Consider the following 144,179-nt stretch of genomic DNA (forward strand, 5'->3'; position numbering starts at 1 on the left):
ACACAAAGTACCAGGTTACCCCCAACGCAATGGCCAAAGATCCAGTTGCTCCTTGAAGCAGAGGCCCTCCCTGCTCCTCAAGGTAGGAGCATTTCCCAGCAAGTTTCTCTCTCTTCAGAGGTGAAATCCAAGGACTGATTGTCATGGGCCCATTGTTCATCAATTCCTCCGCAATGGATGCACATGTTAATAAATACTAGATGCGCAGGCTGAATGGGAAAGGCTTATCAGCAGCAAAATCAGGAATCTAACCTTCAAAATATTTATTCTTCTAATTCAAAATACCTGCTCAAATTTCGATTCTATAAAATGTGTCAAACAATGAGCTAGACTTCCGCTACCTCCAGAGCTCCCACTAGTGGGGAAAAGAAGCAAGTGCAAGAAACTCAGCAGCCTGCAATCAGTGCCCTGGAGATCTCAGATACGTTTTATCTTATTTATGTTGATAGGTAGCTGGAGTGCATTTCAGTAACTGCGTGGAAGCAGGGAAGGATTTGTAAGAGGAAACTTTAGTGCTGCTTGAATCTAAGCCTAACAGTCATTTCTGGAACTCCTTTCTTCACAGACAGTTATCCTCACTCTTCCTTCAGCTTGGGTCATCAGCCTTTACGTAAAAAGTAATATTTAAGCGCAAAGAAATTCTACAAGAAACAAATACTCAGACTGGTAAGAAGGCTGCTGAAAGTTAGAATTGGAGCCTCAAGCAGATCCTTTGGAAAGCTCTGTGTTAAAGGGTGAAGTGAAGGCTTCTGGCCCCACTCAGTAGAAAAAGGAATGGCGTGAAGAGAGAACGAGGAGCCTGTGATGCTATCTTGGGTGTGATCTTCCAGTTGCCGTCAAGTTTCCTCCTACTCATGTGGACCCTGTGTGTGTCAGAGTAGAACTGTGCTCTGCAGGGGAGTCAATGACTGTTTTTTCTAAAGTAGATTGCCAGGCCTTTCTTCTGAGACACCTCTGGGGTAGACGAAAACCTCCAGACTTTTAGCTAGCAGCCAGGCACGTTAACCTTTGGAACCACCCAGGGACTCTATGGGTGTGACAGAAAGTGTGATTTACACCAAATCAGAGCTGCAGAAAGGGGGCCTCACAAGCACTTAGCATGTACACATGCACACACTTTCACTAACTTCCCATGATAATGCCACCCCATGGAGGTAGCCCCAAGACTAAAATCCCAGGTTTCGTTTCTGTCCCTAAAACTCTACTTACTGGTGGAGTTGTGGATGGGTAGAAAGAAGGAGGCTTGATTTAACCAGACTATAAGGAACCTAGTACCAAATGGAAAGAAACTCTTAAAAAAAACTGACCAGGGTAGAGGAAGACTTTTTTTTTTTTTTCTTCACTCTAAAAATTAACACACTGAAACAGTCACAATTCCACTCAAAGCTCAGTTTTAGGATCATCAAACCTAAACTCAGGGGATGCTCTGCTCCTGAGGTGTCACTTCTGACATCTAGAGAAATATGTCAGTCAGCAGACTTGAAAGATGAAGAAATAATGACGTTGTGGATCACAACAATAGCTTCAGTCCCTGTTCTCAAAAGCATTTTGCTGATAATCACATTAAACCTCATCATTTCTATGACAATAGACCCAGACCAGTGTTTTGTGAGTAGGGGCGGGGTGGATGGGGCAAGATCTCCCTGGGATCGTGGGAAACAGTAACTGCAGAGTTCTGAACCCCAGGTTGGCTGTAGAGACAGCAGCAAATCTGAGTCACCTGAAAGGGGTACCTTGCCTCCTTTCAACTTGGGGCACCTCTCCCAGCATTTCTCTCTTTTCTCCCCACTCCACCCCCACCAAGAAGATAAACTGTAGGCTTTTAGAGGAATTTGGAAAGTGACATACATCATAGCCAGTGACTGGAGTCCCAAGAATGTAGCAGAGAATCAGGAAATAAAAAAGCTTAAGAAATTTTGGATGTGCTTATAAAGTTGTTAGCTGCCATCGAGTCCACCCCAGACTCATGGCAACCCCGTGCACAATGGTGTACTCCACAGAGTTTTCATTGGCTGATACTCAGAAGTAGATGGCGAGGTCTGTCTTCCTAGTCTGTCTCAGTCTGGAAGCTCCGATGAAACCCGTTCAGCAACGTAGCAACACGCAAGCCTCCCCGACAGGTGGTAGCTGCCCATGAGGTGCATTGACCAGGAATCAAACCCAGCTCTCCCACATAGAAGTCAAAATTCTACCATGATTTTAAAAAGCCATTCATTGGATTTTATTCACATGCCTTATTTTAAATCAAAATACCTGTCGGCAAATTTGCTCACCCTCCCTATACATCTGCATCATCTCTAAATGACTTTTCACAGTTAAGACAAAAACAATCTTTGCTCAAAGGATGATAAACTCATTGCCGTCAAGTCAGTTCCAATTCATAAGGCGGCCAGTAAGACTATTCAGAGAAATATTTCAGAGGTTCCTCAATTCTTTCAACCAAAGAAGGTCCAGTGACCCCCAGGGTGGGGCAACGTCTTGGGAAAAAGGACATCACTAAAAGAATGGCACGAGTCCCTGAGTGGTGCAAACAGTTAACAGGCTCAGCTGCTAACTTAAGGGTTGGAGGTTCAAATTCACCCAGAGGTGCGTCTAAAGAAAGACCTGGTGATCTACTTCTGAAGAACCAGCCACTGAAAACTCTACGGAGCAGAGTTCCTACTCTGACACACATGGGGTCGTCATGAGTCTGAACTGACTCCACAGCTGGTTAGGTTGTTTAGGCTAAAAGAATAGCAGCTATTCCCAAGGAACCAGCCTCACTTGGAGGCCAATGTGCAGTTTGTCAGGAGGGGTGCGGTTTTTCTTGGGGAGGGAGGATGGGTTTGGTTTTATAGGAGGCGTACAGAGGACAATAACAGAAATCTTTTATGGTTACAATGGGTATAGTGTTTATTTTTCAGAGACATCCATTTTTCGCTATCATACTGAATAGGTGAGATTCGACTTGGAAAATTCTGGACTTTAGTTGGGGCACAGGTAAGTGAATAATCTTCAGATGTAACATAAAATTATCTTTGAAAATAAGGTAAAACATTTGCAAGAGGTTTACATACACATTATTCTCAAGGAAGGTGTCCTGCTGGTGCCAATTTTCATTACCCCATTCCCTTTAGAATTAAGTGCTCTATAGTTTGTTGGCAACCCTGGTGGCATAGTGGCTAAGTGCTAAGGCTACTAATCAAAAGGTCAGCAGTTCAAATTCACCAGGCGCTCCTTGGAAATTCTATGGGACTGTTCTACTCTGTCCTGTAGGGTCACTATGAGTTGAAATCGACCTGACGGCAGTGGCTTTTTGCAGGGGGTGGGGGGGATACAGCAGTTAAGTGTTCAGTAGCTAACCAAAAGGTTGGCAGTTTAAATCCACCAGCCACTCCTTGGAAACCCTATGGGGCAGTTCTACTCGGTCCAAAGGGTCGCTATGAGTTGGAATCGACTCGATAGCAAAGGGGTTAGAGCCCTGGTGGCACAGTGGTTAAGAGCTTGGCTGCTAATCAAAAGGTCAGCAGTTCGAATCCACCAGCCACTCCTTGGAAACCCTACGGGGCAGTTGTACTCGGTCCAAAGGGTCGCTATGAGTTGGAATCGACTCAACAGCAAGGGGGTTGGAGCCCTGGTGGCAGAGTGGTTAAGAGCTTGGATGCTAATCAAAAGGTCAGCAGTTCGAATCCACCAGCCACTCCTTGGAAGCCCTATGGGCAGTTCTACTGTGTCCCTTGCAGCCGCTATGAGTCAGAAACAGCTCAACAGTAATGGGTTTGGGTTTTTTATGAGTTGTAAATAGAGGTATTGGGTTATGTTGGATTCCAATTGTTGGGAGATAATTTTCCATGAGTCTCTTGCGTTTCTGCACCCCTTGCGAGCAGAGGCACTGACAGCTTTTGTTCCAGACTACCTTCTCAAGGATGTCTGTATACCCAAAGGCCTTAAAAGAGAGAGACAATGCCTCCCTCCCAGGCAGGGGGCAGATTTGTTTGCTGTCCAGGATAATAAAGGCTGGGCAGGTTTGTCTGCAAGCCCTTTAAAAAATTAGGTTCCCTAGGCTTGGGTTCCTCAGCTATGGGGCAAACCCACTGTATGTACAACATCCAGCTGGGCCGCTCCCACACCTGTTCCCCATGGAACTTTGGGGAGCAGATGACAACACACAGCTCACGCAGCCTGCTGTGCCTCTGACCTGGGAGTCTCCTGTCTTCTCCCAACATCCGTGACACTGTGGCAGGTTAACTTGTTAGTTAGAAAAGTAAAAATCTCGAAACTTTCACAGTTCTTACCACCACCACCTATCCAAAAAAAATCAAATTTTGTAGAATAAAAGGATTTCTGTATCCTACCTGGCTGCTCACCTCTCTCAAGTGATTCTAGTAAAATGAATAAATATGAATTGTCTTCTAGAGTTTGTTGCAAAGGGTCTTAATTTCTCCAGCCAGAAAACCTAGAAGTAAACTTAATATATTAAAGGACACATGTAAGAAAGATAAAGGTTAGGGGGGAATACAAAGGATTAAGGGGAAGAAGGTAATCCTAGAAGGTGCATATAGAAATAAATTACATAGCATTTCTTTAATCTTGGTTCTTAGTCCCACAAAAGGGCACCCATATTTCCTGCTCTTCATAGGTATTATATCTTCAAATTAAACCATTCTTTTGCTGAGGAAAATTACAGCCCTGTCGCCCCCTACTGGAGCCAGGCTGGAAACTACAGGAAAATAGTCAAGGTTGCCCTTCATGCAATCAGCTCACACCTCTGTATGTGGTGTCTACTGCTGCCACTGCTCAGCGTAAACCTTGAGTGTTCTGCAAGGTTAAGAGGAGCATAACTCCCTCTGCAAACCCAGCCTGACAGTTCAATGCTGAACACAGGGCAGTGCTTCCTTTATACAAGTGCTCAAAAGAGAGTAGAGTCCTTTGCACACTGATCTTTAATTCATGGCAGCCACCAACTGCAGGAACCATTAACAGCTGTAGCCTTTGCTTAAAGTGCCAGCAAGTCACCACTAGCACCTCTGCCCTCACTGGCCCACTCCCTTCCATGTTAACAGGTACTTAGGGCAGCCTAGAACCTTCCCTCATCTATTAACCCCACCACCAGACCTACTCAGCTCCATCTCAAAAAGGACCACTCTGCTCCTGGGGACTAATCCCAGGGCTGGACACAAGTAAACACCAACACTTCCAACCCCAGCAAAGTACACCATTTTGTGATCTCAATGTCACAAAGCACTGGTGTCCAAATGTTTTGATCACACACCCAAATCAACAAAAATATATATAATGCACCAATAAATGTATTATTTATTTATAAATTAAGTGTACAATTGTACAATATATTATGTACATTATAAAACACACAAAAATAGAAATTTTAAAAGGATGAGATTAAATACAAATAACCATTTTAACATTTTCCCAGTGGATTGATCATCTGCGTACACCCAGGATATATACACCCCTGCCTGAAGCTGCTGCCCTAAAGCGTCCCAATGATTACTGTATTTGGATTTTTAGCTCAGGTTACAGAAAAATGTACAAGGTCACAGTTTTTTTCTTTTTCTTTCGGTTCTGTAAAATAGCCCTGGCATCAAGTTTAAATGTGTGATGATGCCTGATGCTAACTTGAGACATACTTGAACTAATGGCTACACAGCTGGTAAATGTCACATCATGGTTCACTGATAGTTGTTACACTTTAAGGCAGACTAAGTAGGGGATTTCATGGAGTTGAGGCAGAATACCAAAAAACCCACTGCTGTCAAGTCGATTCCGACTGATAGCGACCCTATAGAAGAGAGTAGAACTGCCCCATAGAGTTTCCAAGGAACGCCTGGCGGATTCGAACTGCCGACCTCTTGGTTAGCAGCTGTAGCACTTAACCACTATGCCACCAGGGCTCCCTGAGGCAGAATACTTGGGGTAAAAATGCTTTAAAGAAACATTTAAAAACAAAGGATGAGGACTGGCATATTTCCTTAAAAAACCAACAAATTAAATAGCTAAAAAAAACCTAAAAAAAAAAAATTTCTCTGTCTACAGTGGAAAGACAAAAGGCATCTCAAACAATGGCTGTCAGCCAAGGCAAATGGTTTAAAATGGACTGCCATATCTTCCTGCCCTAATACCGCAGTGGGTCCTTAAAAACGCCAACTCTCGGATTTTTATAGCCCCAGTATCCAATCAGAGCCAGGCACATAGAAATCCAGTATGTGATGAATGATGAACCCCTCAAAAAACATGCAAGGTGCTGAATTACATTTGAAATCAGAATTGTGACTGAAGAAAACTCCATTATCTGGTTTTGATTAGCTGAAGCAAGTAACTGGATAAACGTGGCCAGAGAGCCTCTTTACGTTCCTCAAACACATTCCCTTCCAGTTCCACATCAGCCATTTGGTACCCACCCCCTCTACTTCTACCTGCAGCCTGAGCCTCCCACACTCAGAGGGCTCGCCCTTCTCCACCCCTCAGTGCAAGCTGGGAGCAGTAAAGTAGAGTACAAGGTATTATTCTATACAAAGGGCCTTATTCGATGTGCTCCTTAGTTTTTTTTTAAAAAGTACACAAAAATTTAAAAGAAAGGACATAAACATCTGAGATTGAGATATGAATATGGAAAACACATTGTTGCCTCAATCATCAGGTTTTAGAATGCTAAAGTTTAAAACTACTATACGTAAACGTTCACTTGAAGCTCAATAAAAGTTAATAAAAAAAAAAAAAAAAAACTTACCCCATACCCCACTCTAAATAAATCAGACTCTCTGGTGTTGGAAAAAAAAAAAAAAAAAACTACTATACTTTCAATTGTAACTGAGTGTCCTTATGGAAGACTATTTTTTGTCTTAATATGTATTTCACCTATTGAAAGAGGTAAAAATATTACACATTTAAGTACTTAATTTCATAAATAGCCAGTTCCATTTTGTATACACACCATGTTTTTAACTATATGCTCGCTCATCTCTTCTGTTGACAAAATATTACGATTTCTTGATGAAAACAAAACTGAAACTGCCCTCAGTAAGAGTTCCCATTAGATTAAAAGCAGGCCAGGGTAAATTATTAAATCTCATTCCAGAGAAAGAAGGGATGCAGAGTTCAGAGATTTGCTAGAGAGATGAGAAACAAACTGAGGGCTCAGTCCTTCCATTATCGCAATACGGGAAGGGGTACCTAAAGTACTCATTAGAGGACAATTTATTTTATTTGGTTGGGAAGTATGCAGACACCCCCACAAAGGGCAAAGCACAACAGGATTGGCGGAGGTAGCAATTGTCTAACACTGTTTTTTAAGCGCTGTGGTGAGTTATTAAGTTGTGAAGTCATCCTTTCCAGTGAGTCCTAAAAACCAAAAGAAGCCAGTTGTTTGGAAGAACTTGTAAAGCCTCTTTAAAACAAAATACCCACTGAGAAAAGAAAACAGTCTTCTTAAAAAAAGTACCTATTAAGAAAACCAGGAACTGTGCATACTACAGATTGCTTTATTTCTAAGTGAAATTTTTAACACTTTCCTTGACTTTTTGCCACAGGTGTGTTTTCTGTGACCTCTCATTTCACTTGATGCCTACCTCTCTGCCCTCACACTTATGGGACCAGCAGCTGCCCTGATGCACACTGACTGGAGCTTCACAGCAAAAACTTGACTCAAACATTAAACCTACCATCTCCTTGTAAAATGAAGCAGATGGAACAGCCTCCTGCTTGCCAAGAAAGGGTTTCACTCACAACTTGAAAAAGAAAAGCAGGTGATCACAAGTTTCCAATGAAAGAACTGCTTTGACCATTTGATAGGAATTATCGCATCCTAAATTTAGAACCCAAAAAAACCACTCATGTTTTGATTTTTTTTTTTTCAGAGGATTTCTCATGTTTTGGTAATTTTGAATGTAAATTAGCAACCTTTTACTTAAACAAGGTCACAAATTAGTATCCCAATAGTACTATGACCTATGGAGATTTTGATAGGGGTAGATTATCACCATCAGTCCTATAATATGACATATTTATGCTTCCTTGCTATCTAGTAATAAAAATATTCACCTTGCCTCAATGATTCATCATGTACACATTTCTACTCTTTAGAAACACTATCCTTCCAGGTTGCACTGCAGTTAGGGACTCCCTCCCAATCGCGGGTTTTTCTACGCTATACTGAAATAGCAGTCACCCCAGTGGTAACGTATAATGTTACTAAATTTTTACTTGAAAAATAAAAGAGTGAATTGCCCTATTTATGTCCTTTCTCTGGGAGTAAAAAGACACACACCATTACAAACATAAAATGAATCAAACTTCTATTTTATTGACAGGAGTCCAAAATGAATACAAAAAACACCTCCTTTGCATGTTTTGTTTCATTTCCCTTAAAAGGCTTCTGATAGAGTCAAGTAGATTAAAAGCTAAGAATGTATTTCAGCTTTTATAGTGAATCTTTTTAAAAAGGTTTAATAACATAAGTCACCAACATCAGAGAACATATGGTCCCACGATCACTTTTAGACCAACAGCCTATCAAAAGAATAAAACCTTGCACTGGTCTGCTAAAATAGAGGATTAAAAATGTTTTAAACCATTAAAAAGCCATTTTTATAACCTGTGTGATAACTCTGGCCAATTAAGAAAAGGAAAATACCAAAATGTAGCCCTCTATATTATGTGGAATGTGAGAGAATGCCAACTTATGACCAAGGCAGGTAAAAATAAAAGGTTTAAAGCCATGGATGGAGCTGTTATAAATATTCTTGTATCACCACAAAATGTCAATAAATGAATAACAGAGTTTATCAAGAGGTTGAAAACTTGAGCAGATGTTACTTAAAACACAATTTGTGGTGTTTATCATACCTTACTGTTTGCCAAAACTAAAGCTGAATGAAGAAAAGTTGCTTCTTTGTAAGTTGTTTTTCATGTACCTTTACTTTTACTGGGACCATAAATTGATCAGATGATACATAGCCCACACTTCTGGACAGTTATAACAAAGGATTTATTATCGTTTGCAGAAGAAATAAATGCACCATCCCATACTTGAAAGGCTTTAACAAGCCTTAAGCATTTTTCAGGTTGTACCAAGGCACCGCCACTGCCTAGTTATATTATGCATCCATTTCTAATTTCTAGGAAAGAAACTAATACCTTCCTCAACATCAGTTCTGCACTGCTTCTGGTTTATTACACACTTCCAAAACAGCAAAAATTTGCAAATATTGTGGTCCATTCATAGTACTGCTTAGTCATCATCTTCCTCTTCCTCTTCTTCTTCCTCAAAGCTATCTTCGAAGCCCTCGCTGTCCTCCTGGTCTTCATCCCCCTCTATTGCTGTATCCCACTGTGGATGATTCTCTGGCACAGGCTTGGCCTCATGAACTTCCAACTATAAAGAAGAATTAAATGTAGACATCAGAAGTTTGGGGAGGAATAATGGAAGAAATACCTGGTAAATAAAAGATTTTCTTTGACCACAGCAATTACAAAGACATAGATTTCATGGGTGCAACTCTAATTTAATACATTCATTTGCATCCCAGAAATGTAACAGGTAAATCTACTAACATGTAAATGTAGTTTAATTTCTAACATAGTTTGATATTTTGATTTTACAGAAGTTATGCTATTTAAGACTTTAAGTTTATTATTAAGAGTAGCCCATCAAGTGTGTCATTTATAAACTATTAAATGATCTCTTTTTCCTTCTATTACTCTACGTTTCAAAGCCAGAGATGCTTCCCTACTATAAAATCAAACCAAACCCATTGCCATCGAGTCAATTTTGACTCATATCGACCCTAGAGGACAGAGTAGAACTGACTCATAGAGTTTCTGAGGAGCGGCTGGTGGATTCAAACTACTGACCTTTTGTTTAGGAGTCAAGCTCTTAACTACTGCCCGCCAGGGTATAGTAGGCAGTTATTCAAATAGACAACCATACTTATTCAAGAGTCTCTATTCCTACCTTCAATGGCTTAATCTGATCCAAACCCATATAGGAGTCTGATCTCAGAAACACTGTATACTGGTAATTTCCAGGCTTGCCTGGTGCAGGGAACTTCAATTCTACCTAGAAGATAAAATCAACACTTGATCTGTATTTAAGGAAACCAAAGGAGAAAACAATAGCTCACTCCTAAAATTGAGACCAAATTATTTAATAGCTAGGTGTTTACTCAGATGATATAGGGAGTCCTAACAAATGTTACAAAAGTCATAATCACTTCCCCTCCCCCCAAAAATGAAGGTATATAAAAATCTAAATAAATGAAATTATATAATTAATAAAACAGGAGACTTCACAAGGCAGAAGATAATTCTTGCTAAATTTTCTTATTTCCAGGATAAGCCTAATGGCTTAAAAGGTCAAGAAGGTATTTTTATCTCCCATCAAATCACAAAGTTCAAATAAAAACAACAACAAACTCTTAGGAGATTTCTCTTGATATAATCCCACTTAGACAAAGGAAGAAAAATGACATTTGGATGGTTCTGGTGATCTGCCTCCAATCTCCAAATTCAGATTTTTTAGCAAAGATTATATATTAATACATGACACTAGAAGAAATCATGGGAAATCTTTTTCTTTTTTTTTAACTATAACACAAAACCTAGATGCCATAAAATAAAAGATTATACTAAACTACACTACATAAAATAGACGAGCAAATATTTATATTTATGACTGGTAAAAGCCACCATAATAATAGTAAAATAAATTGGAGAAAAATATATGCAACTTGCATCACAACGGGTTGATTTCCTAACACAAGAAAATTTGTCCCCAAACCAACAAAAATTAACAATGGTTAAGAACAGACAGAAAAGGAAACATGACTCAAACACACGGAAAGATGTTCAGTTTTACTTTTAAGAGAAATGCAAAATTAAAACTCCAGTGAATACAACTAGCACAGTAAAAACTGATTCAGGTAAGGACATATGCTAAAATGAATAGTCAGACTGCTGGAGAATATGATATTCACACAATGCTCAAATATCATCCCACAGATTAGAGAAGAAAAAATATCTTCACAATAGATAAAAAGCCTTAACTAAATGGTCAACCTTAATATCACCAGTGTGGGGCAAACTGATAACATGTAACCCTGATGTGATACACTAAGGAAGACACATCACCTATGTAGTATTATTGCCCATAATATTTAATTAATCATGAGTAACCATTGAGACAAATACAAACTGAAGGATATTCTATAAAACATTTTGCCTGGACTCTTCAAAAATGTCAATGACATGAAAGATTAGAAAAGAAAAAGGCCAAGGATATGTTCTAGACTAAAGAGGCATGACAACCAATTGCAATGTATGACCCTTGACTGGATCCTGAATTAAAAAAAAAAAAAAATTAAAACATACAGGGTGGAATATTTGGGGAAATTTGAAGATGGACTACACATTAGATAATAATACACCATTGCTCAATTTTCTGAGTACAATAATTATATTGTGCTTAGGTAGGAGAAGGCCCTTGGATAAGAGATACACGCTCAAGTATTTAGAGGTATAATGTCACAATGTCTACAAGACCTCAAACAGTTCAGGGGGAAAAAAACGTGTGTGTGTGTGTGTGTACACATACAGAGAGAAAGAGAGATAAAACAAACACGGCAAAATGGTAACAACGGTGAATCTAGGTGAAAGGTATATATGGGTTCATGGTACTGTGCTTCTACGGATTTGAAAAATTTTTAAATAAAAGCTTACACTGAGGAAGCATTTTCCACCTTCCTGATCAGCAATGACATTCAAATGTCTGACAACACACTGAAAGGCTACAGCATACTTAGACATTCATTCCCTCTATGGAGAAACACCTAGCAATATCTATTCAGAACTACAAATGTACATAGCCTCTGACCTACCAATTCTACCTCTGTGAATTTATCCTACAGGTTATGTTTGCACATGCACAAATGACAAGCATGGTTACTCCCTGCAGCAAAAGACCAGGAACAACTTGCCAGTCCACTAAATAGGGGAGCGCTAAATAAACAATAGTACACCCAAACAAGAGAATAACACGCAGCTGTAAAAGCAAATACGGAAGTTTTTTACATACTAACATGGAACAAATTCTGAGTTATATTATTGAGATAAAAAGTTAAGGTGCAGAACAGAGTATATGCTATGTTTTGTGTAAAACTGGGAAAAATACACATATGTAGTTGCTTGCTATCTGTATATAATATAATATGTAGAATACATAAAAGTTTGATAACATTTATGGTCTCCAGGAAGGGGAATGGGTGACTGGGAGACAGTGTACAAGATTTCTCACTGTATGCACTTTTCCATCTTCTGAAATGTTAAACAAGGTGAATGTATTACCTATTCAAAAATATCTGACTTTTAAATAAAATGAAATTACTCTGTCAAAGAAATATTCTTAAGTGTCAAATAAATAAACAACACTAAACTTCTTCACATTTACCACTTGATTATAAAGGAAAAAAACATACACAACAACTTCTGTGATTAAAAATAAACATCACATAGCTATCTTGAAATTCAAAAGCCTTGGTTTTGTCCAGAGTGCAAGCAGACAGAACCATCTCCGTAGAAATGATTACACATTAAAAAAAAAAAAAAATCAAGAAGAAAAACAAAAAACAGAGAGCAATTCCCAAGGGTAAAATACATTCATCACAATGCTACATTAATGATGTCAATAGTGGACAATGCTGTGCAACCAAAAATTCCACTGAAAAGAATCTGAATCACCAGGTCTTAGATCTTTTTCTAAGACAAACAGTATAAAACCTAGCACTAATCCAATGAGGAGAAAAATCAACTGTTTGCAAATTATCATTAAATTCTACAGAAGAAAAAGTACATGTTCTTAGGCACTAACAAGTGAAAACTCCCCCAAATACATGGAGAAGAAGTTTTTTAAAAGCTGACCAAGTCGCCTACCTTTGACAAATCAGTACTTTATAAATTTCCAATGAACACCCCCTCACAACTCAGAGAACAGTTACAAAATATCCTAACAAATAAAATGCAAAAAACCAAATATGGGAAAGATTTTACGAAGCATCATGATGGTGAAATGTACATGTTTAAAAACAGAAATAATATTGTTGAATAATTACCTCTTCAGTATCTTTTAGTGTACACACATGATATGGCATAGATATCAATGTCTGTTCCTTCCTGTCTGCGATATAAAGCCACCACCATTCTTGTTTTTCCTGGGAAGAAAAAAAAAAAGCATAAATAATCAGAACTGTGAAGCACAGTTCTGGCTTACCTAACTCTAAGGATACTACAAGCATTGCTTAGTGCTATACGCCTAGCACTGACCTGATACAAAACAGGTGTTCAAAAAATACTCACAGAATGAATAAATCATTCTTAACTATCTGTAGATCTGCTCCTCAAAAGAACTCTGTATAAACAATTTTAGGGGTTTCGATGGCCCCTTAAAGCCTATCGATGGGCTTCCATATTAAAAACCCCTGATTTACCTTAATTAAGTGGTAACATAGTCTAAAAAGGAAAAACACATAAACTATTAAAATATCATCCAGTAAATCTTAGTAATGTTACCTAGTAATATGCAAAGCCAGAAAGTAGGTGTGGAAGAAACCTGAGCAGACAAATCAGAAACCAATACATTAAAACATTTTACTCATAAAAGAACATCTTAGATTCTAACAGCCTATTCATACCTTTCATGGCACATGATATTAATAACCTTGGCATTTCCAGTTTTAGTTCACAAAAAATTAGAAACAGAAAAGGAATTGAGCACAAGAACTGCCACCAGAATAGAGAATGACAACAGGGAGGAAAGAGAACAAAGACAAAAAATTACAGAAATAAAATAATAGATTTTAAAAAATATTTAGAAGGCCAAGCCATCTGGAAGCACCAAACCTCAGTGTGCTCACAGTCCACTGCTGGATTACAGCATGTGCCAGTAACCGTTCAGTCATTCTCTGTTTAAGAATGAGGTGGGCAAGGTATCTTTCCAAAATGGCTTAAAGAAAAATATTTTGGAGCTAAAAATAAAATGTATTCTAAATACTCATTTAACTAAAACAATACTATTCTAAATTCTCAATTATCTAAAGTAAGGTTAAATTTTTTTTTTAACTGAAAACAGTTCCATAGGGACAATACGTTTTAAACCGAAATCACTGTAGTTTCTATTTTATTTTAACCATCAGAGGTTAAAATTTCGTTTATTATCTAATAATGCTACACCAAAGGCAACCAAAAGCTCTTCTGTTTAAACACCTTACACTACAAAGCACTGCGACATCAATAAGCCTTATAAATAAATCATAAGTGTGGGATGATATGAATGTGAGCAGCACCGAACAAGAAAATTAAATTCTGTTTAAGTCTTAGATTTACCCAAGAGTTAAGACTATCATAGTGGGTATATTTGTATATATATGTTTGTTTATGTGTGTATTTGAGCACACACACAAGTGTGTAAAAACATACTGGACTCAGAATGGAGTATTAATACCTGGGCTTTAGAGCAATAGTTGGCAAACTTTTTCTGTAAAGGGCCGGAGAATAGTTTTAGTCTTTGCAGGTCATAGAGTCTCTGTATCAACTAGTCAACTCTGTCATCACAGCACAAAAAATAGTAAGTGTTCTGCCAACACCTGTTTAAGAGTCACACAGACCTGGGTTATTTAGTCTCTCTAAACGTCGGTGGTTCCCTCCTCCGTTAAATAATGAATGCCTACTTCAGGCTGTGTTGTGAAAATGAAATAATACAGGTAAAATACACATTAGAATGCCTAACACATATAAGTACAATAAATGATAGCTGTGATTATTAGTGAAATGAGAGACATTATTATTAAAGTGATTCTGACATTTCATTGTCAAAAACATCATTACCAAAACACGTATGTAGTAATATAAACATCACAGGGATATGTTCAAGAATGCACATTTTTTCTTTCCCTCCCAATTGGAGAATGCCTTTCTCCCCCAAGCAGTTTGAGTAAAATGAGATTCATTCAAGAAACACTTGCTAAGATCCTAGTGAATACCAACAATGGCACTGCACTTGTGCCTAGGCTCTCTGACGCACGTGTTGAGAGACAAAGGGATGTTCTACCATGAGTTATATGCACTTTAAAACAATGTTTTATAACATTCCCAACAATTCTTCACATACTAAATATAATAAATGATTTTTAATAACATGTAAATTAATTATTAATATAAAACTTTAATTTAGGTGGGTAGCTCGGTAGTTAGGTAGGTACATGGAAAGTGTTATGGACTGAATTGTGTCCCCAAAACATATGCTGAAGTCCTAACTTCAAGTACCTGTGAATGTGACACCATTTGGAAATAAGGTTTTTCTTGTTATGTTAAGGAGGTCATGAATGGGTCTGAAACCTAATTCACTCTAAGTAGTAGTGTCTTATAAAAGGGGAAAACAGACATGGAAAGACACACACAAGGAAGACACCATGTGAAGATGCAGGCAGATGAACCTATGAACCCAGGAACACCAAGAACTGCCAGTAGCTACCAGAAGCTAAAAGACACAAGGACTTCCCCTGCAGCCAACACCCTGAATTCAGACTTCTAGTCACTTGAGCTATGAGAAAATAAATTTCTGTTCTTTAAAGTCACCACGTGCGGTATTTTATTATGGTGGCCCTAGGAAATTAAGAAAGGAAGACAGAGCGGTGACGTTAGGAAGTGCCTAAATAAATTTTGTCTGAGAGAGAGTACTTTGAGATGTTCACCAAACCATGCAGATGTAGATTACATTAGAAAAAGGCAATTTCACTTTCAAAATATTCTAAGGGAGTGAATACGTCCTTCACTTAGGAACTAAGCATGGTCCCAAATGAAACTGTTACATGGATACAAATTATGCAGCTTATAGTATTCCGTGTCACTTTTTAAACCAATCTCTCAGTAGAATTTATTCACTTGATTTCAGGAGGCTTAATGTTGGCAGACTACCTCTGCAACAGGCAGAACGCCCCTTAACAAGCGGGCTGAAGTTCAGAACGCCCCAGCCTTAAGCTGGGATCCTGGGCAGATTTCTCTCCATGTCAAAATTGTCTGTGCAGAGATTTATTTATTTATCATTTATTATTAGGAAAGCCAAATTATTTAGCAATTTGCCATAAGCAGTCCCCAGCAACTCTGGATTGACATTCTAGAATAGAAAGCAAACTTATACATGAAATCATCTGCCAAACATGAGTGGTGTGCAGAAGGTCTATGACAAAGCCGTGAAGCAGTCTGGAAGCAGTTTCCCTAAATAAAGGTAACCAGCTCTTCGCCTATGCTCCACAGACTCATCCTCAAAAGCGAAATGTCAAGGGAACCCCAAACTAGTCTGAAAGACAAACAACACAGTCTATCAAAAGATCAAAAGTTGGGCAGGCCATGACCACAAAGTAAACAAAGATAAGGGAACAAATGGCACTGTAATGATCTGTCCTGAGCTTGGAGATCAGCCACGCTCTTCATTCTTACTGAATGTTGTTCAGGCTGAGAACACAGCTGGTTCCACAGCCATGTGCTCACCCGTTTCCATGGACTGGGTCAATTACCAGAGTCAGAGCAGGTCTACTGGCTCCAGGTGCCAGTATAGGACCCTTTGAGAAAACTCATGGAGAAAATTTAAGAATTTCTTTCATCGTATTTAAAAATTGGTAGGGGAGAGAGATTCACAGGTCAAGCAGGCAAAGACAAGATATGCATTTGTCTGATGACGACTGCCTGAACTTGTAATGGGAAGTCATCATTAAGTACAACCCCCAGTAATCTGGGCACAGAAGATACAAACACAGGAAGCCACAGAAATACTTAAAAATTAACAATCCCACATTGTAATGTATCTTTTAAAAATGAGACCTGTCAAGAATAGACCACATTTAGTGTACTTAAGCTAGTTCACACCACAGAGAGCTAGAGGGCAAACAGAAATATCCAAGAACATGAACGGAAGAAGGATAGCACTAGGAACTCACCTCAGGAAAGTAAAGACTATAAACAGGATGCGTTATCTTTGATTTGGTTTCCAGCAGAGCTCTCTCCTTTCGCTGAATACTCTGTTGTAATTCTTGCCACTCCTAGTAAAGAAAAAATTAAAATATCTGAAATCAAGTATGTTTACTATCACTCTGAGGAGTTCTCATCTTCCTCTAGGTATTACTCCTGACAATGCCAGTTAAGGTTAGAATGAGTTCAGTCCCACAAATCTGACCATTTCCCTGCTCAAAACTTATAATCACTGTTTTTATAAATCAGTCTAGCCCCTTTAGCATGAACTACTCAGCCATTTATGATCTGACCCTGGCCTGCTTCCCCAGTCTTTTGTTACTGCTTTCCTCCTTGCACCTTTTATCCTAGTCATTTCAAACTACTTACACTTCTCTGAACTCACCAAGTTGTTTCACTTCTAAACCCTGTTTGGAAATTCTGTTTTTCCGCCTGGCAAATTCCTACTCATTATTCTTTCAGGAATAACGTCTGAACATGTGTACAGCCTGCTATAAATGTCACTCTACCTGAGGACTGAGGTGATCACTCTCTCCTCTGTGCTATCACTGTACCTTGTGTAAATGTAGACAATCTATTACGTACTATAATGTTTATCTGTAAGTCTGTCTTCCCCACCAGCCTACAAATCATTCCGGGGCAGGAACTGTTTCACGGTGCTTGCCATGTGACAGATAATGAATAAATTATTTGCTGTATTATTGGTCACCTGTTAAACCTGTTAAACCCTATGAGTCACCCTCTACTAATCCTAATATACACAAACAAGAATATGTTAACATGTTCCCAAATGTGAGGCTGTGGAAGTAATTTCTCCACAGGTTTTAATTTCCTGGCCATCAATTTAATGCCTGAAGTAAAAAAAAAAAAAAAAAAAAGCCAAGTCCTAGCAACTGCTAAAAACAAAGCCTTATTTATTTATTAATTACCACTGCCAAGGATGGGTGCAATATTTCTTTACACTTTATTTCTTCTATCCTTTGCCCTTTACGTTTTCTTTTTGGCCTCTCCTTTCACCTCAGAGGTTATTCAGGGGACCCCTCTTTCTCTCCCAAACCACAGGGGTTACTTTTAGATCAATGGCCCAATCAAAAAGAATAATACTGTCAAAGAAATTGCTGATCAGTTTACAGTTCCTTTGCAGTTTAAGCTTCCCTAAGGATCATTATTTGTCTACCAAACACATTCTTCTCCACAGCCCTTCCATAAATCATGTGAAACTTAATGCCATGCAATGAGATTTTTTTTTTCTATACTCTATACCCTCTTTTTTTATACCCTCACTCACTATCCTAATAAATTCCTTAGAGACATCCTCTGTCCTTAATATCTTATATATTTCTTGAAACAAAGTGGCATTCTGTAAATATTTGCTTTTCCCTTAACCAACTTGACATAGCATAAACAGTAATGTTTCTTTACCCTAAATGTCACCTGGAACTTGCTACCTATTTCACAACCCACCTTCCCTTATTCATGTTTTCAGAAATATCTCTACATCTTAAAAATCCCTTAGAGATCAAACTGACTACCTCAGATCCAGGTCCTACTCTTTCTCTCAATTTAAGATTTAAGAAAATCAGGATTTCTAATCTTTGTTAGAAACAATTTTAATTTATAGCTTTGACTATTATCTCTGAAAAAATTCTTTACAAAGTAATATATTAAGAACTATTGTAAAATACGCTAGTATTGTTTAAGATAAGCCAACAAACAACAAAACCTAGAACAATCATCAGAGTTATAATTCAATTATTTAAACCCTTAAGTCTTACTGCTTCATCATCTTTGTTTTGCTTTTCATCTTGCTCTCTATCAGAGTCTCTGTCACTACCATCATCTTTTTCACTTTGGGAATCTCTATTGGTTTCTTCTTCTTCAGAATCACTGCCTTTGTCGGATACTTCTTCTTCATCTTCCTTTACTACAGCTTCCTAAAAGGAAAAACCAACCATAAAAAGTTCTAAATATCTCAATGCGTACATATCATTCTGAGTCCCTGAAGCTAAGTTACCGTGATTATAACTATACTGGTCCAGGTTACAATTTCACTATTCATACAGAATTTCTTTTAATTATAGAAATTCTCATTTATAAAGATGTGGGAGTCCGACTGAAGACGTTAACATTTGCTTTTTGTCTACTATGATTTTATTCATTCTTCACAGTTTCTAAAACAAAAATATTTTATTTCTATCTGCAAAGCACGCTACCACAATGGCTAAAATGGCTCATCTTTCAAAAACGTCAATTATACAGTACATTTTATCTGTGGAGGGAAAATGAGAAGTTTATTAAAAAAAAATACTGCTTTAAGAGTTTAGTATCATTTTCTAATAACTGACAGGGTATAATACAATAAGGAAATCCAATGTCTCAGGCAAAATATTCTCCTATCTCAAGAGGAAAAAGAACAGCAAATTAAATGCCAAGGAAGTAAATAATAAACACCAAAAATCAATGACAAAGTAAGTAGATACACAAAAAGGAAGCTGAAACAAAACCAAAAGTTGGTTCTCTGAAAAGATCAAAAAAAAACCTTGGCAAGACTGTTCAAGAGAAAAAGAAAACACAAATTACCAATATTAGGAATAAAAAAGAAGTCATCAATATAGATCTAACATATTAAAAATAAAAGATGTTATGAAAAATTTGATAGAAGAAATGAACAAATTCTCTGAAAACATACGTAAAAATGGTGTGGGGATGGTGTTTGACCTCCTTGAACTTCATAAGGGGGAAGGTGAACCAAGATCAACAGCCCAAGGCTGATTCCCATGAGGCGGAGGTAAGACATCTCTCTCTGCCATCTTTACCACTTCAGACACCAACGGTCCCTCCCACAGCACTCTCTACTTCTCTGCTGGGTTCCATTACTCATTATAATGGCCACACAGAACTCACACACCACACTCGCGATTATGGGATTTATTAGGGCTCAAGGCAGATCTTTTTACTAGTTTGGTTTAAACTTTTTAAATCCAACAATATGATTCACCACATTTACAGACACAAGAAAAATAACATGATCAACTTAATAGATGCAGAAAAAGCATTTAATAAAACGCAACACTTGCTCATAAAAAAAATTATCAGCAAAATAAGAATAGAAGGGAAACTTCCTTAATCTGGTAAAATGTTTGCTTTCTCCTTGAGGTCGAAAAGAAGATAAAGATGTCTGGCATCATTACTTACAATCAGCATTATACTGAAGGTTCTAGCCAGTACAGTAAGAAAGAACGGGAGAACGAAAGAACAATTGAATGAACAAAAGAAAGAACATAAAAATTGAGAAGAAAAAAGTAAAGCTGTCTTTATTCACAGAGGGTATGACTGTGTAGGTAGAGAATATTTTTATAAATATCTACAAATACATAATTAAAATTATAGTATCAATTTATCAGGACTCCTTGTTACAAAGACAATATTTAGAAAGCAACTATAGTTCTATATACCACTAACAAACACTAAAGAATAATTTTTTTTTTAATTTCTTTTACAATAGCACCAGAAAGCATCAAATACCTAGGAGTAGATTTAATGAAAGCTGTGCCATACAGCTATCACTGGAAATTAAAAAACTCTGCTGAGAAAAATTAAGGAAGATCCAATTAATGAAGATAAGCCTTGATTACGAGTAAAAAGACTCAATACTGTTAACAAGTCAATGTCCCCATATCAAACCATAGATTCAATGCAATACCAATATAAATTCTAGCAGTTTTTGGTGGAAACTGTCAAACTTATTCTAAAATGTGTCTGGAAATACAAACGAACTAAAATAGTAGAGACACTTTTGAAGACATAAAATAAGAGTTGGAGGACTGTTCAACATCAGAAAATCAATCAACAGAATACATCACAGCAACAGAACTAAGGAGAAGAGCCACATGATCCTCTCCAAGGATACAGGAAATAATAAAATCCAACACCCTTTCTTGATGAAAACCCAAAAGAAGATTGGAATAGAAGGGAAATTCAGTATGATTTGGGGCATATATGAAAAGCTAACAGCCAACATTACACTTAATGGACAAAGACTGAGAGCTTTCCCCTTGAAATCAGGAACAAGACAACAGGTACCCGCTCTGACCACTTCTATTCAATACTGTATTAGAAGTCCTAGCCAGAGCAATAAGACAAAAAAAAGAAATAAAAGGTATCCAGATTGGAAAAGAAGTAGTAAAACTATTTCTATTTGTGGATGATATGATCCTATACATAGAAAATCCCAAAGAGTCCACAAGAAAACTTCCAGAGCTAATAGAGGAATTTAGCGAAGTACAGGACACTAGGTCAACAAACAAAAACCAGTTGGGTTTCTACACACCAGAAATGAGAAATCTGAATGGGAAATTAGGGAAACAATTCCATTAACTTCATCTAAGAGAATAAAATACTTGGGAATATATCTAATCAGGGGTGTGAAGGACTTATACAATGAAAACTATAAAGCACTGCTGAAAGAGAGTAAAGGGGACTTAAATAAATGGAAAGATGTTCCATGTTCATGGATTGGAACACTTACTATTGTTAGCATATCAATATTACCCAAAGTGATCTATAGAGTCAACGCAATTCCAATCAAAATTCCAACAGCCTTCTTTACAGAAATAGAAAAACTAAACCTCAACTTTACAGGGAATAGCTAAAGCAATGTTGAAAGAGAAGAACAAACTAGGAGAACTCGCACTTCCTGATTTTAAAACATACAATACAGCTATGGAGCCCTGGCGGTGCAGTGGTTAAGAGCTATGGCTACTAACCAAGAACTGCCTATGGGGCAGTTCTACTCTGTCCTAAAGGGTCACTGAGTCGGAACTGACACAATGGCAATGGTTTTTGTTGTTGTTTTTTGGTATATAGCTACAGTAATCAAAACAGGCCATCACTGGTATAACAACAGACACACAGACCAATGGAATAGAACTGAGAGTCCAGAAATAAACTGACACATCTATGGCCAACTGATTTTTGACAAGGGTGTTAAATCCATTCGATGGAGAAAGAAGAGTCTCTTCAATAAATGGTGCTGGGAAAAATGGATTTCCACACACAGAAAGATGATACAGGATTCATGCCTCATACCATATACAATAACAAAATTCAAAATGGATTAAGGAATTAAATGTGAAAACTAAAACCATAAAATTTTTAGAAGAAAAAGCAGGTGCAACTCTTGTCAGGCCTTGCTTTTAATGATGGATTATCTATTATAATAACAGAAGCACAAACAGCAAAAGACAAAATAAATAAATGGAACCTCATAAAAATTAAAAACTTCTGTTCATCAAGATTTCAGAAAAAAAGAAACCATATTATCTGACAAGAATCTAACAACCAATACACATATAAAACTTTGACAACAACAAAAACACAAATAACCCAATCATAAAATAGGCAAAGAGCTTAAATAGACATTTCATCAAAGAGGATATTCAAATGGCCACCAAACACTTGAAAAGATGCTCTCAGCATCATTAGCCATTAAAAAACCAAAAAAAAAAAACCACCAGGGTTTCCCACCATTAGCCACTAGAGAGATGCAAATCAAAACCACAATGAGATATATTTTACTCCCACTAGGATGGCTAAGACTAAAATAATAATAATAATAACAACAAAATAGCAAATGTTGAGGATGTGGGGAAACTGGAACCCTTACCTATTGCTGGTGGGAATGCAAAATGGTACAGCTGTTGTGGAAAACAGTGTGGTGGTTCCTCAAAAAACTAAAAATAGAACTACCATATGATCCAGCAATTCCACTCCTAGGTATATACCCAAAAGAAAGCAGAATCTCAGAGACTTGTAGGTCAATGTTCATTGTGCACTATTCACAATAGCCAAAAGGTAGAAACAACCTAAACGTCCACCAGCAGATGAATGGATAAAATGTGGTACATACATACAATGGAATACTACTCTGCCAGTAGGAGAAATGAAGTCTTGATACACGCTTCATTTATGGATGGAGCTTGAAGATACTATGCTGACTGAAATAAATTAATCACAAAAGGGCAAATATTGTATAATCTCACTTATATAAAAAGATAAGAACAGGCAAATGTATACAGAACAAAAAGGGGGGCTAACAGTGATGGAAAATTCGCATTAAGGGAGGGTTGCACAGCCCACAGAAGCTGACTGGCAAAAGTTCTGTGACAGATGTATTTACAACAATGACAAAAAAAAAAAAGAATAGCTGTTGAGGCTGCTTATGTACATTCAAATACTTCATGGGATTTGGTTCCTTGGTTTGGAGGTTCAGGGTCACGGTTTCATGGGATACCCCAGGAAACTGTCCTAATAACAAGTTTAGAGATTCTGTTCTACCTCCTAGTTTGTTGCATAGTGCCTGGGGGTCTTAAAAGCTTTCAAGTGGCCATCCAAGGCACAACAATTGATCTCTACTCACCTAGAGCAATAGAGGAAGGAGTATCAGGAATAGGAGGAGAAAATGGAATGTGTGGACAACTGCCTTCATGAACAACTGGCTCCTTTACCAGGAGACCAGAAGAACTGGATGGTGCCTGGCTACCATTATTGAACATCTTGATCAAAGACTCTATAGAAGAATTCTAATCAAAAGTGGGAAAACACAGAACAGAATTTCAAACTCTCAGGGACTCCAGACTTCCTGGAGCCATGAACCCCTGAAACTATTGGCCTGAGATAATCTTTAAAACTTAAACCAAAAATATCCGTGAAGTCATCTTAAAACCAAACAATAGTTTACCTTAATTAGTAAAAAATGTCTGCCTTGAGCATATGCTCTTTTAACAACTATCTATATGGAATCAAACTGATAACAACAACTGGAAAGATTAGATAGGAACCTTAGGGAGTGCTTAATTTATGTTAATGAGGGAGGAACAACTAAGAAAAGGAGACTGAGAATGGTTGCACAACTGGAAAAATGTAAGAAATGTCTCTAAGTGATATACATAGAAGCTGTTGCAATGGTACATGTTTTGCTGTGTATATCCAACAACAAAATTAAAAAAAAAAGTGTTGGAGGACTTGCTCTAACATATTTCAGTACTTAACATAAAACTAAGTAAGTAACACAGTGTGGCATCCAGGACAATGGCTAAAATAAAAAAGACTGTAAAACCAGTGTTGGTGAGAATGTGGAGCAAATGGACTCAAACTTTGCTAGCAGGAGCATAAAATGGTACAGTTTTGGAAAACTGGCTCGTTCAATGAAGTTAGCTATCTACCTATCTTATGACCCAGCAATTTCACTGCTAGATATATATCCAAGAAAAATTAATGCATATGTTCACAAAATAACATGTACAAGAGTAATCAAAGCTCCTTTGTTCATAACAGGCAAAAACTAGAAACACAAATGTCTGCCAATCACAAAACAAATAAATTGTGGTATGTTCATAAAATACAATACTACACACATAAAAAAAGGACTACTGCTACACAAAATACAGGTGAATGTGGCAGACATAATGTTCAGCAAAAGCAGGCAGGCATAAAATGATTCCATTTATATTCAGTTTAAGAACAGGCAAAACTAATCTATGGTGATTAGTCAGAATAGCAGTTGAGGGTGGGAAAGGTAGATGGAGTGGTTACGGACTGGGAAGGGACACAATGCAGCAGGGTTTCGTGGGTACAGACATATGTAAAACTTCAGGAGCTATACACATTAAGACTCGAGTATTTTAGTATATGTATGTTATACCTCAATAAAAATAATAATGATAATAATAAACTTACACTTCCAACGACTCCATTTGCCTGCTTTTGTTTCTGTTGCTTTGACTGTGGTAATGGCACAGGTGTAGGTTTTTTTTTTAAAGGCTTCTTTTTTTTTGATTTAGCAGCTTTCTTCGGTCCTTTACTCTTCTGTTGCCATCCTCCTTTTGCCCTGTTCTTGTTAGCATCACCCTGATGTGAATCACAACAACCATACACACTTACAAGTAATATAAACAGGTTCATCTGGAAGTCATGAATAGTTTTTAGATGGAAATTGTTAAACTCAATGTTTTCATAAACTTAATTAATTACTCCCCTACAGCAACATAAGACAATCAGAGATCTTAATAAAACATTTCTTTCACCAGGAAACACAGGTAAGAAAACTTGAGTTTTTACCCCTTCTTCTGCTGGCTGTTCCTCTGCTGCACAGATGGACTGCTCCTTTTCAAATACTTCCTAAGGGTAGCAAGAAGAAAAACATAAAGTCTGCCTACCTATATTCATCTTTCAGGTAGACAAAGTAGTCTTTCAAAATGTATTACCACTAACTTTTTTTAACAGGCTACAAATGGGAAGAAGGGAAAAAAATGACTTTAAGCAATGACTAACCGATGAATGTGTACAAATCCAGGTAGTTACTATTGGAAGTATCTCACAACTGTCTTGAAATATTTTGAAAAGCAGTCTAATTTACAAATGCAATGATTTCAGATATGTAATTCATTATAAGGTCAAAAATACTTCATGGATTAAAATTTCACGTTTCTTCTCATAGTAATCAGACATGAATATTTTAATATTATGAGAATTACAAATGAACTATATTGTTTCCTAACATTAAAACCTTCATGAGACTAATTACTAGCAGTTTATTCACTACTGTCCATGATACTAATCATTGGATCTGTGGCTAAGTGGAATACCAAGAATGCCCACATATCCTAAAGATACATTCACCCACCATATATAATCAAATTAGAACCAGTAGAAAACCTGGAAATTTAGGATTTAAATCCCAGTGAAAAACCCTAACCATCTGTACTGGAAGATGACACGGGTTCAGTATAATGAACTCCCTGGAATTATTAAAGTTCACAAGTAAAAACAACTATAATTATCAGGCTCTAAACGATGAAAATACTCTAATTCAGATATCAGCAAGCAATGGCCCACCACCTGTATTTAATTGTGGTAAAATACATACTACAAAAAATTTGCCATTTTAACCATTTTTAAGTATACAATTCAGTGACATTAATTACACCCACCATGTTATGTAACCATTATCTCTATTTCCAAAAGTTTTTCATCACCCCAAATGAAAACTCAGTATCCCTTAACAATAACTCCTCATTTCCCCCTCCCCTCAGGTCCTGGTAAAACACTAATAAACTTTGGTCTCTGTGCATTTGCCCGTTCTAGATATTTTATATAAGTGGGGTCATACAATATTTGTCCTTTTATTTCTGACTTATTTCACCCAACATAACATTTTCAAGGTTCATCCATGTCATAGCATTTATCAGAACTTCATTTCTCCTTATGGCTGAATAATATTCCATTGTATGGATATACCACATTTTGTTTATCCATTCATCCTTTGATGGACACTTGGGTTGTTTCTGCCTTTTGGCTGTTCTGAATAATGCTGCAATGAACACTGATGTACAAGAATCTGTTTGAGTCCCTGCTTTCAAGTCCTTTGGGTATATACCCAGGAGTGGAACTGATGGACTATATGTCTACAATTAATTTTATGTTTATGTTTAACTTTTTGAGGAAGTGCCAAACTGCCTTCCACAGCCCACTGCCTGCATTTCAAACAAGCTTTATAGGAACACAACGATGCCCATTTGCGAGTTGAGTAGTTGCTACAGAACCATATGGCCTGCAAAATTGAAAATATTTACTATCTGAACTTTTACAGAAAAAGTTTGCCAACCCCTCTTCTAATTTTACACTCCTTCTTCATTTATTAGCTGGGAATGTTCTACAAAAATGTTCTAATACTTGGTTACTCTGAGGTACAGTTCATACAAGAATGGCAGGATAAATACTTGATTTTTTCCCTTTCTCCAGGATGGTTTTGCATTTTCTTTTGCTAAGCACCCAGAAGGGTCAACAGCCCAAAACCTATTTTTATGCTTGGTTCTCAGGCTGGGAATTCCTACAGTACGCTGGAGTATAAACCTGGATTCTAAATCCAATCCTGGCACTGGCTTAGAGTCACCTCTTCTCCCAGGAGGCACTCTTATCCAGTGTCCATGACACAACCGCGTCCTTACCACTTGCTAAAATCAAGTAGGCTTGACATATCCTACTACAAAACGTGCTTTTCCTACTAGAGATTTTAGATACCACGTTTAAATGCAGCATGTATTTCCTGCAGGTGCTCAGAGACTCCCAAGAGCAGAACAGGCTGAAATTTACCACTAGCTAAATAAACTGAGTTAAAATACTATATAGTCAATTAATGAGTTGCCATTATACCAGCTGATTTGAGAGGTAATATAAATACGTTAAAACATAAGTAGACAGAAAACATTCATTATCAAACTTGAAAAAAGAGAATGAGAAAAGTACCAGTATATATGAATATATATAGTCAGTAAATATAAGCATGAGAAAGGTATGAAAGGATACACACAAGACTGCAAATTCTGGTCATCTGAGGCTGATGAATGGTTTACTGAGGGAGATGAGCGAGAGAAGTGGTCCATGATAAAAACACTATATGACTCTATGGGTATACATGCATTAAGGTATATAAAAGGATGAGCTTTAAAATATTATCTCAGAGTGGTAGGATTTTAGTTTCTTCCTATACTTTTCTACAAGGAGCCCTGGTGGCACAGTGGTTAAAGTGCTCAGCTGCCAACCAAAAGGTCAGCAGTTTAAACCCACCAGCTGCTCCATGGGAGAAAAATATGAGAGTCTACTTCCATAAAGATTAAAGCCTTGGAAACCCTATGGGCAGTTCTACTCTGTCCTATAGGGTTACTATGAGTCAAAATCAACTCAATGGTAGTGGGTTTTATGCTTTTCTGCATTGCTTGAGTTTTTTTCTAGACAGCATGAATTTTTCCTATAATCAGAAAAAAAGCTATTTTTGTCATAATTCTTAAATTTTTAAAATAAAAAATAAAAGGGATAAACTCTGTAAAAAATTAAAGGGTGACGAAATTCTCAATAATAATAATCATTAATTATATGTGAGGAGCCCTGGTGGCACACTGGTTAACAGCTCAGCTGCTAACCAAAATGTCGGCAGTTTGAATCTATCAGCTGCTCCTTGGAAGCCCTGTGAGGCTGTTCTACTCTGTCCTACAGGGTTGCTATGAGTCGGAATCAACTCGAAGGCAACAAGTTTTGGTTTTGATACAGCAACATACAGTTTAAGAACTAAATCCACATTACCTTCTTATTATTATAATTTTTATAGGAAATTAGCAAACCTTCACATAAAGAATCTATTTTCTAGGTTGTGTGTGTATGCATAAACTATGCTTCATAAAAATTAATTTAAATTTCAAAACGGCTAGCAAAATTAGACACTATGTTCTTGCAACAGTTTTGACTTTGAGAAACTACTACTTAAAATGAAAAAATAAATATAAAAACTTGACACATAACTCTTAAAAGCATAAAAATACAAATGTACTACTTACTGCCATTGTTTGCCTTGTCAATTTAACCAACACTGTAACTAGGGATCCTACTGTGATATTGTTGCTATCTTCATCATCCAATACTATAAGATGAAAGGAGAAAAGAACAGAGTAGAAAATAAAAATCAAGTTCTATGTCAATGTATATAGCAAAACTTAATTTACCCAGATCAGTGTGGTGCTTCAGTATCTTAAACATACTATACTGTAAACCTACTCAATAAAAAATAATGTATCGACTGTCTTCATAAGACTCAGTACATGCTTTTAACAACTGATTTGTTTACTCCTTAAAATAGCTCCACAAAGTATTATTATTTCCACTTTAAAGAAGAAACTGAAGTTTAGAAATGAAGTAAAACATCCAAGGTCACATAACCACTACATTGGCACTACTTTCAAAATAATGGTCTTTTCAAACAAAGTATAATGTGAGTACCACTGTGCCATAGCTCTCTCACAGTGATACAAAACAGGGTTCTGTCACTCTACTATATTGTACAAAGCTTATGTTCACGAGGTTTTGACTTACTTGATTAATGCCTGACTGTCAGAATAAAGGCTGGCATAGTGGTTAAGAGCTCAGCTGCTAACCAAAAGGTCAGCAGTTTGAATCCTTCAGTTCCTCCTTGGAAACCCTATAGGGTTGCTATGAGTTGGAATTGACTCGACAGCAACCGGTTTAGATTTTCTTTTTGGGTGGGGTCAGAATAATGAAAACTAGTATTCTAAACCACATTAAAGAGACTTTTTTAAGAAAGATAAGAACTTCAATATATTGTCTTTACATTTAAAAAAATTTATTGCAATAAATGGTGCCAAAAACAGTTTTGCAACTATTTCATTTTCTAAAACTACATTTGCCACATACACCCCAAAAAAGGTCTAATAAAAAAGTAATACGTTTTCAAACATATCTCCTATACAAGTGTAGATATTAATTCATATTTTTCCTTAAGATTTTATCCGTAAGAGTTTTTCTCCACTTTGCATACTTGCCTACAGGCTTTTCTAAGTTTATGATGTTTATTTTACACAGGTTTAGACTAGTGTACTCTGTCCTGGACTTCACTGGCGTATCACCATTCGGAAGAGAATGAACTCCAACAACCTGTAACTGTCATCTCTGTTCCTGGCTATGAAATGCAGCAGCTGGTCATTAACACAGGGTATGGCATCCCTTCTTCACCTGAAAGTCCCCACTACCTCAAATCAAATCTGGGTTACATATTCATCAACACTGCAAAGCTGTATATGAATAAGCACTGCATGTGAAATAATAGCTATATCACTGTTTACCCACTGTCTAACACTTAAAAGTCAAGAAAAAGTCTACATGAGATTCTCTACAGCCTCTAGCAATGTGGGCAAGGACACCCCCATCTCCAGCACTGTATCATGCAGATGTCCCTTTCCTGATTCTACTAATTCTTCTGCTCCCTCCGTTAACTACACCACTCATGCTACACATTTGGACAGCACTGTAAAAAATGGCAATGTTTCCCAGTTAGACTGAATACTCTTACCAGTACTTCTTATAAGAAAATGTCTTTTGACATTCATTTTTCTAGAGAACACGTACTTTTTACAATCTTTGATTATATCAAAGACTATCTCAAGTCTGAAACCAGGTTTTTATTTGAACAGGTAACTTGTGATTAAATCAGTATAGTCTTAAATGCAACTTTCAGATTGGCATTTATAAAGTTTAAAAACCCATGGACTCAAAAGGAAATCCCATCTCTCCTGCAAGGAAGCCCATGTCTTTCCTGCATGTATCCTACACTCTAACCGCAGCCTAATCGAAACCAGAATCTACTGTTTGCCTTCCTTTCCCAAACACTGCAGTCTTTGGGAATCATTTACCTCTTTTCAATTCCCATTAGAATGCAAGCTCAGGAAGGCAGAGGCTTTGTCCTACTCACTACTGCTTCCTCAGCACCCAGAACACTGCATGCCACAACATCAGTATTTATTAGATGAATAAATAGCACAACGTCTGTGTAATTCATTTAAAGCTTAGCATATGTTCCCTAGTTTATAATCCAATGTTCATGGCCTATTTCCTCAACTGTAAGCCCTTTAAAGACAGAAACCATTCCTAAGGTGTCTCTCTATTCTTGGTATAGAATGTTCTCACAACAGTAATCAAGCAAGTGTATTAGCAGCTCACAACAATGCCAGAATGAACGAATGGAGATGATCACTGATTCTGTCACCATTTTAAGAAACTATCATTCAGCTATCAAAATGGGAACTCACAGAGCAATTATGTAGGGAGAAAAATAATTTCTATTTTTTCTTTCTTTTCTCTATTCCTTATCTCTCAAAGCAGATATAAAGACAGAGATATGGCAAGAAAAACACATGAAATATATGGCAGGCAACTGAGTAATTTTCAAGGCTTAAATAACATAAATGAGTTGGAGATTTTAGAATCAATCTTAGAACTATGTAATATGTTAAATGCTATTACTTAGAAATTAGTATTTAGTATTCCTAAAGTATTTCATACGAAAAACAGATCTATTTCAAACATCTCATTCTTTCATTACACCTAGAAATCTCTTTCATTCTTTGAAATGTTATAAAATTTCTATAAGTTGTACTACAGAACAAACTTAAGCCCCTGGAAAATAAAAGCAGAATGATATCAGTGTTCTCATAACTATTAAGTACATCATTTTCCATCACAGTAAATCTGATAAGTAAAAATCTACCGATTTACAAAGTCTAATTACAAGTTTTGTTATGAAATGTTTTGAGAATCTTGAGGCAAATAAACAAAAATCAATCTATCAAAAGGGAAGCAATGTTCAACAGCGAAATTTCCCACCTACCCTGTGATTTTATGTCCATAGTCACATATGGAAAACTCCCAAGTACAGCCATAACCTCTTCATATTTTTCATCTTCAAGGAAGTGCAGCAGATTGTGACGATCTGATTCTTTTAAACTCACCAAATCCTGGATAGTTTTAATTTTGTACTGAGTTAAAAAAAAAAATAAGAGAAGGAAAATAAACTTCTAATTCATAAAAGGAAAATTATTAGCATGTCGACTAAAACAAAATTTAGCAACTTTTAGAAAAATGTTAAGCTCATATACATTCAAAAGCCAAAAATACAACTGTTGTTGTTGCTGTTAGGTGCCATCAAGTCAGTTCCAAATCGTAGCGACCCTACGTACAACAGAACAAAACACTGCCTGGTCCTGTGCCATCCTCACAATCGCTGCCGTGCTTAAGCCCACTCTTACAGCCACCGAGTCAACCCAGCTCACTGACGGTCTTCCTCTCCTTTGTTGACCCTCTACTTTACCGACCATGATGTCCTTCTCCAGGGACTGATCCCTCCTGACAACATGTCCAAAGTATGTAAGACGCAGTCTCACCATCCTTGCTTCTAAGGAGCATTCTGGTTGTACTTCTTCCAGGACAGATTTGTTCATTCTTTTGGCAGTCCATGGTATATTCGATATTCTTCGCCAACACCACAATTCAAAACCATCAATTCTTCTTCGGTCTTCCTTATTCATTGTCCGCTTTCACATGCATATGATGCAATTGAAAATACCATGGCTTGGGTCAGGCACACCTTAGTCTTCAAGGTGACATCCTTGCTCCTCAACACTTTAAAAAGGTCCTTTGCAACAGATTTACCCAAGGCAATGCATCTTTTGATTTCTTGACTGCAGCTTCCATGGCTGTTGATTACAGATCCAAGTGAAATGAAATCCTTGACAACCTCAATCTTTTCCCTGTTTACCACAATGTTGCTTACTGGTCTAGTTGTTAGGATTTTTACTTTCTTTACGTTGTTTTTTTTTTTTTTTAAGCTGAGGTGTAGTCCTTATTGAAGGCTGTAGTCTTGGTCTTCATCAGTAAGTGCTTCAAGTCCTCTTCATTTTCAGCAAGCAAGGTTGTGTCATCTGCATAATGCAGGTTGTTAGTGAGTCTTCCTCCAATCCTGAAGTCCTCTTCTTCTTCATATAGTCTAGCTTCTCAGATTATTTGCTCAGCATACAGATTGAAGGAAACCCTGGTGCCATAGCGGTTAAGTGCTATGGCTGCTAACCAAAAGGTCAGCAGTTTGAATCCACCAGGCGCTCCTTGGAAACTCTATGGGGCAGTTCTACTCTGTCCTATAGGGTCGCTATGACTCAGAATCCACTCGACCGCAGTGGGTTTGGTTTGATTTTGTTTGGTTTTTATACATACTGAATAGGTATGGTGAAAGGATACAACCCTGATGCATACCTTTCCTGACTTTAAACCACACAGTATCCCCTTGTTCTGTGTGAACAACTTGGTCTTGATCTGTGTACAGGTTCCTCATTAACACAATTAAGTGTTCTGGAATTCCCGTTCTTTTATCCTTAATTTGTTATGGTCCACAGAGTTGAATGCTTTTGTATAGTCGGTAAAACACAGGTAAACATCTTTCTGGTATTCTCTGCTTTCAGCCAGGATCCATTTGACATCAGCAATGATATCCCTGGTTCTACGTCCTCTTATGAATCTGGCTTGAATTTCTGGCAGCTCCCTGTCAATATATTGCTGTAGCCACTTTTGATTGATTTTCAGCAAAATTTTGCTTGCACGTGGTATTATTGATATTGTTCAATAATCTCCACATTCAGCAGGATCACCTTACTTGTGAACAGGCATAAATATAGAATATACAACTAGATAGCATTTAACGCCTTTTTCTCCAAACTTAAATACTTTTTTTATTACAAAGTTAATAAAGACTTATTTTTAAATATTTAAAAAAAATCAGGTTAGAGAAAAAACAACATTCACATAGAATTTTGACCCAAGCAAAAACTACTGTCATTCTGGTATTTATTTCTTTCAATTCTTCTTTAAATATATATAGATTTCCTTGCAATTTCACTACATAACCAAAACCTGTGGCCACTAAATCAATTCCGACTCGTGACCCTATATGACATAGTAAAACTGCCCCATAGGGTTTCCAAGGAGCACCTGGTGGTTTTGAACTGCCGACCTTCAGGTTAGCAGTTGTAGCTCTTCACCATTACGCCATCAGGGTTTCCAATTTTCACTACATAAGCAATTTTTATACTACTTTTCCCATTTATCATTTTCTGTGAAGACATTTTTAGTGACTGCATAGCAGTCAACGGGGTAAATACATCGTAGCTTAAACATTCCTCCATGGTTCCGCATTTGGTTTCTTTCCAAAGTTACCTTTATGCTGCAGCCACATGAACACCTTTGTACATACATCTTTTTTTTTTTTTAAGAGTTATTTTCTTAGGATAAATTCCCACAAGAGCTGAGTTAAAGGGTTTGAACACTTATTTACCTCTTGAGAAACAATGCTAACTTGTTTTCCGAAAAACAATCAATCATCAAAACTTTCAACTTCTTACTCCCAGAACTACGTATTTTTACCTAGATCTGCACACTCCTATCCTTTTACTTTCTTACTCCCAAGACAAAATCCAAGGGTCTTGTAGATGGTATATAAGACCCTTCACTGCCTGGACCCTGCCTAGTTGCCCCCCGACCCTATCTCTTCTTAGACTTTATGCTGCAGCCACATGGAACTATCTGCAGTTCCCCAAATATGCTACGTCCTCCTCTCTCCCAAGTATTAGTAGAGGTTGGTCCTGTGTGTCAAGAAGGCACATTCTTCTCCTTTGTTGTTCATGCTACTGACTCTCATTTCAAATTTTAAGTACCACTCATTCTGCAAAGATTGAGTTAGTGTTCCATCACTCTTTACTTTGTTTTACTTGGTTTTCTTTTTTGCTTGAACATTTTTTAAGGGTTTTTATTTAGAATAGTGGATAAATTTTAATCAAATGCTTGTTTGACACTAATAAGATAGTCATATAATTTCCCTTATCTAATCTTTAACACTCTTTATTAACAGTTTTCTTTAAAAACGGAACCATTTTTGCATTCCTGAAGTAAGCCCCAGAGTAGAATTTTCTTCTTAAAACTTACTCCAGTGCTTAATGTTTATATAGCATTTTAGCAACTATATAAAATGTCTTGGCCTAGAGACTGTTTTCTCCATGGTGTTGCCAAAGTTTGAGATATGATTATTTTTGCTTCAAAAAGTAAAGAAATGAAGCCTTTTCTTTTTTGTGTGTTCTACACTAATTCATGTGTCATAAAAGGTACATGTGAGGGATTCTGTTCTTGATAATTTTTTCATTATCTTCTTCAGTTAGAAATTCTGCCAGTTTTTTAATTCATCATATTGTCATTTGAATACTAATTTTTCTTTTCCTGATCTGTCATTGAGTTTTCCACGATTACAATTGTATACAACATTACTGTTTTTTAAATCTCCTACTTCTATTATAATTTTCTAATTGCATTATTTCCTTTCTTGATTACATTTGCCAAACGTTTATCTACTTTAGGTTTTTAAATCTCTTAAGCTAATTAATTCATCTATTTATATCCTAATTCAAATTAATTTCTGCTCTTTATCCTCTAAAAAGTCTATCTTCTATATTTCCTTAGTACTTTTTTTGCTTTACAAAAAAATAGAGTTGAATGCTAAGTTGTTAACCTTCATTTTCAATTTTAATAATAAAAATCTTTACCTTCATTTTCAATTTTAATAATAAAAATCCTTAAGTATGAATTTACCTCCAAGTACAGTTGCACCCTCAAGGTTTTACTATATAATATTCTCATTGTTATTTTCTAAATATACAATTGTCTATTACTGCAGTTATGTCTACTTTGCCTGAATGGTTACTCAGGAAAATGTTCTTTAATTTCTAGGTGTTTGGTACTAGTTGCTGTATTTTTACACAAATAACACACAGCTTCTATGTTTGTTTGCCAACCATGCCCTCACTCTGCAAGATATTTTTGTAAGTGCGCTAAGCTAATTTAATTGTACAGCAACGTGTAAAAAAAAAAAAATTGGCATATCAGCACTTACAAAAATACCTGGCAGGAAGAGTACATGGCTGACAAACGTAGAAGGTGTACGTTATTTGTGCAAAATGCATTTAATTTTTAACTTTCACTGGGATTATATAATGAGGCATGTGAAATTTCTACTTTTGGATTCTGAGATTTTTAATTATGGCCCAACATATGATCAGACTTATAAGGGTACCACCATTACATGAAAGGACAGAAAACACTGATAAAAATTTCTAATTTACATTAATTCTACCTTATTATAATATCAAACCTAATGTCTATCTTCTGTTCACATGGTCTACTGGACATGTTTAAGATCTCCTATTAGAATTACATTTTTATTCAATTTCCTCTTGTATTTCCTCAAGTTTCTCATTTATATACATTTTTGCTACACCTTAAGGTTCATTATCATATCTTCATTATTATTGTATTTTATAAGTTAGAATTATCTGAATCTATTTCTTTATTGAATGCTTCATATTTTTTTTGTTCATACTCAACCAATAAACCTTTACCCTATCTTTAAGCTGAAAATGAAATGACTAGAAATTACAGTTCATTTTTACTTAGTCCATTTATTTTTGGTAATAACATGTAAGGATCAAAGCATTAATTGCTTAAATGCACTGACTCTCAAAATAGTAAAAACACTTACAGTAGTAAAATATTAACAAAACAGCTACATAATCAAGAAAATACTAATGAAAACCACCTGAGAGAGTTTTAAAATGTTTAAGACATTCTAAATCTAAGAAATGCATAGTAACCATTTCTAAAAAAAACTCATTCATGTTATCTTTAAGTAATGTGACAAGCTGCTAAAAATTAACTTTAAAGTAGAAAAAAGATACCTTTTTATGATTAGAAACCCGCCTAAGATTGTCCTCTTCAATGTGAGGGAGCTGCAGAAGGGGAGACTTAAACTGCTGAAGGCCTTGAACGGCCATCTGAGAAAGCTTCATGCAGTTTTCTAGTGATGTCAAAGTTGGAGCACGAAACTCCCTTTCTTAGAAAGAATAGAAAAAAAAGAAAAAACAGGGATGGACTTTTTACATGTTCAAGAGAACAGAAATCACCACAAAAACAAGATTCATACTAACATTCTTAACACCTTGCATTTTAAAATAATGGTGTTGATTTTCCTTTAAAAGTTACTGGATAAGATACTAGAAATACACGAACTTGGCAAAATGCACGTTATCCAGTGCACACTGATTTAATGGAAAAATTATTTGCATCACCTCAATAACAGTAAATTATCAGGCATTATTAGTTTAGAGAATATACTAACACCATGCCGGAACCAACACCATCCATAACAATGAACCACAACTACTACCTCCTTTTTATAAGAGTCTCCCTTTTCCATCACTGACAACAAATTCCATTGTTCTTTTTCTTTCACGAAAAAAGCACTATGTGTCAGGTGAATCATCATTACATCAGTAAAAGAATTATTTCAAATTCACTGTTATAAAACAGAATAACCTAACTCCAAAAATATTCAGAGGAAGAAAAAGCGTATTTAAAATCTCTGCTAAGGACATAACAAAAAACATAATTCAAAAACACAGTGAACAGTGGTAAAGACTTTATATAACAGAAAGTACAGCAAAGAAAATAAGTAAAACCATAGGCAATACCAGGAGCTGATAGGATCGATAGGGGGAATTACAGTAAGTACCCAAAAATCTTAAAACTATGAATTATAATCTGTATGTTCTTACAAGGAGAAGTACAACATAATTAATTACATTTCCTCCTCACCTTCACGGCTCCGAGCCATTATTATTAGTTGGCAGATTACATTCACCATTTCTTGAAGTAGGGCAGGGCACTTTTTAAGCATAAATTGCTGATCTGCAAAACAATCAAAAACCTGAAACAAATCATTCTGCTTTTATACTTAAAGTATCTTTATCAGCTTAACCCAAGACTATAAAATTTACAGATTGAACAGAAGAATTTCTCCTCAGCATCATTATCTCAAAAACCAGCCAGAAAACCCTAGATTAAATTTGAGGTTTCAAAGGCAAATTTTTAATATTATAGTTTTGGGCTTAATAGTTCAATTTCTTATCTTTCTTTGTAAAAGTCTTAGTCTTGCTATATTTGAGAATTTAAGAATTTTCTTCTTGGAAATGCAGAATAGAATTCAAATTCCCATAGAACCCCGAATTCCTGGGGCCATGAAGGCTAATTGAACCCCTGAAACTACTGTCCTGAGATAAACTTTAAACCTTAAGCCAAATATAACTCCCAAAGTTTCCTTAAAACTACACAATAGTTAAGCTTAACTAGTAAAGAATGTCTGCCTTGAGAATCAGGAAAACAATACCATTTATAATAGCCCCTAAAAAAGTAAAATACTTAGGAATAAATCTAACCAGGGATGTTAAAAGACTTATACAAAGAAATCTACAAAACACCACTGCAAGAAACCAAGAGAGACCTACATAAATGGAAAAACATACCATGCTCACAGATAGGTAGACTCAACATTATGAACAAGTCAGTTCTACCTAAAGCAATCTACAAATACGATGCAATCCCAATCCAAATACCAACAGCATTCTTCAAAGAGATGGAAAAACTACTCGTTAACTTTATATGAAAAACAAAGAGGCCCCGGATAAGTAAGGCACTAATGAAGAAGAATAAAGTAGGAGGACTCGCACTACCTGACCTCGGAACCTACTACACAGCTATGGTAGTCAAAATACCCTGTACTAGTACAATGGAACAAAATTGAGAACCTAGATGTAAATCCATCCACCTATGGTCACCTGATCTTCAAAGAAGACCCAAAGTCCAACAAATGAAGAAAAGACAGTCCTTTTAGCAAGTGGTGCTGGCAAAACTGGATGTCCATTTGTAAAAACATGAAACAGGACCCATACCTCACACCATACACAAAAACTAATTCAAAATGGATCAAAGACGTAAACATAAAACCAAAAACTATAAAGATCATAGAAGAAAAAATAGGGTCAACTCTAGAGGCTCTAACACACGGCATTAACAGGATACATATCATAACTAACAATACACAAACACAAGAAGATAAGCTAGATAACTGGGCTCTTCTAAAAATTAAACAGTTATGCTTATCAAAAGACTTCACCAAAACAGTAAAAAGAGAACCTACAGGCTGGGGAAAAAATTCTGGCTGTGAGAAATCTGAATAAGGCTAATTTCTTAAATCTACAGGAAAATCCAACACCTCTACAACAAAAAGACAATCCAATTAAAACACAGACAAAAGACCATAAAACAAAACAAGACTCAAGGGGCATACCACCCTAGGGGCAAGAACATGAAGGCAGGAGGGGACAGGAAAGCGGGTAATAGGGAACCCAAGGTAGAGAAAGGAGAGTGTTGACATGTCATTGGGCTGTTAGCCAATGTCATAAAACAGTATGTGTACTGTTTAATGAGAAACTCGTTTGTTCTGTAAACCTTCATCTGAAGCACGGTTAAAAAAAAAAAAGGACAAAGGGTAAGAACAGACACTTCACCAAAGAAAACATTCAAGTGGCCAACAGATACATGAGGAAATGCTCATGATCACTAGCCATTAGAGAAATGCAAATCAAAACCACAAGATACTATCTCATCGCAACATTACTGGCATGAATCAAAAAAAACAGAGAATAACAAATGTTGGAGAGGCTATGGGGAAACTGGAACTCTTATGCACTGTTGGTGGGAATGCAAAATGGTACAACCACTTTGGAAAACGATACGGCGCTTCCTTAGAAAGCTAGAAATAGAAATACCGTATGATCCAGAAATCCCACTTGTAGGAATATATTCTAGAGAAATAAGAGTCGTCATACCAATAGACATATCCACACCCATGTTCACTGCAGCATTGTTCACAATAGCAAAAAGACGGAAACAACCATCAACAGATGAATAGATAAACAAACTGTGGTACAGACACACAATGGAGTATTACGCAATGATAAAAAACAATGATGAATCTGTGAAGCACCTGCTAACATGGGCGAATCTGGAGGGCATTATGCTGAGTGAAATAAGTCAATCACAAAAGGACAAATACCATATAAATCCACTACTATAAAAACTCTCACGAAAAGGTTTATGCACAAAAAGGAACAATCTTTGATGGTTACGAGGGAGAGGAGGGATGGGAGGGAAAAATATTAAATAGACAATAGATAAGTCGTAACTTTGGTGAAGGGTAAGGCAGTACACAATACTGGAGAAGCCAGGACAACCTGTCTAAGGCAAGGTCATAGAAGCTCCAAAGACACATCCAAACTCCCTGATGGACTGAATTACTGGGCTGAGGACTGTGGGGACCATGGTCTCAGGGAACATCTAGCTCAGCTGGCATAACATATTTATAAAGAAAATGTTCTACATTCTCTTTGGTGAGTAACTTCTGGGGTCTTAAAAGCTTGTGAGCGGCCATCTAAGATATTCCACTGCTCTCATCCCATCTAGAGCGAGGACGAATGAAAAAAACTAAAGGTGGAAGGGAAAGATTAGTCCAAAGGACTAATGGACCACAACTATCACAGCTTCCACAAGACTGAGTCCAGCACAACTAGCTGGTGCCTGGCTACCACCACTGACTGCTCTGACAGGGGTCACAATAGAGCATCCCGGACAGAGCTGGAGAAAAATAAAGAAAAAAATTCTAATTCACACACACAAAAAAAACAGACTTACTGGTCTGACATTGGAGAAATCCCAAGAGTATGGCCCCTGGACAATCTTACAGCTCAGTAATACAATCATTCCTGAGGTTCACCCTTCAGCCAAAGATTATTCAGGCCCATAAAACAAAGCAAGACTAAATGGGCACATAAACCCAGGGACAAGGACAAGAAGGCAGAAAGGGACAGGAAAGCTGGTAATGGGGAACCTAAGCTCAAGAAGGGGAGAGTGTTGACATGTCGTGGGGTTGGCAACCCAATATCACAGAACAATATGTGCATTAACTGTTTAATGAGAAACTAGTTTGCTCTGTAAACCTTCATCTCAAGTACAATAAAAAAAAATAAATTTGGAGGAAAAGAAAAAAAAAAGAATGTTTGCCTTGAGCATTGTGCTCTTTTAAGAATTATCTATATGGGATCAATCTGACAACAATAATTTGAAAGATTTCATAGGAAACTTAGGGGGCAGTTGAGTTTATGTTAGTGGGGGAGGAATAATTTGGAAAAGGAGGGTGAGAATGGTTGCACAACTTGAAGAATGGAATCAATGTCACTGAACTATACAAGTAGAAATTGTTGAATTGGTGTATGTTCTGCTGTACATATTCTCAACAACAACAAAACATTTTTTTTTCTTCTTCGGCAGTTATGTTTCTGTAATTATAATGAAGAACAGGTTCAAAGACTAAGATTGAGAATAAGTGTCAATTAAATGCAAAGAGCGAGGGAATAAGGGAGAAAAGATTCTTTCATTTATACTGTACAAAAGAGTTAACTATTTTAACAATGTTCACCATACACTGGGTTTGATATCCAACCTAAGAAAATTTATTCCCTGTTTCTACTACAGATTATTGGTAAAAATGGAGATGGTTCCATATCTAAACAAAACATTAGCAACAAAATTACTAGTTAACTTTATAATTCAAAGCAACCTCAACAACAATGCCTAAATAACGCTCCTTCATTCTAACATAAGCATCCTATCCTAGCACCAATTACTGAGCATCACATTGCCTTGCTTTCATAGGCATTTGATTGCATTGTTGGCTTACAAGGGGCTAGGTGGGGTGGGAGATTTCATTCACAAAGAACATTTACTCCTTAAGGATAATAATGTTCTTTTAAAACTATTAAAATAATGCAGGTAAAGAAGAGATGACATTCAAATTGATGACATCCCAGGAAACACTGCTGTCCTACTTCACTGCTTTTCTTTTAGGCAGAATGGATGGCTTCAAATACGTACAAAGCTTTAAATAAAGATTAAACAGATGCTTTGCTGTTAACCACTGTTGGAAGGGGATGGCGGCAGGAGAGGATTGCGGTAACTGTTGTGAAATCATTTTTTTCCCTACTCCAAAAAGCTTACAAAGTCTTTTGAAGAGTCATTAGGAATTCCTGCATAATCTGCAATTAACTAAACATTTCCCACACAGAGCATTCTCTCACCTTGAAAAACTAAATTTTAACATTTGCCAAAACATCTGACTTACTTAGACCTTCAAACTGTGAAGTAATTATGAAGCATACAGATTTCTTTTAAAAAGGTCCTTGAGCAATTAACTACTTGATTGAGAAAAAAAAAAAAAAACGCGACAAAAACACTGTACCATGAGGTCTAATTAAATCCATTGCTTTGGTCCCATTAAAACCCTGTATACATTAGAATCACAAATACCTTCTTCAAGTGTCTCAGGAATTTTCATTCTAGCAAGATGAGACAGTAAAAGAACTCTGGCCTTCAAGCTGTATGGGCAGGTAAGTGGAGGCTCATTCTTCTTTAAATTAATGCTGCCAATTTCTCTGATTAGCTAGAGTAAATAAAATAATTATTCAAAAATATATACTTCAAAGAGCATTAGCTTTAGTATTTAAATGCTCACCATGGAATTTGGGAGACTGGCCTAACCTGTGGTATTAGAATATTGTCCGTCGGTCTGCTTGTGGCATCTTTATTATACTGAGGATCAAATTCAGAGGCTCCAGCCAAAACCATGAGAAGACCTAAGAAAAAAAGAAATATGGAGGTAAATAAATTTGCTCATCTATTAGTTTCCCCTCCAAAGGTACTTCATTAACCCTAAAGTAAGGCACTTCCCCAATCATGCACAATACTAAAAATCATCTGAATTCCACCACTGACAAGTATTAACTTCTCACATAGAAAACAAATGCCTTACTTTTTAAAATGTGCACAATATTACCTCAACAGAAAACTGAAGAGAAACATACATCAATTTTAGAGCTCCAAAATAGCTGGATACGTTAAAATAACTTAAACTAGCACCTATTTCTAGACCCAAGTATGTGCTCCACAAAAACTTTCTACAGAACATTAGTATTCTGCGTGATATTAATAAATGAGTTAATATATGCAAAACTTATATGTGATATTAAAAAAAAGAGGCACTGTGGTTAAATAACGCTCCTTGGAGCTCTGGTGGCACAGTGGTTAACAGCTCAGCTGCTAACCAAAAGGTCAGCAGTTCGAATCCACCGGCCACTCCTTCAAAACCCTGTAAGGCATTTCTACTCTGTCCTATAGGGTCACAATGAGTCGGGAACTGACCCGACAGCAACAGTTTTTTTTTGGGGGGGTGGGTGGCACAAATAGTTTGTGCTCGACTACAAACCTAAAGGTTGGTGGTTCAATGCACCCAGTGGTGCCACAGAAGAAAGTCCTGGTGATCTGTTTCTGTGAAGACTGCAGCCAAGAAAACCCTACAAGGCAGTTCTACTCTGTGACACCTGGGGTCACCGTGAGTCGGAACCGATGACAATGGGTTTTTCTCTTTAAATGGTTAAATAAGGTTGGGAAACACTGGGTTAACAAATGTTACAGGCTTATGGTCAAATTTTGACTTCTCAGAGCCTTCTGTAAACTAAAACACACCGTAATTTCTAGAAATTTTTTTATCATGGAACCCTGGGGGGTTCTGGAGGAACAACAAAAAAAGGAAACCCAAACCCATTCCCACTGAGTCGGTTCCAACTCGTAGCAACCCTACAAGACAGAGCAGAACTGCCCCACAGGGTTCCCAAGGGGCAGCTGGTGGATCTGCACTGCCAACCTTTTGGTTAACACTATGCCACCAGGGCCCATTATTTGGAGGAATAGTGTTCCTAAAAATACACCACATTTGCAGCCACGTACATTAGCATTACTCTCATTAGCTTTAAGGATCGGCACTATAGTCATCACTCTCACCTTACCGCAGGACAACACATGCAATGGACTCGCTAAAGTCAGGACACCAAAGAGGTTAACGCATTGACCCTGGGGCTTTGTCACTTCCTAGCTAAGTAACCTCTCTCTGTGCCTCAGTTTCTTCTTATGTTCCTACCTCATAGGGTTTTTGTGGGGAATAAATAAGTTAATATATGTAAAAATTTTTTAAAGGTGCCTGACACGTAGAAAGCACAGTGTATGTGTTAGCTATCACTATTAACTGCCAGAAGAACAAACAGCTCTGTCTTGGAAGAATTACAGCCAAAGTGCTCCTGGGAGGCGAGGAGGGCAAGACTTCATCTCATGTACTTTGGACATGTTTATCAGGAGAGACCAGTCCCTGGAGAATAATATCATGCTTGGTAGAGGGTCAGCGAAAAATAAGACCCTCCACAAGATGGACTGATACAGTGGATGCAACAATGAGCTTTAAGCATAATAAGGACGGCACAGTGTTTCGTTCTGTTGTACACAGGGTCGCTTTGAGTCAGAACCAACTCAACAGCACCTAACAACACCACAAACAATTACTATTAATTACCCTCAAACGTTTTCATGTAAACATTTTTTCCTATGCTAGCTACAGAACTGGTGGCAACACTAAAATAACCACAGATATGTAACTAAACCCAACAGCTAAATAATGCTCTTCTGACAAAACTAATTTTGTGAGACCAAGTGCCACCCTCAGAAATCAACCAGAACTCAAATTCACTTTGTAAACAACATGTTAAAAAAGATTATGAACACAAAATATTTTCATAAGGGAATAAGTTTCTATATCGATACTTGAATCCAGCACCATCCTAAAACACGTTATGTATAATAGAGAAAAATATTTGTTTATTCCTCAGAAATATAAGTCTGTTCACACACAGTCATATGATCCTGAGGAAATCTCTTTCTCATTACCAAGAAAATTAGTAAAACTGGTAATAAACAGTATTAAACACCTATTCTTTTTAAGAAGGGAAGGGGGGATGGCCTATGATTTTTGAAAAGCAGTCATTCTGAAAGGTGACACTATACATTCAAAGAGTAAACTAAAATTTTGTTTTACAGGATCAAAGAAAGTATTTAGGAAATTTCTTTTTTATAAGAAATTTTGAAGTAAGACTCTGGGAATGAAATATTCTGATGATTTTCTTTCAACACACCCAATGCTTCTATTTATTTTTACCAAAGTGAAGACAGGATAATGTAGTGGTTTAGTGTTTGGGAGCTAGATTGCTTGGGTTTAACACTGGCTCTGCTACTTATTATGTGCCACTGGGCATGTTACTTAACTTTTCTGTGCCTCAGCTTCCTCATCTATAAAATGTACAGAAAAACAGCACTTACTCATGGGCGCATAGAGAAGATTTTTAAATGAGTTAATATATATGCAATCCCTAGAAGTGTCTGGCACACAAAAAAAATTTTTTAAAAATACAACACATAATAAATATTAGGATTATTACAAAATCAGCAAATATGAAGCTTTACCAAAATTTGATGGTATATAACTGATAATATATAATCGAGTAAATGTCGATAATCAGAAATACAGATCAAGAAATGTGATAAAAGGTTCCAGCACTTTCCTCCAGCTTTAGTTATAAGAACAAAATATCTACAAAACTGTAAAATGAAATTTCCCTGTACAGTTAAGGAATATATATCAACTGCATATACCGACTCAAATAATCTCACTAAAGTCACAGTTACTTAAGTTTACTTACGTTTCATATCCATATTCCGGGTTTTATAAACAAAGTACGTATAAATCTGCGTTGTGCGTATTAGAATCTGATCTCCACTATAACGTATTGAGCGATACCACCAAGAGCCCTAAACACAAAATAAACAAGAAGTGACACATGAAAACTAAAATACATTTTAAGTTTGATTCAGAATATGTTTATGGTCAAATTTTCCAATTATTCATAAACCAATAAAACATCTGAGCTTTAAAACAAATGCCACATTGTTACATATTTCAAATGATTTCTTTAGTAAATATTTATATACTGACTCGAGCCTAAACACCAAAGTTTCAGCTAGAAATTGTCTGAAGACAAAACGAGAATAAGCAACAAGTTGAATCCTGACATATGGCATGTATTCAATAAGTATTTAATAAATAAGTTTAGTAGCAATTTTACAGTTGGCATGATATTTTCATTCACATTATTTCATTCAGTTGGGTCCTCACACAACAATCATATGAAGAAAGCAAGACTGGTTAATTATCAGCCTTGCTATCGGACTCAGAGGAACTAAAGGATCAGAAAGGATACCAGAAGTGAAAGTAATAAATGGTTAAAATCAAGAGATAAACCTCATGGTATCTCCATATTATGGTACCATGCAGCTGTTTAAAAAATGAGGTTGCTCTATATGTAGTACTCCTATTGTTGTTGTTAGGTGCCGTCGAGTCGGTTCCAACTCATAGTGAACCTATGCAAAACAGAACAAAACACTGCCCAGTCTGAGCCATCCTTACAATCGTTACGCTTGAGCCCTATATACTAAGCAAAACAAAGTCACAGAACAATATATATAGTATGGTCACCTTAAAGTTAAAAAAAAAAAAAAAAAGTCATGTGAGGAGAGTAGACATAAATGCATAGAAAAAAAGATCTGAAAGAGAAACAGAAACTTAGTAATTATTTCTGAGAGAGAAACAGAACTGAATAAGGTGGTAAAGGAAGACTTTCTTTTTAAATTCTAAGTACATCTGTATTATCTCAATTATGTGAAAACATATGGATTGGAAGGAGATACATTTTAACAGACTCAAGTGACTGATATCACACGCAAACAATGGATTATGTTGTTGTGTGCTACAGAGTTCATTCTCATAGCCTCTCTACAGGACAGAGTAGAACTTCTCCATAGGGTTTTGTAGGCTGTAATCTTTACAGAAGCAGATAGCCAGGTCTTTTCTCCATGGAGCAGCGGATGGGTTCGAACCACCAACCTTTTGGTCAGTGGCCAAGCACTTTAACATGGATTATATTCTAGTGCAAATTACAATCTTACAGGGAGACTCCAAAACACACCAATTCCCTTTCCAAAACTGTTAATAAAAAGAGCTAGAACTTACCACAACAACTGGAAGGATAACCATAAATGCCAACCCATAAACAAGTAATACCTAGAATTGAAAAGAAGAGAAAAAAGGCATGACCTTCGTCAGGTAAATTATAACAACATTCATGAACACTTATTTTCAGGCTAACAATGCAGGAGGCAGTATTAAAAGCATTCCTCATGTATTACCTTGTTTAATCCTTATTCTCATATTCTATGAGGAAGGTACTATCATTATTCACCTTTTGCAGACAGGGAATACATGCAGCTGTTTAAAAAATGAGGTTGCTCTATATGTAGTACCCCTATTGTTGTTGTTAGGTGCCATCGAGTTGCTTCCAACTCATAGTGACCCTACATACAGATTACACAGCTTGTCCCAGGTCACAAAACTACTAAGTAGTGGAGCCAGGGTTTGAACCCAGGCAGTCCATCCCTAAAATCCATGCTCTTATCCACTACAATAAATTACCTTTTAATTTGTTACTGACACTCTTCTCAAAAACCACAGCAAAACATAGTTTTATAAATTATGTTTTCCTTCCAGTCAGGTCCATATCCATACTGTGCAAGTAGTCAGTACCTTGGAAAAAAATGAGCAGCAGCACTCTTGGCTAAAATGGTTTCTTTGCCTAAATATCAAGGGGCCACTTTATAAGATTCTGTTTGCTAGTCTTATCTGTCTGTTGATTTCAGGGTTTTCTCCTACTACTTGATCCCAACTCTGGTAGCTTACTAACTTTCTCTGTTACTCCCACAGAATAATCCTAAGCATGACAAATATGCTTATGTGCAGCAACGATATACCCCTGAAGATAATAAATTTTAAGCTGCCATAAAATAGGATTGAATAGCCATTTTTAAAACCAACTACAATCTGATTGTGTGGATTTTTTTTTAATTGCCTCAAATATAGCTCCTAGATAATTATTTCCAAGAAAGATGAAGTAGGGAATCATCTATTCTTAAACAACAGGTTAAGATAATTCCTGATGCTTTGGAGCTGCAGCACCTATCCCTGACTGAAGTCTGATATCTGACTGCCTCCTCAAGTACCGTATGGAATATATACCATTTAATTTAGTGTGTATTAAAATTAATTTAGCCTGGGTAAAGATGGAAGCCCCCACGTGTCTATCAGTTTGCCATACTGTGGGGGCTTGGGTGTTGCTGTGATGCTGGAAGCTAAGACTGACTAGGAGGAAGGACCCAGCAGTCTGCTTCTGAAAAGCATTACCAGTGAAAACCTTATGAATAGCAGTGGGACACTGTCTGATACAATGCTGGAAGACGATTCCCCCAGGTTGGAAGGAACTCAAAAGATGACTGGGGAAGAACTGCTTCCTTAAAGTAGAGTCAACCTTAATGACGTGGATGGAGTAAAGCTTTCATGACCTTCATTTGCTGATATGGCACAACTCAAAATGAGAAGAAACACCTGCAAACATCCATTAATAATTGGAACCTGGAATATATATTATTTTTTTTTTTTTTATGAATCTAGGAAAATTGGAAATCGTCAAAAATGAAATGGAACGCATAAACATCGATAACCTAGGCATTAGTGAGCTGAAATGGACTGGTATTGGCCATTTGAATTGGAAAATCATATAGTCTACTATGCTGGGAATGACAACTCGAAGAGGAATGGTATTGCATTCATCGTCAAAAAGAACGTTTCAAGATCTATCCTGAAGTACGATGCTGTCAGTGATAGGAAAATATCCATACGCCCACAAGGAAGACAAGTTAATACGACTATTATGCAAATTTACGCACCAACCACTAGGGCCAAAAATGAAAAAATAGAAGATTTTTATCAGCTGCTGCTGTCTGAAATAGATCAAACATGCAATCGAGATGCACTGATAATTACTGGTGATTGGAATGCGAAAGTTGGAAACAAAGAAGAAGGATCAGTAGTTGGAAAATATGGCCTTGGTGATAGAAACAATGCCAGAGATTGCATGATAGAATTTTGCAAGACCAACAACTTCTTCACTGCAAATACATTCTTTCACCAACATAAATGGCAATTATACACATGGACCTCACCAGAGGGAACACACAGAAATCAAACTGACTACATCTGTGGAAAGAGATGATGGAAAAGCTCAATATCATCAGTCAGAACAAGGCCAGGGGCCAACTGTGGAACAGACCATCAATTGCTCATATACAAGTTCAAGCTGAAACCAAAGAAAATCACAGCAAGTCCACGAGAGCCAAAATATGACCTTCAGTATATCCCACCTGAATTTAGAGACCATTTCAAGAACAGATTTGACGCACTGAACACTGCTGACCGAAGACCAGACGAGTTGTGGAAGGACATCATCCATGAAGAAAGCAAGAGGTCATTGAAAAGACAGGAAAGAAAGAAAAGACCAAGATGGATGTCAAAGGACATTCTGAAACTCGCTCTTGAGCGTTGAGCAGCTAAAGCAAGAGGAAGAATTCATGAAGTAAAAGAACTGAACAGAAGATTTCAAAGGGCCTCTTGAGAAGGCAAAGTAAAGTATTATAATGACATGTGCAAAGAGCTGGAGATGGAAAACCAAAAGGGAAGAACATGCTCGGCGTTTCTCAAGCTGAAAGAACTAAAGAAAAAATTCAAGCCTCGAGTTGCAATAGTGAAGGATTCTATGGGGAAAACATTAAATGACGCAGGAAGCATCAAAAGAAGATGGAAGGAATACACACATTATACCAAAAAGAATTTGTCGATGTTCAACTATTTCAAGAGGTGGCGTATGATCAGGAACCAATGGTACTGAAGAAAGAAGTCCAAGCTGCTCTGAAGGCATTGGCGAAAAACAAGGCTCCAGGAATTGATGGAATATCAATTGAGATATTTCAACAAACAGATACAGCGCTGAAGGTGCTCACTCGCCTATGTCAAGAAATATGGAAGACAGCTTCCCAGCCAACTGACCGGAAGAGATCCATATTTATGCCTATTCCCAAGAAAGGTGATCCAACTGAATATGGAAATTATAGAACAATATCATTAATACCACACGCAAGCAAAATTTTGCTGAAGATCATTCAAAAACGACTGCAGCAGTATATTGACAGGGAACTGCCAGAAATTCAGGCTGGTTTCAGAAGAGGACAAGGAACTAGGGATATCACTGCTGATGTCCGATGGATCCTGGCTTAAAGCAGAGAATACCAGAGGATATTTACCTGTGTTTTACTGACTATTCAAAGGCATTCGACTGTGTGGATCATAACAAACTATGGATAACACTGCGAGGAACGGGAATTCCAGAATGCTTAATCGTGCTCACGAGGAACCTGTATGTAGACCAAGAGGCAGTCGTTCAAACACAACAAGGGGATACTGATTGGTTTAAAGTCAGGAAAGGTGTGCGTCAGGGTTGTATTCTTTCACCATACCTCTTCAATCTGTATGCCAAGCAAATAACACGAGAAGCTGGACTATATGAAGAAGAACAGGGCATCAGGATTGGAGGAAGACTCATTAACAACCTGCATTATGCAGATGACACAGCCTTGCTTGCTGAAAATGAAGAGGACTTGAAGCACTTACTAATGAAGATCAAAGGCCACAGCCTTCAGTATGGACTGCACCTCAACATAAAGAAAACAAAAATCCTCACAACTGGACCAATGAGCACCATTATGATAAAGGGAGAAAAGACTGAAGTTGTCATGGATTTCATTTTACTTGGATCTACAATCAACAGCCATGGAAGCAGTGGTCAAGAAATCAAAAGATGCATTGCATTGGGTAAATCTATTGCAAAGGACCTTTTTAAAGTGTTGAAGAGCAAGGATGTCACCTTGAAGACTAAGGTGCACCTGACCCACGTCATGGTATTTTCAATCACATCATATGCATGTGAAAGCTGGAAAATGAATAAGGAAGACTGAAGAAGAATTGATGCCTTTGAATTGTGGTGTTGGCGAAGAATATTGAATATACCATGGACTGCCAAAAGAATGAACAAATCTGTCCTAGAAGAAGTACAACCAGAATGCTCCTTAGAAGCAAGGATGGCGAGACTGTATCTTACATACTTTGGACATATTGTCAGGAGCATCAGTCCCTGGAGAAGGACATCATGCTTGGCAGAGTACAGGGTCAGTGGAAAAGAGGAAGACCCTCAACGAGGCGGACTGACACAGTGGCTGCAACAATGAGCCCAAGCATAACAACGATTTTAAGGATGGCTCAGGACCTGGCAGTGTTTCGTTCTGTTGTGCATGGGGTCGCTATGAGTCGGAACCGACTCGACGGCTCCTAACAACAGCAAAAGATGGAAGAAAAGATAATTTGAACTTTCCAAAAAAGCAGTCCTTAGGATAAATGTGGATACTGTTGAAAACCAGTAGTTTCCCAAACCAAGGGAAGGACCAAATTCTGAAGCTACTTCCAAAAGAGAAGAAATCACCACAATTTTAATGCTTTAAAACTACTTTTAGAACATCCTGTCCCAAACCAGCCGCCTAATAATGGGAACCAATTCCTTTCTCCGTTATGTAAAAACTATCTTCAAAGTTCAAGCTAGAAAACAAAACCTTAAAGGCCACTACATTTTCTGAGAAAGCAAGGCAGAATGCAGGTGATTCTTTTTTTTTTTTTTTAATACTCTCATTTATTTTTCAAATTTTCTTCAACTAAACTAGCATGTATTATATTTTAAATACACAGTTAAATTTTAAAACATACCAGTATTTTTTTTGTAATACCAACACATACCATATATAACAAAAATTATATCAGATACATTATAATGTTTCATATTTAAATGCACTCACCAAAATTGAATTTTTCTGGTCAACAATCCAAGCTGGCAAGGCAATTCCAAAGCTTGTGGCTGAAATAGGAGGAAAGTGATAGTTTCTAAAGAAACAGACTTCCAGTTTTACTTATTTATATCCCCAAAATTTGCCCCCCACAAAAAACTTTGAGAAAGATTATCTTAGTATGTGTATCTCCATAAAACAAAAGTTAAGAAACATGACTTATTATCTGAAACTTCAAATTTTTCAAGGTAAAAATAAATCTTAAAAAACCTGAAATTCTTTTGTGTTCTGTTCATATAAACATGATGAATACATGCAAAAATGTTTGAAGTCACTAAAAAAAAAAAATAGATTTTTCTCACTCAGTTTTTATCAACTCCTCCTTGGAAACTCTATGGGGCAGTTCTACTCTGTCCTACAGGTCGCTATGAGTCGGAAATTTATCAACTACAAACTAGAAATGACTAATAACATGGCTACTCTCCTCCCTGAGTCAGCCTTAGTTCTATCTTCCAAACCTGTATATAGGAGGAAATACAAAAATAAAGGCAACTCAATTTACATATCTATTTAACTCCTCATGGTAATAATTTTCCTATTCATAAACTAAGAAAATCAAAATATTCCTTTTAATTTAGTTAACATTTTCATTAACACATATCATATCAACAATATTTAATCATTATTTAACACACCTTGAGGCCCATCTGGATTTCCAAATTCTTCCCAATTTTTTCGAGACTCTTCATCAGTTAAACTAGCATCAAAAGAACAAAGTTTCAAAATTAGAAAGATATATCTGAAAAGAGGGTACTCATACATACAAATTCAACTAACCAAACAACTCATTTCTTAAAAGATGTTAATTTCAGGGAACCAAGGAAAGCCTCTCTGATACCACGGAAAAAACAGGGAGGGCGAGGAGGAGAGAGCAGGAAATTCTGCATTACAGAAAATGTTACCTATTGAATCTTAACATAATTTCCCGGTTGGGCCATGGGTTCTCAAGTTTAGCCAGTTCAAGTCAGAAGATGAAACTTTAAAGGCCACTACATTTTCTGAGAAGGCAAGGGGTAGTACAGGTGATTTTAATTTTTTTCTTTATACCCTCATATATTTTACAAATTTTCTTCAATAAGTATGTATTACACTTTAATATTGATAAATACATACATATTTAAATATTAACCTAATAAATAATGGCGGCTTTATCCAAAACACTGACACCACATTCTCAAAGAACAAATGAACACCTGTAAAAAACCACTGCTATGGAACAGGTCATTTGCCTTGTGCTGAGGTCATAATTTCCCCTAAGCAACTATTAACCAAAAAAAAAAAAACCTGCTAAAACAACAGCTTCCTAATCCTGGCAATATGAAAGTGACAGTGATTTTTAAACACCTAAGTGTAAACGTAACCCCGGACCTGAGCAATGGTTCAAGGCACAGAATCAGAGTGGTTTTATTTCAGGTCTCAATGTAGATGTTAAAACACATTAGAAGAAAAATTCAATTCCTTCAAAAACTTTACAATGTAGCTAAGGAGACAGGGCAGACATATGTCCTAATCTAATTTTAGCCATCATTTCTATTTCCCAGAACTTAAGCACTTAATATGCAACATATTTTCTATTCAACAAAGCCCCAAGTTGACAAAGGCAATGCAAGAATACCACCTTTATAAAATAGCAAAAAGTACACTGACTAGTTTTCAATGATTTGAAAATATTATTAAACTTATCAATTTAATCATTCATGAGAACAGGTACCTTGACATCTTTAGTCCTTGTTTAGATATTTCACATACACCATGTGACCCAAGGCCACAGTAAAATATAGAAGCCAGTGAGAATAGACAGGTCAACTAAAAACTGGAAATGATGAATAATTACAGTGACTACTTGTCATGGGTTGAATTATGTCCCCCCAAAAATGTATGTATCAATTGGGCTGGGCCACGATTCCCGGTACTGTGTGATTTTCCTGTATGTTGTAAATCCTGCCTCTGTTAATGTGGGAGGGTAGGCAGCAGCTGTGAGGCAGGACTCAATCTACAAAACCGGATTGTGTCTTGAGGCAATCTCTCAAGATATAAAAGGAAAGAAGAAAGCAGAGAGACAGGGAACCTCATACCACCAAGAAAGCAGTGCCAGGAGCAGAGCATGTCCTCTGGACCCAGGGTTCCTGAGCAAAGAAGCTCCTAGTTTGGGGCAAGATTGATGAGAAGGCCGACAGAGAGAGAAAGCCTTCCCCTGGAACTGACACCTTGAATTTGGACTTTTGACCTACTTTACTGAGGAAATAAATTTCTCTTTGTTAAAGCCATCTACTTGTGCTATTTCTGTTATGGTAGCACTAGATGACTGACACTACTCTTCTAAGTTAAGAGAAGTTAGTAAGAGCTGGTGCTGAGACTTCTTTTTTGGCTAACGGGCTATTTCTCAAAAATTATGCCCTGGTTTCCCGTACAATTGCCTACCCAACCCAAAGCTTTAGCTATTATTTCTATCAATATTCTGTTTTCTAATCTAATTCTTTTTCCCAAAATAATCCTCTGTCCCCTTCTGCCCTTCTGATGATGACAACACAACGAACTGTTCTTTATTCTCTATATAATGGCCTCAGATTTTGTAAAATGAAGCACAGCTCACATCAGAGAAGCAGTATTGATTCTGCAGCATACACATACACATGCCTGCTTACAATCCCATAACTCATTCATTAAATCAGCTTGTACAACTGCTGTGTAACAGGCACCATGCTGGGCACTTAAACGAATCATCAACTTTTTAAAACCCAGTATAAGATGAACAACTGCCTCCTTTGCCATGAAACCAAAAGAACTGGATGGTGCCTGGCTACCATTACTGAACATTTTGATCAAAGATTCAATAAAAGAATCCTGATCAAAACGGGGAAAATGCAGAGCAGAATTTCAAATTCCCAAGGAATCCAGAATTTCTAGAACCATGGAGGCTGGATAATCCCCTGAAACCACGAGATAATCTTTAAACTTTAAGCCAAAAATATCCCTGGATTTCTAAAAAAAAACTAGCTTAATTAGTAAAGAATGTCTGCCTTGCACATTATGTCTGACAATAGCAACTCGAAGATTAGATAGGAACCTTAGGAGCAGTGAGTTTATATGAACAGAGGAGGAACAACTCAGAAAAGGAGGGGGAAATATTTGCAGAACTTGAAAAATGTAATCAGTGTCACTGAAATGTATGTGTAGAAACCTGAATTGGTATATCTTTTTACAGTGTATATTCTCAATAAACCCTGGTGGCGTCAGAATTGACTCAACGGCAATGGGTTTAAATGGGTATATTCTCAATAATAAAAAATAGTGTTTTAAAATTATTTGAAATTAAAAAAAATGTATGTGACTATAGCAAAAAGCATAAAGATGGGATGCAGAGGACTGAAGGTAGAGATATATTATGTTAGAGCATTTTGGTCAATAAGAGCTGATCAACCACATAGTCTATTATGTTCTTCTTGGGATTAGTTGGGTTAGAGTGAGAACCATCTGACTCCTGATTCTCTCACCGGAAAGGATGAGGAAAAGGACCCTACATCTAGTAAGCACTTACTGTATGCACTGACTCTTCAGAATAACCCAATGAGGTGAGTTGATTACTAACCTCATTTTACAGTAATCTCTATCCAAGAGACAGAGAAATAAAGTATTTTATTCAAATAGTCCATCTAGTAACTGGCAGAATTGGGATTCAAACCAGGCCTATTAGATCCCAAAGCCATGTTCTTGTCCACTGGTCCATACTGTTTCTCACAAAACAAGGACTACAGGTCACCTTCAGAAAGTTTGGATCTCAGAGGCCACTGTACTTGGGTCTAGTGATTATATAGGAATACCCTCAAGTGCACTCCCCACCTACAAACATTCCCCTGAATGGAAAGGAAATCTCCCAGTTAAACTCATCCCAGGCCTGCATTTTTCAAGGAAAGACAGCATATCTCACAGCCATTCAATCCCTGACACTCCGCTTTCCTTCACATTTCCACGGTGCCTCTCCTTGAATATTTCCAAGGATCACCCAATAACATTAGAAAACTAAATCACAGGGACAAATTCAGCATCAGGAAAATATATAACACATTCCATTTAAATATTTAAAACATATATAGGGTCGCTATGAGTTGGAATCAACTCAACGGCACTGGGTTTTTTTTTATCCAATGTTACATTAGGTACTGAAAAGAGAAAGCAAAGAAGTACAAAATATGACCTCTGCCAACAAGACTGTACAGTGGCAGTCAAGAGGGCCTTCAGGACCCCTTCAGCTCCAACACTTTGGATTTCCAACTACCTGAACTCCTTTGATAAATTTAAAGATTTATTTACAAATTATTAACTTTATGGCGGAGATCTTGAGACTACCAAAGGGTTAAGGGCCCCAGTCAAATGAAAACAGCACATCTCTAAAATTATACTTCCAGAAGATAAATAAATAAATGTAACTGACAAAAAAAAAAAGTCAGTATAAGAAAGCAACTGATTTTTTGCTACTTATCAGTGCTTTAGCATAATAACATTCCTAAGACTTAAAGTACCTAAAAGCTATGTGGTTTCATTATAACACATATGTAACAAGCCTGAACAAGATCAATGACACAAAGGTAATTTTTAGAAGTTCAATTACTGCGAAGTTTCTAAATATACTTATATCCCTTAACTTTTGGGGAGTCATACACTTGGCTGCTAACTGAAAGGATGGCAGTTTAAGTCTACTACCCAGAGGCATTTCAGAAGAAAGGCCTAGCAAACTACTTCCAAAAAATCAGTGAGAGTTGCCAGGTAACACCCGCCAGAGAAATCCCAACGTAATAAGGTCCCACAGAAGAGTCACTGGCCCAGAGTGGGACCCAGTAGCCCGTTCTCTCTCTGCTGGAGGCCTGTCCCCACACTTTGGCAGCTAGGGCAAGGGAAATGTTACAGGAAGGTCGGCTCTGTCTCTCATTATTGCTCATATAGTCCAAAAGCTCAAAGACACCAATTTGTACACTCAGCTGCAGTGGCAAGCCTGGCTGTTCTGAGTGGGGGTGCTGATCAGCTACCAGCTACTCCATTCCACTCGGAAATTTAAGTCCCATTTTGTGAGGATTGACTAATACGCCTGGTACATAGTAAGTATTCACACTTGGCACATAGAAAGTATTCAATTAATGACTGAAAGAAGAATGCAAATGATATGGTATGAATATGCCAAGGGAAAACAACTGGGCATTGGAGAAGGCATGAATGGCACTCAAGATCAGTCTTCAGAGACCTGAGATTAAACTTGAATCACTCAAACAAGATCTTAAGGAGTTCTTTAAAATATCAGGTTGGGACAAGAAACTTCAATATGCTGTTTATAGTGAATTGAGTACGTTTCCTTTACCTAGTCATCCTGTTGCCCCTCTCGAACATCTTAAAGAACCTTCGGTATACAGGAGGAAAGCACAGGGAAGTTGGGAAAAAAGAATTCTGAAAAGTTGAAATAGTATGTTCATTGAACTCAGTATTCTACTGGCACAAAAGAGGCCTGTTGGGGAACAGAAAGAACTTTTCAACAAATGGAATGAAATGGAAACTGATAAACCAGATTTAAGCCTTTTCAGACCTGTTTATGCACCTAAGGATTTTCTTGAGGTATTAATTAATCTTTGCAACCCAAATTATGAAAATAGTGATTCTCTTAGTTTCAGGACGCATCTGCATTTAATCCAAGTTCTTCTGAAAGTAAAAGACATTCCTGAATTGAAAGAATTCTTTGTAGAACTCAGCTTAAATACAGGACAACTGGGTCCAGATGATTCTACACAAGTGCCTCCTGAACTTTTTGAAAATGAGCATGTACATATAGGGCAGAAGTTTTAGCAGAACAAGATAGTGCTGCTGCTCAGCAGTGTATCAGACAAGGAAGTCCCATAGCACTGGGAGATGAACTGTGGACTCTCATTTCAAATACTTTCAGTCAGCCTGTGGGTATCTTGTACCATGAGCAGCTGAAGACCAATGTGATACAACATGACCTTTTGGTGGACGGTCTAACAAGCAATGATGATTATTATTTTGTATTTGAAGATTACTTATATCAGGTATTACTCTGGTTTTCCTGAGATACATCCATGCTGGATCACTCTGCATACAACAGTGCTTCATCACCGAAATCATACATAAGTGGAAATCTAGGACTAGAAGAATATGCCATCTTTTATCTACCAAATGGTGTAATCCCTTTTCATGGATTTTCAACATGTATTGTGCCACTGTTTTCTATACACGAGCCTTCCAAATTGTTTCACATATTCCGTGAGATGTATGCACTTTTTTTTTTCAAACTCCATTCCATCTCTTCTCAGCCTTCTGCTATTGTGTCACTGTGTTTGCTATTTGAAACTCTTCTTCAAACATATCTTCCTCAACTCTTTTATCATCTACGTGGAATTGGGGCTCAACCGCTTCGCGTATCATTTAAATAGATGGTTCGAGCTTTACCTGGGTACTTAGCTACTGATCAACTCTTGTTTCTGCAGGATAGAAATCTTAGGATACAACTCTTTAGAAATTCTTGCTGTCCTGGCAACGGCTGCCTTCCGAGCAGTGAACCTGAGGGAGGTGACATTACTGGCTGCAGCTGAAGCAGTTCTTGCTGACCTTTCTACTTCAAAAGTTATGCCTCTTCTTCAAATTTTTCTGTTTGCTACTGTCACCCCAATCTTCTTCAAGGTCACTGACAACACATCTAGTTTTTCACTAGAAACTAATCATGAGCTATGCAAACTGCATAAAACCAAAATTAAACTTGGCATATAAGCCAATAAAGACCAGTTAAAAACAAAAAGAAAAGAAAAACCAACCATTGAAAACCCTACGGAGCGCAGCTCTACTGACACACATGAAGTTGCCGTGAGCCAGAATTCACTCAATGGCTACTGGTTTTGTGTGTGTGTAGTTTTTACATCCTATTAAGAATGTAATGAAATCTACAGACCCTCTATCCTAGAAAAAATGCACATGTACAAACATATTAATTCTCTATACAATCCCAGAGACCTTAGATTGTAAATCCTGACCTAGAGAATATTTCCCCTAAATTTTATGAGTGACCATGTGTACAGTTTGTGTAGAATTAAGTTACACAATCATGTGCAGAAGTGCATGAAAACACATGGCTTCTTAAAAACTAAAATACCTTAAATATAATAACTATGCTGCCCACTGGGTATAAAGTAGCCTAAAGATAGGTTTTTACACTGGAAAACCAAGTTCCAATTGTATCCAGAAGAATGAATCAGAGAATTCAACAGTTGGTCTAATCCCTCAAAAATAACCAGACCTCATCTCCCTTATGTTAGAACCTGGTATGAAGAAATAAGAATAACCCAGCTGGTATGCGATCAAACACAAGAAGAGAAAATTTCCTGAATAACCAAAGCCAAATCCTAAAAAACTTTGCAGATCAACACCTACAACCGCATTCCATAAGCTGCTTGAGTTATACTTAGGCTGCTATAGTTATACATAAGACAGCAGTTTCAATTCAATCACTCAAAACTTTTTTTCAGTAATAGAAACACCTTTTGATCTAATCTATACTTGTGCAAGTTAGAAGATCTCAAAGCTCTGGATCCCACAATCATTTTAATTCTTCATTTGACTGACAGACCATCATCAACTGTTCAAGATATTTAACATACAAAATATTCTGTACCTTCATCATGTAACTGAGTTTAAAAATCAAAGGTCTTACATTATTCTTCTGCACTTTTTAAAATAGTGACCATACATCATCAAGAATCAGATTCCTAATGTTAGAAAATCATGTATGGGTAAAAGATTCAAAGTACAAGATAGACCAAAGGATTTTAATGTAGCAGAGTAAGGTAAGTTCATTGACACCGCAACTAACCTTTAAGAAACTACCCTTTATTGGAGTTTTGGCATAGGACCAAAGAAGAGTATCCACAACTGTCTGAGGAAGAAAAAAAAATTTTTTTTTTTTTTAAATACTCTCCCTTTTCCAGCTACGTGAGGTCAGGTTTTCTCTATATACTTTAATCAAAACAATAAATCACAATGCATTGAACACAGACATTGAAGAGATTTATAAAAATGTAAAACAATGCCACTCTTCTCACTATTTTTTGAAAGTTTATTTCTCATTGAAATATCGTATTTATATTAACATAGAAAAAAAAAATCAGATTCCCAGCAATCTGAGAACAAAACCATGAACTTGAAAATGTTACAATGGTTGAAGACTGAAGGAAAAAGTCTACACCAAAAACACTAAAAGTAAAGCTACTAATTTAATAACTTTGGCTATATGATTTCTAGAAATCTTCAGTTCTTCTTAAATTACCTGAAGACAGCAATTAAAGCAATGCAATATTCGTATAAAGTCAATAATTGAAGTAGACACACTGAAAAAGGGATGAAAGGAGATACCAACTCAAAGACATCAATCAGCAGGAATCTGCTGTGCAGAAAAAGTAGTACACATTTAAGAAGCACCTGAGAGCATTGCTTTACTACAGAATCATACAGCAATTGATATAGATAACCATCAATCCATAAAAAGGGGGGTAGAAGGGGAGTCCAGTCAATACACTTTACTAAACACAAAAATGAGTAAGACAGGGGAAAAGTTAAAATTCCACTTCTCTGACACCAAACTGTAAAAAAAAAAAAACTGTAAGGATCAATTAAATCCAATCTCAATCTATTATCAATTCTGTTCACTTGTGTTCTGACATCAGCTGTGCATGCAACACCTCTTCCTCTGACCCTAACCCCCCAGAGCTAGGTCAGACCTTACAAATTAAACGGCACAGTACTCCAGACTGCCAAGTCTGCCCAAGACCTCAAATGTCAGCCACAAGCTCAGAGATTCCCATAACACCATAACTTCTAACCTGTTGGCTACAAATTTGGGATTTTCTCACTACCCCTTCAGGATGCCAGCCATAAGCTCAGGGGTCCCCAGGCCTCTCACTTCCTAACTGACACAGGTTCAATAATTCACTAGAACAACTCACAGAACTCGAGCATGATACCTATGATTACAGCTTTATTATAAAATTTAGGAAACGAATGAAGACATGAATAGGGCGAGGTCTAGGGAGCATGAGGTTCCAAAAGAGAAACAAGCTACCACCCATGTACATCGCTATCTATCACCAATCCACAGCTTCTGTATCCACAGCCTTTACTGGGGGTGTCATTACATAATTCAAACTCTAGCCCTTCTCCCCAGAGGTTGGTCCATATCAGTAGGCTGATATTATTCAGTGAGTCTTTCTGGCCTGACCAGCCCCCATCTAAGAGTCACTTCATTAACATAAACTGTTAGGTTAGGTGTGATCCGGAGGAAGCCTCATCAGGTACTTGATTACTGGAAAAGTTTCAAGGTTTTAGAGGTTATCTCTCAGGAACTAAGGACAAAGATCAAATTCTTTGGGTAAAGTTAATTTTAAATTCCACAAACAGTATTTCCCAAAGGACTGTCAGTCACATGTCACCTTCACAGTTTGCTACTATTATCTGAGTACCCTACTATTTACTTAATATTTTTAATATTAAGGCGCTTTGGTGGTGCAGTGGTTAAGCACTTGGCTACTAACTCAAAGGTCAGCAGTTCAAACCCACCAGCCACTTCTCAGGAGAAAGATGTGACAGTCTTCTTCTGTAAAGATAACAACCTTGAAAACCCTATGAAGCAGTTCTGCTCTGTCCTACAGGGTCACAATGAATAGGAATTGATTTGACGGCAATGGGTTATTGAGTCATATTTTTTATTGAATTGATATATCTAAATTTAGGTGTTGGCAAAGAATATTGAATATACCACGGACTGCCAGAAGAACAAAACTGTCTCGGAAGAAGTACAGCCAGAATGCTCCTTAGAAGTGAGGATTGCGAGACTTCACCTCACACACTCTGGACGTGTTATGAGGAGGGACCAGTCCCGGGGGAGGCACATCGTGCTTGGTAAAGTAGAGGGTCGGCGAAAAAGAGAAAGACCCTCAACAAGATAGACTGATACAGTGGCTGCCAACAATGGGCTCAAACATAGCAAGAATGGTGAGGATGGCACAAAACCAGGCAGCGTTTCGTTTTGTCACATATAGGGTCGCTATGAGTTGGGACTGCCTTAATGGCACCTAACAGCTACAACATTTTATTCTTTAAATTAGTGTAAGAGCTGTGTGGGAATGTAACTACCATAAGTTCTCTTGTAATATTAACACCCAAGGAATAACTACTTCTTTTAATTTTATATATATGCAATTCCAGAACACTTAATTGTACTCATGAGGAACCTTTACATAGATCAAGAGGCAGTTGTTCGGACAGAACAAGGGGATACCGATTGGTTTAAAGTCAGGAAAGGTGTGCGTCAGGGTTGTATTCTTTCACCATACCTATTCAATCTGTATGCTGAACAAATAATCTGAGACGCTGGACTATATGAAGAACAACAGGGCATCAGGATTGGAGGAAGACTCATTAACAACCTGCATTATGCAGAAGACACAACCTTGCCTGCTGCAAGTGAAGAGGACTTGAAGCACTTACTAATGAATATCAAAGGCCACAGCCTTCAGTATGGATTACACCTCAACCTAAAGAAAACAAAAATCCTCACAACTGGACCAATGAGCAACATCATGATCAATGGAGAAAAGATTGACGGTGTCAAGGATTTCATTTTACTTGGATCCACAATCAACAGCCATGGAAGCAACAGTCAAGAAATCAAAAGACACATTGCACTGGGCAAATATGCTGCAAAGGACCTCTTCAAAGTGTTGAAGAACAAAGATGTCACCCTGAAGACTAAGGTGCACCTGACCCAAGCCATGGTATTTTCAATTGCATCATATGCATGTGAAAGCTGGAAAATGAATAAGGAAGACGGAAGAAGAGTTGATGCCTTTGAATTGTGGTGTTGGCGAAGAATATTGAATATACCATGGACTGCCAAAAGAATGAACAAATCTGTCTTAGAAGTACAACCAGAATGCTCCTTAAAAGCAAGGATGGCAAGACCGTGTCTTACATACTTTGGACTTGTTGTCAGGAAGGATCAGTCTCTGGAGAAGGACATCATGCTTGGCAGAGTACAGGGTCAGCGGAAAAGAGGAAGACCCTCAACGAGGTGGACTGACACAGTGGCTGCAACAATGAGCTCAAGCATAACAACAATTGTAAGGATGGTGCAGGACCGGGCAGTGTTTCTTTCTGTTGTGCTCAGGGTCGCTATGAGTCGGAACCGACTCGACGGCACCTAACAACAACAACAACGATCACTGACTTACATTGGGGTTCCATTCTGATGGCTTGGTTCTAAACTTTGTTTTTTTTTTTTAGTTTTCATTATTATTGCCTTTTATTATCAGTATCTTTATAAATCCAATTTATAAAGGGGATTAGCATTAGAACAGTATCAGCAAATTACATGCTGCAACACTGTATGTAGTACATATTACTATCAATAAGATGTACAAAAAAAGAAAAGGATGGTCACGGGTGTGATTCGTCACAACTCAAATACAGCCGGCCTGCTGTATCCGTGGGTTCTGCATCCACAGATTCAACCAACCAGAAATCTAAAATATTCACAAAAAAAAAAGTTCCAAAAAGCAAAGCTTGCCCACCAAGCACACTGAATCCAAGCAAATGGAATGTAGGCATACTCTGCTGTCACCACCCACCATTCCACAGATCCGCAGTTTCTCTCCAGCAGTCATTTGTCTGAACGTTGTTCGTCTTGTATCTTGCCACCACTTCCTAAATAATACGGTACTGTACAATGGCTACTTACATAGCATTTACATTGTATTAGGTATTATAAGCAACCTAGAGATGATTTAAAGAATATGGGAGGATGTACATAGGTTTACTAGGTTTACACAAACACTACGCCATTTTTATAAGGGATTCGCGCATCCTCGGGTTTTAGTATCCATGGGGGTCCTGGAACCAATCCCCCGCGGATACTGAGGGACGACTGTATGTCATAAGTTGGGGACTACCTGTACTCTATTGTTTCCCAAAGTGTGCACAAAATGTTCATTGAAGTTTATAAATGCACAGGTAAATGTCTACGCATATAATGCATGTGTAAAAAATATATGTATCTTGACCATGACACACTGTCTGCATTCTAAGCCCACCTCACCTATGTCTACATTCTAAGCCAATAAGGAAAATATGATTAGCAAGTTCTGAAAAGATTCCTGAAGAAAAAGTTTCTGAGCACTTAAATAGGAGGCCTTAAAAATTCACAGCATCTCAACTAGTAATTAGCAAGTAACCAGGAATAATCCAGCATAAAGAAACTCTAAAAAGAAAAAGACGCCAAAAATGAAATTTATCTTTAAAGAATTTAAATGCGACAAGCTACAGTGCAAAACAAGAGAGATGGACCTAGTCTAACAAAAAGCCTAGAAAAAGGAAAATAAGGTATAAGTATACCCCCTTCTTTCAGGATGCTTAGAAAATGGTTCAATTAACATACCACTTACTACTTAACTGAGTTCACATGGCAAAAGCACTTCCATGAGTGCCAACTCTCTACGTTACTTAAAATTAAGGTTTAACTAAATTATCACTGCAGGGCTGCCAGGTAGTTCCGTTAATGATAGACTCAACGTTATGAAGTCAGTATTTAATTAAAGTGTGTAACAACTACTTTGGTTATTATTTTATTTAAAACAGAAAATTATCTTCACCACCCATAGAGATATGTAATGGCTTCTATCATACTTACGCTGCATAAGCTTTTGCTATCCTCATGAACATGACTTCATCGCCTCCTTTATCTGGATGATATTTAAGTGACAACAAACGATACTGTTTCTTAATTTCTGCTACTGTTGCCCCCTAAAAGGAAAAGCTTTGTGTTAATAAAAATAAGCACAATGCTATAAAGAAATAACACATTTTATTCTGAAATGAAAACATGAACTACTTGAAAAATATTTTAAGAAATGAAAAGTTCCATCTCATACATTTTGTCTCATAAATTTCATCCCTCATATTTTAAATATATTTTTAAGTAAAAATATATTTTGTCCAGTTTATCTGTTTTATTGAGCACTTACTATGTGCCATACAGCATGCTAGGCACTGAGGATTTGCCAGTGAAGCCACATAATGCCACATTTACATATAAAAGGATACTGGCATTTAATATCAAGATGATCAGAGTAAATTCAGTGCGACTAAAACAATCCTCAAATCAAAGGTAAACTGCTTCCTTTATAATATGAGAAATACGTGGTTTGGTTTCATCTGCTTGTCATTATTTCAATATTAAGTAAACATTTAATAAGTTTACCTTAATTGTTTCCTAATTAGTTAGCTGGATTCTCCAAGACTCATGAATTTTTATGTTGCTTTCTTATAGCATTAAACTGCCTTGAAACCTTTTAATCTTAGAAAACCTCTTTTGATGGCTAGGATCATCACAATAAGAAAAATTAATGATATACAAACTTCTCTTCTACAAAGCAAAAAATTATAAGATAAATATACTCCTTACTTTGTATTATATTAATCTTTGAATCAAGCCATCTACTTAGCAGAGACTAGATGTAAAAGGAAGGGATTCGGGGGAAAAATGGAAAAAGCATTAAATTCAGCTTGTCCACTAAGAAGCTATGGGATCCCAGAAAAGTCAAAAATTTCCCAGGCCTCCTTTTCTCTGTCTAAAAAAGGCTAAATGATCTCCACCATTCACTTCAGTTCTAATATTCTCTGACAGACCTACAAGACTACTTTTCTACTGGGTCCCATCACTCAAACGCAATCAAAAGATCACCTGAGGGGCGCACCCAGCATTAACCTGAATTTCTGTAACACTGACCACCACACTGGTTCTTTAGAAGATTCCAATCATGACTTAACACACTACCCAAGTATCAACAAACACAAGGCCCTAAGATTTTTATTATTCAACTAATAATGTAAACAATGTTCCTGGTTTTATTTTGCATCAAATCAATTTTACAGAGTGCTTTTTAAAAATATGCTAACTTCTCATCTCATCTTCAAATAGTCTTACATTTTAGCAATTACAAGTCAATCTCTAAAAGCATAGCAATCAACTTGTGGTGCTTGAAAAATATATACACATTGGAAAAATAATGGGTTAGATACTTTATTTTAAGAAAAAAATGTTACCTGATCAGTCTGATTTCTTTAGGCATGACCTAATTTCTTTTACGATGTGGGCCTACAGCATTTTCATGAAATCATTAAATGAATGTGCATTACATAAAAAATACTACTTACGGGATCCAAATTTAATACTTCATAAGGATTGTATTCTTGATATTCTCGGTCTGTTTTGGAAACTTTGTATGTAAGGAATAAAAGCAATGCCCATCCTGCAAGCAGAACTATTTTCCTGTTGAGGAAAAAGATAAGTGAATTACAAATAAATACATCTGTACAACTTCCCTTTGAGTCTAAAGGCATTATGGCACGATCAAGGCATAAAACAATCTAAGGCAGGTCCTTATCACTATGTTATTGATTCACAGACGCAAATTCTACCATCACTGGGTTGCAAACTGTTACAGCAGGGACGGTCTTTTCTCCTTTGAATTCTCCAAAATCTTGTACAGTGCCTTGCATATAATAGAGCCTCTCGGTTACAATTTACAGGATGTTAAATAAAGAAGTTAATTCAACCTACTAACTTATTGGATCCATTAAATTAGATCAAAAGTACAAATACGAAGTTTTCAATAAACCATTTAAAGTAAAAAATAATTGCTCTTGACCTACCAAGTCTACCTTTAGTAAGACAGCCTAAGAAAAATAATTGGTCTTAGCCTTGTTTATAATAGTAAAACTTTGGAAACAACTTAAATGTCTATTTTTTTTTAATTAAATAAACCACAATACATCCATAATACAAACCAAAACCAAACCCAGTGCCGTCAAGTCGATTCCGACTAATAGTGACCCTATAGGACAGAGTAGAACTGCCCCACAGAGTTTCCAAGGAGCACCTGGTGGATTCAAGCTGCCGACCCTCTGGTTAGCATACGTAGCACTTAACCACTATGCCACCAGGGTTTCCACATCCATAATAACCCCCCCAAAAATAAAAAGGACACAAAACAACACATAATTTGAAAAAATTTCTTCTCCCTCCAATGTTTTGTTTAGTAGAACTATTCAAAAGATTGATATTACCAGTGTTGCAGAGGCTAAAGAAAAAGGAACTCTCATAAAATCTACATTCTGAAGAAATATCTGGCAATAGTGTATCAAAAGCCCTAAAGAAGTACATACACTTTTATCTATCAATCCATCCCTCTTCAAGGAATTTCAAAGGAAATCAGCTAGAACTAAGTGCATAAAGTGTAAAAGGATGGTTACAGATGTATATAACAGCAAAAAAAAAGGGGAGGGAGGGACTCTCTTAATGTCTACCAATACATTAATAGAGTACTGGACAAATAATAAATTAATGGGACATCAGTACAGTGAAATATAATACTGCCATTAAAAGTAGTATTTTCTGTGAAAGACTGTCCACCTTGCATAGTTAAATGAAATAAGGAAACCATTTTCAAAGCTGTATATATAATATAATCCTATTTTTGTAAATAAAAAAGTATTAATATAAACAAAAGTTTAATAGATAATTATCTTATTAACACTATTAGTGACTATCTTTAGGCGATGAAATTGAGTAATTTTTTTAACTCTTTGTATCATTAAAGTTTGTTACAATGAGCAGGAACTGTTAAGAGACATAAAATGCATCATAGGAGGCCTAATCAAACAAAATAACAGAATGAAAACTCTCCATGTGTTTAAAGCTCTTTTGGTAGGAACCCAGCTTAAACTTACTTATTTGAAATGAACCTCCCAAGATCCAGTTCCAACCTGCCTCTTACCTTTATCACCCCAATTTTTCACACAAAACAACTCTTCATCTCCCAGCGTTCCCTCAGCTTTTTCCACCATCATGTTTTTGCTCTCTTGGATCTCTCCTGGATGGCCCTTCCCCATTTCTGCCTATCCAAACTCCACTCATTCTTCAAGATTCAACTCCATCCATCCTCCAAAAAGCAGCCTTTACCCATTGTCAAGCTAATTAACTGGGATGTGGTTATAGCAACAAAGAAGCACAAACAATGACTTTCATCATCTAACTCAATGAAAGCTCCTTGAGAGCACAGACTCTTATTCCATTTGACTAACCCCAGATTAACTTTAACACAGTTGGCACTCAGGTGAAAATTTTCTTCCATCTGCTCAAAATAATACCCTAATCTAAGTGCACGTAAAATGGGTTTTAACTTCAACCTACTTTCCATATACTACTATATATTGTCCAAGGAAGAGAGAACCCTACCCAGACGGAACACTCCCCTACTTTTACTTTGTTATCTAAGGAGAGATACTAAGAACATAGACTCTGGAACGAAAATATCTGGGTTCAACTCCCAGCTTCACCCTTATTAACTGAGTAGCCCTGACAAATCACTTACCCTTTTCCATCTCAGTTTCCAATTTCTAGGGTAAGTGTGAGAATTAAAATGAGATTAGGTATATAGAGCACTTAGAAGGTGGCTCACAAGTAGTAAATGATCAATTCATGTTAGCTACTGGTTGTTATTAGTAACTCTTACTCAAATTTCAGATTTCAGCTTGGACCTTCCTAACTCAGGGAAGCCTTCTTTGTCCCAAATCACAGTTGGAAGTCCTTCCTTCTGCCCTTTCATGGCACCCTCCTCACAGTCCTTATTAAACTATTATCATTATCTGTTTACTTGCTAATATCCCTCAAGACTAAGTTGCTGAACTGTATCTATCTTGCTAATCGCCGTACATCCAGCATTCAGTATAATACCTAACACACAGGAGGCACACAGTAACTACTTGATGAATAAATAATAAATTGAAAATTTAAGGTCTTGCACTTTTTAAGCATACTTTAAATGTCATTTTGGAAGCAACTTCCAGAAATTACATACACGTTTCAGTGATGCTGTCAGAAGAGGAGCATTACACAATGATTACTTGATTTTGAAAGGACGCTTCAGAGATAAACCCCAGAAAGGTTTTGATGGTTTCTGACTTTAACTAAATAATTGTAATCAGTGTCTACTTAATTCTTTTTGACCTATGCAACCCTTAAACTGTACTTTCATTTAGGTAAATCAGTTACTAATCATGAAGAGAATCTCAGGTTTTTTTAACCTTGAAAAATGAGGTTCAGATACCTACAAGTACTGACCAAAACCCAAAAAGAGAAGAAACTTGAAAGAAAAAAATATCTACCTTGCAGCCTCATAAAAGTTTAATTTAAAATGAGTGCCAACGGCAAAGAATGAACAATGAGTATAAAATTACTCCTTGTAAAGACTAGTTTTGCCTTTGGTTTCACATCACTGAAGAACTCCTAACACCTAACACCCCCTACAATGAAACTAAATTAAGCAGTCAAACCTCACAAAGAGTAAGAAAAACTATTAAAACTCCCTGAAGTTACACAGATAAATTGGAAGGCATCATTTAAACCAAGATTAAAAAATAACTGGTTCTAATTTCCTCTGCTAGATACGTGTAGGTAATTCACAAGATACAGTTCTCCAATAATAGCAACTCTTTCACCTCCTGTCAGTTTCATCTACTACCTCTGAACTGATGACCTGGAATGAAGGTCTGAAGCCTAGGCTCTAAACCCAGCACACCTCAGAGTCTCACAGAATCAAGTAGGTCAGCTCTAATTTACCTTGCTAACGGCCTATTTTAACAGATGAGACTGCCAAAATACCAAGTCATTAAATCCATACTCCATCACTCCTAGCTGCATGACCTCCGTCAAGTTACCTCATCTTTTCTCTCATGTGAGGAAAAGCAGCCAAAACATCTGCCCTGAAGTTAACACAGAATTAAATGAGATAATATATAAAAATCCTAGCATAGCATCTGGCATACAGTATGTGCTCAATAAATCTTAATTATCACCATGAAATACAAACTTGACCATGTCACTTTTCTGCTTTTAAAATCTTTTAAAATTCCCCCATATAGCCTTTAAGATAAAATTCGAATCCTGACACACGGTGTTCCTCTGCTCCCAAGTCAGATGTACAGTCTCCCTCCTTTGATCTTCTAAGCCACTCTGTTGAGACACAATTCTCAAACTTACTAATCACCTGGATTGGCTACAAGTTTTCACAGGTACAGTGTCTTATTCATCATACCCCTATTTCATATATCTAGCAAAGAGTAAGCATCGTGTTTATTTAAATCCATTACTTACTTCACTGTAGGAATAATATTTGGCTGAGGTTTTAATAACCGTAAGCGATACCACATACATCTTCCATACACTTTTCTGATATTCTTTAATCGAATTTGCTCTGTCAAAAAAGAAAAATAAGTAAACCATTTTTCACAGTGAAGGCAACACCACCATGTTAACTTTTATGAATTACTTTATTAGAACATGAAAATACTGCGTATTTAAAAAAAGTTCAAAAAATGTACAAAGTAGGTTAAATTTTCAGCCATTTAGAACTATCAATCCATCTGGAAAACTTTATTAAAGTACCAGGCAACCATTTTTCATGTAAAGCTTAAGGAAATAATTTCTCGTTGAAAAACGCAAAAAATGACCACAAAATATCTAGTCATAAAATTCGGTAATTTCTAAGAAATTTTCTTTTCTTCTTTTGCTACACAATAAACAAAAAGCATAAAATAGTTAAATCATGTGGCTTAATAAGGAAGCTAAGCAGAAATGATACTTTTCAAATAAGAAAATAATTGCTTACCAGAATATTCCCTCATCAGCAAAGTTTAGATTTCATCTATTTAAAATATAAAACCAGTAGGATTTGCAGCTTTATGATAAAATTACCTTTCAGTCAAAACAAAGATGAAGTTCAATGTCTCAAATTCTAATTTTTCTAAAGTTTTAAAATAAAAATTTATAAAATTGCAGTCCTAAAATGAGTTATAAGTAAATGAACTCTGTATATAATAGAATGCTTCAATCAAGCGGCCAGGTAAGAGGTCTAATTCCTTATACCACTATTCTTTGAGGAAGGCATCCACCTGGGAGAGCTACCTAGCAGGAGGTATCAGAACCATGTGTGGTAAAGAGGGATTTGTGTAGGGAGGGGGTATGGAGTGGTGGCAGAAAAGGAGACTGGTTATATACAGGGGAGACTGACCAAATAAATTAATATATTAAGGATAACTGGAGTTAGTTTTTTTACAATCAGAGAAGGGAATTACAAATACGAAAAATAGAGAAGAATAAACTCTGTGCTATTGGACCGGAATTGAAGGTAGCAGTGTGAACTAATGTCTTTTAATACAGAAATATAGATGTAAATGTATGTACATACATATATATTCTCTAGCTCTTAGTTCTAACTAAGCAGGCCTAAGAGCAGTGATATGCCAATAGCAGGAAGCACATCTACTCTCCTTATCTTGGCTTCTAACAAGAACCAGGGATCCTTGGAGAAATGCCTGATTCCTCTACTTGGTTAGGAAAAGTCCAGGATGAACCTGAAATATCTTGTGCCAGAAAGCAAGGAAGTGCTTAAAGAATGATTGGACATATCAAAAGGATACTGAAACCACCATGACGGGGCTCCTCTGGCCAAACAGAGGACAATCTGAGCATCAAAATAACGATAATAACAGATTAAACTCACTGAATAAAATAGGAAACCATTAGATATAAAATGAATAAGTAAAAAGTTTGATGATGATCAGGATATTTACATAGTTTCCAAGTATCACTCCAAAAAATATTAATTACAAAGAAAGAAAGAAAGAACTTCACAATGGAGAAGTCTATTAGACTAAATAATTGTTCCCCTAAGATGCACAGTCTTATGCCCTGGAATTTACATGACAAAAGGGATTTTGCAGATGTGACTAAATTAAGGATCTTGAGATGGGAAGGTTATCCTGGATTATCCAGGTGGGCCCAGTGTAATCACAAGGATCCTCCTTATAAGAGGGAGGCAGAAGGGTCAAAGACAGAGAAGGCAGAAGTTGGAGTGATGTGCTCTGAAGATGGAGAAGGAGCCACAAACCAAAGAAGGCAGGCTCTCTCTGTTGTTGTTGCGGTCAGGTGCCATCGAGAGTCAGTTCTCTCTCATGGCAATCCCATGTACAACAGAACAAAAAAAAGGCTCTTCTCTAGAAGCTAGAAAAGGCAAGAAAACATATTCCCCCCAGATCCTCCAGAAGGAACCAGCCTTTCTGACATCACTGAAACTGACAACAGACTTCTGTTGTGTTTTTGTGTTGTTTTTAGCCTCTAAGTTTGTGGTAACTTGTTATAGCAGCAATAGGAAACAAATACAAAAGCGTGGCAGACACCACCTTAGCCAAGTAATCAATGAACAACATGTGCCGTGGGAGAAGCTGAAATCGTATACTGCCTGGCAGAATGCAATGAGAATATAGAATCGGTTTTGGGAAATTCCTGCCTAACATACAAAATTTGAATCTAATCATGAGAAAACATCAGACGACCCAAATTAAGGTTCATTCTACAAAATGATGGCCTTTAATCTTTAAAGCTGAAGAAAGGATGAGGAACTGTTCCAAACTGAAGGAGGCTAAAGACACATGTCAGCAAATGTGATACGTGATTCTGACCTGGACCTTTTGCTCTAAAGGACATTATTCAGACACGCGACAAAATTTGAAAGATGTTTGAATAACATAGTAGTAAAGTTAATTTTCTGATTTTCAAGGTTAAATTATGGACACTTTTGAAAACATCACTTTTTTGTGTGTGTTTAAATCTCCATTTCACTCATTAAAGGCCTCTTTAAAGTGATAAAAAGCAAAGATGTCACTTTGAGGACTAAGGTGCAACTGATCCAATCCATGTATTTTCAAACACCTCGCATGCATGTGAAAGCTGGACAATGAATAAGGAAAACCAAAGAAGAATTGGTGCCTTTGAATTATGGTGTTGGCAAAGAATATTGAATATACCATGGACTGCCAGGAGAATGAATAAATCCCTCTTGGAAGAAGTACTGCCAGAATGCCCCTTAAAAGAAAGGATGGTAAGACTTCATCCCACATACTCTGGACTTGTTATCAGGAGGGACGAGTCCCTATAAAAAGACATCATGCTTGGTGAAGTAGAGGGTCAGCAAAAAAAAGGAAGACCCTCAATGAAATATACTGACACAATGGCTGCAACAATGGGCTCAAACAGCAAAGATTGTGAGGATAGTGCAGGACCGCACAGCATTTAGTTCTGTTATGTATAGGGTCTCTATGACTTAAAACTGACTTGATGGCACCTAACAACAGCAGCAACATATGTCACTAAATCAAGCATCCATCAGTGTAAGAAATCCTTAAAACAGTCTCCCATTTTCAAGTACAAAATCAAGGAAATGTATAAGGCTGTAAGAACAATCCTGAAGTCTCTTTATGAATAAGACAGCTTGATCTATTTAAAAGAATGATGTTCTAATGCCCCTTCCCAAGAGAAAATACATACAGTTTTCAGCCCCTCCATAGACTTGCACAATGTGTGCACACATCTTGTATGCCCCATTCTTCCAATCTAAAAATTAAATTTTAACCTTTGAGGAGAATACTTAAATCAATAAATACTACTGGGTATGGTTTAAACATTAACATAGTGGCATTTAGATTTCCAGCACAGCTAAATATTCATGGTACACAATCCATGTATGAATGAATGACATTAAGTCAAGTAACTATCACAAGTAAAGTCCTTTCAGTCAGTTTTTCTAAAAGACACTTCGAAGAATAAAAAGAAGTTCATTTAAAACTTCTAGTCTATAAAATTACTAGTTTCATGGCTACTAAAAATTGTTAGGACTATCCTTAACCTACAGTATTTTAAGAAATTACAATTATTATTCAAATTTATACACCAATCATTAATGAAAAACTTGAAAATCTTTACCAGCTTCTGCAGTCTGATCAAATATGCCATCAAGATGCATTGATAATTACTGCTGACTGGAATGCAAAAGTTGGAAACGAAGAAGGATCTGTAGTTGAGAAATATGGCCTTGGTGACTGAAACAATGTCAGAGATCAGTGACAGAATTTTGCAAGACCAACAACTTATTCATTGCAATTATCTTTCTTCAACAACATAAATGGCGGCTATACATGTGAACTTCACCAGACGAAACACACAGGAATCCAACCTACCTGCGTGGAAAGAGACGATGGAAAAGTTCAATATCATCAGTAAGAACAAGGCCAGGGCCAACTGCAGAAGAGACCGTCAACTGCTCATATGCAACTCAATTTGAAGCTGAAGAAAATTAAAAGAAGTCCACAAGTGCCAAAGTAAGACCTTGAGGATGTCCCACCTGAATTTAGAGACCATCTCAAGAACAGATTTGACGTGCTGAACACTAATGACCGAAAACTAGACAAGCTGTGGAATGATATCGAGGACACTATACATGGAGAAATCAAAAGGTCATTGAAAAGACCAAAAAGAATGAAAAGATCAAAATGGATGTGAGAAGAGACTCTGAAACTTACTCCTGAATATACAGTAGCTAAAACAAATGGAAGAAATGAAGTAAAAGAGCGGAACAGAAGATTTCAAAGAGCTGGTCGAGAAGACAAAGTGAAATATTATAATAAAATGTACAAAGACTCAGAGTTAGAAAACCAAAGGCGAAAGACATGCTCAGCATTTCTCAAGCTGAAATAAATGAAGAAAAAATTCAAGCCTCGAGTTGCAATACTCAAGGATTCTATGGGCAAAATATCAAATGACACGGGAAGCATCAAAAGAAGATAGAAGGAATACAGAGTCACTGTACCAAAAAGAACTGACTGAGGGAGCAGCATATGATCAAGAACCAATGGTACTGAAGGGAAGAAGTGCAAGCTGAACTAAAGGCATCAGTGAAAAACAAGGCTCCAGGAATTGAAAGAATGCCAACTGCGATGTTTCAATGAATGGATGCAAAGCTGGAAGTGCTCACCTGTCTTATGTCAAGAAATTTGGAAGACAGCCACCTGGCCAACCGACTGGAAGAGATCCATATTTGTGCCCATTCCAAAGAAAGGTGATCCAACAGAATGCAGAAATTATTGAACAATATCACTAATAACACACACAAGTAAAGTTTTGAAGATCATTCAGAAACGACTACAGCAGTACATTGACAGGGAACTGCCAGAAACTCAAGAAACATTCAGAAGAGGACATGGAATGAGAGAGAAATCGTTGCTGACATTAAATGGATCTTGGATGAAAGCGGAGAACACCAGAGATGTTTACCTGTGTTTTATTGACTATGCAAAGGCATTCAGCTGTGTGGATTATAACAAATTATAGATAACTCTGAGAAGAATGGAATTCCAAAACACTTAACTATACTCATGAAGAAGAACCTGTACATAGACCAAGAGGCAGTCATGCGAATAGAACAAGGAGATACTGCAGGGTTTTAAATCAGGAAAGATGTGCATCAGGGTTGTATCCTTTCACCATACTCATCCAATCTGTATGCTGAGCAAATAACCCAAGAAGCTGGACTAAATGAAGAACTTGGCATCAGAACTGGAGGAAGACTCATTAACAACCTGCAATACGCAGATGACACAACCTTGCTTGCTAAAAGTGAAGAGGGCTTGAAGCACTTACCGATGATGGTCAAAGACCACAGCCTTCATTATGGATTACATCTCAACATAAAGAAACAAAAATGCTCACGACTGAACCAATAAACAACACCATGATAAAGACAGAAAAGACTGAAGTTGTCAAGGATTTCATTTTACTTGGATCCACAATCAATGCCCACGGACCAGCAGTCAAGAAATCAACGTATGTATTGCATTGGGCAAATCTACTGCAAAAGACTTCTTTAAAGTGGTAAAAATCAAAGAGGTCACTTTGAGGACTACGGTGCACCTGACCAAAGTCATGGTATTTTCAATAGCCTCATATGCATGCAAAAGCAGGACGATGAACAAAGAAGACCAAAGAATTGATGCCTTTTAATTACAGTGTTGTCGAAGAATACTGAATATACCATGGACTGCCAGAAAAATGAACAAATCTCTCTTGGAAGAAGTACAGCCAGAATGCTCCCTGCAAGTTAGGATGCCGAGACTTCGTCTCAGGAAGTCTGGACATGCTCTCAGCAGGCACCAGTCCCTGGAGAAGGACATCATGCTTGATTAAGTAGAGGGTCAGCAAAAAAAAGAGGAAGACCCTCAACCAGATGGATTGACACAGTGGCTGCAACAATGGACTCAAACAGTAACAACTGTGAGGGTGGAGCAGGACCGGGCAGTGTTTCGTTCTGTCGTACACCGGGTCGCTATACTTCGGAACTGACTGGATAGCATCTAACAACAACATCATCTACATTTATAGAAAACGGGAATTCCAAGGTCACTAAATTATCCTGTGATTTAAAAAAACAACATACCATGATAGCTGTCCGCGGAGGAACACAAAGCTATTATATCTGCTAAGGCAGTCCAGGTTTGGGGCAGGTAACTATGGTTGTGAGGTGCCCTAACCAAAAGGTTGGCAGTTTGAATCCACCAGCTGATCCACAGGAGGAAGATGTGGCAGTGTGCTCCTGCAAAGATTACAGCCTTGGAAACCCTACAGGGCGGTTCTACTCTATCGCATGCGTCTCTACGAGTTGGAAACGACTCGATATCCAACAGGTTTGGTTTTATTATGGCTGTGCTTCTTAAACTATACAATGCCTGTATTAGTTTTCTAAGTCTGCCATAAGAAATTACTACAAACTCAGTGACTTAAAACAACAAATTCGTTCTCTCATAGTTTTAGAAGCCAGAAGTCCAAAGTTTCTGCAGGGCCATGCTCTCTCTGAAGCCTTTAGGGAAGGAATGCTTCTTTGCCCCTTCTAGCTTCTGGTGTTCCCAAGTATTCCCTGGCTTGAAGCAGCGTAACTCTAATCTCTGTCCGTATCTCCACCACAAGGCCATCTTCCCTCTATGTCTGTGTCTCCTCTTCTTAAAAGGACACCCATCATAAACCTCATCTTAACTGAGTACATCTGCAAGGACCGACAATGATAATAATCAGCATAAATCCCTACTTTTCACTTTTCTGTTCTGTTCTAACACCCGCCATCCATTCAACACTTCTGTCTCTGATCCTAGCCACCTTTAGCTAGGTCAGATCTCACAAATTAAAAGGATGCCATCCTCGGAAACTGCCAAATAGGCAGACGCCAGCCACAAGTTTGGTAGTCTCCCCTGGGCTCCCTCACTTCTGACCTGCCGACTTTCACTACTCCCTCAGGTTCAATAATTTACTAGAACAGCAATAATCCACAAAACTCATGGAAAGCTTTATACTTTAAATTATAGCTTTACTGTAAAGGATACAAAAGCAGGATTTGCATAAGGAAGAGATGCAAAGGGTGGGATCTAGGAGAGTTCCCAACACAGAGCTTTCATGTCCCGAAAAGTGATGCGCTACCCTCCCATGCGCAACGTTAACTTTCACCAACCAGGAAACCCATAGAGCTTCAGCGTACAGAACTTTTACTACGAGTCTCATTACATAATGCAAACTTCACCCTTCTTCCCTTAGGTCAGTTGATATCTTGAGGTGATCATGAGGCAGGTCTTTTTGGCTGGCCCCCCACTCCAGGGTCACCTAATCACCTCACCTAACCTGTTAATTATGTGTGGTTTGGAATCCTTACAAGAGACACTTAAATTCCAAGGTTTTTATTGAAGATTATGTCTCAGGAACCCAGGTCAAAGTCCAAAATCTTTGGGTAAAGTTAATGTAAACCCCACAGGACCTTATTTCCAAATAAGGTCACATTCCGAGATTCCAGGGTAGACTTCTTTTTGAGGGACACAATTTCTTGGGGGGACACAATTCACTCCATAACAGTGCCTTTGCTAAAACAGTCACATCCATCTGTGCATGACAATATGATCTTCCAGTTTATACCGTAACTGGGTGAGCTCTTTACGGCATATTCACAGAATGTCAAAAGAGTTGACCTTAAATGTCAATCAACCCTAAGGTCTTCAAGCCTGTCTGCCTGCTTACCACAAAATAATTTTGAAAAATTATGTACCGTCTTTAATAGTTTTTAATTTTTCATCATAAGTTTGGAGGACAAAGGATGTTACTTCTGACATAAAGTTGACATTTTAAAATAAAATAGCCCTGTCACTTTTAAATGTATCAAATGAAATTTAAAAACCATAGCAATTTCATACTCACCATCATCCATTTATAAAAATTCATGAACAAGACTTTCAATCTACTTTTCCTACATAATTTTATCCAAATGTAATATATTTTTATCCTAGTAAGTTATTTCTTATAATACTGAAACATACTTCTTAAAATTATTTCCTGTGACCATAAAGTTTTTCCCAAATTTTTATTTTGAAAATTTTCAAGCTTTCAAAAAAGTTGAAGAAATATTACAATGAACAGTACCGTTTACATAAATCCACCAACTGTTAAAATGTTCCTCTTGGCTTTCTATTTCCCTCTCCCCGCCACCTTTTTTTTAATCTGAACCATTTTAGAGTAAGTTGCAGACATCAAGACACTTCGCCCCTAAATGCTCTGGCACACATCACCAAAGAGCATCAATAAGTTTACCATACTGAAGAAGCTGAATAACCATAAGGCTTTATGTGTTAAAAATTCTAATATTGCATTGTTTTTGGTATAGTATCAAACCAAAAAAAAAAAAAAAAACCCATTGCCGTCGAGTCGATTCCAACTCATAGCAACCCGATAGGACAGAGCAGAACCTCTTCATAGTGTTTCCAAGGCACACCTGGTGGATTTGAACTGTCAACCTTTTAGTTAGCAGCCGTAGCTCTTAACCACTATACTACCAGGGTTCCCACAGATCAAAGTAACATGAATATTACAAACTGATAAATTATTAAATATAAAGAATAAAATACCTGTTATGCTTTCACTTTTACATAACTTGTAGATATTCCATAATTCAAAACAGGTTAAAAACTCTAAATACTAAAATTTATAGTTTTATCTTCTACTTTAGATATATTTTGCAAAAGCTTAAGTTGCAAATTAGCTCTTTCAACTTACAGAAAATATTTGCTATGTAACTTAATTGGCAAAGACAGTCCACATGTTAAACCAATCAGCCAAATCAAACTTTCTGTCGAAAGGCATCTAACTTCATTTTTCAATCCAAATAAATATACCAATATACATTTTTATATTTTAGGAATATTATGAAAAATACTAAGAAATAAATTTCAGACCACACCCTGTAATATAGATTACTAAAACTAATAAAGTCAAATGATATACAGGTAACATTTATTTCATTATAAACTATTAAAAGAAATAGATGTACCACTTCTTTTCTTTCCAAAATTCAGTGATTCATAAGACTACTCCTAAATCCCTAAGGGGTTCAAGAAAATAGTAACAAGAATCAGAAGAGTATATATTCAATATTCCAAAAAGCCTAAACGACATCATACATCAGTTTTCTGGTTACCCAAAATCTCTATGTATCTAGTCAAGAATACATTAACCCATAGTGGTGGCACTGGCTCACTCTTATTACTCAGTTTGGACAGAAAATTTTGTTCTTTTACTAATTCAAAAAAGGAAAATATATTTGACTATAATAGTGCAGTTTGGTTCCTGGAATGTTTCAGAATAGGAAAGGCATGAGGATGATAATTTCAAAGTGAAAAATTAGGAGTCACTGCTCTAGACCACCAAAAATATAGCTCACTCAAGTCATCCTAATCTCAGAGCAGATTAAGAGAAGCTAAATGATGAAGAGGGAAGACAGAACTGACACCTTTGAATTATGGTGTTGGTGAAGAATATTGAATATACCATGGACTGCCAAAAGAACAAACAAATCTGTCTTGGAAGAAGTACAACCAGAATGCTCCTTAGAAGCAAGGATGGCGAGACTGCATCTCACATACTCTGGACATGTTGTCAGGAGGGATCAGTTCCTGGAGAAGGACATCATGCTTGGTAAACTAGAGGGCCAACAAAAAGAAGAATGCCCTCAACGAGACGGACTGACACAGTGGCTGTAACAATGGGCTCAGGCATAACAATGTTTGTGAGGATGGCTCAGGACCGGGCAGTGTTCCGTTCTGTTGTACACAGGGTCACTTTGAATCGGAACTGACTTGGCAGCACCTAACAGCAACAGCAACAGCAAAGCTTCTATTATGCTCTCTAACCTGAATCTGAATAGTTAGCCATGTACTCAAGGCCAGTTCAGAATCATCTGGATTTTGGACAGAGGTTTGACTAAACACTACTCACTGTCACTATCCAGCATATACAACCAGAGAATATCTACACTGGACGGATTACAGGAAGTTGGATTCATCTGCCACTCATTCCCATATATACTCTGGCAATTGAGAAGGGATCTCATGAGTGGAACTGAAAATATACCTGAACAAAAGATACAAAAACCACATCAGAGCAGCACCAGCCCACCATCGCCCAAGTCCACAATCCTCAGGAATGGCCGGACCATATAACTGCAAACCATTATAAACCAAACAACTCAAACAGATCTCAAGATCTGGGAAGTGGTTGTCCTGATAGAAGAACTGTATCCTGAGTGTTACTACACCTGAATTGTAACCAGTTACTTCCCTAATAAACCTCATAATCGTGTATTGTCTGTGAGTTCTGTGTGGTCATTGTAATGAATTATTGAACCCAGCAGAGATGTAGAGAGTGCTGTAAGAGGGATGATTGGTGTCAGAACTGGTAAAGATGACAGGGAGAAGAGGCATGTCTGACCTCTACCTCACAGGAATCACCCTTGGGTTGTTGATCTTGATTCTCCTTCCCCCTTGTAAAGTCAGAGGAGGTCAGAGCCTATGTTGTATTCCTAAGTCTGTTAACTTGGCTAGACAGTAGCATACAACTGTATCATATGTTCACCTACCTCAATATTCTTTTCTCTGTAATACTGAAACAAGTACTTAGAGCAGGGTTTCTCAACCTTGGCACTACTGACATTTTGGACCAGATAATTCTCTATTGTGGGAGGGCTGTCCTGTGCATTAAAGGAATTTAACAGCATCCGTAGTCTCTGCCTACTACATGCCAGTAGCACCTTCCCAGTAGAGACATAAAAAGCACATCCAGACACTGCCAAATGTCCCCGGGGACAAAATCATCCCTGGTTTAGAAATATTGCTACAGAAGATTCCTCAAAACAAGTTCAATGATATGGCCTGTAGATAAAAGACACAGGGAAAAGGAAGAAAGAAATACTGGGAGAACAGAGATGAAAATGCAACAATCATCTTTTTCTATTCTCCCAAAAGTATCCTTCAGAAAAAAGAGGATCACTATATATTTGAGTACTTACGGAACACCTGGAGGTAAATAAATCTATTAGATATCCAAGTGGGAATGTGGATTAGGCAATTATATATACATGTATACAAACATACAAGCCTAGAGTTCAAAGAAAGAGGTCTAGACTAGAAATATAAATTTGGGAGTTTTCACCACACAGATGATATTTAAAGCCACGAGACTGGATGAGCTCTCAAAGAGTATGGACAGAAGTGAAGTTCAAGGTCTCAGCTCTGGGGTAGTCTGATGTTCAGCAGTCCTTCAGCTAAGCTATGTTCAATAAGTCACCCCATAAAAATACATTCTACCTCAGCAATATTTCAAGTATGTCCCTTCCATTCCTATTGCTAGCACCACTGTTCAGGCACACATTATTCTCTGTCTGCTTCTAATTGCCTGTTCTTTCTAATTCTGTAAAATGCTGTTCAATAACTTGCCTATGGAAATCCTGGTGGTATAACGGTTAAGAGCTATCCATGGCTGCTAACCAAAAAGTCAGCAGTTTGAATCCACCAGGCACTCCTTGGAAACCCTGTGGGGCAGTTCTACTCTGTCCTATAGGGCCACTATGAGTCGGAATCGACTCGAAGGCAGCTGGTTTGGTTTTTGGTACATGCCCTAAGCAGCCTTGGTGGCACAGTGGTTAAGAGCTACAGCTGCTAACCAAAAGGTCAGTGGTTCAAATCCACCAGCCACTCCTTGGAAACCCTATGGGGCAGTTCTACTCTGTCCTACAGGGTTGCTATAAGTCGGAACTGACCCGATGGCAACAGGTTTTTTATATACCCTAAATTAAATATGAACATTCATGTAATATGCTCCTTTGAACACAAAGCTGATACCAGCCAGTTTTTTTCTAATGTTAAAAAAAAATTCACCTCAACAAAAGACTGAGATAACCAACCCTGCCATAATTACAAATCATCAAGACAAATTAAATCAATAAAGCCAACATTTCGTTTTAAATAGAAATGTTCATCTCCATCCTTTTCCCTGCACTCAATCCCACAAGTGATTAGGGCTAGCAGGTTATGATTAGGCCAGTCATCAAATAGCTTTCTAAAAGGTGAGAAATAAGTAGATAGGAATGAAAGAAAAATCAAAAGCTAAACTCCACTCTCTCATTCCCTTCATAGTGCTTACATCCATAAATACCCGAGCTATTTTAGAATTATCTTTCTAATCTGGCCATTCCTCCACATTCCAACCTACTGCAACAGCCTCTGAAATGGATTCCCCACTTCTTAGTCCATGAGTCAGCTGCAACTAGACCACAACTAACAACAACTCCCCCTAGTTTTTCCTCACTCAGCCTGCCACCACTTTTCACTCCACACTTCTCCACAAAAACACCCTCCACAGAATGTTCCACAAAAGCAAAACTGACCATTACCCTACTTAAAAGCCTCTATTGTTTACCCAAAAAAACAAACCAAACCTGTTGCCATGGAGTTACTTCTGACTCATAGCAACCCTACAGGACAGAACAGAACTGCCCCATAGGGTTTCCAAGGAGCAGCTGATAGAGTTGATCTGCGACCTCTTGGTTAGCAGTTGTAGCTTTTAACCACTGTGCCATCAGAGAATAAAGTATGCATTTCTTAAGATGGCTAATGTGATCTTAAGTGACCAAAACCAAAAACCAAACCAGTTGCTGCTGAATCAATTTGAACTCACGGCAACCCCCGTACGTGTCAGAGTAGAACTGCGTGCTCCACAGTGTTTTCAGAGGCTGATTTTTCAGAAGTAAGTTGCCAGGCCTTTCTTCTGAGGTGCCTCTGGGTGGACTCAAACCACCAATCTTTTGGTTAGCAGCCCAGCACCACATTAACCGCTTGCACCATCCAAGGACTCCTCCTAAGTGAGGATCATATCCAAATCTTTACCATTTACTGAACACTCCCACGTTTTTGCATATGCTTGGAATGCTCTTTTCCCACAGACAAATTAAATCAGAATGTCTAGGGACGGAGTCCTAGCATAAGTGTATTTAAAAGTAACCCAAATGATTCTAATGTGTAGTCAGGATGGAGAACCACTGTTCTAAGAAAATTTAAACCCTCCTGTTTTTATTACATCATACAGAGCTTGATCCTTTTGTCTGTAATTGCCTGAAAAAGCATTCGGACATCTCATTCAGCCAATTTATAAACAACTCAGAGAGTAAGACAAATAGGGTCCTTCAACTACTAAAAGTGGTATCAATATAAGTGCATTTAGCACAACAGATCAGACAAAAATTAAGACATAGGGATTCCATTAAAAACGTTTTGGATAAGAGGGCAAGTTCAGTTAACATATCAAATGCGCCAATGACCAGGCTATTTCTGTTTTTCAACTCCTAGATTTTGCAACCTATGAAATGGAGAAATGCTTTCTAATCCACTAACCAAAAAACCCATTCCCATCAGGTCGATTCCGACTCACAGAGATCCTATAGGACAGAAAAGAACTGCGCCATATGGTTTCCAAGGAGCAGCTGGTGGATTCTACCCAGACTTCCACCTTCATTTTTGTATTTGGCTACGTAAAGTTTCACAGAAAAACTACGTAAGTTTCAAAATCAAATATTAGAATATCCCGTGTGCCATTCAAAATTACTACTGTGGGTCCATATTCTTTATTCAAAATCCTTTAGGACAAGTTCGTCCTCCTAGTTCAACAAGTAGCACCTGTTGTCTTAAAAGCTTGCAAGCGGCCACCCAATGTACAATAATTGGTATCTACTCACCTGGATCAGTAGAAGAAAGAGACCCAGGAAATGAAGAAGAAAATGGATTGCAGGTCTAAACGCCTTTGTGTACTACTATCTCCTCTGCCATGAGACGAGAAGAAATGGATGGTGCCCAGTTACCATTACTAAATGTTTCTATCAAAGACCCAATAGATGGATCCTGATAAAAAAGACGGAAAATGAGGAACAGAATGTCAAATTCTTATGGAAACCACACTTACTGGATCCACTGAGAATGGGGGAACCCCAAATTTATTGTCCTGAAATAATCTTTAAACCTTGAACCAAACCAATCCCATGAAGTCATCTTTAAACCAAACGACAGTTTAGCTCAATTAATAATGTCAGCCTTGAACATTGCACCTTCCTAGAATTAGCTATTTGTGATCAAACTGACAAGAGTAACTCAAAAGCACAAATGAGAACTTCCAAGGGTAAAGAGGATAAAAGTAAATGGTGGTGAAACAATGACTAGAGACAGTGAGAATGGTGACACAGTGTGAAGAATGTAACCAATGGCACTGATCTGTACACACAGAAATTGCTGGATGCGTGTCTGTTTTGTTGTGTATATTTTCATCAAAAATGAAATAAAACACCCTTTAGGACAGATTTATTTCAGAATTTTTCAGATTTAGAAAAACAGTACTGTGTTTATACCCTGACACGTCCTGCAGGGACTAGAACCGCACCGATAATCAAATATATTACATTCCAACAGCAAAAAGTGTGACTGTTTTCTAAGTGAGGTAAAAGTTATAAGTAGCCTCATGTCAATACAAGTCAACAAATTATTCTGCTGCAAACGCCTGAAAAGTTTTTGTTTTTCAGAGCTCTAGGTGAACCTGTAATTCAAGATTTCTCTTTGAAAATTCAATATATTGCAACTGAACTGTGGAAAAGAAATCACTACTATGAAAATATCTTTTTAATAACGCTGTAATTCTAAAGAAACAAATCACGTTATTATGGTCATTGTTGTTGTGTGCCATGAAGTCACTTCTGACTCACAGCGACCTCCCGCGACAGGGTAGAGCTCCCCCCACATGGTTTTCTATGCTGTGTTCCTTATTGGAGCAGATCACCAGGTCTTTCTCCCATGGACCCACTGGATGGGTTCAAACCATCAACTTTTCAGTTAACAACCGAGGACTTAACCAGTGTGCCACTACAGCTCAGTAGTTATTATGGTACAACTACAAAAAAAAGCCCAAGTGGTGCCCACCAACTGTCATAATGATTAGAATCCCATTTCAGGGACCACCTTACTTTTCATAATGCAATTTTGGGCAAGATCAAATAAATACATCAACATGAGCACACTTACTAAGCACTAAGGTACTAAGGCAAGTCTAAAGCAGAGAGGGGAATGGAAAGAAGGGGCCAATCAACACCCATAGTTCACCTAACTTTCTAGAAACAACAACAGAGGGCTCTGAAACTATGGGGCATGTCTATGTTTTAATCCAGGCACCACTACACAGGAAAATTACTTAAACTTTCTAAGCTTTAGTTCTTTGTCTGTAAAATGAGGATAACAATAGTACCTACCTCACTGTGTTTTTAAAATTAAATAAAGTAACATTTGAAGTTCATGATTTGCAAAGCGTCAATATTAATTTCCTCCCCCTAAACCAGGGAAACTGGTGGCATAGTGGTTAAGTGCTATGACTGCTAACCAAAAGGGCGGCAGTTCAAATGCACCAGGTGTTCCTTGGAACTCTTTGGGACAGTTCTACTCTGTCCTATAGGGTTGCTATGAGTCAGAGTCAACTCAAGGGCAACGGGTTTTCTTTTAAAAAAAGAAAAAACTACAACTTTTCCTAACATCACCTATAGGTTTGAAACAGCTCAAGTATGGCTTGCCTTCGATATGAGTTATCAGGCTAGTTTTCTAACAATACAAAACCCACTATGAGAATATTACTTGCAAATTTCAAAACTCCCGTGTAGATTAAGATGACTAATTTCTGAAATCAGAGCAGCTTCTCGAAACATTCTAACCAAACCCACCTTCTTTGTTAATACTCTACACAGCCAATTGCACAAACAAATGGGTGATAAGTGAAAATAAACTACTATACTGAAAGTGCACCCTTTTTAACTCTAAAGTAAAATCACCAGACGAACGGCCTAGGTTTTCCAGATAGAGAAACCTTCAAGGTAATAAGGACTCATCACTTACACACAACCAATGCCCAAAGAACCCAGACAATTTAAATACACTTAGCAAAAGGCGGCACAACAGTCCAATTACCAATTTTAATAAACTATTCACTAAATAAGAAAACCATTAAGACTGATAACTCTGGTCAGATTTTTACATCTAACGGATATTTAAATTTATTGTTAAATGTACAAAAAGATGAATCCTTTGTTACTACTTTCCTAAATTCCATTTATTTTGGATCCATTATGTAACTCAAGAGTTTCACAGGGCATGGAATTGGTCTTACAGCACACATAACAAGTTCTGAGTTGATTCAATGCTTCACTGTTAACAATTTCCCCAAAGTACAGCATATAACCGGGACAACCTAGAACTCCACAACACCCAGCTTAAGAAGATTTTTACACAAGTTTAAGCAAGTTCAGTTGGCATAACTTTTGGTGGAATAGAAAGCTTTCTCTAAAATGTTAATACTCACAACCTAAGAGTCACTGTGTAACACTTTGGGTCCTTGCAGTTCCATCGGCTTTAAGAATAACAATCACCTGCCATATGTCCTAGTAAAGTTCAACAAACGGAATCCAAACATTATCTAAACATAAAATGCCCTGAAAATAATCTCTATAATCCTTCTTTAATCCGATGTTGTTTAATGCGAAAAGATTCAAAAATAAAAGCAATTGAACAAGCTATCTCACCACTACCTACTATACGAATTAAAAGAGCCTTAATCCTTCATACTTGCACTTTTCCGTCATAAACAGGAAACTCCAGAGGAGGAAACACAAAAATCCTATTTCTGCTAAAGGGAATAATGGCATTGCTTCCAACCCCCAGAGTTTGAGTGAACAAATGAAAATGCAACGGGGAGGAGAGGCAAGGGGGCGGTTGGTGAGCTCGGTTGGAATCCTAAACATGCCACCCAGCTCAGAGGGTGCCCAAAGCATCTGTAGCCACACCTGCAACAGGGAAACGGGGGCGTGGGGGAAGGAGGACCGTGGTTTAGGGGCTCAGAGTTTGTGCTTGCACATTCGGCTTCTCCTTTGCCAACTCTTCTCTCACCTCCCAATTTCCATCCTCCCATCCCGCCCCGCTTCTTCCATAAAGAAAAATACCCAATCAACCAGAGACACAGAAGACAAAGAGGCAAGAGGCTGCAGGGAGCGTCCAGAACAATAGGGCAGAAGGTGTGAAGCCAAACTCCTGAGAAGGACAATGAAGGGGAGTGGAGAGGTGCCCAGGAAGGTAACGAGGGAAATAAAGACCCCCGAGCCCGGGCCCCACCAGCGGTGGATGCCTGGACGCGAGGCCCGGCGGCGCGGGTGGTGTCACCCCAGTCGCGGCAGGATAAGCTTGGCCGGGGCGGGAGCCGCGGGGCCCGGAGGAGCTGGCAGGGCCTGCGCGGGTCCTCGAGCGGCCGTCGACGGGACTCACCGGCATTCTGGTCTCGGGGCCAGAGGTAGTATGTGGCCGGAATCACAATAAGCCCCACGAAGGAGGTGAGGAAATAGAAGAAGGTGTTCCCGCTGTCATCGTACTGGAACTGCTGCCCCGCCATGACACCCCCTCCTCCTCCTCCCTCTTCTCACCGCCGCCGCCACGACCCCGCTCTACGCTCTAGCTCCCAGCTCCCGGCCCCGTGTGGCGTAGCTCGGACGCCGCCGCCGCCTCTCTCCCCCGCCCCCACGCTACTTCCACGGACACGCCGCCGACACTGCCGCTGCCGTCGCCAGCTCTCGCGAGAAGAAATAGTTCCCGCCCCTCTTGGCCTTTCCCTCCCCTCGTCTTTCCTCCACACTCTCGCTAAGGGAGACGTGGCGCGCGCAGCCGTGGAACTCCGCGAGGCCCCGCCTCCAGCCCGCCTGTAGTTCCGCCCCTAAGCTACAGCCCGCCCCCGAGCCCTTGTGGGCCCGCCCCTAGGGCCCCGCCTTTAACCCTCAGTGCCCCTCCTCCTTCCTTCTTAGCTTCATTTCCCAGAGCCCCGAGCAAGGCTCTTCAGGTCCGGCTCTGGGGTTGGGAGGAGGCTTCCGGGCATCGCAGTAGGTGCGGGAGGTTCTCCTGCCTACGACTGGAGTCGGAGCTGTTCGGAGCAGACCTGAGACTTCCTCGCCTTCCCCTCTCTCCAGTCCCCACCCCACCCTGTCCTGCCCTCTCGGTTTCTGATTTCCTTGGTGGATAATATTATTCCCTTAGATTCCGGATCCGCTCCTCCAGCTTCCGTATTGTGGACACAAGTGTCATTCAGGACAAGGCGGCGGTGGATTGGAGGAGGACGGTGGGGTTTTTTTTGTTTTCTTGGAAAAGTAATGTTTGCTAATGAAAGACTGCGGCCTACTCCGCGCTCTTTTTGCAGATGGAGATTCCCCAAGCCCGTGGTCGTGACTTAACGCGTCCCAGAGCTAATATTTATAGCCATCAGGTCGCCTAGGCAATAGCCTAAGACCTTTATTGCCCTATGTCATTTAATCGTCAGTAAACCCCATGGGATAAAGCAAAGCATGCCCACCCTACAGATGAGGAAGCTGAGGCTCAGAAAGATTGCCCACAGTCCCATACAGTAAGAGGTCTAGAGAGTCAAACCCAGATCACTCTGACGCCGTAAAGCCGGTGCCCTGCACCACCACCTCGACGTGGACCTTAATGTTTCCCTTTTCCTAAGAGCAACTGGCCCTCTTTCCTACAGGGTATGGGAAGAAATTTGCACTTCGGGGAAGCACTCTTAGGGAAGGTCGCTCTTGGAGGCCTCTGCCTTCCCCGCTATGAGATCCCAGAGGCCGGTGTCAGCTGAGTCTGGGAGTAGTGAGAGGTGGTACCCTCAGCTTTGGCCTCCAAATGACCCTAGAGTCAGGCAGCAGCCCTGCTTGGGACCTGTCAGAGCGCCTCCAGCGCACCTCTGTGGGTTGAAAAGAATGCCTACCCGACCCATTTCGCAGGGTGATTGTGAAGATTAAAGGGAATACTTGTGAAAATGCTTTTCAAAGAAAAACAGTGTAATATGCAACTACTAAATATTATCTTTCTAAAAACTAATTTTCAGACTTTATGTTCTTTTATCTAAATGCCCTATAATATTCTATTGTTTAAAGAAATCTGGTAGCATATCTTCTTTTATTGCACGTCTTCAAAGCTAGTGTTTATCATAATCAGTAATGCTTTCCTGATTATGTTCACATAATAGATTATGTTCACATATATTCTCCCTTCCCATTCAAATTTCCTACATACATAGGAAAATTCTGAAAAGTAATTTCAGAAAATCATTTACTCTGCATTTTCCTCCTCACTTTTTTCTGTACAAAGTTTTCAGGAACTATATTAGAAGGGAAAAGCTGAAGGATGGAAAGAGGATTGGACTATAAAGTCAACATAGCATTGTGATCATCTAACCCTGATATGCCCAGAATGAACAAATTTGCCTTGGTTCAGAAACAAAAAAAAGTCATAAGCTTGGCTCAATCATAGTGGGTAGGATTCTGAAGTTCCTTTTTTTTTTTTTTATCAGTTTTATTCATTATTAAGTCTTCCTAGCCTTTAATAATGTTGAACTGGTTGTTTTCCATTACTCCAATTATCTTTTAATCAGCATTTGTATAGAGATAATACATCAATTTTATAACCTTGTGGCAATATAAATTATAAATACCCCCCTTCTGACTTTTTTCCTGCACGAGTAATCTTTCATTGCAGTTTGGGTCATGCCTAAGAAGGACTTGAACCAAACTGAACCGTGGAACTACAATTTTAACAAATTACATTAGTTTGCTAAACACCAAACCAATCTAAAATATGAATTTATTTTGCCAAAGCAGATTAAAGATTTGAAAATGTGTCCACTATTCTCAAAGGTATAAATACATTTTATTCTAGAACATAACACTACTGGACAAAGATAAACTCAGACCACCCAGATAGTCTCCAAAGAAAATCTCGGTCATGCCTTTAATTAGTTTTCTCAAAATTGCTGACTCAGTGATTTTTTTAAACTAACACGTTTCTTTCAAAAGATGATTTTATGAGATATTTAATGATAGTAAATAAATGTGGTAGAATCAAAGCTACAAACACATATTTCTGTCCTTAGTCTAATAGCACATGTTAAAACGCATTTTAGTATTGTCTTTTTATGTGCCTATAAATGAATATTTTAATCAGTTTTGTTTTAATTGCTGAGTAGATATTCCTTCTCTTCCTCAGTGTAGAAAGCCTGACTCCTTATGGGTTCCTCTTAATAATTTCTTTTTCCGACCAGACTTAATGGTCTGGCTGAGACTGGAGGGACCCCGGAGGTCATGGTCCCCAGACCTTCTGTTAGGTCAAGACTGGAGCCATTCCGAAAGCCAACTCTTCAGACAAGGACTGGACTGGGCTATAAGACAGAAAATGATACTGGTGAGGAGTGAGTTTCTTGGCTGAAGTAGACACATGAGACTATGTGGGCAGTTCCTGTCTAGAGGTAAGATGAGAAGGCCGAGGGGGATAGGAGCTGGCTGAATGCACACAGGGAATACAGGGTGGAGAGGAGGAATGTGCTTTCTCATTAGGGGGAGAGCAACTAGGAGTACATAGCAAGGTGTACATAAGTTTTTGTATGAGAGACTGAGTTGTATTTGTTAACTTTCGCTTAAAGTACAATAAAAATAAATAAAAGGGGAAGGGAGAAAACATAGTAATTTCTTTTTCCTTAGAGTGAATTCTTTCTTCATTGTAAATCATCCTTGCACTACTGGTTGACTTACATTTATACATACCAAAGTACATTTGTATAGCCGTAATCACATTATTTAATTTTCTGCATAATGTAGTTAGATGCAAGCAGACTGGAAGGAACCAAATTATTAAGTAGGTGCATGCAATTATTTCCAGTCTTTCTCTTCCTCCACCTTACAATAGACCATAGCCTTCACTGCCCAGCAAATCATCTTTAATGTTAAATCTCGTTACCTTGTTTCAGAGTCAGGATTCTCTTCCATTAGGTGTCTAACTGTCACCATAGTCTTGGAGCACATCCAGTTCAATTGGCATAACATAGTTTATAAAGAAAATGTTCCACATCCTACTTTGGTACGTGGCATCTGGGGTTTTAAAAGCTTGCAAGCAGCCATCTAAGATATATCTACTGGCCCACCCGGTTTGTAGCAAGGAAGAATGAAGAAAACCGAAGACACGAGGAAAGATTAGTCCAAAGAACTAATGGACCACATGAACCACAGCCTCCACCAAACTGAGTCCAGCACAACTAGATGATGCCTGGCTACCACCAACAAGTGCTCTGACAGGCATCACAATAGAGGATCCCAGGTAGCGCTGGAAGGAAATGTAGAACAAAACTCACACTTACCAGAAAAGACCAGACTTACTGTTCTGACAGAGACTAGAGAAATCCTGAGAGTATGGCCCCCCAGACACCCTTTTAACTCCGTACTGAAGTCATTCCTAAAGTTCACCCTTCAGCCAAAGATTAAACGGGCCTAAAAAATTAAATAAATAAAATAACACAAATAGTAACAACGTAAACTTCAACCATGTATATGAGACTAAATTGAGCACACCAGCCCAAAAGCAAAGACAAGAAGGCAGGAAGGGACAGGAAAACTTGGACATATGGAAATAACGAACCCAAGAAAGAGTATTGACATATTGTGGGGTGGCAATCAGTGTCACAAAACAATATGTATATTAATTGCTTAATGAGAAACTAATTTGCTCTGTAACCTTTCACCTAAAGCACAATTAAAAAAAAAAAAAAACTTCTGATACAAATTAACCAATTTTTTTTTTATTTGTACTTGGTAGACATGAAAAGTTGCCCCCAATCATAATGACAACAGTAACACTATATAACACTTCAAAAAGCTTCCACAACTTTTTTCCAGTTGATCTTTCAAATCATGATACTACATGTTGAAACTTTGATGAAGTAAAAGGTAGTAGATCATTGCAATCTTTCATTCACTAAATGCCTAAGGTCCTTAAAAACCAAAATCAAACCCTTTGCTGTCGGGTCAATTACAACTCACAGCCACCCTGCAGGACAGAGTAGAACTACCTGATAGGGTTCCCAAGGAGCAGGTTGTGGATTCCAACTGCCGAAATTTTGGTTAGCAGCTGAGCTCTTAACCACTGTGCTGCCAGGGCTCCCCTAAAATAAAAAAAAAAAAGGTCCTTAGGACCCAACAAAACCACAATCTCACATCTAGAGAGAACGTAAAGGGAGGTGTGGGCTGGAAAGACAGTAGTACCAGATTATGCTCAACTCTGAAACCATGAAAAGTTTCAAAAGAGGACTTGAGGGCTGTTGTTTCCCTTTAGTATTGACAACAGGTTTGTATTTTGGCTCCTGTCCTGTCAGAAGCATGTTGGCCTTGTTAATATTGTTTTTGTTCTATCCTTTTGTGATTAGAAAGCTGAGAATTTGTGGTACTAAAGCCAGTTTTCAAGGCTACATCAATAAACTCAGGTCACTCCTTTATGAGTTAATTTTATGTGTTACTAGCATACCAAAATTGCTTAATGAAAAAATAATGATTGACATTGCACACATCAAGCCATAAAATAGCACTTAATGAAATTTCCCACCCAGATCAAAATATAACTTGGGAGAATGGCCATAAATAAACAGAAGGGTTCACTATGGACAATTTCAAAAGCATATATTTGAGTAGGAAGAAAAAAATACTCTCAGTAGAGATTAATTCTCAGGAAAATCATAAATCATCGTGCTTAAAAGCAAGTATTTGCGAGTCCCGAAGCTTATAAAATTGGGGGAGGGGGCCTCATTACAAAAAAGAATATAAAATAATGATTATAAAATTAGGTACCAAAATTAATATTTACTTAGAATATATTGTAACTACTATAGGTTTGTGTTCTACAAACAAAAGAATTCTGATAAATTCCATTTTGTATGGTTTCCATAAGAAACAAATGTTTTAAATATTGTACATTTCTAATTGTATATACTGCATATTGAATACTGCACATTACTACTGAGAAATTTTCATTTTGGACGAGCCTAAATGAGAACCAAATGCTCTACTTAGAATTTTAACATTTGATGAGTAGAAGAATTTTCCACACAGAAGTTTCTGACTCTGTGCACTTTAAATGATGTTTCTCTTCCACTACCCACATATATCAGGTACCAGGCCTAATGGGACATATTCATATTATGAATCAAGGTGTATAACTCATTCATGTGACACTGCTCAGTGAATTTTCCCAGCGGTTGGAAGAAGTATTCCTGGAAGCAGTAATTTCACTATATATGGAAATAACTTTAAACCACATAATTCTAAACTGAATGTGCCACCTAACCTTTAAATATAAGGACCATTATAAAGAAATTTAGTCAGTCAATATTTAACATTTGTTGATCCCACACACTCTATTAGCCAGTGTGGGGAATGTAAGGATGTTTAAGACAGAGTACCTGACCTCAAGAAACTCTCCTACAGTCCAATGGGAGAACATAATATTTCAGTAAATAACTAAAACCCAAAGTTTGATAAACGCTACAACAATGGACTCAAATATACCAAAGATCATGAAGATGGCACAAGATCAGGCAATGTTTCATTTTGTTATACGTAAGGTTGCCATGTGTTGGAGCCAACTTGATGGCTACTAAGAGACAAAGTTCTTCTTAAGTTCATAAGAGTAATTTCTTTTGGCAGAGGGAGTCAGGAGACTTGAAGGGGAGACAAGTGAGCTAGGCCTCAAAGCCTAAATAGAATTTAAAGAAAAAAGTCAGCTGAGAGCACATCTGGAGAATAGCATGAAGTCAAATCTGGCTGTGAGTGAGAGTACCAGAGGTGGGAAAATACTTTTAAATCTGGCTTGTGGGTTACAGACTAAATAGTAGCAATATGACCTTTAAAATGACCTTTGTTAAAGAATTGCATGAGTGGGAGATGCAGGAATCTCCTCTGAATGTCTTTAAAAAAAGAAAGAAACAAAAATGATTTTTAACTACCATGGTCCTGCACGAAGCAAGAGAAGGGACTAAGTCTCCATTTCTGCTATTTGTTTTATTGCTACTTTACCTAGAATATACTTTAACTCTTTGACATCAATCAAATACTCTTAAAATAAAACACAAAAATTACATCTCTGACGTAGCTCACTCCACTTTTCTGGCACCTGTATGTGCTCCACTTGCCGCTTCCGCTCTTCTGCCCTTCCACCTCCATCCTGCCTCACATCTGTTCTCCACAAGGCAGCCAGGGGGTTCCCTCCTTTTTTTCTTTTAACTTTTCATTTTGAAATAATTATAAGTTATAATATATATAATTATAATATTCAAACACCTACAAGAAAGACCAGTTAATACTATTATACAAATTTACACACCAACCACTAATGCCAAAGATGAAGAAATTGAAAATTTTTACCAAATTGTTCAGTCTGAAATTGATCAAACATGCAATCAAGATGCATTGATAATCACTAGTAATTGGAATGTGAAAGTTGGAAACAAGGAAGAATAAATAGTTGGAAAAATACAGCCTTGGTGATAGAAATGACACAGGAGATTGCATGATAGAGTTTTGCAAGACCATTTACTTCTTCACTGCAAACACCTTTTTTCAACAACATAAATGGCAACTATACATGTGGACCTCACTGGATGGAAAACTCAAGAATCAAATCGACTTTATCTGTGGAAAAAGGCAATGGAAAAGCTCAATATCATCAGTCAGAAAAAGGCCAGGGGTTGACTATAGAACAGACCATCAATTGCTTATATGCAAGTTCAAGTTGAAGCTAAGAGGAAAATTAAAACAAGTCTATGAGAGCCAAAGTATGACCTTAAGTGTATCCTATCTGAATTTAGAGACCATCTCAAGAACAGATTTGACCCACTGAAAGCTAATAATGGAATACCAGGTCAGTTGTGGGATGACATCAATGATATCATACATGAAGAAAGCAATAGGTTACTAAAAAGATGATAAAGAAAGAAAAGACCAAAATGGATGTCAGAAGAGGCTCTGAAACTTGCTCTTGAACACGGAGTAGCTAAAGCAAATGGAAGAATAGAGCTGAACATAAGATTTCAAAGGGTGTCACGAGAAGACAAAGTACCGTAATGAATTATGCAAAGACCTGGAATTAGAAAACCAAAATGGGAGAACATTTCTCAAGCTGAAAGAACTGAAGAAAATGTTCAAGCCTCAAATTGCCATTTTGAAGGATTCTATGGGCAAATATATACAGGGTGGCTATGAGTCAGAATCGACTTGGCAACAATACATTTGGTTTTTGGTTTTTTTTAATGGGCAAAATATTGAACGATGCGGGAAGCACCAAAAGAAGGTGGAAGGAATACACAGAATCACAGTACCAAAAAGGATTGGTCGACGTTCAACCATTTCAGGAGGTAGCATGTGATCAAAACTGATGGAACGTAAGGAAGAAGTCCAAGTGGCACTAAAGACATTGATGAAAAACAAGGCAGGAATTGATAGAATATCAACTGAGATGTTTCAACAAACAGATGCAGTGCTGGAGATGCTCACCTCGTCTATGCCAAGAAATTTGGAAGACAGCTACCTGGACAATCGACTGGAAGAGATATATATTTGTGCGCATTCCACAGACAGGTGATCCAACAGAACGTGGAGGTTATCAGACAATATCATTATTATGACACACAAGTAAAATTTTGCTGAAAATCATTCAAAAATGGTTGCAGGAGTACCTTAACAGGGAACTACCAGAAATTCAAGCTGGATTCAGAATAGGACGTGAAACAAGGGATATCATTGCTGGTGTCAGATGAATCTTGGCTGAGAGCAGAGAATACCAGAAAGAGTTCACCTGTATTTATTGACTATGGAAAGGCATTCAACTCTGTGGATCACAACAAATAATGGATAACAATGCAAAGAATTAAAATTCCAGAAACTTAATTGTGCTCACATGGAACCTGTACACAGAGAAGAGACAGTTATTAGAACAGAACAAGGGGATACTGCATGGTTCCAAATCAGGAAAGGTTTTCATCAGGGTTGTATCCTTTCACCATACTTATTTAATCTGTACGTTGAGCAAAAAATCTGAGAAGCTGGACTATATGAAAAAGAATGTAGCATCAGGATTAGAGAAAGACTTATTAACAACCTATGATATATGTAGATGACACAGCCTTGCTTGCTGAAAGTGAAGAGGGCTTGAAACACTTACTGATGAAGATCAAAGACCACAGCCTACAGTATGGATTACACCTCAACATAAAGAAAACAAAAACCCTCACAACTGGACCAATAAGCAACATCATGATAAACGGAGAAATGTTAAAGTTGTAAAGGATTTCATTTTACTTGGATCCACACTCAACACTCATGGAAGCAGCAATCAAGAAATCAAGCGAAATATTGTATTAGGCAAATCTGCTGCAAAAGATCCTTTTAAAGTGTTAAAAATCAAAGATGTCACTTTGAGGACTAAGGTGGACTTGACCCAAACCATGATACTTTCAATTGCCTCATACGTATGCGAAACCTGGACAACGAATAAGAAAGACCAAAGAAGAATCATTGTCTTTGAATTATGGTGTTGGCAAAGAATATTGAATACACTGTGGACTGCCAAAAGAACAAATGTGTCTTGGAAGAATTACAGCCAGAGAGCTCCTTGCAAGCGAGGATGGCCAGGCTTCATCTCACATACTTTGGACATGTTATTAGGAGGGACCAGTCCATGGCAAAGGACATCATGCTTGGTAAAGTAGAGGGCCAACAGAAAAGAGGAAGATCCTCAACAAGAAGGATTGACACAGTGGCTGTGAAAATGGGCTCAAACATAGTAAGGATTGTGAAGATATCCAAAAACCAGCAGGGTTTCATTCTCTTGTACATAGGGTTGCTATGAGTCGGAACCGGCTGGACAGCACCTAGCAACACAGGTTGTTGCCTTGCTTCAACATGCAGTGAGAGACTGAACATACAGACAACGGCCAAACCACATATGACAACAGAACTCTGACTCACAACCGTTAGAGCAACCAGCCTGGAAGCTGAACCACAACCTCTTCATGAGCCAGTCCAGAAAGTCGAAACACAACCTCTGCAGCAATTGGCCCAAAGCAGTCAGGACTTGGTCAGTGACTACCAGCTTTCCAAAATTTTGTGCCTGCTTCCAACTCAGGATACACCAGCCAAATATGCTCCCTAAACAAATCTCGTAGGACACCCTGCTAATAAGTAGCCCATCTCCAACTTCTCTGTGAAACACTTCAATCAGAGCACACCTGAAGTCTTCCCTCCTCTGCCTGCCTTTAAGTCTTTACCAAACGGAAGAGATGATGGCTGACTCCCTTGCTATGTAGCAAGCTCTGAATAAATAGCCCCTGTTTTCATTTGGGTGGTCTTTATTTATTTCCACAAGAGGTAAGCACTAAATGTGTTTCTTTTAGCAGTTGTTGGGTATGGTATTACACATGTACTAGGATTCTAGCATAGGTATCTTAATGATCTGCCAAGCACCATCTTCTCACTAAAACGAAGGCACTCTGGGGGAAAAGCATACACCTGCCAACCTGAAAATCAGGTTCGCTGGCTGAATCTGGGAGCCCTGGTGGCACAGTGGTCAAGAGCTCTGCTGGTAACCAAATGTTCAGCAGTTCAAACTCACCAGCCTCTCCTTGGAAACCATACGGGGCAGTTCTACTTTGTCCTGGAGGATCACTGTAGACTCAATAGCAATGGGGTCGGGTTTTTTTTTTTTTTTTTTTGGCTGAATCTGAGACAGGACCCCAGAAATAAAAAGCATTTTAGCAGGATTACTGATTTGACCCTTATAATTAGTCCCTCTTTACAGCCGTTTACCTCTCATTCTCTGTTTGCCTGGATGAGAATTCACTACTAAACATAATATCATATGCAGCTGTACCTTTCAAACTTTTTGACTATTATTCATAGTAAGAAATATATTAGTGAAAAAAAAATTTATAAACAGTGCTTAACTCTCAATATGTGCGATGTACTGTGATATTTTTCTGTCATGTTCTATACACTTATTTATATTAAATACTTTATAAAAATGCTCTATAAAAAATACTCAACTACAGTATGGAAGTTTCGTGAAGATGTGTAGGAGTACTCCGTGATAGAACACAGGTAAGTTCACTTTAGATCGTAAGTATGTTATTGAACATTCTTTTTCAGATGAGAAGCATCCTGTTTAAAGAACTTCTCTGGTGCAGTAGTCCTCCAACTTTAGCTGCATCAGAATCACCTGAAAGGCTTGTTAAAAGGTGGATTGTTGAGCCCCATCCCCAGTAGGCCTGGGTCAGCCTGACAATTTGCATTTCTAACAAATTCCAACGTGATACCGCTGCTGCTGCTGGTCTGGGAACCACAACTCTGTTGTTGTTAGGGGCCCTTGAGTCAGTTCCAGCTCATAGCAACCCTATGTAAAACAGAACGAAGTGCTGCCCAGTCCTGTGCCACCCTCACAATCATTATTACACTTGAGCCCATTGCTACAGCCATTGTGTCAATCCATCTCGTTGAGGTTTTTCCCCTTTTTCACTGACCCTCTAGTCTACCAACTGTGATGTCCTTCTCCAGGGACTGGTCTCTCCTGATGACATGTCCAAAGTATGTGAGGTGGAGTCTCACTATCCTAGCTTCTAATGAGCATTCTGGCTGTGTTTCTTCCAAGATAGATTTGTTCATTCTTCTGGCAGTACATGGTGTATTCAATGTTTTTTGCCAACAAGATAATTCAAAGGCATTGATTCTTCTTTCGTCTTCCTTTTTCATCGTCCAGCTTTCACATGCATATGAGGCGATTGAAAACACCATGGCTTGGGTCAGGCACACCACAGTCCTTAAAGTGACATCTTTGCTTTTCAACAAATTAAAGAGATCTTTGGCAGCAGATTTGCCCGATGCAATGCGTCTTTTGATTTCTTGACTGCTGCTTCCATGGGTGTAGATTATGGATCCAAGTAAAATTAAATCCTTTACAACTTCAATATTGTCTCTGTCTATCATGATGTTGCTTATTGGTCCACTTGTGAGGGTTTTTGTTTTCTTTATGTTGAGGTATAATCCATACTAAAGGCTGTGTGGTCTTCGCTCTTCATCAGTAAGTCTTCAAGTCCTCTTCACTTTCAGCAAGCAAGGTTGTGTCATCTGTATATCGCAGGTTGTTAATGAGTCCTCCTTCAACCCTGATGCCCCATTCTTCTTCATGTAGTCCGGCTTCTCAGATTATTTGCTCAGTGTACAGACTGAATAAGTGTGGTGAGAGGGTACAACCCTGATACACACCTTTCCTGACTTTAAACCACACAGTATCCCCTTGTTTTATTCAAAAAACCACTTCTTGATCTATGTACAGGCTCCTCATGAGCACAATAAATTCTTCTGGAATTCCCATTCTTCACAATGTTATCCATAATTTGTATGATCCACATAGCCAAATACTTTTCAATAGTCAATAAAATACAGGTAAATATCTTTCTGGCATTCTCTGCTGACAGCCAATATCCATCTGACATCGGCAATATTTCCCCTTCCACATCCTCTTCTGAATCTGGCTTGAATTTCTGGCAGTTCCCGGTTGATGTACTGCTGCAACCATTTTTGAATGATCTTCAGCAAAATTTTACTTGTGTGTCACATTAATGATATTTTTCAATAATTTCCCATTCTGTTGGATAACCTTTCTTTGGAATTGACACAGGTATGAATCTCTTCCAGTTGGTAGACCGGGTAGCTGTCTTCCAAATTTCTGGGCACAGATAAGTAAGCACCTCCAGTACTGCATCTGTTCATTGAAATATCTCAGTCAGTATTCCATCAATTCCTGAAGCCTTATTTTTCACCAATATCTTCAGTGCAGCTTGAACTTCTTTCAATACCATCAGTTTTAAATCACATGCTATCTCCTAAAATAATTGAATGTCAACCTGTTCTTTTTGGTACAGTGACTCTGTATTCTTTCCATCTTCTTTTGATGCTTCCTATGTCACTCAATATTTTATCCATAAAAAAATAGAATCCTTCAATGTTGCAACTCGAGGCTTAAATATTTTCTTCAGTTGTTTCGGCTTGAGAAATGCTGAGTGTGTTCTCCCCTTCTGGTTTTCTAACTCCCAAGTCTTTGTACATTTCATTACAATACTTCACTTTGTCTTCTCAAGCCAACCTTTAAAATCCTCTGTTTAGTGCTTTTACTTATTCATCTCTTCCTTCACTTTAGCTACTATATGTTCAAGAGCAAGTTTCAGAGTCTCTTCTGACATCCATTTTGGTCTTTTTTCCCCCTGGTGGGGTAGTGATTAAGAGCTTGGCTTCTAATCAAAAGGTCAGCAGCTTGAATCCACCAGCCACTCCTTCTATCACTAAGGCCATATTTTCCAACTATCAATCCTTCTTCATTTTCACCTTTCGCATTCCAATCACTGGTGATTATCAATATATTTAGATTGCGTGTTTGATCAATTTCAGATTGCAGAAGTTGGTAAAAATAATCAATTTCTTCATCTTTGGCATTAGCAGTTGGTGTATAAAATAGCTACCATAGGGTATCACATGTACCCTAAACCTAACTGCAACCCTAAACCCACCACAACCTGCAGGTGTCAGATGAAGAGGCTAAATCTGAACCAGGCAGAGAGAGAGAATAAGGAGGAGAGAGGGGATTGGAGTAGCCCAAAATCTTACCATGTTAATGGGCATGTAAAACCTCAAGATGAGGATATAGGATGTGAGGTTTCCCAAGTTATTTGATTACCCCCTTTTTTAAAAAATGGGCATAACGAAAGTCTAGTGTTCTGCACAAAAGCATGTTGGAAAATGCCGATGCAGTATTTTTGGCAAAATGGATGTCGCTGATGACATTATCAAGATTAGTTTCGATAGAGTAGTTGGGATGGGGAAAAGTCAGTTTTCAGGAACTGGAAGGACCAGGAAAGATGGAGCAAGTGAAGGTGCTCAGCATCTGGACTGTTCTGCCAGTAAGGGAAGGATCAGGAATGAGAGCTGGAAAAGGGTACAAAATGGGGGAGGGAGGATGGGTCAAGGGAGAATTGATTGCTTTTTTTCCCCCGCAATATGGATTACTTTAGTATGTTTACGTTACATGCTCTTAGCCCCTCTGTCTTCTGTCCTTCAAGAGATGTCTCTAGCTGCCTTCCTAGGCAGATCATTATGGAACTCACCCTTGCTGCCCCGCTGACCACCCATGACATGCCCAATTTGACCAGTGGGGGGAAAAGGGGCCTGGTCCCTTTTACATAGAGCCTTACTTCCAAACTCTATGGGAGGTTTGTTGTTAGCTGCCGTTGAGTCAGCCCCCAACTCATAGTGTCCCCATGTGTTACAGAGTAGAACTGCTCTGTTCTACTTGGCTATAATCTTTATGGAAGCAGTTTGCCAGACTTTTTCTTCCGCAGAGCTGCTCAGCCAGCTCTAACTGCCAACCTCTGGGTTAGCAACCAATCCCAAACCAGTTGTACCACCCAGGCTCCTTATGGGAGGTTTAAAAAGCAATTTAGGAAAATGTCCAGGAAAGAAGTCTAGAATTACTGGGGATGAGATCTGGGCGTAAGTTAAGGATCTTCAGGCCACTAACCAGCCATTTCGCCCCCAGGCACCATTCACACACCAAATGCCCACTGTCAAGGTTTTCAGAAATTTTGCACATCTCACAACTAGTGAGGGGCTGGAGCTCTGGTCCCATTGATGAAGGGAAGAATAAATGCCACCATTTTTAATAGGTCCTACATTTTCGAGAAGTCCATGGGTGAGGCAAAAGGTTAGAGTTCGCCCAAAGGTGCCTGAGAAGAAGGCCCAGGAATATACTTCCAAAAAATCAGCCACTGAAATCCCTGTGGAGCTCAGTTCCACTCTGATACACATGAGGTCACAATGAGTCAGAGTCAACTCTACAGCAACGGGTCCTGGACGTTTGGGGATGTTGCTAGTTCCCTTTGACCTACAGCATCTAAAATCAAACACATTTAATCACCTCAAGAGCAATTTCTTTTCAAACTCCATGTGGTCACCTTAAGAAATCCCCCTAGTGACTGCATTAAGACTCCATGTCTTGAGAACTAATGATCTGATCTCATTCTGCTAAGAGGACATCTGCCTCTTGCCTCTGTTAACTAAAAGGAATGTGAACCTGGACGGCTCCTCTCTAATTCTTGCAGTGTGCATGTGAGTGTGTATAAGAGGTTGTGTGAATGTGTGTGACAGAGCTAGGGAGTAGGGGAAGGACAGGGAGGAGAAGCAAGGAGCCCGTGCTGAGTTAGTGGAATAGAAGATACAGAAGAAGGGATACTTTGAAAAATTATTTATGAACTCAACTGTTTTTTAAAAGTAATAATTAATGTAGTTATAATAAGCTTGACAAGAAAAATATTTAGAATTTATCACCCCAAGAGATAAACAAATGTATAAAACTTTAAAATAGTGCTCTTTAAAAGCTGGTACTACTTTCCAATATGCCATTAACTAACTTTGTGACCTTGGGCAAGTCCCTTTGCTTTGAACTTGACAATTGTGTGCTGTTTGTTTTTGTCTACAAACTGGTATAATATTACACACCTTATATTCACAGGGATGCCATGAAGGTCAAATCAGATCATATTAAAATAGTTATAATTACTTACATTTGCATAGTGCTTTATCATGACAAAGCACTTCTTGCATATACTATGTTCTATTTGCATAAAAGAGCTTTGAAAAGTTATAAAGTGCTATAAAAGGACAACGCCTTGGTTTGAATACCAGCTCCATCTCTCTCTACCTCAATTTTCTAATCAGTAAAATAGGGATAATAGTAATATCTACCTCATAGCTTGTTGAGAGGATTAAATAATGTTATATATGAAGCTCTCAGTGCCTGAATGAGGCATAACTTGATATTGTGAATTTTCCAGACCCCTCTATCTAAAATAGTGCCCTCTCATCCATCACTTTCAAGTTCCCTACCCAGCTTTATTTTTCTGAGAAACATTTAATATTGTATTGACTTCTTGCCTTACCCTCTGTCTCCTGCATTAGAATACAATTTCCATGAACGCTTTTTCTGTCTTGTTTATCTCTGTATCACCAGCATCTACACCCGTAGGTATTCAGTAAATATTTTTTGAGTGAATAAATGAAGGTAGCTGTTACAATAATTATTATTATCATTATCTAAAGTCTCTCCTTCACTTTGCCTGTTCTGAGGTAGCTCCAGCCATAAGGACAATTCTGCTTCAAGAGTGAGTTCCTTTTTTTTTTTTTTCCCAATTGTGCTTTAGATGAAGGTTTACAGAGCAAACTAGCTTCTCATTAAATAATTAATATACATATTGTTTTATGACATTGGTTGCCAACCTCACGACATGTCAACACTCTCCCCATCTCAATATTAGGTTCCCCATTACCAGCTTTCCTGCCCCCTCTTACCTTCTTATCATTGCCCCAGGGCTGGTATGCCCATTTAGTCTTGTTTTGTTTTATGAGCTTGTCTAATCTTTGGCTGAAGGGTGAACCTTAGGAGTGACCTCATTACTGAGCTAAAAGGGTGTCCAGGGGCCATACTCTTGGGGTTTCTCCAGTCTGTCAAACCAGTAAGTCTGGTCTTTTTTTTTTTTGAGCTAGAATTTTGTTCTATGTTTTTTTTCTGGCTCTGTCTGGGACCCCCTACTGTGATCCCTGTCAGGGCAAGCAGTGATGGTAGCCAGGCACCATCTAGTTGTGCTAGACTCGGTCTGGTGGAGGCTGTGGTACTTGTGGTCCATTAGTCCTTTGGACTAATCATTCCTTTGTGTCTTTGGTTTCTTCATTCTGCCTTGCTCCAGACAGGGTGAGACCAGTGGAGTATCTTAGGTGGCTGCTCACAAGCTTTTTTAAGACCCCAGACATTACTCACCAAGTTAGAATGTAGAACATCTTCTTTATAAACTACGTTATGCCAGTTGAGCTAGATATTCCCCAAGACCATGGTCCCCACAGCCCTCAGCCCAGTAATTTGGATCTTCAGGGAGTTTGGATGTGTCTATGGAGCTTCCATGACCTTGCCTTGGACAAGTTGTGCTGGCTGCCCAGGATTGTGTACTGTCTTATCATAACCAAAATTTACCAATTATCTATTGTCTATTTAGTATATTTTTAAAATAATTTTTATTGTGCTTTAAGTGAAAGTTACAAATCAAGTCAGTCTGTCACATATAAGCTTATATACACCTTACTACACACTCCCATTTACTCTCCCCCTAATGAGTCAGCCTGTTCCCTTCTTCCAGTCTCTCCTTTCGTGACCATTTTGCCAGTTTCTAACCCTCTCTACCCTCCCATCTCCCCTCCAGATAGGAGATGCCAATATAGTCTCAAGTGTCCACCTGATACAAGTAGCTCACTCTTCATCAGCATCTCTCTCCAACCCATCGTCCAGTCCCGTCCATGTCTGATGAGTTGTCTTCGGGAATGGTTCCTGTCCTGGGCCAACAGAAGGTTTGGGGACCATGACCGCTGGGATTCTTCTAGTCTCAGTCAGACCATTAAGTCTGGTCTTTTTATGAGAATTTGGGGTCTGCATGCCACTGTTCTCCTGCTCCCTCAGGAGTTCTCTGTTGTGCTCCCTGTCAGGGCAGTCATCAGTTGTGGGCGGGCACCATCTAGTTCTTCTGGTCTCAGGATGATGTAAGTCTCTAGTTCAAGTGGCCCTTTCTGTCTCGGGCTCGTAGTTATCATGTGACCTTGGTGTTCTTCATTCTCCTTTGATCCAGGTGGGTTGAGACCAATTGATAAAGATTGTTTCTTTTTGTGTATAAACCTTTTCATGAGTTTTTATAGTAGCAGTCTCATGCAATATTTGGCCTTTTGTGATTGACTTATTTCACTGAGCATAATGCCCTCCAGATTCACCCATCTTGTGAGTTGCTTCGCAGATTCATCACTGTTCTTTATCGTTGTGTAATATTCCAGTGTGTGTATGTACATAGTTTGTTTATCCATTCATTTGTTGATGGGCACCTAGGTTGTTTCCATCTTTTTGCTATTGTGAACAATACTGCAATGAACACAGGTGTGCATATGTCTATTCATGTAATAGCTCCTATTTCTCTAGGATATATTCTTAGGATTGGGATCTCCGGACCACATGGTATTTCTATTTTTAGCTTTTTAAGGAAGCGCCATATTGTTTTCCAAAATGGTTGTACCATTTTGCATTCCCACCAGCAGTGCATAAGAGTTCCAATCTCCCCATAGCCTCTCCAACATTTCCTATTTTCTTTTTTTTTTTTTTTATTAGCACCAGTAATGCCAGGATAAGATGGTATCTCATTGTGGTTTTGATTTGCATTTCTCTAATGGCTAGTGATCATGAACATTTCCTTATGTGTCTGTTAGCCCATCGAATGTCTACTTTGGTGAAGCGTGTGTTCATATCCTTTGCCAGTTTTTAAATTGGATTATTTGTCTTTTTGTCATAGAGGTGTTGGATTTTCCTATAGATTTTAGAGATTAGATCTTTGTCAGATTTGTCATAGCCAAAATTTTTTTTCCCAGTTATAGGTTCTCTTTTTACAAAAGAGTGGAAGTCTTTTGGTGAAGTCTTTTGATGATAAGTGTTTTAGAAGATCCCAGTTATCTAGCTTATCTTCTGGTGTTTGTGTATTGTTAGTTATGGTTTGTATCCTGTTAGTGCCATGTATTAGGGCCTCTAGCATTGACCCTATTTTTTCTTCTAGGGTCTTTATAGTTTTTGGCTTCATATTTAGGTCTTTGATCTATTTTGAATTAGTTTTTGTGTATGGTGTGAGGTATGGGTCCTGTTTCATTTTTTTGCAGATGGACATCCAGTTTTGCCAGCACCATTTGTTAAGAAGACTGTCTTTTCCCCTGTTTGATGGGCTTCAGGTCTTTGTTGAAGATCAGGTGACCATAGGTGGATCGATTTACATTTGGGCTCTCAATTCTGTTCCATTGGTCAATGTATCTGTCATTATACCAGTACCAGTCTTTTTTGACTACCGTAGCCGGATCGTAAGTTCTGAGGTCAGGTAGTGCGAGTCCTCCTGCTTTCTTCTTCTTTTTCAATGGTGCTTTTTTTTTACTTATCTGGGAAACTCTAGTGGTATAGTGGTTAAGAGCTATGGCTGCTAACCAAAAGGTCGGTTAAAATCCACCAGGCGCACCTTGGAAACCCCATGGGGCAGTTATACTCTGTCCAATAGGGTCACTATGAGTCAGAATTGACTCGACAGCAATGGGGTTTGGGTTACTTATCCACAGCCTCTTCCCTTCCCATATGTCATGGATTGAATTGTGTTTCCCCAAAATATGTGTCAACTTGATTAGGCCGTGATTCCCAATATTGTGTGGTTGGCTTCCATTTTGTGATTGATATAATTTTCCTATATGTTATGAATCCTAATCTCTGCCTGTGGTTAATGGGCAAGGTTTGATTATGTTGAAGAGGACTAGGGTGGGCTGGGCTGTAACACCATTGCTCAGGTCACATCCCTGATCACACTATACACAACTAATTCAAAATAATCAAAGACCTAAATATAAAACCACCTTTTGTCTTACAAGACATAAAAGGAAAGGTCAGCGAGCAGAGTTCTGGGGCCTCATACCACTGAGAAATAAGAGCTAGAAGAGTAGCCTGTCCTTTGGAATTGGGGTCCCTACACTGAGAAGCTCTTTGGGTAGGGAAGATCAGTGACCTTTCTCCAGAGCCAGCAGAGAGAGAAAGACTTCCCCTGGAGCTGATGCCCTGAATTTGGACTTGTAGCCTACCAGACCATGAGAGAATGAATTTTTCTTTGTTAAAGCTATCCACTTGTGGTACTTACGTTATACCAGCACTAGATAACTAATACACCATATAAAGTTAATGATCAGTTTTCCCATCTCGTTAAAGAATGCCATTGGTATTTGGATAGGGATTGCCTTATATTTGTAGGTTGCTTTGGGTTCTTTTTTTGGGGGGGGGGTAGAATTGACATTTTCACAATGTTAAGTCTACCTATCTATGAGCATGGTATGTTTTTCCATTTACGTAGGTCTCTTTTGGATTCTTGCAGAAGTGTTTTGCAGTTTTCTTTGTATAGGTCTTTTATATCTGTGGTTAGTTTTGTTCCTAAGTATTTTATTTTTTTAGGGGGTATTATAAATTGTATTGTTTTGCTGATTTCCTTTTTGTCCTTCTCTTTATTGGTGTACAGGAATCCAAATGATTTTTGTATGTGTATCTTGCGTCCTGCTACCCTGCTGAATCTATTAGTTCCAGTAGTTTTCTCGTGGAGTCTTTTGGGTTTTCTATATATAGTATCATATCATCCACAAATAGGGTCAGTGTTACTTCTTCCTTACCTATTCTTAGAGTTGTGTAACAAATGGTTTGATTTTGTCCCCTCCTTCTTTTTTGATTTGTGCATCTATTGCTATAAATTGACCTCTGAGGACTGCCTTTGCTGTGTCCCAAAGGTTCTAGTGTGATGTGTTTTCATTCTCATTTGATTCCAGGAATTTTTTGATTCCATCTTTGATTTCTTCTATTACCCAGTGATTTTTAAGCAGGGTGTTATTTAGTTTCATGTATTTGATTTTTTTCCCTTGCTCTTCATGTTATTAATTTCTATTTTTATGACCTTGTGATCTGAGAAGATACTTTATATAATCTCAATGTTCTGGATTTTGTTGAGGGTTGCTTTGTGGCCTAAGATATGGTCTATTTTGGAGAACATTCCCTGTGCATTGGAAAAGAATGTGTACTTTGCTGCTGTTGGGTGGAATGTTCTATATATGCCTATGAGGTCAAGTTTGTTGATTGTGCCCTTTAGGCCTTCTGTATCTTTGTTGAGTTTCTTTCTAGATATCCAGTGCTTTATCGAGAGTTACATGTTGAAGTCTCCTACTATTATTTTGGTAATGTCGATTTCTCTTTCCAGTGCTGTTAGAGTTTCTTTTATGTATACTGGAGCCCTGTTATTGGGTGCATAGATATTTATTACGGTTATGTCTTCGTGACAGATTGTCCCTTTAATCATTATATAATGCCCTTCTTTGTCTTTTATGGTGGGTTTTGTTTTAAAGTCTATTTGAGATTAGAATTGCCACTCCTGCTCTTTTTTGGTAACTGTTTGCTTGATATATATTTTTTTACAACCTTTGATTTTTAACAAATTTATGTCTTTCTAAGCTGTGGCTCTTGTAGACAGCAAATTGATGCATCCTGTTTTTTAATCCATTCTGTCACTCCCTGTCTCTTTACAGGTGCATTTAGGCCATTTACATTCAGTGTGATTATTGACAGGTGTGAGTTTATTGCTGCCATTTTGTAGTGTTTGTGTGTGTGTGTGTGTGTGTGTTTGGTGCTGATGTTTTCTTTGTTCCTCTTGCTCTCCTGTGTTCAATTCCTTTTATTGGTTTTTTTTGTTTGTTTGTTTCTTTCTTTCTTTCATTTTTGTACATTTCGTGTTTACTGAGACTTTATGTTTTCCTTCTTTATTTTGATGAGTAGGTTTGTTAACTTTTTTATGGTTACCTTGAAATTTAGCCCTATCTTCCTAAGTTTAAACCAGTCTTTTATTACTTGGTATCACCTTGCCTTCCTCTCCATTTGAGAGTTCAATACCTACACCATTTATTCCCTTTTTCATTGTTCTGACATTGTTGTCATTTACAGATTAACCTCTCTGGTTCCTTCCCTGTTGCAAATCTTTCACCTTTGTTTTATCCTTGAGAGTTCATTACATAGTTTAGTATCCGGGTGATGCAGTCTTGCATCATAGATTCAGGCTGTTGTCTGATGTTGGTTCTTTAACCAAAAAAAAAAAAAAAACAAAAAACCAAAGAACTCCCTTTAATAGTTCTTGTAAGTTTTGTTTGGTTTTTACATATTACCTTAATTTCTGTTTATCTGAAAATGTCCTAACTTTGCCATCATATTTGAGCAACAGTTTTACAGGATATATTATTCTCAGTTGGCATTTTTTTCTTTCAAGGTTTTATACGTGCCATCCCATTGCCTTCTTGCCTGCATGGTTTCTGCCAAGTACTCAGAGCTTAGTCTTATTGTTTACCCTCTGTATGTGACTTTACATTTTTCTTGAGCTGCTCTCAGGATTCTTTTTTTGTTTTTTGTTTTAGCTAGTGTGATTATGATGTCTTCATGATTTTCTTTTGTGGTCTATCCTATTAGGGTTCGTCAAGCTTCTTGAATGGTCAGCTTTTAATTTCTCGTGATATTAGGAAAGTTTTCTGTCAGCAATTTTTCAATGATCCTCTCTGTATTTTCTGTTTTCTCCCCCTGTTCTAGAACTCCAATCATTTGCAAATTTTTGTTTTTGATTGTATCCCATGTCGTTCTCGGGGTTTCTTCATTTTTCTTCAGTCTTTTCTCTGATTTTTCTCAAAATGGTATCCAAGAATTTGTCTTCAGTTTCACTGAGCCTGTCTTCCATTGTTTCAAACTTACTCCTCAAACCTTCCATGACATTGTCCCTTTCTGAAATCTTGTTGTTTATCTTTCGGATTTCTAATTTTTGTTTTGTATGATTTCTAGTTGTGTGTTTATTTTGACAATTTGTTCCTGTATTATTTTCCTGAATTTTTCTATTGTTTTGTCTGTCTTTTCCATGATTTTGTCTGTATTTTCCACGATTTTTGTTTGTTTCCTTATTTTTGTTTGCTTTTTCCATCATCTCTTGGATAGGCCTGAATATTAGAATTTTGAATTCCCTATCATGTAGTTCAGTGCCTTATCTTCTACCAGAAGATCATCTGGTATTTTATTTTGGACACCTATTGGAACCATCCTGTCCTTTTTTTTTCCTCCATTTTTTTTGATATTTTCTGCTGTCTTCAGAACATTCAGTCATTATTTTCTTTATTTATTGGTTGTAACTTTGCTTGTTTCATCCCGCTTTTTTGTTTTATTTGGTTATGTCTGGGCAGGTGGGCTGAGTGTTCTTTGTTTTTGCTCATCTTTGGGCACAATACTTCTCACCAGCTTGGCCAATGGGCAGGGCCAATCACTCAGCCATGGTGCAGCAGGGCAGGTCCAGAGGAGGGGGAGGAGTGGGGGGCCATTTTCAGCACTTACTGGGGCTGACAAGGTGGGGCCAGAGGGCAGTGTTAGGCCAGGTCTGGTGGTCCGTGCCTGTGCTTCTCAGGGTTGCAGTGCTCCACATGAGGTGCAGATAGGCAGGAGGGAGTGGGAGAGTGTGATATGTAGAGGTAAGCTGGTGTGGAGGAAAAGACAAAGAGGAGAGAGAAACAGCAGCCAAAACAAAAAAAACAACAAAAGGTGCTGTGGGATCCTGCCATTGGTGTGGCACACACCCGGGGAAGCAGTGTGCTGGTGGCTTTCTAGCTAGGCAGTGTGGCACAGCCTGTCAAGAAGAGGCAGAGTCAGCACATGCAGCTAGGTGGGTGGGAGAAAGGAAAGAAAGGGAGAGAGAGAGATGAAACTGGGAAAAAAAAAAAAAAAAAAAGGAGAGAAGGCACACGTGGCCAGGTGGTTGGGAGAATGGAAAGCAAGGTAGAGAGAGACAAGAAACTTGAGAAAAAGAAAGAAAGAAGAAAAGAAAAGACAAAAAATGCCCCAAGGGAGCCCACTGGAAGCAGCTTCCCAGCTGAGTGCCACCTGCACAGCTCGTCAGTATGGAGCAGAGGTGGCACATGGCGCCAGTTGTTCAGGAGAATGGAAAGAAAGGAAGATAGAGAGAGACAAGAAACTGAGAAAAGAGAAAAAAAAATGCCCCAAGGGAGCTCACCGGCATGGCTGTGCAGACCAAGAAGCAGCTCCCTAGCTGAGCGGCACTGCACAGCCTATCAAGAAGGAGGGGAGGTGGCACATGGCTCCAGGTGTTCGAGAGAAAAGAAAGGAAGGGAGGTAAAGAGAGACAAGAAACTGAGGAAAGAGAAATATGCCCCCAGGGAGCCCACTTATGTGGTGACACAGACTGGGGATATGGCTCCCCAGCCAAGTAGCACAGCAAAGCCTGTCAAGACAGAGTGGCGATGTCACACAGGTGCTAGGTGTTCAGGAGAATGGAAAAAAAAAAAAAGAAGGTAGAGAGAGACAAGAAACCAAGAAAAACAACCAAAAAAAAAGCCCTGAGGGAGCCCACCGGCTTGGTGGTGTGGATCAGGGAAGTGGTTCCCTGGCCCAGGGGTGCCGCTCAGCTTATCAAGAAGGAGTGGAGATGGCAAGTGTTGCCAGGTGTTCATAAGAAAGGAAAGGAAGGAGATGAGAGAGAAGAAACCAAAAGAAGCCAAAAAAGCAACAACGGCAACAAAAAAAAAAAAATGGCACTGAGGGAGCCAGCCAGTAGATGCAGACAAATCCAAGAGGCAAGGAACCAGCATCTCTCTGGCAGAGGGACTGCAGAGGGAGGAAGGGTGGGAAGTGGCAAAGCATGTATCCCTAGTTACTTGTTGCTCTGTTCCCTGCTGGGAGCTCCATAAAACTGCCTTCCCATGCTCCCTATCTGCCATTCTTGGTAACTAAGGGGTCCAAGATGACGAATCCATGCTTCATTAGCTGATAGGGGACCTCCACTCTATAGCACTCCTTGTTCTCTGTCAGTTTCTTATTCCATTCAGGGCTTGGATGAGTTCTTTATCCCTTCATTTGATGCTTAGGGTTCCAGAACTGACCTTTGTATCTGTTTTACTTAGTTTTTCAGGTCTTTGCTGTGGAGGGGCAGCATGGTGCTTCTGTCTATAGCACCACGTTAGCTTCGCCCCCCCTTTTTTCTTTTTTTAACACAAGCTGTGTTGAGATATAATTCACATTCTGTAAAACCCAAACTTAAAAGTGTACAGTTTCATGGTTTTGGTATATTCACAGAGTTCTGCGACCATCACCACTGTCTATTTTCAGAACATTTTCATCACCCCAAAAGAAAATCCTGTGCCCAATAGCAGTCAGACTCTACTCTTTCTTCTCTCCCCTCAATCCTTGGCAACTACCAATCTACTATCTGTCTGTGGATTTGCCTTTTCTGGACATTTTATATATGAATGAAATCATACAAGTCATATAAATGATTTTTGTGGCTGGCTTCTTTCACTTAGCATGATGTTTTCAAGGCTCACCAAGTCGAAGGATGTATCAGTACTTGATTCCTTTTTATGGCTGTATAATATTTCATCATGTGGATATACCATATTTGTTTATTCATTCATCAGTTGATGGACATTTGGGTTGTTTTTACTATTTGGCTAAATAAATGCTGTTATAAACATTCAAGTACACATTTTTGTGTGAATATGTGTTTTCTTTCGGGTATATGCCTAGGAGTAGAATTGCTGTGTTGTATGGTAACTCTATGTTTAACATTTCAAGAAACTGCCAAACTGATTTCTACAGCATCTGTACCATTTTGCAATCCCAACAAAAATTTTTGAGGGTTCTAATTCTCCACATCCTTGCCAACACTTGTTATTGTCTATCTTTTTTAATTTTAGCCATCCTAGTTGGTATAAACAGGTCCTATGTGGTGCAAACAGTTAAGTCCTCTACTACTAGCCAAAAGGTTGACAGTTCGAACCCACCCAGACACTCCTCAGAAGACACGCTTGGTTTTCCGCTTCCAAAAGGTCACATCCTTGAAGACTCTATGGAGCACAGTTCTACTCTGACACACATGGATTCGCCATGTTTCGGAATTGACTCAACGGCAGCTGAGAACACTACCAGCACTTGGTGTGAAGTGGTATCTCATTGTGGTTTTGGCTTGCATTTTTCTAATGAATAATGACATTAATGATCTTTTCATGGATATATTGACCATTTGTATGTCTCCTTTGGAGAAACCTCTATCCAAATCTTTTGCCCATTTTTTAATTGGGTTATTTGTCTTTTAATTGGAAGTTGTAAAAGTTCCTTGTATATTCTGGATTCAAGTCCCTTGGCAAGTATTTTCTCCCATTTTGTTGGCTGTCTTTTTAGTTTCTTGATGGTGTTCTTTAAAGCACAAAAGTTCATAGTTTTGATAAAATTCAATTTATCTATTTTGAATTCACTTTTGCAATTTCTTCTTTCTAAGACCAGAGATGATGGTTGGTCTTTGTCCTGTTACCCCAAGAACTGATAAGGATTCATTCTTCCCAAGAATCATAGCACCAGCTCTGGAACTTTGAGTCAGCCTCTTTCTCATGTCCTGTGTCTTTGCATGTGATGTTCTCTCATTTGGAATTTCTGCCCCCATCCCTGTCTCCATCTTCTCTGCCAAGGAAGGTCCTCGTTGTCCCTCAAGACTTAGCTCAAGAATTTCCTCCTCCTCTCTTGGGATTCTTGGGTCTCCCCTCCAGCAGGGGGTGCCAGGGCCAAATTTCTCACTGGAGATGGTGTACAGTTCTGTCTTCCCCCCGAACTGTAAGCCATTGAATGCAGGACTTGCCTTAATGTCTTTGTAATTGGAGAGTGAAGTCTGAGAGGTCTACATTTGGATTTCAGCCCCATGATTAGCTGTATGAAGTTGGGCAGCATAATATCTCTAATCCATTTTTATAAAATGGGAAATAACTTCTAACCAGAGGGTTATTATAAGATTAGAAATGCACTAAAAAAGTTAAACTGTTTAGCTAGTGGAGTCTCAGTAACCAAAACCCAAACTGGTTGCCCACGAGTCAATTCTGACTCAGCAACCCTATAGGACAGAGTAGAACTGTCCCATAGGTTTCCAAAGAGTACCTGGTGGATTCGAACTGCTGACCTTTTGGTTAGCAGCTATAGCTCTTAACCACTACGCCACCAGGGTTTCCAGATTCTCAATAGGTTCCAGCGATTGTTTTTAGCATTATATAAAAAATCATGTGGGTGCTGTCTGGAAGTGTCTGGCACATGTTAAGTTCTCAAGGATTGCTAGTTTTCTTATTTTCTAATTCTAACTCCTGCTGCAAAGAGAACTACTGCAGGCCTATTATACCTCCTGTGTGGGCACCTCAACTACCCTCTTTTCAAAGTTTCCAGAGAGCAGTGTTTCCGGAGTCATAGTCATCTTTGAGCATATGATAAAAGCAATGAACCAACCTCCAAGAAAATACACATTCCAAAACAGTTTGCACATGATTTTAGGTGATTTCTGAACCTCTGAGCCCCATTATAGTCCTGGGACCAGAAGTTAAATATTCTTGCTATGGATGCTCATGGCCAGCGCTGCCCACCTAACTAAAAGCCAAACCAAACCCGTTGCCGTGGAGTCGATTCTGACTCATAGCAACCCTACAGGACAAAGTAGAACTGCCCCATACGGTTTCCAAGGAGTGGCTGGTGGATTCAAACTGGCAACCTTTTGACTAGCAGCCAGACTCTTAACAACTGCACCACCTGGGCTCCACTGCCCACCTAGTCCTCTTAAAAATGAACAACTGGCCCTGCAGAGTGATATCTAATAGCTGTACAACCATCTTCCCAGGAAATAACTATGCAAGGTATGTTTCTGAGGGGCATGTTTTCCTGAAACTTAGGCATGACTCGTTTGTATCATCATAGGCATTAAAAATATTGTTCTCTCTGGAGTTGTTATTAGCTGCCATGGAGTTAGCTGCTACTCATGGGGACCCCATGCACAGGATCAGACTGTTGTGATCTATAGGGATCTCATGGGCTGATTTTTCAGAAGTAGATCACCAGGCCTTTCTTCCTAGTCTGCATTAGCCTGGAAGGTCCACTGAAACTTGTTCAGGATCATAGCAACATGCATACCTCCACTGACAGACAGGTGATGGCTACACACAAGGTGCGTTGGCCAGGGCTCTAATCTGGGGCTCCAGAATAGAAAGCAAGGATTCTGCCACTGACCCACCACTGCCCCACAAAAGCCAGTTGCTGTAGCGTCAGTTCTGATTCATAGCAACCCCACGCGTGTCAGAGTAGACCTGTGTTCCACAGGGTTTGGGAAGTACTGTAGATTGCTAGAACTTTCCTCTGCGGCACCTCTGGGTGGACTCAAATTGCCAGCCTTTCTGTTAGCAGCCAAGTGCGTTAACCGTTTACACCACCCAGGAACATGGAGTTGTGAGAGCTACTTAAATCAAGCAATAACCAGGTCATTGCAGACTTCCTGGGAATTTTTATTTTCTAGTATGGAGGACCACCAGCAGATGGCAATCAAAGAATACAAAATCTGAGCTTCTCCTATTCAAGAAGATTTTGGTAACTAGATTTAAGAATGATCAAAAAAAGAAAAAAAAAACCCATTGCCCTCGAGTTGATTCCAATTCATAGTGACCCTATAGGACAGAGTAGAACTGCCTCATCGGGTTTCCAAGGAGCAGCTGGTGGATTCAAACTGCCAACCTTTTGGTTAGCAGCCAAACACTTAACCACTGTACCACCAGGGCTCCTGAAGAATGATAAGATGATAAATTTAAGATAAGCAGACAACTGCGTTATACTATTAAATACTAGTTTCTCACAGAGTCACAACTTCTTATGCTCCATACAAACACAAGACTTTTTCCACCAGAACTGAAATAAATGTCTAACTTCAAAAGAGACAAGTTGTTGGATTCTTTAGGTAATCAAATGGGAATTTTTGTTACTCTATGTGAAAATGAGTTAGCAGAGTTTGTCAGTTTTTTTTTTTTTTTTTAGGCATTGCGTTGCCTTTAAATTTTCTGTTTACACCATGAGCTAGTGTAAATGTTCTTAAAAAAAAAAAAAAAATGGACACTTGGGTAAATCTTTTTCCAGTGGTAGAAACCATACAGTTGTGGTACGGTAGAACTGTAAAATCACCAGGAGAGGGAAGAAATCTCCGTTGCTCCAAATAATTCAGTGTGTATATGTAGGGGGGTAGGGAGGTGATAGGGGAAGCTCATAACACACATAGGATTTATAACTGTTTTTACAAAAATTTCTTCTTTCCTCCTTTTTGCTGTTTGCTTTTGGAGATGCACTGGTGGGTAGATTCTCAATTAAATCCTACACTCTCAATAGTGTGAATATTAAGCACACAGAGTGAAGGACGATTTTGTCCTTTGTTGGTGAATTCTGGTATTTATGCTTTCCATTTGCTAAAATTTGCCTGAGTCCACAGAGAGAGTTGCAGTGTGGTAGAGCCTGCAGAAAACTAATCTTGCTAATTTTTCTGTTAGGTTGAGATGAAGAGAATTCTAGTTTATAGTTTACAGCTCAGGCATATTTGATGGGTTGGTGGGTCATGGTAGAAAATAATTAACCTGTGTTTTTGGTTTTTGACAATATCTTTCTGGAGTTCTCATAAAGCACTCAAAAAAAAAAATAAGGGATGAAAGAAAGAAGAAAACAATTGGACCTGGAGAGTTGGAATATTTGGCATTTAAGAAGTGCGATGAACAGGAAATAATATTTCTTAGACTCTTACTATGAACTAAGTGGTTCGATAGTTTTATAATCTTATCGCTAGACAGATAAATTATTAGGTCCATATTTATAGATGAGGAAACTAAGAATCAGAGAGATTCACAATTACCAAAGTTACATAGCTAGCAAGGAGCCCTGGAAGTGCAAATAGCTATGAGCTTGGCTGCTAACTGAAAGGCTGGCTGTTGGAACCCATCCAGCCACTCCCTAGGAGAAAGACCTGCTGATCTGCTTGCATAAAGATTACCATCAAGAAAATCCTATGCGGCGGTTCTACTTTGTCACATGAGGTCGCTATAAATCAGAATCAACTCAATGGCACCAAACAACAACATAGCTAGCAAGTAGCTGAGCTGGGATTGGAACCTAGGCCTATTTTGGGTAAATGTGAGAACTCCCCTACACTAAAATTATTGATCTCATTCTAACAGGTGGTGTTAAACATTTGAAATCTCCTAGACAATTCAGAAATTTAACCAAATCTCCTGGAGAATTTGTTAAAAATTCAGAGTCCCAGGCTGTCTTAGTCATCTAGTGCTGCTATAACAGAAATACCACAAGTGAATGGCTTTAACAAGGAGAAATTTACTTTCTCACAGCCTGCTAGGCTAGAAGTCTGAATTCAGGGCGTCAGCTCCAGGGGAAGGTTTTTTCTCCCTGTCAGCTCTGGAGGAAGGTCCTTCTCATCAATCTTACCCTGGGCTAGGAGCTTCTACACATAGGAACCCCAGGTCCAAAGGACACACTCTGCTTCCAGTGCTGCTTTCTTGGTGTATGAGGTCCCCTTCTCTCTGCCCACTTCCCTTTCCTTGTCTCTTGAAAGACAAAATGTGGTGAAGGCCACAACCCAGGGAAACTCCCTTTACATTGGGTCAGGGATGTGACCTCAGTAAGGGTGTTACAATCCCACACTAATCATCTTTTACATAAACTTACAATCACAAAATAGAGGACAACCACACAATAGTGGGAATCAGGGCCTAACCAAGTTGATGCATATTTTGGAGGACACAATCCAATCCATGACAGAGGCCATGCCCCAAGAGATCTTAATTCAGTAGATCTTGGGTTGGGCCCTGGAATCTGAGTATTTGAGAAGCTAATTCAGTGATTCTGGCTCATGGTAATCTTCTCCCTTCACTTGGAAAGAATACAGACCCAGCCCAGGGGACCTTACCATTCATGAGCACAGAGATCATTGAGAACCAAAGCTACAAAGCTATAGACATTTCTTTTCCAGAAAAATGCACATTTTACACCCCAGATTTTGGACACAGTTTTAAGGGATTCACAGACACTCTGAAGCCAAGAATGCTTGGTCTCCTTCCTGTCCCTGTCAAAGCTGGCCTGATAAGGAGCCCCTTTTGGGTTTTCATTCCTCTACCAAGAGATGTCACTCTTCAACCTCACACAGCCCAAAAGACCAGATTTTTCTTTTTTTCCTTTCTCGTAAACTACAACTGGCGTAGTGGTTAAGTGCTACAGCTGCTAGCCAAAAAAGGGTCAGCAGTTTGAATCCACCAGGTGCTCCTTGGAAACTCTATGGGCAGTTCTACTCTGTCCTATAGGGTCACTATGAGTCAGAATCAACTTGACGGCACTGGGTTTTTGGGTTCTTAAACTACAAAGGAAATAGTTTCCTTTTTTTAAAAAACTACAAAGGAAATAGTTTCCTAGGAAAATGAGTTTCTGTTTGAAAAGGAGCTCCACCTTGTAAACAGAGCAGACTCTGATGCAGTGCTTCAAAAAATTAAGCCGAGACAGAATAATAGCATTGTCTTCAATAACGATGAGAGCTCATCTGGAAATAAAGGTGTTGTGATTAAAACCAACAGTAGGGACCAAAGACCAGTATGGGCACAATCAGAATGAAGAATCACTTAATTCATTTTCTCAGAAGTCTCTTTTCTAATCTCTCTTTTCAATTCCCCAGGTTTTCTCCATTTTAAAGCTAGGCTTTGCATTTTTAAATAATTCAAGACTTAATAGCACATATTTGAAAATGTACATAAATAATATTAGCAGAATCCTCAAAAATTTACTTTTAATAGGTTCCAGGTTCTGTAAATTAGGAAAAGCCTAAAGAGAACATGTTGTTCTCTCTATAGCCAGAGACTCTAGGTAAGCCAGTAAATGCACTTAAGAGGCTAAGTGTCTATGAACACTCAGCTACTGTACATAAATTTCATGTGTTTAAGTATTTTTCTGGGGAGATACACTATGAATTTCATCAAATTCTATGATGCTATGACTTTCATCAAAGGAATCTTTGACTAAAATAAAAAAGGTCATCATTTAGAAGAAGAGTTTTGTCTAACAAAGTCTAGACAAACAAGCCGGGTCAGTAGAGTCTTTAGTACAGACATGGTGACCATTGCCAAACCACATGCACTAATTTTGGTTTAGATTTAGAGCACTCTGCCAGAAGGTCCCCTTGTCCAGAGACATGTCTTCCCGGTGTGAGAATAAGATCATGCTCTTTGGAACCAGAAAGACCTGTATCAGTGAAGAGGGCAGGTTATCTAGCCTTTCTGACTCCCAATGTGCTTGTAAATCAAGGATGATACTTCCTAATTCATCACATTGCTTTGAGGCTTAAATGAAATAATATATGTAAAGCTCCCAGGCACACAAGAAATATTTGCTTCTGTTCCTCTTCCTTACCCCTACCATAAGATCCCCCATAATGGGAATGCTGGGAACAAACTATCTACTGCTCGGCTGGGGCTGGGTCTAGCCAGGCTGACTGGATGTCTGGTCTGGGAAACCTGAAGAAAAACAAGTCTCCTTTAGGAATTTCCATATTCAGGTCTCCCATCCATCTCTGTTGGAAAGGCAAGCAAGGGCCTCAGGCATAGAACATGCCTGAGAATCACAGGAAGTCACAGGGCTGAAAAGATACCATCCCTGTCCTTGGGGTGGCTGGACCATAACAGGACTGACAGTACAAAAAATAAGGCAGCAGAAGCCACAAAACACAGGACCCTAATGACTCACATATGAATACAATATTCTACACATCTGAAAACCGGTTATAACAGAAAGGACAAGGCCACATGAAGTTGATTTAGGAAGCATTCATAAAGGAAATTACTATTGAGCAATATTTTTAAAGTGGGAGAAGGAATATATGATTTAGGAGAAAGAAAGAGATGGGGAGAACGCCGAAAAAGGAGCAGGAAGTGCATAGAGGCAGGCTTAGGAGGGAGGTGGATGTCAGCAGGTTTGCAGGGCTGCAGAGGAAGCCACGCATGAGGGCCTGTGAAAAGATGACAGCAGTTAGGTATGGGGGAAGGGAGGCAGCTAATTGGTAGAGACCCTTGAAGCCTGTGATTAGGAGTTTTAATTTAATTCAAGAGGCAATTGGAGCTATTGTAGGCTTCTAAGAAGGGAAGTGATATGATCAAAATGATGCTTGAAGACAATAGTTCTTGCTGCTGTGAGCAGGGTGGATTAGATAGATGAAGGAGACCCTCAGGCAGAGAGGCAGATCTGAGGCTGTTTCAGGAATCCAGGGGTGAAAGGGCATGGCCTAGAACAAGGCTCTGGGGATGGGATGGAAGGAGGGAGCTGGAATATATTATGGAGAATAAGTACTCATTCTTTTTAGAATTAGGTGCTGGGTTAGGTGCCCAGATATCACAGAAATCAGGCACAGAGGTTGGGTCCGGGAGAAACCGAGAATCAAGCAAAAATAATTCAATGAGATTGTGCTGTGAGCGTGGAGTCAGAGAAACACGACAGCACATAGCTGGAGAACCCCCTAACTGAGACATGAAAAGGGACACAAGTGGTCAGGGAAGTCTTCCCTGAGGAAGTGGTGTATAAACTGGCACTTATTTTTAATGATGAATTAGAATTAACTGAGTGGAAAGCATTAAGGAAAATGTTCCAGGCAGGAAGCTTCAAGAGGAGAGGGCAGGAGTGGAGCCATGAGCGGAAGGAAAGAATGGTTCCTGCTCAAGGGTGGAAGTAGGGTGGAACCAGACCAAGAAGGGCCTTTAGTCTACAATATGGCCTAGAGAGTGGATGGTCTTAAAGAGAGGCATGATTTTATTTTCCCTCTTAGAAAAATCTCTCTGGTTATGGTGTGGGGAAGATGAATTAGGTAGGAGAGGTAGAGGCAGGTTAAGCAGTAAGCAAGGTACGCACCAGCTTACTTTATATAGCAAGGTACGCACGGACTTACTTGTGTTTACTTACTAATCTGTAGTGAACAGTTTCACAAGGGTTTCACCACAGCTGTGAAATCCATGTGAAATTGTTCACTACAGATTAGTAAATACACACAAGTAAGCCCATGTGTATCTTGTATATTGGGTAATCTGGCCCTGACTGGAGAGGGGTTAATAAGGGAATCTGGGAGAACTGTTGCCATAGTCTAGGGGAGGTGAAGAGGGAGTATAAATGGAGATATGTGGATGGGTTTAAGTGATATTTAAGACTTAGAATTCATGGGATAAGAAAGAGATTGACAGAAGAGAGGGAAAGAAGGAGTATCAGAGGGAATGTCATCAGTCCAGAGAGAAGAGGAGTCTTATCTAAGGTAACACAGGCATCCTATAGAGGCATCAATGCTAGGATCCTAGCCTCTGAACTCCTGGACCTGTGGTAAGGAGAAGGGCCTGCCAGGCCTTCATTCTATTCATTGATATTCTTCCCCTCTGGGTGAAAGGACTTAACTTCAAAATGTTGCTGATTGTAAACAGGGCTCCAAGCCTCCTGTCCATTCTGAAGCACCCAATTTACAAGTAAGTGTTTTCAAAAGATTTTCCAGGATAATTGTTTTATCATTGATTTTTGAAAATTTGATTATAATGTGCCTGGATATAATTTTCTTCATGTCTTTTTCTGCTTGGGTTTCATTGACCCTCTTGGATCTCAGTTTTTGGCCAATATTTCTTCATTTTTTTTTCCCTCCCCTATTTTCCCCTCTTCTTCTTCTGGGACTCCAATCACACATTAGATCACTTGCTATTGTTCCACGGGCCACTGATGGTTTAATATTTTTCAGTCTTTTCTCTCTGTGTTTCATTTTGGATAGTATCTACAGCTATGTCTTCAAGTTCACTGATCTTTTCTTTTGCAGTGTCTAATCTGCTGCTAATCATGGCATGTCCTGCATCTAATCAAAGATTACAGACATATCAAGAACCAAGAAAATATACCCCATTATAGGAGAAAAATTAATCCATTGAAACCAATTCAGAACTGACATAGATGTGAGAATTAACAGACAAGGATATTAAAATAATCATTCCATATGTTCAAAAAGTTAAATAGAGGCATGGAAGATATAAAAAATACCCCAAATATAAAGATGAATGCTACAATATCTGAGATTTTAAAAAATACACTGGATGAGATTAATGGTAGATTAGACATTGCAGAAAAGATTAGCCAGCTTGAAGAAATTATCCAAAATGAAAGACAGAGAGAAAAAAAATTATAATGAACAGAGAGCATCGGTGAATTCTGGGACAGCTTCCAGCAGCTCGCTATATGCAAATTAGAAAATGGTGCTACTTCCTTAAGAGACCTTTTGAATATCTATTGGAAAGTTATACGACTCTGAGTTTGTTAGAACAAGAAATTGTATTGTCATCTGTTAGAAAATTATCACAATATATATTTAACTCTACAATGTAAATAGTATCCCTCAAATGTACTTAGGAACTCTGGGTCAATGAAAGCTCAAACAGTAAGAAAAACAAGGGTACAGATATATAAATTACTAAATTGTAAAAAATTAATGCGAACTTATAACATAAAAAGGAAATATCTTCCCAGCTGTCATTGAAAATGACTCAGCTGCTGCACTTCTTTTGCCTTCACCAACAATCTGATGTACCACCTGCCCTCAGAATTTTTTCTCTGACAATACTCCCCAGTAAGAGGGATCAGGATGTTCTAGAAGATGGCTGATTCTATAAAAGAACCCCAAATCAGTCTGGGACACCCTATTCTTTTAACAAAGTAAGGATGCTCTCAAGAATATTGTCTTAGTTATCTAGTGCTGCTATAACAAGTGACTGGCTTTAACAAAGAGAAATTTATTTTCTCACAGTCCAGTAGGCTAGAAGTCCAAATTCAGGGAATCCGCTCCAGTGGAAGGCTTTCTATGTCTGTCATCTCTGGAGGAAGGTCCTTGCCATTAGTCTTTCCCTGGACTAGGAGATTCTCCACCCAAGAACCCCGGCTCCAAAGGATGAGCTCCGCTCCTCCCTCTCTGCTAGCTTCCCTTTCCTTTTATCTCTTGATAGATAAAAGGGAAACTCCCCTTACATTGGATCAGGGAGGTGACCTGGTAAGTGTGTTGCAATCTCACCCTAATCCTCTTTAACATAGAATTAGAATTGCAAAATGGAGGACAACCACAGAATACTGGGAATCATGGCCTAGCCAAATTGATATACACATTTTTGGGGGAACATAATTCAATCCATGACAGATGTCAAAAGCAATATTGAAAGGAAAAGAAGACAAATTAAAGGGACTCTCATAGGCGAGGCTGTGACAATGCAAACATCATAAAATAACAACACTCATTTTAGTTGGCAGAAGTAGTAGTAGTTGCAGCAGCAGCAGCAAGGAGATTAAACTATAAGAGGGACCCAGTTTAAAGACCTTCACACAGTCTGGTGTGGATATCTTTGGAATATACAACCAAGTTCCAGACCTCAGATCATGGCCAATAATCTATCAGTCAACAACTCAGATCCTGTCCTTGGCTGTTCTGAGCTGTATTTGTTTTTGCTTTTGCTTGCTTATTTATTTTTTTCTTCCTTTCAGTCCTGCTAAGATTACTGCAAGTCTAAGAAAGTGTGAGTATACCAAAAAAACCAACCCATTGCCGTTGAGTTGATTCCGACTCATAGTGACCTCAGAGGACAGAGTAGAACTGCCCCATAGGGTTTCCAAGGAGTGACTGGTGGATTTGAACTGCCAACCTTTGGTTAGCAGCCGTAGCTCTTAACCACTGTGATGCCAGGGCTCCAATGTGAATATATAGCATTTAGTAATATTTCTGCAAGCCCACTGTCATTGTTCAGGTTCCCTAGGAAACAGCCTCTGAGATTGTACACTTGAGGTTTATTGGGAAGTACTCTTGGGATCAACATCTATGAGGGGCGAGGGAAGCAGAATTTGGGCAGTGAGAGAAGTTGGGCTGCAACGCTGTTAGGAGAAAGGCCTCAACTGATCTTGCAGATTGCTGTGAAGCTGGGATGACCCTTCAGAGATATCTTAACTCGAAGCAAAGGGGCCAAGTCTTTGTTCCTTCAGTCGCTGGACGCAGGATGCCTCTTGGGGAAGGCATAAACTGGGAGCTCCCTTTGGCAAAGGGCAATTCCCAGAGAGGAGCTCAGCTATGATGAGATGTTAGCTACTAACACTCTCGCCATCTGGGGAAATAAGTGTTAGGGTCCTGAAGAAGGATCTAGGTGGCACACTACAACATTCACTATACCCACACACACACACAAAAATGTAATTCTAGGGAAGTGTAAAAGTGAAACTAAGACAAGCATAAAGAAACAAATTTTTAGCCTTCTCTAACTAGTTTTTGTGTAAATATAATAAGCAGTTTTGTAATTATTGTGATATTCTGTGTACATTTTGTTCACATTTTAAAGTGTTTAAAGCATCTAGGAGACTGATAGATTGGACTGGGATTTTATTAAATGTTTGGGGAAATTTAATTTGTTTAAATCTGTTAAGTTTGAATTGATTAATTTTATAAGTAGTATATGAATATTTAAAGGAATATTGATTGTTTAAGGAAATGTTAATAATTTAACGAATTCATAAGATGAATAAATTTGGCATCTAGCAAAGCACAGAGAGTAGTGAGAATTTCTCTCCATGCCCAGAGGCCTCTCAGACATTAAACAAGCTGTCAATAAATTCCAGGATGGCAGGGGCTTCATCTTATGTGTCAACTTCAATCACTGGTGGTGGTTGCTGTGTTGAGCTCTGTAAGGCTTCATTCAGGGTCAGAGGGAAAGTATGTCATATCAACTAGTAATGTTTGCCATAGGTGTGAAAGCTTAGAGTATCAGCACATATGCAATTTATGTATCAACCTTGGGTTATTAGATAATCAGAAAAGAATGTATTCAGACTATATTTTCTTGGCTTCCCTCAGGAAAGCCTTCACTAAATTAAAATTCAATATTACTCCGTAGGTATTTGTGTAAACGTGATATAAGAAATGTTCATATGAATAATCCTTCTCACATGGGGTCACCATGAGTCAGAGACCAACTTGACAACAGCTAACAGCAACAACAACAACATATTTTGCAGAAATAAGATTGAGAACATTGTCATGTTAACCAGTGTCCCTACATAAGTTTCCCTGGAGTAGATTTCTCCCAGAATTCAGTTGCTGGAAAAATATTTCCTCTGAATGAAAATTTCATTCGGCAACAAAAATTTCATAAGGTAATTGTTATGGATTGAATTGTATCCCCCCAAAATGTGCGTCAACTTGGCTAGGCCATGATTCTCAGTATTGTGTGGTTGCCCACCATTTCGTGATCTGATATAATTATCTTATGCATTGTAAATCCTAATCTCTATGATGTTAATGAGGCAGAACACAATCCACAGGATTAGAGTGTATGTTGAGAAAGTCTCTTTAGAGGTATAAAAGAGAGAAGCGTGCAGGGAGGACAGAGACCTCGTTACCACCAAGCAAGAATAACCAGGAGTGGAGCTCATCGTTTGGACTGGGGGTCCCTGCACTTAAGAAGCTCCTGGACCAGGGAAAGATTGATGACGAGAACCTTCCCCCAGAGCCAACAAAGATAGAAAGCCTTCCCCTGGAGTTGGTGTCCTGAATTCAGACTTCTAGCCCCCTAAACTGTGAGAGAATAAACTTCTATTTGTTAAAGCCATCCACTTGCTATATTTCTGTTATAGCAGCACTAGATAACTAAGACAGAATTTGGTACCAGGAGTGGGGTACTGCTCTAACAGGTACCTAAAATGTGGAAGCAGTTTTGAAATTGAATGGTAGAAGCTGAAACATTTTCAAGTGCCTAATAGTAAAAATAGAAACCCTGGTGGCGTAGTGGTTAAATGCTACAGCTGCTAACCAAAGAGTCGGCAGTTCAAATCCTCCAGGCGCTCCTTGGAAACTCTATGGGGGCAGCTCTACTCTGTCCTACAGGGTTGCTATGAGTCGGAATCGACTCGACGGCACTGGGTTGGGTGTAATAGTAAAAGCCTAGATTGCCTTGAAGAGACTGTTGGTGGAATTATGGATGTCAAAAGCAATTCTGGTGAGGGCTCAGAAGGAAGTGAGGACAGCTGTAACACGAGAGATGGCACAGACAGTGAGAAGCAACAGCAGAGAAATAACAGCAGCAGAACCAGAAGACTACTATGAGAAAGCACTGGAGCTGACCTACATATTAAGAGTTGAGTGCATTCAGTCAGGAGGCTTGCTGGAAGAGTGGGGTACCTTTGGACACTTATCAGTGGAGCTATGCTTGCTAACCCATGCAGCAAGAGGGCTGAGTGCCTTCAGGCTGAGAGGCCAAGGAACCAGGAAGTGGAAGATGAAGAGACAAGGAACACAGGAACCAGAGCTGCCTCAGTCTTCAATGGTGAGTCCATGACCTCTGGGGTCTCAAAGGGTGGAATCACAGCCTGCTGTGTCTCAAAGGATGGGGCCACAGCTTCCTAGGTTTCAAACAGTCAGATCTTCACCAACTCAGTTCCAGAGTGTGGGACCGTTGTTCATGAGTGCCAGTGAGATGATGCCAAATCTGCTGCCCAAAGCTGAGGGGATGGGCTTCCATACCCAAGGGGGAGAAGAGAGGGGCCTGCTGCAATTGAAAAGGTAGGGTAGCCACTTAGAGGGACTAGGAGAATGTGGCCACCTAAAGCTGAGAGAGCAGAGTTGCTGCCCCAGTGGGCCTGGAAGGCAAAGCTGAAACCCAGGGCTGAGGGGCCTCCATCTAGAATCTGAAGAGTGTGGCCAACACCCAGAGTCTTGAGGGCAGGGCCATTCCCTAAATGGTCTGTTATGGATTGAATTGTGTCCCCTAAAAATGTGAGTCAACTAGGCTAGACGAAGTTTTCCAGTATCATGTGATTGTCCATCATTTTGTCATCTGATGTGATTATCCTATGTGTTGTAAACCCTAACCTCTATGATGTTAATGAGACAGGGTTAGAGGCAATTATGTTAATAAGCAGGATACAATCTACAGGATTAGGTTGTATTTTGAGTCAGTCACTTTTGAGATACAAAAGAAAGAAGCAAGCAGAGAAAGAAGCAAGAGCCAGGAGCAGAACTCACCCTTTAGACTCAGGGTCCCTGCTCTGAGAAGCTCCTACACCCAGGGGAAGATTGATAACAAGGACCTTTCCCCAGAGTGGACAGAGACAAATCCTTCCCCTAGAGCTGGCACCCTGAATTTAGACTTCTAGCCTCCTAAACTGAGAGAAAAACTTGTTTGTTAAAGCCATCCACTTGTGGTATTTGTTACAGCAGCACTAGATAACTAAGACAGTAATTCAACATGATTCTTCCCCTTCTACCCCCTCCCCCTGTTTTAGTCATTTACTGCCACTGCAACAGAAATACCACAAGTGGATGGCTTTAACAAAGAGAAATTTATTCTCTCAAAGTCTAGAAGGCTAGAAGTCCAAATTCAGGACACCAGCTCCAGGGAAAGCCTTTCTCTTTCTGTTGACTCTGGAGGAAGATCCTTGTCATCAATCTTCCCTTGGACTAGGAAATTCTCCACCCAAGAACCCCGGGTCCAAAGGACACACTCTGCTCCCAGCACTGCTTTCTTGGTGGTATGAGGTCCCCATTTCTCTCTGTTTGCTTCTACCTTTTATATCTCAAAAGAGATTGGCTTAAGACACAATCTAATCTTGTAGATCTCATCAACATAACTGCTGCTAATCCATCTCATTGACATCAATAGTGATAGGATTTACAACACATAGGAAAATCACATCAGATGACAAAATGGTAGACAATCACACAATACTGGGAATCACGGCCCAGCCAAATTGATACACACATTTTTGGAGGACACAATTGAATCCATGACACCACCCCCGCCCCCACTTCTTTTTGCTCTGGTAGGAAGTTTTCAGTAACTGTGATGCTTAATATAGCTACCTATTTTTATCTTTCTACTTATTTTTATTTTTTATCTTTCTACTTATTATTTTTTTTACTATTCTTATTCATTTAAAAATGTTTTAAATATCTTATTTTATGTGTTTTAGTATTATAAGCCACTTTATATAGTTGGTTGTAGGCAGACCATAACAGAAGAAAACAATCTGTTAAAATAGCATGACTCATCTTGCCAACTACAGATAATCATCATTCCTTGTGTCTCAATTGTTCTTAGACCTAGCATCTCCCCACTCAAGAAAGAAACTTAGGACTCATATAAAAGTCCCTGAACTTCAGGAATTTTCCCATCACCACACTTTCTGCTCTGTTTTGTTCTGATGCTTCCTACTTGGTTTCAGGCTTCCTGCCAGCCTTCAGATTAGCTCTTCTTTTGGGCATGTGGCTTGTTGTCTCACTATCTTGACTTTACCCCAGGCCATCTCGTGGTCTTTCCTGGCTCCCTGACCAGTTCCTCCCTCCTTTGTCCACATCATGGGTTCCAGGAATCCACCTCAGTCATCTGATATCCCACACACTGGACCCCTACTTGTCTGAGAGTTTGAGCAGCTGGGTTAGAAAACTTCCCAGTGCTATAGCTAGGACTAGAAACCTATCTGCTGTTTTATGGCCAAAACATATATGTCTCCATAATATAGCGAAACAAACCTCTGAGAGCCAGGACTCGACAGGACTGCCTTGTTTTTCCAGGTCTCGCAAGTTTTCTGCCTTTGACAGGGTGCAGTCTTACCACTTTTCTATCACTCCTTTTAGTGGAAAATATTTGCAATTTCTTTCTCTAACAGGTTTTCACCTTACAGAGGTCCAGCTTTCACAGGTTTTATGGTATATACCTAGCTGTAGTGTAACAATGGGGGCAGTGATAATTCCATGGTAGAATTCTCACCTTCCATGTGGGAAGACCCAGGTTCATTTCTCAGCCAGTGTACCTCAAACACAGCCATCACCTGTCTGTCATTGGAGGCTTGTATGTTGTTATGATGCTGAACAGATTTCAGCTGAGCTTCTAGACTAAGATAGACTAGGAAGAAAGGCCTGGTGATCTGCTTTCAAAAAATCACAACAGTCCAATCCCATTGTACAGACAGTCAATATGAGTCAGGGGCTGACTGGACAGTCGCTAACAAGAAGAGTGTAGCAACAGCTCATCTTCCTGGTTATCTGAATTCCACTAACTCTTGTAATAGTTGGCTTTCTAAAACTTTCACAGGCTCATCCTTGTATATAACATTTTTCCACACATTCAATCAGATTCTATCATTGGTGTCTTTCTTAGCTTCTGATTCCCAGATGCAGGAAGACGCTCCTTGTTAAAGGAAAGAACTGAGCACCAGATTTCATGTCAGCAATGTTGATATCACATGGCTGAAATATAAACTATGTATAGTAGGTAGGGATCTTACTAGCCTGATAGTAATCCCAACACACCTTACATGTCCCATCCTGAATTTTGGGGATTAGATGCAGAGGACGAGAACTAAAGGCAAGCATTCTTCAGCTGTATTCTGAGACATTCTTTGTGAATACCATCTTGGTGATTCAGAGGTAACAGGAGAAAACAGTGTTTTACTTATGGGCCACCACAGCTTAAAGTGTCCTATTAACTGAGAGGCCCTTTGTTTGCTCTGTTAAAAAAAAAAAATTTTTTTTATGCTTAATAAAAGGAAGAATTTGAAAAGCTGGGCTGGGGGGAGTTCTTGGGATGGGAGACGAGAGCTAAGTGCATGGAAGGAAGAGAAAAAGTTGTGGCTGAGAGGAAACACGGGAGAAGTTGATTGTTAAATGTGGACATTTAAGTTGTTTGTTGTGGGGTATACAATATATTTCCTATTTTTCTATAACTCACATAAAATCTTCAGTAAAATATGCATTGCTCTTCAATAAAATCTGCATTTTTCACTAGTGCGTTAGGATGAGTGGATTCTTTAGGGGACCTCAAAGGGGTCCTGATTTCTACATTGCAGTAGAATATGAGACAGCTTTCAGGGATAGAGCTGGTGGGAGAGGGGTCAGCTGAAATCAAAGTTACACATGTCAGCTGCTTTGTAGGAATCCATTCCTTCAACAACAGAATATTTCAGAATGCCAGAGACTGCTAGGCATGGGGTATGAGAAATGAATAAAACACAGCTCCTGCCCTCATGGAGCTAACAATTCTGGTAGAGAAGATGACTAGGAGAATAAATAATTATAAAGCTACAAGCTAAGTGCTGTAATAGAGTTGTCAACCACATTACAATGGGAGCACAGAAGAGAGAGCAAACCTTTCCAGAGAAAAGTTTTGTACAAGTGCACAGGCCCAAAGGATAAGAAGTTGCAAGGGATTGAAAGTCATTCCAAGAAAAGAGAACATCACAGGTAATGGTGTGACTAGGTCACAGACAGAGAAGGCAAAAGGCAATAGAAGGAGATGAGACTAGATAGGGAGCCAGGGCCATACAAGTGATGCTAAGAGGTTTGGACTTTATCCCGTGTGTGATGTAGACACAGTGGCATCACTAGGGGGATGTGGGTGGTGAGGACTACATCAGGTGACACTGTCAGAGGGGGTGACACCAAAATGGCTGTCTATGAAATTTTTGTGGAGTGTTTTAGCAGAAATTTATTATTTTTTACAAAAATATGCCTATAGTCACTTACAACAAAAAAAATTTTTCATAAGCCCAGCTTAATGTATCAACATACCTACAAGGATAAAACTCTATGCTAATTTACTTTTTGAACCATAGGTACAGGGGTTAGGACTTCATTTCTTATTTTGGGGGGGGCAGAGGAGGGGGCACAATTCAATCCATAACAAAGGGAAAGTATAATCGTTTAAAAGTTGGTTCCTCGGAGCCCTTTCCTTTGTTGGGGAAAGAAGAAATTTTGGGGGACGATGAAAATGTTCTATCCGGATTTTGGTGGTGTTTATATGGGTACAAACATGTGTCAAAAACCACTGAGTTACACACCTAAAATGGGTGCATTTTATTGTGCACAAAACATACCTCAAAATATATTCACACAATGAAATACTAAACCAAAAAAACCAAACTCAGTGCCATCGAGTCAATTTCAGCTCATAGTGACCCTATAGGTCAGAGTAGAGCTGCCCCAAAGAGTTTCCAAGGAGTGCCTCGTCGATTCAAACTGCCGACCCTTTGGTTAGCAGCGGTAGCTCTTAAGCACTATGCCACCAGGGTTTCCAATGAAATACTACACACTGACACATCGATAAAGAACAACGATGAATCTGTGAAACATTTCATAACATGGAGGAACCTGAAAGGCATTATGCTGAGTGATATTAGTCAGTTGCGAAAGGACAAATATTGCATGAGACCACTATTATAAGAACTCAAGAAATAGTTTAAACGAGAAGAAAATATTCCTTGATGGTTATGAGAGTGGGGAGGGAGGAAGGGAGAGGGTTTTTCACTAATTAGATAGTAAAACTAAAAAAAAAAAAAATTAGATAGTAGACAAGAACTATTTAGCAGAAGCGAAAGACAACGCATAATATAGGAGAGGTCAGCACAACTAGATTAAACCAAAAGCAAAGAAGTTTCCTGAATAAACCTAATGTTTCGAAGGCCTGAGTAGCAGGGACAGGGATTTGGGGACCATGGTTTCAGGAAACATCTAGGTCAATTGGCATAATAAAATCTGTTAAGAAAACATTCTGCATCCCACTCTGGTAAGCAGCGTCGGAGCTCTTAAACGCTAGCAAGTGGCCATCTAAGATGCCTCAATTGGTCTCAACCCACCTGGAGCAAAGGAGAATGAAGAACACCAAAGACACAAAGTAATTATGAGCCCAAGAGACAGAAAGAGCCCCACAAATGAGAGAGTACATCAGCCTTAGACCAGAAGAACTAGGTGGTGCCCACTTACAACTGATGACTGCCCTGACAGGGAACACAACAGAGAATCCCTAAAGGAGCAGGAGAACAGTGGGATGCAGACCTCAAATTCTCACAAAAAAGACCAAACTTAATGGTCTGACTGAGACTGGAAGGACCCCAGAGGTTATGGTCCCCAGACCTTCTGTTAGCCCAAGATTGTAACCATTCCCAAAGCCAACTCTTCAGACAGGGCCTGGACTGTAAGACAGAAAATGATACTTGGCTCAAGTAGAAACATGAGACTATGTGGTCAGCTCCTGTCTGGAGAGGAGATGAGAAGGCAGAGGGGGACAGAAGCTGGCTGAATGGACATAGGAAAACAGGGTGGAGAGAAGAAGTGTGCTGTCTCAGGGGGAGAGCAAGTAGGAGAACACAGCAAGGTGTGTATAAGATTTTGTATGATAGGCTGACTTGTAAACTTGCACTTGAAGCACAATAAAAATTAAAAAAAAATTTAATACCTCAAAAAGTTTATTTTGAAAAAGCAATTTGCAAATTTGAAAAAGCAATAAAAAATACCTGAGCGAATCTAAAAAATTATAATAGCTTCCCTGGACTTCCTTTCCTTCAGCTGAGCAGTACCATTAAAGGATGGAACAACAGTAGTGTTACTTATAGACAAAAAGAAATGGAAAATTCAAGTCATAAAACACAGCTTATGCCACCTCTAGGCTGATAGTTATGCCATACCTAAATCAGCCACCTTCTAGTGATCTCAATATGGTCCTATATGGCCTTATGTATGCTCTGCTCCAGAACCGCAGATAAAGCCATAGCTGTCCAGAAAACTAATCGGCAAGCTATAGCTGTGGGCAGGCATTCTTGCTTCCTGTGTCTTTCCCATAAAGTAAGCATGGGGTGGCTCCAGGCACCTTCTTTCCATTGGCCCTGGCGCATATTGTCCAACCTCAACTCTGATCCTGACCACCACACCACAGGGAAAGCCAAAGTGACAGGTAGGAATATAGTCTTCCTTCCACTCTGCTTGCCCCCTATCCTAAGGGTGTTAACCTACGGCATTTATCTACTTCTGCTTCCCATTGTGTTTTAAATTGGTTCAATAAATCATGTGATTTGGACAATTTAATTTGGTCTGTGAGCCTGTAAAAATAGTGTGGTGGAGGCGAGGCGTCTGACCTCCTCTAACTTCACAAACCAAAAAAAAAAAAAACTACTGTTGAGTTAATTCCTACTCATAGTGACCCCATACGGTTTCCAAGGCTGCAATTCTCTGTGGAAGCAGACTGCCACATCTTTTTCCTATGCAGCTGCTGGTGGTTTCGAACCACTGACATTTTGTTTAGCAGTTGATCACTTTAATCACTGGATGCCATCAGGGCTCCTTTCTAATTTCACAAACCACTGCCGACCACACCCACTGTTGAGTGGATTCCAACTCATAGAGACCTTATAGGACAGAGTAGAACAGCCCCCACAGGGTTTCCAAGGGGTGCCTGATGGATTTGAACATGCCGACCTTTTGGTTAGCAGCCGAATTCTTAACCATTATGCCACCAGGGTTTCCTCTAACTTCATAAACCAAAAACCCAAACCTGTTGAGTGAATTCCAACTCATAGTGACCCTATAGGACAGAGTAGAACTGCCCCATAGAGTTTCAAAGGAACCCCTGGTGGGTTTGAACTGTTGACCTTTTAAGTTATGCAGCTGTAGCTCTTAACCACTATGCCACCAGGGTTTCCTAAATAAGGAGGGAGGAAATCAAGATCAACAGCCCAAGACTGAGTCTTATGAGGCAGAGGTCAGACATGCCTCCTCTCTCCGTCATCTTTACTAATTCTGATACCAACCATCCCACCCATGGCACTCTCTACTCCTCTGCTGGGTTTGATAATTCATTGCAATAGCCACACAACACTCACAAACAATACTCAGGATTATGAGGTTTCTTAGAGAAGTAACAGGTTACACTTCAGGTTCAGGAACACTCAGGATGCAGTTCTTCCATCAGGACAACCTCTTCTCAGCATGCTCACAGCCATGCCTCCGTATGGCCCCAAGACCTCTTTTACCCCTTCTGATAAGTGCCCCGAGGCACCCCACCCCACCAGTAAGCCTCAGCCCAAAGGTGCTTTGCTCTAGCTCCATGGGTTGGCAAACCTAGTTTCACCAAGTGCCCAGAGGAACCCTACTTCGGGCAAGCCTCCTCACCGAAGGGACTTACCTTTCTTACTACATGGGCTCCGGGCCTACCACACCATCTCCTGCCAATCTCCTGTAGTCACCTGCCTCTGCTGCTGCCATTTCTCTGCCACTGCTTCTCATTAAAGCATTACAGCTCTCTCTCTCTGGGTCTCCTGGTTCCAGGAGCTTCTCAGCACAGGGGTCCTGGGTCCAAAGGATGCCCTCTGTTCTAGGCTCTTCTTCCTTGGTGGTGATGAGATCCTCCCCACCCACCTCTGGGGTGGCTCATTTTAAGCCTAGTGGAATGCATTAGGGTTCCATATGCCTTATTTACACTCTCCCACTCAATCATTGTGTAAGTCACAAAGACCATGGCTAGAAGGACCATATTAAGTAATTCATTGCACAGAAAAGCCTTTCTGTTCCATGACCTCTGAGAAAACTTTCCTAGTAATGAACTTAGAGGCTAACCATTCTTCACACCACAGCCTGATTTGGGGATAGTTAGAGCAATCTTAAATCCATTTGATACCTTTTAACATATTTAATGTGCAAATAAAATTCTATTCATGAGTTTCCAAACCAAGTCAGTATTTATCCAATCAAGTCCTTTTATTACATGCCACTTCAGGTAATATGAGTGCTTACGTGGTTGCAGAGAGAGGGAAAAGATGAAAACTCTTTTGTGAGGGGAGGAAGGATTTGTCAGGAAAGGCACATTCCTCCATAATTCCCACTCAATTCATTGATTCAGTAAACACTTCCTGAGCTCCCACTATGCTCCACTTATTGTGGTAGGCTCACAGTGGGAGGCAGTGGTAGGCAGTCACACCCTCAGGGAGCACACCTTCTCAGAGAGGTCCTAGATGCATGACATCTGAACAATAGGTGAGATAAGTGCAGGTGAGGTGTTTATAAAGGGCCATGGGGAAGAGAGATGGGTCACCCGTGTGTGTGTGTGTGTGTGTGTGTGTGTGTGAGAGAGAGAGAGAGAGAGACAGAGAGAGAGTGTAAGAGAGAGCAGGCTTCACAGAGGGTGTGTCATTTCAGAAGTCTTGAGGAAGAAATCCATTTTCCTGATTTACAAACGCCCACATTTTTTCCATTCCAGTAGGAGGGAGTATTATGAGCAAAGGCCAGGGCATGTGAAAGTATCTGAGTGTGGAATGTGGAGGAGCTGGGTGTGAATGGAGCATAGACCATAGAAAGGGAGAGCCAGGTGACAACACTGGAGAGGTGGTCCAGATAGAGTCCTAGAATGAAAGCCGGTAGACGTTATCTGGAAGAACCTTTCTGGTTGCTCAAAATAAATATATAATAGTATTTAAAATTTTACAGTCACGTTCAACTTCAGCGTCTTTCTCTTTCTCTCACCTCCCTCTCCCCATACACCTTATATCCATCCCAATAGCAAATCCTGTTAGCTCTACCTTCAAAAAATATCAGGTTGAACCACTTCTCACCCCCTGTACTTCTCATCACCTGCACACTGCACCTTGGTCCAGGTGACCATCATCTCTCTGTTGGATTGCTACAATAGCCTCTGATCAGGTCTCCCTACTTCTATCCTCACCTACTCTCCCAACATTCTACTGGCAATACAGTAGCCAGAGTGATCTGCTAAAAACTGAAGTTAGATCAAAACACTCTTCTGCTGAATATCCTTCAAAACTCCCTACTCCATTCAGAGTGAAATCCAAAGCCTTATAATGCCCCTAAAGTCCTATAAGAACTCCCTCCACCCCCACTTCCTACCTCTTGCGCCATTTTGTTCCAGCTGCTCTGGCCTCCTTGCTGCTCCTTGAACACTCCAGACCTGCTGCCACTGTGCAGCCTTTTTTACACAGTTGTTTCCTCTTTCTGTGAGTGAGCTCTCCCCTCTGATTTCCACTTGCTTCTCTCCCTCACTTCTCCCAGTCCCTGCGCAGTGTTGCCTTAGTACAGTGGCCTCTCCTAACCAATCTGTTTAAAATAGCAGGGGCCTTCCCTTTCCTTGCTCTCAATCTCCCCAATTGTTTTCTTTGTCCCACAGCACTCATCACTATCTGACATACTATAAACTTACTTGTTTATTGTTCGTCTCCCCCTCATTGGAATGTCAACTCTATAAGCAGAGGGATTTCTGAGTGTTTTGTTTACTGCTGAATTCTCAGCACCCAGTACAGTGCCTGGCACACAGTAAGTACTCTAAATATTCAAGGAATAAATGAATGAAAAACTGTGAATGGGTTTTAAGCAGAGGAATCCCATGACCATATTTACATTTTGCAAGGATACCTTTCAAGGGGGCTGTCTTAGGCTGGGTTCTCTAGAGAAGCAAAACCAGTGAAGTATCTATCTATCTATATTTATGTATGAATGTATGTATGGGGGGGAGGCCCTCGTGATGTAGTGGTAAAAATGTTGGCTGCTAACCAAAAGGTCAGCAGTTCAAATCCACCAGATGCTCCTTGGAAACTCTATGGGGCAGTTCTACCCTGTCCTATAGGGTTGCTATGAGTCAGAATCAACTCAATGGCAATGGGTATAGGGAGAGAAAGAGAGAGAGATTTATATTAAGGAAATGGCTGAAACAGTTGTAGAGGCTGGAAAGTCCCACCAAGTCTGTAGGTCAGGCTGGAGGCTTCTCCTGACTTCACATAGTTGTAGAGGCCAAAAAATCCCAAGATCAGCAGGTAAGTTGTTAGCTCAAGTCCCCCAAGACCTGGAGGTCAGATGAACAGGAGCCAGCTGCAGAATCCAGAGCGAGTAAAAGCCCACAACCCTTGCCAGAAAGTCCACCTATGTTGAATGTCCCCAAGGAAACTCCCTTTCAACTGACTGGCTACTCACAGCAGAGCCAGTCATGGAGATGTAATTGCTTTATATCAGATCTCATCATGGTGGTGATTACATGCTTAAATGACTGCCAAACTACATCATAACTGCCAAACCACTGAGAATCATGGCCCAGCCAAGATGACACACAACTTTAATGATCACAGAGGCTTCAGACTGAAGCAAGAAGATGGTTAAGAGGTAATGACGTTCCAGCTACAGACAAGGCCTGAATTCTAGAGATATTTATAAACAGAATAGTGATCGCAAGCGTGTTTAGAGATTGACTGAAACTAGAGCCACTGAGATGATTAAGGTTATATGTAAACTTGGCTAGGCCATGATTCTCAGTGGTTTGGCAGATATTACATAATCATCCTCCATTTTATGATCCTATGCGAGCAGCCAATCAGTTGAGAGGGGAATTTCCATGGGAGTGTGGCCTGCATCCAATATATATGCATATTCTGGCAAAGCTACCACGCTCTTGATCTTCCATCCAACTCATCATCCTCTGACCTCCAGTTCTTGGAATCAGTGTTGTGTCTCCTGGTGGGAGCATTCCTGTCTTTGGAACTAAAACCTCTAGGCACATAGGCCATAAGGTCACAGGGATAGGAAGCAAAAATTTTTGTGAGTGGGCACTAGGGGTAATAGTGGGTGGTGCCACTCCTATTTACAAGGCTCTTCCCCCAGAGTCAACAGAGACAAAGAGAAAGTAAGCCTTCCCCTAGAGCTGGCACCCTGAATTTGGACTTCTAACCTCCTAAACTGTAAGGAAATTAATTTCTCTTTGTTAAAGCCATCCACTTATGATATTTCTATTATAGCAGTACTAGAAAACTGAGACAGAATTTGGTACCTGAAGAGTGTGGTGCTGCTCTAATAAATACCTACAAAGTGGAAGTGGCTTTGGAATTGGGTAATGACTGGAGGCTGGAAAAGCTTTAAGGTTCCTAATAGTAAAGGCCTAGATTGCCTTGAAGAGGCTGTTGGTAGAATTACGGACATCAAAGGCAATTCTGGTGAGGACTCAGAAGGAAGTGCGGAGAGCTATAGAGAAAGTCTCTATTGTCTTAGAGAATACGTATGGCACCAGCAATAGAATGTTGCTAGAAATGTTGGTGTTAAATGTGCTTCTAAACCTATTGCCGTTGAGTCTGACTCATAGTGACCCTATAGGACAGAAGAGAACTGCCCCATAGTTTCCAAGGAACACCAGGTGGATTCAAACTCCTGACCTTTTGGATAGCAGCTGTAGCACTTAACCACTACACCACCAGTGTTTCCATAGTGAGGCTTTAAAAGAACATGATGAACAATGTGATTGAACAATGGAGGAAGGGTTATGCTTTTCATGCAGTGGCAAAGAATTTGTCTGAATTGTGTTCAAATGTTTGGTGGACGGTACAACTTCTAAGTGATGAACTTGTATATTTGGCTGAAAAGATTTCTAAGTAAGATCTTAGAGGGGCCATGTGGTTTCTCCTTGACACAGTAAAATGCGAGAGGAAAGAGACGGGCTTAAAAATTAACTATGCAAAATAAAAGCAAAATTTAAATATTTGGAAAATTCTGCCGTACAAACTAAGGACACATGTCCTAAAAGGTTCACCAAGGATGTGGCTACACAATCGTTTGTTAAAGAGATTAAGCCTGTGGCTGATGGATCTAACCAACTACCACAGCAGAAAACTCATCATCTTAGACTGAAGGAGGAGAAAGAATGAAAGGAAAGAATGCTGTCTGCTTCTTGGAATTCTACAGACAGGAAACAGGACAAAGGAGCTACATCTGCTGTCCTCCAAGAAAAGAAAAGTACCCTCTCTGGAGCAGCTCGGAGATCAGCAGAACTGTTGGAAGTTGCAAAAGAAGCAGGGCTGCATTGGTTTCAAAGGGTGAAGTCACAGCAACCTATGTTTAAGAGTCAAATCTTCGCCAACTTGGTTCCAAAGTGTGGGGCTGCTGTTCATGAGTGCCAGGGGGATGGGGCCAGTACCCAAAGCTGAGAGAGCAGGGCTGCCATGCCTGGGGGCAAAAGAATGGGGCCTACCCAGACAAAGGGTTGGAGTCACCACTCAGATGAACTAGGAGAATGAGGCTACCCAAAGCCAAGGGAGCAAAACTGCCCTCCCAGAGGGCCTGAAAGGTGGAGCTGAAGGCTAGGGCCAAGGGTCCTCCACCCAGAACCCAGAGGGCATGGCCAACACCCAGAGTCTACAGGCAGGGGCCCTTGCCTAGATGGCCCCAAAGAACAGAGGATTATTTCCATGCCTTGAGAGCTAATATAAATTGTTCTACTGGGTTTTGGACTTGCTTGGTGCTTGTTAATCCCTTCTTTCCCTCCAATTTCTCCCATCTGTTATGGAAATGCCTACCATGTGCCTGTTCCACAATTGTGCTTTGGAAACAGATAACTTGGAGTCTAGATTTCACAGGTTCACAAATGAAAACGAATTCTGCCTCAGGATGGAATATGCTTACAGTCTCACCCATGTTTAATTTAGATGATTCAGAAGATGAGATTTTGGACTCGGAGTTGATTTAAAACTTCTGGGATGATGTGATGGGGTGAATGTCTTTTGCATGTGGCAAGGACATGAATCTTGGGGGGCCAAAGCCTGGAATGTTATGGGTTAAATTGTGTGCCCCCCCGCCATGTGTTGTAAATCCTAACCTCTATCCCTGTGGTTATAATCACTTTTAGGAATGGCTTGTCTTTTTTATGTTAATGAGGCAGGATTAAGGTAGGGTGTGTCTTGAGTCGATCTGTTTTGAGATATAAAAGAGATCAAATGGGCAAGCAAAGGTGGGGGAAGACAGATGCCAAGTCCTAGGAAGATCTCCAAGGAACCAGGAAACAGAGGCAAAAGATACAAGGATCTTCCCCCAGAGCTGACAAAGAAAGAGTAAGCCTTTCTCTGGAGCCGGCACCCTGAGCTTGGACTTCTACCCTCCTAAACTGTGAGAAAATAAATTTCTGTTTGTATTTCTGTTATAGCAGTAATAGGTACCTAAGACAGCTAGTGATAAATTTAATTTACTTAATTTAATGAGAATTTTCTATAGGCAAGGGATCATGGATGTGTGCCACCAATGATTATGATCAGGAGAGTAGAGGCACAAGTGAAGTTTGATGCATGTGCAGGGGGACTAGGAAAGAAAAATATTTGATTTCCACCAGTGAAGGAAAATTAGAGGAGGTCTCATGGAGGGGAGTGTTTCTTTCAGCTGGGTCTTGAAAAGTAGGTAGAATTTCAAAGGTAAAGTGTTAACATGATAGATTTTCAATCACTGCCATCACCCACCCAACTTTTCATTGATCTGCTAATGACTTGAGAATCGGTTCTTCCTGTACCCTATAAGTGGAAACCCTGGTGGCAGCGTAGTGGTTAAGTGCTATGGCTGCTAACCAAAAGGTCAACAGTTCAAATCCACCAGGTGCTCCTTGGAAACTCCATGGGGCAGTTCTCTTTTGCCCTATAGGGTCGCTATGAGTTGGAATGGGCTTGATGGCAACGAATTTTTTTTATACCCTGTAAGTAGATCCCTAGGTGGCACAGTTTGTACTCAACTACTAATCGAAGATTGGCAGTTCAAATCCACCCAGCAGCTGCAGAAGAAAGGCCTGGCGATCAGTTTCCCTAAAGATTACCACCAAGAAAACCCTATGGAACAATTCTACTCTGTAACACAACAGGATCACTATGAGTCAGAATTGACTCTATGGCAATGGGTTTTTGTTGTTGTTACAACCTATAAAATAAAATGAAATAACAAAAAATAAGAGGATCAGAGACACAGATAAGCAGAAAGGAAGATCAGGGTGATCCACCACCTGGATAATTTGCTCTGGAACAATTGAACCATGCTACTACTATTTTAAGAAAAAACGAAAAAAATCACTTCCTTATTCAGATGCAATCACAAGCGGGGTGGAGGTGGGGGAAGTAAACCTCCAAGTGAATAACTCTGCTGACTCCTGGACTTCAACCTGGGAGAACAATTTTCTGTCAGAGTGATATTCTTCTACAACCAAGTCAAGAGCCTTGGTAAGCAGGATTCTTCCTACAGGCTGACAGCCACACCGACTTGCAGAGCTTGCCCACATTTTTAATAAAACTGTCAGATTAAGCAATGCCTGGCTGCAGTGTATTATTAATACAAATTCTTAACTGTCAATTAGTTAACTGGCTAGTAAAAAGAACCTGGCTTATAAGATTGTTGCTAATGAATACAGTGCTTTGTTCTTCAGCAAAACATATGCTTTGGATATGTAATTAGAAGAAGGATCCCCTCTCTCCCTCCCCATAGGGAGAACATGCGCAGCTGAATGAAAGAGCTTATTATACCTGTGAGAGGTCAAAGTCTGTGGATCTGTGGCTTATGGTATTATGACAGATTACAAAATCACTTCATTATGTTTGTAAATCTGTTTCCAAGCACCTAGCAGGGAGCTAGCTGGGCACTAGAAGCTCTGAAACAAGATTCTCATTGGTTTTCCTCCTAAAGTCTTAGGAGGTTCAGCTGTTGTTGACATCACGGGGCAGCTCACGTGTCAGAGCCTTTCTGTCTGACTCCTGCCTCTGTTCCTGCCAAGCTCTCCTCTGAGAGTCAGCCTGTGCCTGAGGCCACAACCAGCTCTCAAGAAGAGCTCTAAAAAATTTGTAATCAAAGGGCAGCCTCATCATTTGTGCCAATGAAAGGGAAACAAAAGCAGAACACTTAAACCTCATTTGTCTTTTGTTTCTGACTCTCCCTTCTGTCCTTGACCATAGCCCCTCTTTTCTCTTCCACTTTTTCCCTGGTTCCTCAGCCCTCTCCTTCCCCCATGGTCTTCCACATAAAACCAAACCAAAGTCATTGCCACTGAGTAGATTCCAACTCAGTGATCCTATAGGACAGAGTAGAACTGCCCCACAGGGTTTCCAAGGCTGTAATCTTTACAGAAGCAGACTGCCACATCTTTTCTCCCATGGAACGGCTGGGGGGTTGAAACCACCGGCCTTTAGGTTAGCAGCTGAGCACTTAACCACTATACCACCAGGGCTCCTTTTGTCTTCCATAGACCCTCTTGTATGCCTTCCATGTACCCTCTTATAAAGTGTATTCAGAGAGGAGAGGCAACTGCTAGATACCTGTCTCCTCCAAAAGCCTTTGTTTTTGTTTTGTTTTTATTGTGGTAAATATATATGTAACAAAACACTTGCCACTTCAACCCTTTTCACATGTACAATTCAGTGACATTAATTGCATTCATCATGTTCTTCAACCATCACCACTATCCATTTCCAAACTTTTCCATCACCCTTAACAACAGCTCAGCATCTCCTAAGCAATGATTCTCCCTTTCCCCCTCCCTCTCACCCCCCTCTGGTCACCGCTAATAAACTTGTTCTCTATACTATTGCCTATTCTAGCTATTTCATGTAAGTGGGATCATACAATATTTATCCTTTTGTGATGACTTATTTCACTCAGTGTAATGTTTTCAAGGTTCATCCATGTTGTAGCATATATCAAGACTTCATTTCTCTTGATGATCCGAAGACCCTTAACGAGATGGATTGATATGATGCAACAATGGGCTCAAACAGCAACAATCATGAGGATGGCACAGGACCAGGAAGTGTTTTGTTCTGTTGTACATAGGGTCGCTATGAGTCAGAGCTGACTTGTTGGCACCTAACAACAACAACGATACCAAAAACCTTTAAAGTCAATTGTCACATGTACCTTCAAAACCATTTCAAACTCAAGAGCTTGAAAGATATTTGATATTTACCTGATACTTCGAAGAAGTGGATTTAAAGAAAGTCAATTTTATTCTCTCAGCAAAGTAATAATTATTCTTAGAAGTTTTCCTCCTCAAACTTCTTCTTTCCCAGTGGTGCCCCTTTTCTCAGGCAGTCATCCCTGCTATTGGATGGTGTATGTGTGTGGCAAAGGGGAAGGTTGTCTTTATTACTGCTGTCTCCGGCCCCCCGCCTAGTTTCTGCAACTGTCCAGAGAATTTACGAAGTGAAAATTCATTGATGGATGTGACATGTCATATCATTAATATTTATAGTGCTTAATAAGTAGGAATAAAATTTTCTAGGTAATATGCCAAAGAATAAACTATGAAAACCATGTACGCAAGGGCTGGGAAGAGTCAGTTGTTTCCCTGAAATGGAAGAAGAGTCTGGTTCCAGCGGGAAACCAGAGCTCACTGCTGCCCATTCAATGGCGAGGCCACACCACTTGGAAGACCAGCCACTTTTCATCAATAAGTACTGTTTAGGTGGCCACTAGGGACTGAAAATACCTATGCTAAGGCAGGAGATGAGAGGATCCTGGATTGATGTCACCCAGAAGAGGTCTGTATTTATAAATAGGAAAAAAGAAGCTCTCGTTAAGGGCCTTGTGTCAGTCACATCTGTATTATTTAGTGTTACTTTTCCCCACATCTTCCATGTATCAGTTTGGCTCCTAAAACCTTATTTGATGGTTCTATCAAAACAACATGCCATTATACTATGCTTCTTGTTAAGAAGCCTGCTTGGCTCTATAATGCTTTTACCTGCTGTGTATAAGATGGTCTCTGATGGGAGTAGAGGAAGCAAGTTGGGAAAAGATCCATTGTAGGCGAAAATGGCGGAACTGAGTCCTGGCCTATTTGAAACAGGATCCTGTGGCATAGTGCAAAGAGCATGGGCTTTGGCATTAAAAAGATGTGGATTTAATTCATGGCTTTCAGTTACTAGTTGTGTAACCTTGAACATGTTACTGAACTTTCCTGAGCCCCAGTTTCATCTTATGTAAAAACGAATGTAATCGGCACTACCTTGTGAGAAAACCAACGTAAAAAACGCCCAAGGCAGAGTCTGGCACGTAGCAGGAGCTTAGTCATAGGTAGCTTTTCTCATTATTTGTTTTCAAACAACTGCCATGGGCAAATCACTTCATTTCTCTGACCCTCAGTTTCCCCTTCAGGAGCTATTAACCCAGATACTGGAACATCTCCAGGGTCCCTTACAACTCAGAATCTGTGATTCTGAAAAGCAAGGAGATATCTGAGGAAGGATGAAGAAACTATAATGAAAGACAGATCCAAAAAGCAGAATCTAAGAAAAACAAAGTAAGGTTTGGAGAGCAAAAGACTTCTAAATGTTATAACGTAAAGTGAATCTGCTACCTGTTAAACATCTTCAGAAATGGTAAATTGACTTTTTTGGGTTATTAATTCTTTCTCTTCTGTGCACCTGGGAGTAGAAGTGCAAACGAGCACTAAATTGGAGGAAAGGCAGAGAGCTGGGGAAACAAGGATGAGAAATGATCATTTAGATACTGCAGAGTCAAGAGTAAGTCATCTAAATATGAAGGTAGCATTTCTCCTCACCTGACAGTTTGGCCCTGAAGTCTACAAGGTTAAAATGGATCTTTTTTTTTTTTTTTTTTAAAGTGGGCTGCTCCCAATGACCTTAATTCAAAAGTATCCCAGTTGTTTAATTTATCCAGAATCTTCTCTTACACCTTTTGCAGCAGGCCTCACCAGGGGATTTCAACAACATAACAAAAAAGCCCTGAAGATTCTTTGATAGGTAGAGGTTAGAACAGTTTCCTGGTTCTAAATCAAGTCTTATCTTTTACTGTCTAAACTGATTAGGATTCATTTCAGGCCAAGTCAGCCTTAGAAACTTATCTGTGGTTTTTGTTACTGTCCAGAGGTCAGGCTTAGGGAAAGAATATTTTTGTTGAGCATATTAAGTAAAATTAACAACTTCCTTGCCTCCAGCAGTGGCTTAGAAAATAGCATTACTCAGGTTCATTTATTCATTCAACAAACCAGGCTTATTATCTATAAAAACAAATAATCTAGACGGACATCATCATGATTGTATAGTCAATTTTGCTTTTTTTTAAAAAAGGTAAAACTTTTTATTCACACACTACTTGATTATGCACATAGCAAATTCTAAGGAATCTACAAAGAAGCTATTACAATGAATAATTAATTTAGTAAAGTCTTAGGATATAAGATCAATCTACAAAAATCTACTGTATTTGTATGTACAAGCAACTAAAATTCCAATTCCAAAAACATGACATAATTAAGGATTATTTTAAATATGACCAAGACTTGTACACTGGCAACTTCAAAACACTGCAAAGAAGAATGGAAGTGGTCCTGAAAATACGAAGTTATACCATTGTTTATACATCAGAAGTCTGACGTGTTTTTACATGTCAAATATCCTCAAAATGATTTATAGATTCAACATAAGCACAATCATCAATTTTGCTTTTCACATAAAATTAGATTTATTACAAAGGCCAAAGAAACAATAACTACTCTTTTAGAAAGGATACGCAATTTAAATTTTTAAATAAAACATAATTGCCTACTTAGGATTAAGCTCCATCTGGCTGATCTTTAATG

General features: G+C 38.9%; 1 protein-coding gene and 1 pseudogene across 1 annotated transcript; one reads left to right on the forward strand and one right to left on the reverse strand.

The window, feature by feature from the left end:
- Window positions 1–8,279: 8,279 nt before the first annotated feature.
- Window positions 8,280–87,087, reverse strand: SEC63 (SEC63 homolog, protein translocation regulator). The gene is made up of 21 exons (XM_049896107.1): window positions 86,854–87,087; window positions 69,419–69,518; window positions 65,419–65,533; window positions 63,893–64,005; window positions 51,798–51,859; window positions 51,115–51,173; window positions 46,340–46,390; window positions 44,973–45,081; window positions 41,932–42,026; window positions 41,701–41,833; window positions 37,096–37,188; window positions 36,180–36,334; window positions 31,241–31,388; window positions 28,401–28,483; window positions 25,129–25,188; window positions 24,748–24,918; window positions 18,786–18,944; window positions 16,980–17,081; window positions 13,101–13,199; window positions 9,950–10,054; window positions 8,280–9,370 (listed from the first exon to the last, which is right to left on the reverse strand). The coding sequence occupies exons 1-21, from the start codon at window positions 86,975–86,977 to the stop codon at window positions 9,227–9,229; spliced, it is 2,280 nt and encodes a 759-aa protein (XP_049752064.1). The 5' UTR covers window positions 86,978–87,087; the 3' UTR covers window positions 8,280–9,226.
- Window positions 55,692–57,930, forward strand: LOC126057337 (TBC1 domain family member 19-like; annotated as a pseudogene).
- Window positions 87,088–144,179: the final 57,092 nt, after the last annotated feature.

This window comes from Elephas maximus, chromosome 1, assembly GCF_024166365.1.
Source record: "Elephas maximus indicus isolate mEleMax1 chromosome 1, mEleMax1 primary haplotype, whole genome shotgun sequence".
Classification (NCBI taxonomy): Eukaryota; Metazoa; Chordata; class Mammalia; order Proboscidea; family Elephantidae; genus Elephas; species Elephas maximus.

What these genes read in the sequence shown, in the direction of transcription:
- SEC63 (XM_049896107.1), bottom strand. Translation starts at nt 86,977, where the DNA reads ATGGCGGGGCAGCAGTTCCAGTACGATGACAGCGGGAACACCTTCTTC. An exon ending in AAGTATTAAATTTGGATCCC is followed by an intron (nt 64,006 to 65,418) that starts GTAAGTAGTATT and finishes TTTTCCTTTTAG; the next exon opens with GGGGCAACAGTAGCAGAAAT. An exon ending in AATGGCTCGGAGCCGTGAAG is followed by an intron (nt 36,335 to 37,095) that starts GTGAGGAGGAAA and finishes ATTCTTTCTAAG; the next exon opens with AAAGGGAGTTTCGTGCTCCA.